At 34.1% G+C, this 143154-nt stretch overlaps 11 protein-coding genes, 1 non-coding gene and 1 pseudogene across 16 annotated transcripts; 6 read left to right on the forward strand and 7 right to left on the reverse strand.

The window, feature by feature from the left end:
- Positions 1–1909: 1909 nt before the first annotated feature.
- Positions 1910–3990, forward strand: LOC115954983 (dof zinc finger protein DOF2.5-like). Of its 2 annotated transcripts, none has more exons than XM_031072996.1 (2): positions 1910–2187; positions 2795–3990. In XM_031072996.1, exons 1-2 carry the CDS (start codon positions 2161–2163, stop codon positions 3599–3601), a joined length of 834 nt encoding a protein of 277 aa, XP_030928856.1. In that variant the 5' UTR covers positions 1910–2160; the 3' UTR covers positions 3602–3990. The 2 variants fall into 2 exon arrangements, with proteins under 2 accessions (XP_030928856.1, XP_030928857.1); XM_031072997.1 differs by lacking the exon at positions 1910–2187 and adding an exon at positions 2238–2490.
- Positions 3991–10240: 6250 nt separating this feature from the next.
- On the reverse strand, positions 10241–14957 carry LOC115957437 (ORM1-like protein 3). The gene is made up of 3 exons (XM_031075675.1): positions 14519–14957; positions 12765–12913; positions 10241–10638 (listed from the first exon to the last, which is right to left on the reverse strand). Exons 1-3 carry the CDS (start codon positions 14705–14707, stop codon positions 10500–10502), a joined length of 477 nt encoding a protein of 158 aa, XP_030931535.1. The 5' UTR covers positions 14708–14957; the 3' UTR covers positions 10241–10499.
- A 14386-nt stretch (positions 14958–29343) lies between these two features.
- Positions 29344–32110, forward strand: LOC115958609 (aluminum-activated malate transporter 10-like). The gene is made up of 6 exons (XM_031077036.1): positions 29344–29908; positions 30020–30160; positions 30301–30573; positions 30681–30799; positions 31311–31454; positions 31551–32110. The coding sequence occupies exons 1-6, from the start codon at positions 29566–29568 to the stop codon at positions 32034–32036; spliced, it is 1506 nt and encodes a 501-aa protein (XP_030932896.1). The 5' UTR covers positions 29344–29565; the 3' UTR covers positions 32037–32110.
- A 1623-nt stretch (positions 32111–33733) lies between these two features.
- Positions 33734–36052, reverse strand: LOC115956959 (annotated as a pseudogene).
- Positions 36053–54855: 18803 nt separating this feature from the next.
- Positions 54856–56925, forward strand: LOC115956960 (aluminum-activated malate transporter 10-like). Its single transcript, XM_031075219.1, has 6 exons — positions 54856–55198; positions 55324–55464; positions 55615–55887; positions 55995–56113; positions 56207–56350; positions 56440–56925. The coding sequence occupies exons 1-6, from the start codon at positions 54856–54858 to the stop codon at positions 56923–56925; spliced, it is 1506 nt and encodes a 501-aa protein (XP_030931079.1).
- Positions 56926–59907: 2982 nt separating this feature from the next.
- LOC115958205 lies at positions 59908–64035 on the reverse strand. The gene is made up of 2 exons (XM_031076603.1): positions 63704–64035; positions 59908–60850 (listed from the first exon to the last, which is right to left on the reverse strand). Exons 1-2 carry the CDS (start codon positions 63795–63797, stop codon positions 60156–60158), a joined length of 789 nt encoding a protein of 262 aa, XP_030932463.1. The 5' UTR covers positions 63798–64035; the 3' UTR covers positions 59908–60155.
- Positions 64036–65233: 1198 nt separating this feature from the next.
- On the reverse strand, positions 65234–71741 carry LOC115955796 (bifunctional fucokinase/fucose pyrophosphorylase). Its single transcript, XM_031074138.1, has 7 exons — positions 71191–71741; positions 70509–70794; positions 69742–70106; positions 68807–68933; positions 67676–68689; positions 66549–67282; positions 65234–65862 (listed from the first exon to the last, which is right to left on the reverse strand). Exons 1-7 carry the CDS (start codon positions 71548–71550, stop codon positions 65467–65469), a joined length of 3282 nt encoding a protein of 1093 aa, XP_030929998.1. The 5' UTR covers positions 71551–71741; the 3' UTR covers positions 65234–65466.
- Positions 71742–71903: 162 nt separating this feature from the next.
- TRNAV-AAC lies at positions 71904–71977 on the reverse strand. The gene has a single exon. It is a non-coding gene; the product is annotated as a tRNA-Val (tRNA).
- A 25597-nt stretch (positions 71978–97574) lies between these two features.
- On the forward strand, positions 97575–101797 carry LOC115956718 (probable serine/threonine-protein kinase WNK4). Of its 2 annotated transcripts, XM_031075020.1 has the most exons (8): positions 97575–98410; positions 99070–99107; positions 99255–99482; positions 99565–99785; positions 99880–100037; positions 100142–100544; positions 100694–101044; positions 101503–101589. In XM_031075020.1, exons 1-8 carry the CDS (start codon positions 98342–98344, stop codon positions 101511–101513), a joined length of 1479 nt encoding a protein of 492 aa, XP_030930880.1. In that variant the 5' UTR covers positions 97575–98341; the 3' UTR covers positions 101514–101589. The 2 variants fall into 2 exon arrangements, with proteins under 2 accessions (XP_030930880.1, XP_030930879.1); XM_031075019.1 differs by having other exon boundaries at positions 97577–98410; positions 100694–101797.
- A 1739-nt stretch (positions 101798–103536) lies between these two features.
- LOC115954617 (DNA-directed RNA polymerase III subunit RPC10-like) lies at positions 103537–107275 on the reverse strand. Of its 2 annotated transcripts, none has more exons than XM_031072527.1 (4): positions 106539–107275; positions 106081–106225; positions 105853–105943; positions 103537–103812 (listed from the first exon to the last, which is right to left on the reverse strand). In XM_031072527.1, exons 2-4 carry the CDS (start codon positions 106192–106194, stop codon positions 103682–103684), a joined length of 336 nt encoding a protein of 111 aa, XP_030928387.1. In that variant the 5' UTR covers positions 106195–106225; positions 106539–107275; the 3' UTR covers positions 103537–103681. The 2 variants fall into 2 exon arrangements, with proteins under 2 accessions (XP_030928387.1, XP_030928388.1); XM_031072528.1 differs by having other exon boundaries at positions 106081–106239.
- A 7019-nt stretch (positions 107276–114294) lies between these two features.
- LOC115958230 (protein yippee-like At4g27745) lies at positions 114295–116055 on the forward strand. Its single transcript, XM_031076627.1, has 3 exons — positions 114295–114370; positions 114892–115029; positions 115452–116055. Exons 2-3 carry the CDS (start codon positions 114937–114939, stop codon positions 115677–115679), a joined length of 321 nt encoding a protein of 106 aa, XP_030932487.1. The 5' UTR covers positions 114295–114370; positions 114892–114936; the 3' UTR covers positions 115680–116055.
- Positions 116056–124041: 7986 nt separating this feature from the next.
- LOC115957475 (calcium-binding protein KIC) lies at positions 124042–124894 on the forward strand. The gene has a single exon (XM_031075721.1). The coding sequence runs from the start codon at positions 124349–124351 to the stop codon at positions 124703–124705; it is 357 nt and encodes a 118-aa protein (XP_030931581.1). The 5' UTR covers positions 124042–124348; the 3' UTR covers positions 124706–124894.
- Positions 124895–133378: 8484 nt separating this feature from the next.
- LOC115957284 (serine/arginine-rich splicing factor RS31-like) lies at positions 133379–136909 on the reverse strand. Of its 2 annotated transcripts, none has more exons than XR_004084331.1 (6): positions 136361–136486; positions 134908–135390; positions 134666–134778; positions 134210–134439; positions 133821–134099; positions 133379–133665 (listed from the first exon to the last, which is right to left on the reverse strand). XR_004084331.1 is itself a non-coding variant. In XM_031075497.1 (6 exons), exons 2-6 carry the CDS (start codon positions 136464–136466, stop codon positions 133635–133637), a joined length of 759 nt encoding a protein of 252 aa, XP_030931357.1. In that variant the 5' UTR covers positions 136467–136515; positions 136739–136909; the 3' UTR covers positions 133379–133634. The 2 variants fall into 2 exon arrangements, 1 of the variants encoding a protein (XP_030931357.1); XM_031075497.1 differs by lacking the exon at positions 134908–135390 and adding an exon at positions 136739–136909 and having other exon boundaries at positions 136361–136515.
- Between the last annotated feature and the right edge of the window lie 6245 nt (positions 136910–143154).

The raw sequence follows: 143154 nt of genomic DNA on the forward strand, positions 1-143154 counted from the left end.
TGGTTGGGTATTAGAATTGATTGAGTATGATTGTATTTATTCTTAAATATGTGATAAGATGATGTGGCATGTTGAAATTGGTGGGGTAAAACATAAGTTTTACACCACGTCCTTATAAATTTAATCTCTAATATATATCTTTTTATTAGATGTGAATTTTGACAAATCCACCATTAAATTGCATTTTATTCTTATATCTTTCATACTTGTAAAATTTTCAAAAAATCAATAGCTGTGTTATGACTTAAATGTTTAAATTTCAAGTTTTATAGTTTAAAATTATGCATAAAAAAAGGTTAATGGATCGAATAGTAAATAATATCTGATTGACACAAAATTTGACATACATATTAAGGATATAAAAAACATACAATCTAACGGTTAGATTTTCAAAATATATAATAATGTTAATATATTTTAGTAGAAGTTGTAGTAAATAATTACAACTAAATTTCTAACTAAACTTTATTGTAATGTTCATTTCACAATAATTACTTTTATTATCAAACTAAAACACAAATTAAATTTAAGTATAAACACAATTCAAATCTCAAACCTTTTAGTCGGCCGAATTATAAAGATTCTAAAAAGATCATAATTAAGGAAGGCCATGAGAAATTGCTACTGAGATACTGAGTCCTTGGCTTATTCGAAAGAATTCAAACCCGTAGGTGTCACCATCATAAAAAGAAACACCCAGCAAGCACAAAGATTTCTCATCCATCCTACCGCGCATTATCTGGGCTCCACTTACACCCTCTTTTGTCTCTTCCTGTCGGCTCTCCACTTTCTTTTTCCTCTCCTTCCATCACCTTTCATTTTTTTTTCTTTCTTTCTTTTAAAATTTTGAACTTGAAGACAAGACAAGGTTCTCTTATTCTCTCTCTTTTCATTTTTTTTCTTTTTTCACTCTACCAACTTACAACTTTCACACTAAAGGAAATTAAAAAAAAAAAAAATTGTGCTTATTTATTTTCAAAAATGTGTTTCCAACAATTAAAAAGACAAAATTGTGTGGGATTTTATTAAAAATATGTGTTTGATAAACTAGCAAAACCTTTAGGATTAAGATATGCAAATGTTTTTAAGGAAAACTTCACCTTGAAGTTTTTAAAATTACAACAGTAAAGCAAAAGAGTTACCCAAAATAGACGGCATGAGATTATGTTTAAATTTTGTAAAAAAATTATGATTCTTACTTTCTAGCTACTACAAGTTGAGTTGATAGGTATGAGACTTAAAATCATCCTATTCCATACAATGGACAACTCATAAATCCCTGTATGATAGGAAAGAGCCTTTGGGACTAAAATATTTAAGTGTGTTCTTAAGATAACTTCATCATGAAGTTTTTCTAAAATCTTCATCCTAAAGCAAACAAGTAACCTCCAAAATAAATGGCATGAGATTGTGTTTAAAATTTTGTTAAAAAAATCATCCTATTCCATGATGGACTACTCATAAAATCCCTGTATGATTTGAGAGAGAATGGGACAAATGCAATTTCCGTAGGATTTCCAATAAACCCTAATTTAAGAGAGCTAAGAAGTAAGAAGTCACCGTTTAAAGAGAATATTTTTGATTACTTTGCAAGCAATCCTTTAGGAGGTTACTTTTTGAAAACATTGGGAAAGTTACTACTACAGGATCCTTTGACAAATTACATAGGGTATTAGGGTATTAGCCAATCAAATGTGATCTTTATGATAACCCAAACAAAACCCCACCCCTACTCGTGAATGATCCTTAGACAAACACCAAAAGTGACCAAGAGAAAATCAAGAATAAAGACAATCCTCATTATCAGGTCAAAAAAGAGAAATCGCCCACAGTACACACTCATTATTCCACCAACAAATATTAAACAAAAATAATAGTAAAGTTGAACAACTAAAAACAAAATCAGACAAAAATTCCCACATAGAATCACACCCACAACACAAATGTGTTGATATTTTATAGGTGTAGTCAAAACAAACACAACTTTCTTTTAGGTTTCATCATTCAAAAGTAAGCCACCACATAAAGCCAGCAAACAAACAATCTGAAACCTTCTTTCTTGCACTAAGATCAGCTGCAGAAGAAGGAGGTGAATCCTCTCTCTTTCTCTCTCTGTGAAGTCATCCCTTGCTTTTCTTTCCCTTTTCAACTTCCGAATTCATGGATGGTACTGCTCAATGGCCAAAGGTGGGTGGATTTGTTGTATTGCCTTTTACTTTTCCTATATAACAACGACTGTGAGCTATTTATTCAGGGTTAGGATTGTTTAATCAAGGCTAACATATATCATTTTCCAATTATTTCTGAAAAAATTTTATGGGGTTTATTTCAATGATCTTTTCTCTATCAGACGATGTTCAAAGTCACTGCAAGTCCCTTTTTTTCATAAGATTAACTTTTGATTCTGTTATTTAAACATGAAAGCACCACACTTTTTCTTTCTTCACTTTTTAGCTTATGTGATAACTGATAAAAGGGAACGGGAAAAAGGTATTATTTGTTATTATTATTGGTTCTTTAGGTTTTTTTGTTTCCTTTATGTTCTCTTTTAATATGATTTTCCAAGAGATAAGCGACTTTGTTTCGCTTGTCTACTTGTTATCACTCTTTATGTACTCAATTTGATCCTTTTGTTTTGTTATTGAAGTGCCGTCTAGCTGTTTAGATCTATAATAGACTTATAGATTTATTGTCTAATGACCCTTTTGATTTTTGTAAATGAAACACCTTAATTATTGGTATCCTACTGCTTTGTTTCTCTCTCAATATCTCTCTCTTTTAATGGGGGTCTCAGGGTCAAGGAGTAGGGCTAGTGAAGCCCTTAGAAGGAGTAGCTCCTAGCACAAGGCCTATGTTAGAGAGAAGAGCAAGGCCTCAAGAGCACTTGAATTGTCCAAGGTGTAACTCAACCAACACCAAGTTCTGTTACTACAACAACTACAGCCTCACTCAACCAAGATACTTCTGCAAGACTTGCAGAAGGTATTGGACTGAAGGTGGGTCTCTTAGAAACGTTCCTGTTGGAGGAGGTTCAAGAAAGAACAGGAAGTCTTCAGCAACAGCAACAGCAACACCATCAACTTCATCAAAGATTCCTGATCTTAATCCCCCAAACCTTTCACAATTTTCTTCTCAAAATCCAAAGGCCCATGAAGGCCAAGATCTTAATCTTGGTTTCCCAGCTTTCCAGAAGTATCATGATGTATCCCAATATGTTCAAGTGCCCAAAATTGAAAACAACAATAACAATCACCAAAACTCTGGCTCTGCTTCCTCTACTCATCTTTCAGCTTTGGAGCTACTAAGGACTGGAATTGCTTCCAGGGGTTTGAATACTTTTATCCCACCATCTATGCCTGATTCAAGTACACTTTACTCATCATCTGGATTCCCTTTCCATGAATTCAAACCAACCCATGGGTTTTCTATTGATGGGTTTGGAAGTAGGTATGGAGCTCAAGAGAATGGAGGGAAGCTTTTGTTTCCTTTTGAAGAACTGAAGCAGATTTCAAGCACAAACCAACAGGTTGAACAGAATAAGGGACAAGGGGGTCCAAGTGGATATTGGAGTGCAATGTTAAATGGAGGAGGACCTTGGTAAATAAAAAATAGCAATGGAAGCAACAAGCTTTTCTTTAGAGCTTCTCTTTCTTTATCGTTTTTACATGGTTGGTTACTCTTGTTTTATGGTCGATCCAAAACTAACATAGAATACATATTGTTCTTTTGCTTCATTTTAATTTCCTTTTGCTCTTTGAAGCTCATCTCGGGTGGGGTTCAAAAGGGGTAGAAGAAAAAGTGAATATAAGGCTTGGTTTTTCCTTCCTAGCAGGCAACGTGGCCTGTATTCATATATTCTTCTGTCAGAATTTGGGCATGTGTTGTATTTTTGCAGGGTTTGGTTCTAAGTACTTGGTCAGAATTTGTAACAAATATTTGCTCACTTTCCTAATTTAAGTAGAAGAAATGAGTGTCATAGTTCGAATTGAATGATATGCCCTCTTGCTCTTAAATTTCCATATCTCTCTCCCTTTTTGTGCACTTCTTGGAACAGTTAACAAGTAAGGTCTATATTAGATGTGCTATAGGCACTTTACAAATATATATAAGTGTTTGTAGAGTGTGGGGGCAAGAGTCAGGGTTTAAGTTTTCAGGAGAGAGTTTTATATACATATACACTTAGATTAGGTTAGAATAAAATTTTTATCTTGTATAAAAAAAAAAAAAAAAAACTAGAAATTGGGAAAATATTTTCTTACCTTTATTTACATCTACTATTTCCCGTTAATCATAATTAGTATAAATATATCCACATTTTTGCACATAAAAATGGAAGTAAAAATTAAGAGAATATAAGCAAATTTAGTGCAGAAAGAAGGCATGACCCGTAACTTTGACTCTTTGAGAACCTGAATGACAGTAGTAGACCCACTCTAGGAGAGATTTGATGCAAGTAGATAATTACACAGTAAGTAGTAGTTAAGAGTACCATCAAGAAACTACAAGAAGAAGATAAGCATATCGTGGTTTTTTTGTTTTAATCCATAAAAAAAAAATTAAAAAAAAAAACCCCACTTTACCTGCCCCAACCAAATGCTAACCTAAAAATTTTAATTTCATAAAAAAAAAAAAAGAAGTAACCTAATATTATTGACATCCACTGAATTTTAGAGGACCCCCAGGCCCTAGCTTACATCAACTCATTCCCATGAATGATGCCACCTGCTTTCGATAAAATAATACAAAAAGACTTGGACATGAAAAGCCCACCACGTTTTGGTCGTTTAGAGGGACCACCAAACATTCCCTTTGGGCAACCATTTTGAAATACTATTTCTCCACTAGGTCAATCCATTCCCATGTAGTCTTCCCATAAATAATATATTTATCTTTTTTCCTTTATCACTTTGTTTCAATTTTTTCTATGGAAATCCTCTCTTTTCGCTAACAATAATTTGGGACGGTGGATTTGATTCTATGTTCTCATTGTTAGGATAATCTACCAATATAATTGAGTTACAATGCCTCTCTTTTCAATTGATGGTGTGTTTGGATTTTTTTTTCTAATTAAAGAATTCATTTATTTGATAAAAGTTGACCCCAAAAAAATTGTACGTAGAAAAAGTATTTAAAGTTTTAAATAATTAAATTATATAATAAACAAATGGAAAAAAAAAATATCTAAGTTGTTAGGTGTAAGGATTAGGATTGAGCACTTCTGCTACTAGATGAGTGGACTCAAGCCCAACTAGCCCTATACAATAAATTTATAGAGAATAGGTTTAAGAACTAGGTTTTAGTGAGGATTACAACAACTAGACACGGTTATGAATAGATTGAATAACAAGGACATGGACTAAAGTATGAAATTCTGTCCTCGTGCATTTCGTCCGAGGAACTTAGTGTTCTTATTCTTTCTTCAGTGCTAGGTTCCAAAGGTTTCCAAGATCATGTAAATTGCTACCTTATTCTCCTTTTTTCTCCCCCCTTTTTCCTGGAGGATTTCTCACATTATATATCCCCTTTTAGTCGATCTTGGCTCTCCATTTGTTGGTCATGCAGGTCACTATTCGAGTGCTTGTCCCATCAGCCACCTTCCCAAACTTTCTATGAGGTGCAGCAACCAAGACCGCACTGTTCAGAGGTCATTTCCTCATTAATGTGGCCAAAACGTTAGTTGTGGGCATTTAATGCGGAGGTGACAGTTTCTCATTGAATTGCTCTTACACCATGCTCCTATGGATGTCTTATTGTACTTGTCCTTTTTCTTGGGGAGCTCTGGGAGGCTGCCTTTGACGGCGTGCCATTCTTCCCTTCTAGGATCTAGGATGGTCGAGAACCGGATCGTCCTCGGTAATGTTTCTAGGCTATTTGGGCTTTCTTCGTTCGTCCTCAGCCATTTCTTCCTCCTCGGTGTGGTCCTTGGGCTTAATATAAAGTAGGCCGGAGTTGTCAAATTCTTTGACCCCACATTAGGTTTCATAAATATATTGGTAAACCCTAATACTAAAATATGTTGGACTTAAGTTTGTATCAATAAATTGTTAAGAGTCTTAAGTTGTCAGGTTCATAAATGTGTTAAAGACGATAAAATCTTGATTTATTCAAATGTGACGATTTGATGATTGCTCATGTCTTTTACAAGATATAGATTTTTGGAGTGGCATTTATTTTATTGGAAAGTAGACATTTGGACCTTTAAAATAGATACAAAATTGACTTAAATTTATCTTGAAATTAGTAACCTATAATAATTTGAAGTTGGCATAATTTTTTTGACTATGAGAATTTTGGTTATGAGAAAAAGATATTGTTGGAGTAAAATCGCTGCTTTTTGCTATCATAATTATACTAGAAAAAGAGATTCTTGCTCAATTTTAACCCTACTTTATGCACTTACATAAACCACTTGTTGCATGACTTTAGAGATAAGAAAAACATTTATACTAGAGTTAAATAGATCTAACTTTGTTCCTTTCTTTCTTAGCCTAAATTGGGAAATCATCTTTATGCATTATTTTAAAAATAAGAACCATTGTTTTTTAGTCTTTGAAACCTTAAATTTTATGAAAAATAAACAAGAGGATGACATTGAACACGTCCTTCAAACTTGACATGAACAAGCTGCACAATCAAGTTAGATGTTTTTTTTTTTTTTTTTTTGGTGAACTTATTATGGGAAAAATGAAATTTATTAAAAAAGTAGATATCCTTAGTTATAGTGTACATAACTACTGTTACGAAATCTGTCATTTTAAATAGCAAATTGAAAGGTAACTTACCTCACCCCATCAAGAGGTCTCCGACAAGGGGAGCCCTATCTTAGTCTTTTTCTTTTATGTGTAGAAGGTTTGTCAACCTATATGAGGGAGGAAGGTAGAGAATAAGAAAAAATGTTACAAGTAGTAATAAGCAGAGACACCCTAAAAATCACTCTTTTTTGGGCAGATGATGATAGCATATTCTTTGGTCGCGCTAAATTGGAAGAATGTAAGAAGATCAAGAGATTTTGCACGTTAATGAAGAAGAATCTGGCCAAAAAATAAACAAAGAGAAAACCATGTGTTTTTTTGACAAGAATACAATGAGTGAACTAAAGGATCATGTGAAGGCCACTTTAAATGCTCAATTGACGACACAATAAATTAAATACTTAGGTCTCCTGCCATTGATTCTCATATAAAAAAATTAAAAATTAAAAAAACGAAGAGGTCGAATTCGGATGAAATTGTGTTTAGAGATTAACTCAATGATAAGCAAATCCTGGTGGGATAAAAAAAAATAAGGAAAGAAGTATGCATTGAATGAAGTGGGAAAGTCTATGTGAATCTAAGCTGTAAGCAGGAATGAGATTTAAAGATTTGAAGTCTGTATGTTGCAAAACAAGGGTGGAGCCTAATCAACAAGACTACAACAACCTACACACCCTCCTATTTCACATCTATATTCTATATATATCTAAAAGTTGAAACGTAGTGTTTAATGTTACTGCGCTCTTATTGAGCCACATCAACATCACATCATTAACCTATTTTCAATGTTTTCTCTCTCTCCTTTTTAATTATTTTTCTTATTATTAATTTGCCACTTTACAATTACACATTCTCTAACATTTACTTACTTTTACATTTTTATCTCCCCACTACTTTATACCTTAACCTTATAATTTCTCCATCCCTTCATCTTCCTTTTATTTTGACTCTTCTTCTCCTCATTTTTTTACTATAAAAATTTGTTATTTCTCTTATATTCAATCCATATTTTGCTCACGCAAAAAGGTGAATACTCTCTCTCTCTCTCTCTCTCTTTCTCTCTCTCTCTCTCTCTCTCTATATATATATATATATATTCTTTCTTTTGGTGGATGTTTGATTCTTTAGATTGATGAATTTTTATGTTTAACTCTACTTTAGGTTGATATAATTTGGTTATATTTTAATTTTTATCTTTTTAATTTTATTTTCTTTGTTTCTTACATGTTATCCTATGAAATTACAAAATGATTTAATGTTATTATATTACATAGCATAACTTGGATAACTTGGTGTTTACAACTATATATACATTTTCTTTTTAATATTCTTCTACTCATTTTCTTTTATATAATTTTGTTATTTGTCTCACATTCTCTTTCAAAAAAGGGTGATTTCTCTCTCTCTCTCTCTCTCTCTCTCTCTCTCTCTCTCTCTCTCTATTATTAATTCTTTCTTGCAACTCTATTTTAGATTGATGATTTTTTTTTTTAATTGGTGATGTGTTTTATGAGTTATTTAACACATATCCCTCTTATAGTTTTGGTTTGAGTTAATCTTTATATATTTTAGAAATGAGATGATTATGTATTTGAATGTCTCTATAAACTATTTGAGTAATATTAATTGTAAATTTGTGATGAGGTTTAATTATCATGATAATCTTCTTAAGAGAATGATAAATTCAAATAATTAATTTTGGAACTTAAAAATTTTAGTTGTAGAAAAAAAACTATAACAAACTCTACAAAAGTTTGAATAATATAGATCAAAGAATAGTATTTCTATATTTTATCTCAAAAGAAAAAATGGAATAATATCAATCAAATGCACCTGAGTTTTTTTTTTTTTTTAAAAAAACTCTAAATAATAGAATGATATATTTGTAGAGACAGAGAGATGAAAAATAATTTTAGAAATAATATCTCCAGTACGTTTTAGAGAATAAACCATACATTATACTACATTATAAAATAGTTGTATATTCTCACGCATCGCGTGGGTCTGTGACTAGTTTTAATTAAAAGCAAGATATTTTCGCAAGTGTTCCTTATGGATGCAAAACCGAAACATTCATGGTAAAAATGAAGCACCTTCACATTTCCATTGAAAGCACACAAGGGCTTTAGAGAGTTGAAAGCTCCAATAGAAAAGGATTGCACCGATTCTGGAAGGTGATGTGGAATTAATGCCAAATAAGATCAAGCTCTTTGCATGGTGAGTATGCAAAAGATATTTTACCTAAGAAAGAAAGCCTTGCTAGAAGAAAGATAATAGAAGAGTCGACAAGCGAAATATGCAAGATTGAGGCAAAAACAACCATTTACGCATTATATTTATAGGAATGCAGCAAAGTGAAGGACACTTTGGAAAACAGGATTGTGCTGAGTTCAGAACATAACCCCAACAACAGCCACGTACGCATTCTGTGATTGGCACGGGAAGTGTTGGAACACAGACCTATAACAACTATGGCTCGGACAGTGTCTTTCGCAAAGAACGTTGGTGTTCAATATGTGTAAATGGAGGGCGACTTGATATCAACTAAACCAGCATATATAGCCAGACATGTTCAAAATATGACATATAATTGAAGAGGCAAGAGGAGACATTAAAAGTTTTTCAAAAGAAAACAAATAGCTCATGTGTGGCGAAGTCTGGAAACAAAGCTGGACATAGGTTAGCTAGATTTGCTAAACACTAGTTTGTGTCCGGATGGAACAGGCCCCATGTTTCTTGGAGCAACAAATCAATGTTTGATGCTTCACAAATTGATCAATGAAATTACTATTTTTTTTCCCCATAAAAAAGAAAGGATGAAAGTTCTGAATGAGAACATTAAATCATTATCCTGTTCGGCACAATAATTGCAATTCCCACTACAAAAAAGAAGGAAAGAAAAGGCTAAATACAACCAGTTCATGATCAACTCCATATTAGCATCCCTTGGGACTCTGTTCAAGCTTTAGAGGCAGGTCTATGAACTCAGTATGGATTAAGTTTATTACATTATAGAGTATGTGAAATGGAAATGACACACAGTATGTCCAGATGAATTGTTGCTTTTAGGACTCCGGTGCTGGGGTACTTGATTCCTGATTTTATGATGGCTTTATCTAAATTCCTGATCTAGCTAAAGTTTTTTACAAAGTCTAAATGGAATTCCGTGAGAGATACTCTCACCGGAGTATTTTGGCATGCCTACATGGTACCTCTATAGTATATTCTTTCATTGCTTAGCTGATTAATTGGGTGTCAACTCAAGACATTTCCTTGGAGAGCCGTGGTGCAATTTAAAAAGGCCTTGTGTACCATGCACAGAGAATTGAAAAATGAAAGCATCAGTAATTTAAATGGTACACCAATTCAGACATAAAAAGGTACAACTTTAATGAGAAACACTTTGTTATCACAAACAAACTGTCAAATTTCTTACCATATATGCTAATCTAGTATAACTTTTCACTTTTTAAGTTTTAGAATGAATATAATTGCAATGTCAAAATATGTGATAAGCTGATAACAGCACCATGATAATCCAGATACATAAAATTTCTCTACTGTACAAAGAAAACTCCATACAAATATTTTTTCTTTCAATCACCCAGAAGCTTGAAAAACAGTTTGCACAAAACATTATATATATCTGAAAATCCTCACAGTTCTGATTACTATACAATGACTTTTTACCAGAACAAGCGAAGGATACGAGGCTCTTAAGCAACACCTTCCTGACGCATACCCTACTCACTTATCTGCATTGATTCCAAAGATCCGGACCTTGTGCATATTAGGGAACTTGGCAATAACCAGCACAATCGCCGCAAGAGTATTTAGGAAGAGCATAGGATGCTGGTAGTCAGTCGTGTGTGAGGCTATCAAGTACCTGTCTCAACACAGAAAAGAATATCAAAGTGAATCTAGTGCAGGTTTCAGTAACAAGATCCAAGTAATTAGCATGAGTATGTCCAAACCATGCATGTGTTTCAACTGTGTGGGCCTCCAAAACCAAAGACAAGTAAAAATTGCAGATTAAAGCACAATGCTAGATAAAAACATGCCACAAGGTATCTGTATCCTAGTTAAACAGCCTTTTTTTTTTATTGGTAATTATATGTGAGTCTTGAACTTACAAACTCACCCTCCATCTTGCCCTTACAAGGAGAGGAGGTGCCAATTGAGCTAGAACTCATTGGCATCTATAATTAAACAACCTTAAACAAAACACGGAGTCCTACTATCAGCAAGAACAATTTTTGGACTCCATGGCAATCTAAACTCCAACAAGCACATTTTGTTTTTCATTTTTTCTTGCCTTGATGCAAACTAGGAAAAATATTTCAGAACATTGGAAGTTATGTAAGGTTCCACTTATCTTAATGGACATTTCGTTTGTGAAACTGATGTCAGTGAGGTTTTCAATGAGCATCTTGCAACTTGTGTACTCCAGACTCTATTACAGGACACTATTGCATGACAAGATATGATTAAATGGGGCCAATGTTTCTATACATAGGCTACTTTAGTTATTGTTGAGTAAGTATTAATTGTTTTGGGTTAGAAAGTTTTTGATTCAGCTTTTAATCAAGTTTTACTAAAACATGAGCAGTTTGGCAATTTCCAGATTTTCAGGAATATGCTGTAGTGGGCTTGTAGGGAGCTGCCGTTGGTATTGGAAACTTGTTCATTCTCTGATGCATTGGGTTTTCACTCCACCCATGAGTCTTATTTTATGTTTTGAGTCATTTTTCTATTTGGTTTAGAAGATCTTAAATCTTAATTACTTTTTATTTATTATTAAAAGTACTAGTCTTTCTAGGAAAAGAATATTTAGGAGTCCAGTAGAAGTAGTATTGGCAATAGCGTATAAAAGAGGTTTTATGTATTCAATAAAAGATAGAAACAAAGAGACTGAATTCAGTAAAATTCCAGCAGGTTATTTTAAACTTTGAGGACATGGTTGCCTTCTCTTTCCTAGGTGTGATTGCCTATGGTTTCTCTTTTTTTGTTTCTTGTTCTATTAACTGTTTTGACACCAAACAACCTTCAATTCATTCAAGATCCAAATATATGTATATTTTTTTTATTATTATTACTTAACCCTACCTAAACCCTGAACATCAAACTCTATTCAAGAATTCTTCAAGATCTCATAAAAGATCGTAAAGAGTTTACATCAGAATTGGTATCAGAGCCCATTACGGCTTCTGTCCTGCATCAACAATAATAAATACTAGCATAAAAATGTTTTGGTGCTTAAGGCAATGGTAAACAGGCAAAAAGATAAAAATACTCAAACAAGAAGGTCATTGTACAATTAGATAAATATAGCTAAAACTCCTGAACTTTCGAGGAAATTATAAATTTTAATTTATAAATGATAAATTGTTCTTCTAATTATCTCTTCTGTGTAGTCTGTACAGAGTACAATGTAGACATGGGATTACTTAAGAATATTGAAGACAGATGGATGGTCAATAAAAAACCAGTGGTGTTAAAGAATCGATTCTATAAAGCATGCGCAGGACACAGAAATAATAATGAGTAGCTGGTCTAAGACATTTTTTATATTAGAAAGTTACACACATATTCTTCTTCTTCTTCTCAAAAAAAAAAGAGTTACACACATATTAGTATGTCTTGAACCCACAACCTCACCCTCCACATTGCTCTTACAAAGGGAGGAGGTGTCATGGACGTCACCCTCCACACACACGTGCGGAGAGAGAGAGAGAGAGAGAGAGAGAGAGAACTAAGACTTTCCTGATGAAGAACCAAATTTAACAGCAAACAAGCTGACGTCAACAGACTTGACAACAACAAGATCTTCATAAGATTATAAAATTAACACCTCAGCATGCACATATTACGTACCAATTTAAAAAATTAATAGTTCACAAGCAGGCTGATGCAAATTATATGACAAAAACACCCTCGAGAAAAGGTTGAGTGAAATATAAACTGAATTTACAAATTTGAACATATTGTGTAATACCATAGAAGTAAACTTACAGCACAACAGGAACAACAGTTAAGAACTTTCTGTTGCGTGTGAGCTGCTTTCCATTATCTATTTGCTCCCACCATGTCAGTGCGTTGTAGATCCCCTGATCGTCAGCAAACGGAGTTCCTTTTTTCCAGTGGAAAAAGTGATAAGTGACCTGGAGGGAACAGGAACATAATAAATTCATGCAATACAGGGAAGTGAAGCAACTTAACCTCACAGTGAAAGGCATAAACTCACAAAGCAGAAGAATAAACCAATAACTTAAGCCTTTCAAATGTTTACCTAAATAAAGGTTCTTAGGTTGGCCACTAGGCTTTGTCTCAAGTGAATTTAAATTAATAAAAATTCAATTCACATACCCATTAAAAATTGAACCCGTGACCTCACCCTCCACCATTTGAAGGGGCGATTGGGTAGAGCAAAAAGTGGTTCTTTTTGGGTTGGGGTGGGGACCGATCATCCTTACAACAAAAATGCCATTGAACCACTAAAGAAAAAAAAAATTAAGCCGGTATAAAACAACATATATAAGTAGCTACATTCTGCTATTGTATATCAAAATCCAGTCGTTCATTTCACCATATCCATCAGTCAAGCACTTATAAAAGAGAGAAACGTTTATTTTGATAGGTAAACGGCAGAAACATTTCAAAGACCTCAAAGTATACAGGTTTAACTTGGTCAAGTTATCAATATGTATTGGTCTATTCACACCTCTCCAGTTACCTCCCAAGGCATTGCAAAGAACAAAAAAAAAAAAATTCCTAATAAGAGGCCAACTAGGGAACAGGAAAGATGTTCGCTAAGACAAGGTATAAGATGCTTGGCTTATAGTGAAGAATAAATACAAGACTAGAGTTTTTTTTTTTTTTTTTGGATAAGTGGATACAAGACTAGAGAGGTGACCCCTTGTACACTCCCTGTGTACTAGGGTGTTCCTTTTTTGATATCAATAAACTTATTACTTATCCAAAAAAAAAAAAAGAATTTACCAAAGCTAAATCATGAAAACAAAAGTCTCTTATTTGACACTCCCCCCACATTTCCATAATTGCCTCTCTTTAATCGATACAAAATGCCTGTGAACTAAATTGGGCCAATTTAAATTTCCAGTCCAAAACATTGAACAATTTAGCATAAAAGAAAAAATAAACTCATATTGAGTCGAGTGACAACACCTTGCAAAAATTTAAACATTTAACTGAGTCTAATACAACTGCCTGACTCAGTTAGGGACATATTCACATTTCTCCAATAGCAAAATGAGTGACACATAAGATTAAGCAGTTTAATGCATACTATCCCCTCCAATTGACTTATAAAAAATCTCAGATAACTTGAAAAGACTACTCTCATTTTCTACCCATCCTTAAAATCCAAAATCCAACAAACACCCACTTCTCCACAGCCAATAATAAAGCAAATTCTACATTCAATTTCAAACAAGAAAAAATTTAAAACTTGGGTCTTCTCTCTTCAATCACAACATACAAATAACCAACCATCTTAAACCCTAAAACCCCTACTCAGCAATCAAGAAGATAACTAATGCAAAATCATCAAAATCACAAACAAACAAAATACATGCCCAAATAAAAACAATTCACAACATGGGTATTCTTTCTTTTACTCAAAAACCACCAAAACCACACAGCACAAACACGATCAGGAACTTTAACACCAAACCCACATGTAAAGTAATAATTTTTAATCAAAACCCAGAAACAGAAACAGAGAAAGAGAGAGTATATGAACGTACAGCGAAGTGGGCGAGATTAACAATGGTCCAGGCCATGCCAGGAGAGCAGCCAAAGATTGAAAGGACAAGGAGCCAAGCGAAGAAGAGGATAAGGATGTAAGTGGTCCAAACACCTGGGTATGTGAACCACTCTGTGTTCCTATTCAGATCCACCGGTGGCGCCGCCTTTACATATAGATTCGCCATCATCAACTCTTTCCTTTGACTCAGAATATTCAGACAAGTTTGGTTCTTTATGGTTCTGGGTTTGATGGGTTCCAATTCAAAACCTCGATAAATACACAGATAATAAAACCACAAGCAGCAAATAACAGTCTCTGTTTTCTCTCTCTCTCTCTCTCTCTCTCGCTCTAACTTTTCGTGGGGCTGATTGAAAATGAAAAATTGATCACACAGATGACCAAAAAATATCTAGAGGAGACGGCGTCGTATTGGGATGTTTGGAGTTATTTTATTTTTCCTCTTTTTATGTCGGCTAATAGCCTACTACTGGACAAATTAGATTTTTTTGGATTAAAAAAATTTAGTTTTTTTTTTTTTTTGGATTAATGAAATTAGTAGTTGTGCATATACTCTTCCCAATTGAGGAAAGGGAAAAACCGATCGTGAAATGTTTCAACTTGTGGATAATGTTGCGTATATTTGGTTGGATTTATATTCCACTTTTAGCCAAGGTCAAGGGAATCTTTTTATTGTATGGTACTAAGTTATAACGATTTGGTCATTATTAATCTATATCTATACTAGTGCTATTTAAGGGACTATTTTTGTTTGGGATGGACATTTAGCCGATCTAAAATACCTCGGCATCTAACGTGTAATAAGTAAAAAAAATTTAGAACAGAGCATTAAAAATGCGTCTCTTAACTCCCCTAAAAAATGTCCTATCAAACACTCTTTCATCAGTTTACAAATTAAAATCTAAATGTTTACTCTTCCACTAATTCACAATTTTAAATTTCTTGTTATCATCACGCAATGTTGTCCAATCTCTATCCTCATACACACAAGAAGCCAATCTTCCATTCTTCCTACGTTACTCAAAGCATTAATGTCATTATCTAATGAGATAATTAAAAATAAAAACACTCCTACCGATCAAAGGTCTATTTTTACGCTTTCTTTTGAAAATAAAACTGGAACGGTGGCTTTGTTTGGTTAATGGGCCATTGTCGGACTATCTCCAAGATTTGATTGCTTTTATTTTGTTATCCCATCTGATTTGCTATATTTGCTATTGTCAATTACAAGTGAAAACTTCACAAATTTCTCATTGTAGCTTTTGACAATATATATTTTAGATACAACCACATGATTGCTGTGAGATAATACTTTATATATATATTCTATGATAGTGTGCAAGTTATGATGTCTTGATTTGCAGACATAACAAGAATTCAAATAATTCTTTTTTGAGAATTTAGATTGTTAGTTTTAGTAAATTAAGATAAATGGAAAACTATAACACTAAACTAAAAAAAAAAACCTCATTTGATTGCTGTGAGATGATTCTCTAGATATTCTATGGTAGTGTGCAAGTTAATTATGATGTTGTGATTTGCATACGTAACAAGAATTTAAATAATTATTGATTAGCAAAAAAAAGAATTTAAATAATTATTATTTTTTGAAAATTTAGATAGTTAATTTTAGTAAGTTTATATGAATGGAAAATTATAATACTAAACCCCAAAAAAACAAAGCTCTTAAAATCAGGATTGCCCGAATTAGGCTAGTCTATATCTATACTACTATTTAAGGACTTCTCCTATTTAGACTCTTACTTTTTGATGCTCAAAATACAGTCAAATTTTCATGTTTAGAAAGTTTAAATAATAGGGTTACACATGAAAAGTTACTAATTTTGGATTTTTAAAATTTTAAATATATTTAAAAAACCAATTTACTAACAAACGGTTATTTCTTTTAAAAAAGTTATGTATAAGTTGATTTCTTTTTTTCATTGTTCTTTTAAACATTTCTACTCCCACGTTTTCACTAACTTTATACTCTTAATAACAAGCTGTTATTTCATTTTACATGTCTTTCCATCTTTATCATCTTTTCTCTTTCTTCTTTAAATTCTAAAAAACAAATCCAATCATGCACATCTATTCCTCGGTTCGCACTAATTTCAAAGGAAGGCAATCATTCAAAACTCAATTAAGAAGATATGAACATAATATTTTTTTTAATAAATTTCCTTATATTGTTTTCTCTTCTCTTTGTCTCTCCTTCTCTGATTGCTCCACCAAAAAAAAAGCCTCCTTTACCTTATGAGACCATGGAGAATGGTGTACTAATTTACCAATTATCTCCTGGTTTGATTAACACTTACGATGAGAAAAGGATACCTCGATTTTTTATATTTTTTTAAATTATCAAGTTTTTAAGTGATGCAGTTGGGGTGGTGGACTTTGGCTTTACAAGGGGAAAATATATATATGATAATATGACCATAATTTTTTAATATACAAACATGTGTTAATTTTTTTTTTAGAGTTTATCCTAAAGGTTGATCAATCAAGTGGAGTAATGGTTTGACCTTATCAAGATCAGGACAAATTGGGTTAATGTCATAAATTTCTTGGCTAAAACATATTGTTATTCCTATGATATGTATATCTTCTTCTTTTTCGGTTTTTTGTTCAATTTCGGAGGGGTTTCGGATCCAAGTTCAATTTTGGTCTTAGCACCAAGATCTATAGAGCTATAGAAGACTAGCAGAGTAACTTTTGGAAACGCCATTGGGAGTACAGAAGCTATTGAGGCAATAATTTATCTATTACTTTAGGTCGGTTTTCAAGTTTCAACAAATTTCTTTAAAAAATAAAAAAATAAAAATAGAGAAAAGAAGAAGAAGAAGAAGAATAAGAAAGAAAGAAAGAAGTTTCAACATATTTTAAAGGGTTACAAAAGTGGAATCAATCCTGTATCATTAAAGAATATGCAATAGAGGATGATATCATTGGAAACTGGAAAGCTAGAGGGATTTTACATCATGACCTAATTTTGCCATGAAAAGTTCTAAAAAAAATTAATTAGGGAAAAAAGGGTTATCAAAGCAGTGATTATAACATTGTGACTAGCAAAAGTTTTGTGCGTGATTTTGAAGCAGAAACAGAGAAAATCATTTAGAGCATCTCTAGTAGCTTATCTAAATTTTTGTATTATTTGGATAGTAAACAGTGATATTTAGTTTTTACTTACCTGCTTTTTTAAATACATTTTCCAACAGATTCTCTATCATTTTCTCCATGTCATTTAAATATTATTTCTTCATTTATTCTTTATACTTTTTTCAATTATAATTTATTCTTCCTATATTCATTCCCAACAACTATATTTTTCAATGAGAAGTGTTATATTTACAACATTTTTCGCAATACTTTCACAAGAATCACAACAAAATCTTATGTGGAAAGTTGTTACTAGTTTTACTTTGAACCCACTACTGAAATTATTTTTTTACTCACCAATATTAGCTAATAACAATCTGTTACTTAAAATTTATTGTGAAAATATTGTGATAGCATTTCTTAATTATCATTTCTTATTTTTTATATTATTTTTCCTTTCAATTTCATCCATACGTTTGTTTTTTTTTTTTTTTTCTCCACCACACATGTATACCCACGCTACCTCCCTTCTTTTTCTTTTTCTTTTTGTACTTGATTCCAGATTACTTTCTCCAGCTCTCTCTCTCTCTCTCTCTCTCTCTCTCTCTCTCTCTACTTTTTCTTTTTCTACTTGATTCTAGAACATTCTCTAGCTCTCTATGTGATAAGAAACAGAGAAAGAACAAGCGAGAGATATCTTGCTTGCTCCACCGTTGATCGAAAGACACAGGCAGGCGCAGAATCTTGCTTGCTCCACTGTTGCTAGCTCTCTTTCTTTTTTTTCTTTTTTTTTGTTATGATTTGATTGATTTTAAGATTTTTTTTTTTTGGAGTTTTTATTATGATTATGCTTGAGTTTAGAGATGTTTAAGAGAAATGATTGTTGTGTTTGTAGCCATTGTGAGAGGAGAGAGAAAGAATTGTTTTTTATTGAGTTGTATGATTTCTTTAAGTAGAAAAATTCATTTAGAGTTACTACAGTGTTTTCTATATCTAGAGAAGCACTGTAGCAACTTCAAAATTTTTTTGGAAAAGTTTTGCATTTGGAGAATTTGTTGGAGCTGACTTTTGGGGTTTGTTATCCAAAAAATAGATTTAGCTAATTTATTGGAAATGCTCTTATAGTTGGAAACGCTTGAGCATTTTCATAAGCAGTTTTAAGAAAAATGTTATTTTGATGTTAAAAAGTTCCTTTTATTTATGTCAATACACCACTTTACAATATATCCTACATCACACATTTTATTCTTTTACCATTTTATTTAAATATTTTTTTCTTTATTTTTTAATTATTTCTTTATTCTTTTAAAATATAGAAGAGAGTAGAGAGAGAAAGTTGAATTAAAAATACCCAAAAAACAAATACAACATCTACCGCACCATTCTATTGTTGGAACATCACTTTAGCAAAATATCAAATACACATTCTATGAAGGTGATTTTTTTGTGTTTGATGTACTAAATGCTAAAAATTTAGCATTTAATGTACCTAATGTGCTCTAAGTAAACTTGCGAACCAATATTTGAGATTTTAGGTCTCTTTTCAAGACATTTTAATGAGATAATCTAAGCATAAATCATCCTATTTATATTAAATCACTATCACATACCATATTAAATCAATTTAAGAACACAATAGGGGACAATATCATTTTGAAAGCTAGAAGAGTTTTAATTCGTGACCTAATTTTGCTATGAAAATTTAATAATTAACTTAAAGTATTAAAGAATGTGATCATGAGAATAGTGACATGACAATTAGTATATATGAAACTCTTTTCTAGATACTTGAACCTAGACTCTTGCTCATTCTCCTTCGTCCTACAAGAATTTAATTATACTTATTAAGTGACTATCATGTCAAGGGTGAGTGGTGGTGTAGCAAATATCTTTGAAGCAACATCATATATTTTTTATATAGCACTTGTTGCCTCAAGAACTTTTCCATTTTTATGCTAACACGTAGCATACATAGATTTACTAGAAATGTTTCTAAGAAATTGATTGCAATATAGTGGGCAATGATGCAAAAATTCAACAGTTGAGCTCCTCGTCGTAGCGGATGGACGAAGCTGTGATTGGGGTCATCTTTGTTGGAGGAAAACCTGCAAAACAAACTGGGTGGAAGAGTAACATGCCGGTGTGGCATTAGCCAAACCGCCTTCGATGCTTAAGTTAGTATGGGTGAAAGATTTTTGAGAGAATTGTTTAGAGAGTGATTTTTGTAGAGTATTTTGTGTGTACCTTTAACTTCTGTTGCCCTCTTTTTTATAGTTGTGTGCCTCATTAATGGGTAATGAATCGTTGTATTTATGCTCAACAGCTAGTGCATTACAAAATCTTTGTCTAAAGTTCACAACTTACTCTGTGACTGTTGCTTTGTCCGTTACGTTTTGTCATCAATGAGTGTAATAAATGCGTAACGTCCTCTCTTAGTTAATGACGATCTCTGCTTAATGACGATCGTAAATTTCTGACTCATCAGTGAGTTTTTTTTTTAACTTAATAGTTACAAGGGAGCAGAATTTGAATCTTGAGTGTTTCCACCGAAAAACAAGAATGTGCTAGTCTAGTTACAAGGATCTCAACTCTTTTATTTTACTACTTCAAATTTATAGTTATCTAACTTATGTATGAAATTAAGTACTTTTTGATAGGTAACTTGATGACATGGCACTATGGTAAAATAGTAAAGTATAATCTCAACCAGATCATGACATGGCGTCTTGGCCAAACAGTGATGTGGTACCTCAAAGACACTACAAAAAATTGGACCTATAGTGGTGTTTGTGAAACGCCACTATAGGTTCTAAAAATACACTATAGCAGTGTTTTCTATAGTGGTGGTTACAAATGTCACTATTGTATTGTGACTATAGACCTATAGTCGCATTTTACAAAAACGCCACTATAGGTCCATACCCTATAGTGGCGTTTTTAAAACACTGCTATAGACCCTTATATATATTTATTTATTTTTTTTATAAAAATTGGGTATAGTAGCGTTTCAAAATGCCACTATAGCCAAAAACCACTAACAAAAAAAAAAAATTTTGGTAATCAAAAGTTTTATTTTTTATTTTTTTAAAAGTTGAAAGTGTAAAGTTGAATTTATTCAACTATATGTTGGTTTTATTTCGTGCCAAATTTGCTTGTAATTCAGCATTTAGAAATCCTGTATTTAGGTGCGAATAATGTAAGGGTTGTGTGTGAGAGAGTGTGAAAAATTGATCAAGTGTGTGCATCAAAAAGCTTCTCGCGATTGACTCGTGAGTGGTGACTCGCCAAAATCCAACACACGTGTGAATCATGTAAGAAGTTGAAGGGTCAGGATAGCTGGATCCATGGTTTTAAAAACCGGTACGGTGAAAGAACTGGAAAAGGAGCTGATTATCGGTTTTATGGTCGAACCGGGGTCCGACCAATGGTCAAACCAGTGACGTCATAAATCATTTAATTATTATTTATTTAAGTTATATAAATAATTAATAATTTTTTAATTTACTAAAACCGACAAAACAATAGTAATAAATATGTCTCCTTTAAAAAAAATACAAGTATATAAGTATATAACATCTTTTTAAAGAATTTAACATAATAACATTACAAAACAATCATTCTTAACACAATAAACTTTCAACAAAACCTAATAAATAAGTTCATTAGTCATTACATTTACATCCAAATGGAAAATAACAAATAAGTTCATTACATCCAAATAGCAAATAAGTTTTAAAGTTTCAAACAATCAACTATTAAGTTTTAAGACCCAAGCCTCATTTGTTATGAAGAAAATTGAAATCAATATCATCATGTGAACCAAATGCTCCATCACTAGCATCATTATCATTATCATCATCCTCATTCTTATCTTCTTCATCTTCAACTTGAATAGGATGATTTTTATCTCCAAATCCAGGAGGAGCATCATCTTCATCACCAAATGATTCCAAATTGATGTCATCATCATCCTCAATCACTTCATTGTCCATATCTATACAAATTCCAAAACCAAAGAACAATAAATGAAATTTTTAAGCTGTTTTCGGTTTTTAGCCATAATCGGACTGGATTAAAGGTCGGTTCCCAGTTGAACCGATCGGACCGACATGTTCAGTTTTTAAAACCATGGCTGGATCACTACAGGACAAAAAATACAGTCTGACCATTCTGTTAACTGGCAACTGGAACTTGCGACTAGCTAGTGCACCCTATTTTGCAAAAAAATGACTTTTCACATTCCTTTTCATACCTACTATAAATACCCTTATACCCACAAAATGTACTTCTAGGAAGAATTTTGAGAGATAAACTCTAGAGAACAACAAGATTGATTCATCCACAATCTTATACATTTGATTCTCTAAATCCTTTACTCTCACTCTCTCCATTGTCATACCCTTGAGAGGATCTTAAGCTAAATCTTTACCTCACCACATTCAGAGTAATGAGAAGGTTATTGGTGTTTGGGAAGTAGTTTAAAAGAGAACCAATTCATTTTGGTTGATGTAATGGGCTAATTGTGGGATTCGATAAGCTAGAGAAGACAAGGTTAGGTGTAACCCTATTGGAGTAAGAAGCTTGGAGGGCTTAGGTGCATCGGGTAGATTAGGCTTGGAGGGTCTATTACTATTTATATATCCTAACTGATTTTCTAGTAGATCATTTTACCGCTTAGAGGGCGGTGGAAAGATTTTTTGCCGAGTTCTTCGGTTTCCTCTTCGATAACACGTGTCGGTGTTATCTTGCGTTTGCTTCTCTCTATCCCTTACTCTTTGCTTTTAATTACTGCTGTGTTATGATTAAATTATGGCTTAGAGTAGTTTGCATGTTTGGGCATAGCTTATATTTATCATTCCGCACATATATTGTTTGAGTATAAGCTTGTGTGGTTATTTTGTAATTGGGGGTCTGAACATTCACTAGTGTTTTACACACTTAGTGAGCTTTCAGAAAGCATTAATATTAATACTTTAATGCTTTCAAATTTTAAAAGTTAAAATTTCAATTTTTATTAAATTAAGAAATTCAAAATAGAATAAAAAAATTAAAAAAAAATAATAATAAAAAAGGACCTATAGCAATGTTTCATAAACGCTGCTAAGGCCCTTGTAAGACCAAGACCTATAGTGGTGTTCATGAAACGTTGCTAGAGGTCCTTTTAAAATCTTTTTTTTTAAAGGACCTATAGTGGTGTTTATGAATGCCACTATAGGCCCTTGTAAGATTAGGACATATAGTGGCATTTTTAAAACACTGTTATAGGCAATTGAAAACATTACTATAGGCCCAATGTTTTAAAACGCCACTATAAAGCCCTTAAACGCGACTATAGATATGCCTATAACAGTGTTTTTAGAAAACGCCACTATAGGGTACCTATAGTGGCATTTTTTTGTGAATGCCACTAAAAAAGATGCTGCTATAGGCAGCTTTTTTTGTAGAGACAAGTTAAGACTAAGTAAAGGATCTGATCAATGAACCTAGCCCGACCTCCTTGATATCAATTTACCTTAAAGACTTATCCCTCAAGCATATCGAATGTTACAAATCTTGGGATCTGATGTTGATCATGAAAATTATAAGGTCTGGTTTAAGAAGACACCCCATTTTGATTTTCAATATTTAGTAAAGCATAAGAAGAAAATCAGTCCCAAGACAACCATAAAATGGGGAACGTGGAAAAGATATAGAGATATGTTTAACTCATCAACAAAAAACCCTAACTTCTATTCATCACAAACAAGCCAAATTTTGACTAAGTTTTGAAGAATCCTCACTAACAATTTAAATGGCTCTTTTGCTGTCATTTTACTCCTTGCAAGTGTCTATGGATCAAGGTCAGCTTGTGCAATCGATTGTATCATCCGTTGGCGCTGTATAAGGAGAAAACTCTTTTTCTAGCCATGCCTCCTAGGGTTTCTCTCAATTGGTCTACTTCCTCACTTAGAGCATCCACAGCAGATGTTGTAAAAAAAATGCTATTTTGCCACACTAAAGACCTACTTTATTATTTTACCACATCAATTTACAACATTTCATGTATCAGATGTTTTATCATTCAATTCTATACATTAAAATAATATTTATTACACATTAAAATAATATATTATCCCATTCCATTATCATCAATGACACCGACAACCACCACCGGCCATCACCACTACCACTGTCACCGCCCATAGCCCACAGCCCACCACCACCATCAAATCAACCCAAATTGCAGCAAAAAAAAAAAAAAAAAAAAAAACACCGACAACCACCCCGACCATCACCCCACAATCCACCACCTGCCACTATCACTGCCCATAGCCACAGCCCACCACCACCATCAGATCAACCCAAATTGCAGTAAAAAAAAAAAAAAAAAAAAAAAAAACCCACAACTAGAGAGAGGCAGAGTGAAAGGCGGACAGAGAGGAGAGGGAAGAGGGTGAGATCAACGGCAGCCTCGGGGTAAGATCGGCGAGATCGAGCGTGGCTGGAGTGTGGGTGAGATCGAGTGTGGCTGATCGAGTGTGGCAGAGCGCGTGGTCGTCGTCGGAGCTACGCCGTCGTCACTGCTGGTGAACATCCAAGCGAGAGCTCGTTCCCAAACGGAGCGAGCTCAATTGAAGTCCTTTTGAGACTCCTCCCACTGCGCGTACTTGATCCAAACACTGCTATTCCATCGCACGCGGCGGATTAGGTCTTCGAACTCCTTCCACTTGTGAAGCCGATACTCGGAGAGTTCAGTCGCGTCGGTGATCTTCTGCTTCGGAGGCCGAATCTCAGCCTCTTGTCATTCCCGTGCTTCACGAAGGATATGCTCAGCGGTAATCTGAATCGGCACCGGAGTTTTGTTCTTGACATGTGTCGGTCTCGAAAGCTTCACTCCAAAGAGAGAGGGAACCGATACAGGGAGAAGAGAGAGGGAACCGGAGTGTGAGAGAGAAGAGAAAAGAAAAAATGAAGAAAGAGGAGAGAGAAAAGAGAATATAAAATAATAAATTTTTTACAACATTTGTCCGTACTGTAGCCATGTTGTATAATTTTTGAGATTTGGCACATCTCATAAAGCATCATTTTTGTGTTTGGTGTGGTAAATGTGCCAAATATTTGGCATTTGGCACATTTACCACGCTGTGGATGCTCTAAACATGTAACATAGAGTGAATTGGACTATATGCCCAGCCCACTATCGGCTTTCATATATGTGGCCTAAGGTGAGTTAAAGGAAAAAATTAAAAGCCTAGCTCCAATGAGCCTTAGGTTGTGGTTATCTCATAACTAGCCCAAATTACCATTGATGATATTTTACTCCACTATAAAACATAATTACACTCTAGGTTTTATTTAATTATACAAGACATCCCTTCACTAAATATTGCATTCAACCCTTCCATGAAATCATCTATAGTGAAATGGAAGTCATAGGAATAATAATAATAATAATAATTCATATGAATAATGCTATTTAATTAACACTATATCTTATGTCCTCGAGTCTCCAATTTAACCTCTTGATTATCCTTATATTTTTATGGAATTTTTTTTTTTTTAGAAACAAACTAACTACTAAACACACACACACACACACTTAATTACATTCACTCACCAAGTTCAAACACATTACTTAACCCAAAGTAACACTATAAAAGGGCCTTATAGAATCTAATTTCATTGAATATAAACTTTTAGTAACTCCTTACTAAAATAGTTAGGCCTAATTTTCTGAATAATCATTTTCCATTAAATCTATCTTAATGACATGTTTCATATCGCTTATTGAGATTATAGAATGATGACCCATAGAGATAGAGTTTAATGTAATACCAATACACCAACATATTAATAAGAAGTTTTCATTTCTATGATCAAAACAGATCATGATGATTGATATATTATAGTCTTATCAGATAAAATGACTAATTTCACTACCGACTAAAAACTAAAATTTTTTATTCCATAAAAAACTTGTGATTAGATCTTTTGTATGTGAATTTCAATATTCTTATACCTAAATCACATATAACGTGTCTCATGAACCACACATAATGTCCAATAGCCATAATATTCTCATTAAATAAAACACTTTTGTTAATTAAATAATGTCATGCAAATTGAATTTTAGGGCACAGATCCCAATAACATATTAACCAAATGATGATGTGGCATGTCAGTGGCTTGGTGACTTTGGACCCTCAAAGACAAGGTGAGACAAAGTAGAGGGGAGCCGACTAGCAAACCTAACTCTTCGACCGACATCGAGCTACCTAGAAGACTTATCAGTGAAATCCAAAACAGTCTCTCACTTTTTTTTTCTTCTTGAATTTTAATCTCCACCAGAGAACAAAGAGAAAATCACACCTACAAACATGACAATCATAAACAAGTCAATTTCTAACATAGAATCGTACGTGAATAGAAAATCTCCGTACGAATCTTTTAGTACACTTTTGTACTATTTATAGCCGACATTTTAAAACCCAGATCAAACTTGTGCAATCAATTCAATTGTATGGTCACTTTTAAATATTACACATTCCTAACTTAACTGTGAATCACCTCTCATATAAAACATGAGCCATGCACTAATTAATAGCACCATTTGCTACTTGGCATTCGACTAGTTCCACATTAATCCAAAATTGTGAGCCACGTTGCATTAAGTTCATACAAGGAGGATCTTCTCAAAAAATAAAAAATATCATACAAAATATATATTATTTGATAATCGATAGATATTCGTTACAAAGAGTGAAGCTCGAACCATATAAATGTTACGTGGATGCTCATGCATGGCTTTGTCGTGACTCGAGAAGAAGATTTTGAGTGAACACTACGCAGGGCAAAAGTAGGTAAACCAACTTTTGAGTTAGAGAGTGAATAAAAAATTTGGTCACTCTCACTCCTATTTAAAAAGAAAAAGAAAAAGGTCTCTTCTCCTGGTAACCAATCAAAGCAAACCAGAACATAAATTGGGTGTGCTTCACACCACATGGTGTAGGGAAGTTGCTAAAAGGAAATTGGAGTCGTCCATCCTTGCATAATATTTATTTACTTATTAAAAAATAATATTTGTGTCCAGCTAAACTTGTATACATTTCTCTCTAAGCACAAATAACAATAACGTTTGGAAGTTTCATACTCGAAGTCCTCTGCTTTCTTCAAACAGCTTGTCTTAACTACAGATGTCTCTCAATGACAGCATAATGGCAATTATATTTGCAAGGGAGTGTCTAGATAGCTACTGGAAGATAAATAGCAACCAGGGATTGAGAATGAAGCAGGAGGAGTAAGAGAATTTTCAAATTGTGTTAAGCGATGTTTGTGCTAATGCATTGAATTGGATATTTTTGAAAAGTTTTGAGAGTAATTGGCATTAACTCAAACCTCAGTTGTAGTTTTTGTATCTAACGATTTTATTTTAAAATATATTATTCTTCATATACATGATTGATGCGGAAAATTATATTTATAAATTTGATTCTAAGAGAATCATATCTTTGTTTGTGAATGTTGTGATTATTGAATGATTATATTCTTGAATGAAACTATAATACCTATTACGTTGTTTATACAGAATAAGTAAAATTGATAAATCAAATTGAAAACCAATAGAATTTGTCATATTATAAATTGAAAAAAATTTAAATACAAAATGTTTATTAGCAATCTTGCATCTAAAAATGCAAGAAGAATAGATTTTAACCAATAAGAAAAAATAAATTGATAACATGGAAACTTAAATGAATATTATTTAAATGATATATAAATGCACAAAAATATCTAACTTAAAGTTATTACCTTAGACCTTAAATTTTATTGGGCCGATCTTGAGTACATGCACACATTATAAATTTCAAGGAAAGTGATTTATATGGTTTGAAAATATATGAATTGAGTTAAGAATATTGTAGCTTAACTAGCACTTTATGGTACTTCCAACGGAGATATTTAGAGTTTAAATTTTCTTAATTAACCTCAACCATTAATGTATCAAAAAAAAAAAATTATGAATTGAATAATGTTATTCAGAAAAATTTAACTCATTTAAAAAATCCCACCAATTTTTGTGTCTTACATATCATGTTTTCTCTTGCTCTAATTTCCATTTTATAGAATCATTTCGAACTTCACTAGCTAGAGCAGACACTAGTACAACTTGTACAAGAATTGAATGAACACTTTTTTGCAAGAGCAAGATTTTTCATTGGCTACACTAGATTTATCTAAAATAAAAATTTAAAGATAAAGCATGTAGTAACTTTTAAGATCATATCATAAATGAAAGCACTATTATGTTTTGACTTTCTCAGGTATTTGATTGAGACTACTAAATAACTAGAGTTTTGCGCGTGCATGCATGATTTGAATGCATTGGTTACCCCCCCCCCCCCCCCCTCTCTCTCTCTCTCTCTCTCTCTCGGGAAATTATGGTGTACTCCTGTCCCAGAGTATTATAAATACATACTTTCTCATCTCACATGAATAGTAAGTTTCACTAATTAAATTCATGGTGAGACTCACTATTCATATGAGAGGAGGAAGTACGCATTTATGATACTTCGGGAATATCTAATAATTTTCGCTAGATTTAAGTTCTTTGATAACTAACCTTTTTTTTTTTAGAAGAAAAAAAAATCTCACATGAATAGTGAGTTCCACTAATTAAATTCATGATGAGACCCACCATTCATGTGAGAGGAGGGAGTACGCTTTTATGGTACTTCGGGAGTACCTAATAATTTTCGCTGGATTTAAGTTCTTTAATAACTAACTTTTTTTTTTTAGAAGAAAAAAATATAATGTTAGAAATATTATAAATTGAGAAATTTTAAAGAATGCCCTAAAAAAGACATTGTTTTAGAAACTATTTTTAGAAATATATTATAAAAAAAGATAAAGTAATTAATTTTGTTGAGTGCTTTTTATATTTTCCATAAAAATTATATCAATAATTTATTAATTATTGTCCTAAGGATATCCGCTAACATGACCCTTATAAATTTTAATACATAAATCTTTTAAAATGATGTGTACCAATTTCAAAAAATAATTTAAACACCCATTTAATATTTTGTTAAAATAGAACTAATCACATTCATTGCAATATTAGATTAATTATAAGTTTTTTATATTTAAATTTGTAGTAGCATTAGCATTAAAAAAAAAAAAATGCATGGAAATGCTGATTACTCAAAGCAAAACTAGTCAATCGCAGGCTAAGGTTACACTTCCATGGTGTCTGGTGGTGTAATGACTTAGCACTACTGATTTGAGCAGGCCTCAGCTGTCAAGGGAGAATTAATCCTAGCTAGTTTTCCCTTCAATTAGCAATATTAGTTTTATGATTTAGTAATCAGCAAACTTTACTTCCTATGCATCCTTTTATAATTTTGTTTTACTTTCAATGTAAGAAACATTGTATCTTTAAATATTGTATATTTTGTGTGTGTTTTTTTTTCCTCTAAATTAATAATAGGATATATCCGTGCAAATAAATAATCCACCTGTCTAAAAAGACAAAAGTACTAACACATTGTTGATTTGAATTCATAATTTAAAACCACAATGTCATGAGCCTTTGGCAAAAGTCTTACTAATTTTTTAGTTCATATTCTCTCTTCTGTTCTCCTATAAAAGGTAGTGAAGTAATCGCAGATCTAGCCACCAATGTATCAAACCCCTCTTCCAGTGTCTCTACAAAGACTACCTTATAAATATATATGCTTGACTTGTGAGTACGTAGACCACAACAGCCTAGCTAGCCAAGTAAGAAACACAGACCAAGAAAGCTTAGCTCTTCCATTGAAAGTCATTTAAGTCCCCCTAGAAGCAAGTCCTCTTACAATTCTACATTCTTGCAAAACCCATCTGGCTTAGAGAACCGTAATACTGTCCCAACCTCCTAGTTTCCATAATTTTTTCCAAGTATTGTCCAAAATGGCAAATGCAAAGCAAGTGTCAGGGAAACTGGAATGGCGGATCAATGTACCTGATGGGACATCGAACGTGATAGTCCCAGAATCTGATCAGCTAGTGAACAAGGCATGGTTGTGGTTAAAAGGTCTGCTTTGTGGACTAGTTTTGAAAATTTGGAGGTTCTTATACAAGGCTTGGAATTTAGGAGTTGCTGAACCTAAAAAGGTCATCCATGGTGTCAAAGTAGGATTGTCCCTTTTGCTTGTATCATTTTTTTACTATATGAGGCCTTTGTATGAAGGTGTTGGAGGGAATGCTATGTGGGCAGTTATGACTGTTGTCGTTGTTTTTGAATCGACAGTGGGTTAGTACTTGGCAGTTGGCACTTTTTTCTTCCTCTTTTTTGACAAATATGGTTTAGTTTATTATAATCACAACGTCTAATTCTATAAACATAAACAACATTATGGCGCAGGTGCTACACTCTGTAAATGCATTAATAGAGCAACAGGGACTTTTCTTGCTGGATCTCTTGCTTTAGGTGTTCAGTGGATTGCAAACAAGTCGGGGGAAACTTTTGAACCCATAATTATTGGAATTTCGGTTTTCCTTCTAGGTGTGTGTTTTCTTTGAAAATTTCTCTGCTTATTATATACTTCTTCCCAAAATACCAACACATCAGTTATCTTATTTGATAAGTTCTTTACTCGCTACTGCCCAAAATACTAACACATATATCACTTGTCTTATTTTCAGCTTCAGCAACAACTTTCTCTCGATTTATTCCATCTGTGAAAACCCGATTTGACTATGGTGCCATGATCTTCATCCTCACCTTCAGCTTAGTTACAGTTTCCGGCTACCGAGTGGACAGATTGTTTGAGCTGGCGTACCAAAGATTGTCGACAGTTGCCATTGGGACATCTTTATGCATTTTTATAACCATGGTCTTCTGTCCTATTTGGGCTGGCAGTGGGCTACACGATTTGATTGTTTGTAACCTGGAAAAACTTGCTGACTCCCTGGACGGTATGCATGAACAAAGATCATAGATTGAACACTCAATATATATGAATTCTCCTTATTCAAGCAAATCTAAATTATACATTTAAAAACTTTTTCAACTTGAAATTCAGGATGTGTAGGCGAATGCTTCAAAGATAATAAAACTAAGTTTGGAACTGAGGAAGGTCCTAGTAAGAGAATGCAAGGCTACAAATGTGTGCTTAATTCTAAGGCAACTGAAGAAGTCATGGTAGGCTGCTAACTATCCTAGTGGGTCAATTTGCTAGCGATAAGATAACTATTGAGTACTCAGGTTGATAAATTTTTTAATTCAATTGTACAGGCCAATTTTGCAAGATGGGAACCTGCACATGGCAGATTCAACTTCCGACATCCATGGAAACAATACCTCAAGATTGGCGCATCAATGCGTAACTGTGCTTATTGCATGAACAAAGATCATAGATTGAACACTCAATATATATGAATTCTCCTTATTCAAGCAAATCTAAATTATACATTTAAAAACTTTTTCAACTTGAAATTCAGGATGTGTAGGCGAATGCTTCAAAGATAATAAAACTAAGTTTGGAACTGAGGAAGGTCCTAGTAAGAGAATGCAAGGCTACAAATGTGTGCTTAATTCTAAGGCAACTGAAGAAGTCATGGTAGGCTGCTAACTATCCTAGTGGGTCAATTTGCTAGCGATAAGATAACTATTGAGTACTCAGGTTGATAAATTTTTTAATTCAATTGTACAGGCCAATTTTGCAAGATGGGAACCTGCACATGGCAGATTCAACTTCCGACATCCATGGAAACAATACCTCAAGATTGGCGCATCAATGCGTAACTGTGCTTATTGCATTGAGGCTCTCAACAGTTGCATAAACTCAGAAATTCAGGTAGAACACTTTGGTTTTATGTATCATACTTTGGCAACTTAATTTTCTTGTAATATTAATTCCATTTTTTTTTTTTTTTTTTTTTTTTGGCCACAGGCACCAGACTACCTAAAGAAACATCTCAGTGATGTATGCATGCTATTGAGCACCAATTCTTCAGAGGTCCTGAAAGAATTGGTCATTATAATGAAAACTCTCACCAAATCATCCAAGATAGAATTATTAATTGGAGAGATGAACTTTGCTGTACAAAAACTTCAGGACTCCTTGAACTCTGTTCCTAATTCTTTCATTGGACCCACAGTGTCAACACTACAAGCTCCCAATGAGGCCAACAGAGAAACTATCCCAAAAACTGCCATACCATCTCTCATGGATGTTTTCCCAATGGCCAGTTTAGTATATTTGCTGATTCAGATTGCTGCAAGAATTGAAGGAATTGCCGATGCAGTAGACCAGTTAGCAGGCCTGGCAGAATTCAAGCTTGCAAAGGATGAAAATTCCAAACAAAAGAAACCCACTAACAAGTCCACCTCAGATAAACAAGATCATGAAGCCATGAAGACCTCACCAAAGGTCTGAGTCATCAGGATTTACTGGAATACTAGAATAACTAAACTAAACATACAATTTATTAAGTATAATTTTTTTTGGGTTAGAAAGTAGTTGATTCAGTTTTTAATAAAGTTTTACTAAAACATGGGTAGTTTGGTAATTTCCAGATTTGCTGGAACATTCTGTAGTGGGCTTGTAGGGAGCTGCCGTAGGTATTGGAAACATGTTCATTCTCTAATGCATTGGTGTTTTTCCCTCCGCCCATGAATCTTATTTTTATGTTTTGAGTCATGTTCATTCCAGTAGAAGCAGTATTGGCAATAGCATATAAAAAAGCTTTTATTTTATGTATTCAACAAAAGATAGAAATAAAGAGACTGAATTCAATAAAATTCCAGCAACTTATTTTAAACTTTGAGGGCTCTTTCCTAGTGTGTGATTGCCTATGGTTTATCTTTTTTTTGTTTCTTGTCCTATTCACTTTTTTGACACCAAACAACCATCAATTCATTCAAGATCCAAATCTTTTCATTATTATTACTTAACCGGTTAACCCTACCTCAACCTGAAAATCAAACTCTATTCAAGAATTCTTCAAGATCTCATAAAAGATTGAAACGAGCTTACATCAGAATTGGTATTAGAGCCCATTAAGGCTTCCATCCTGCATCAACAATGATAAATACTTGCATAAAAATATTTTGGTGATTAGGGCAATGGTAAACAAGTAAAAAAATACTCAAAACAGGAAGGTCATTGTACAATAAAATATCAAAAACTCCCGACTAACTTTCCTTTGCAATGATTTTGCAACAAGAGGAAATTATAGTTTTAACTTATTAATGACAAATTTTTCTTCTAAATATCTGCTGTGTAGTCTGTACAGAGTACAATGTAGAAATGAAATTACTTAAGAATATTGAAGACAGATGGATGGTCAATAAAAAAACGATGGTGTTAAAGAATCAACTCTTTAAAGCATGCGCTGGACACAAATAAAAATGTGTAACCCGTCTAGGACATTTTTTTTTTTATTGGTGTTACACACATATTGGGGGGCCTTGAACCCTTTTTTTTATTATAGGTAATATGAGTAATATTATTGATAAAAGATAAAGAAAGAAAATACAAGGTGTACACAATGATGAACAAAGAAAAAACAACAAAAAAACAAAGAAACAGAGAAATCAAAAGACATTCTAAGAGAAAAGAGGAACTCTATGATAGAAGAATAATCCGAGGAACCCCAACAATGAGACCAATCAAAAAGAGTTTGTTGGCACAAATTTTTTAATTGAACCAACGATTTCTCAATATCCTCAAAGGAGCAATGATTCGATTCTGTTCCATCCAAATGATCCATGTCAAATAGCCTGGAACCAAATTCCAAAAATTCAAGCCAGTGTCTCCAACAAATAATAAACTCGCTACAGAGCCTAGCATGACTCATTGAATTCCAAAAAACTGAAGCATATGCACCCATGACCTCACCCTCCACATTGCTCTTACAAAGGGAGGAGGTGTCATGGACATCACCCTCCACACACACATGCAGATAGAGAGAGAGAACTAAGACTTTCCTGATGAAGCACCAAAATTAACAGCAAAAAACTGACGTCAACTTACTTGACAACAACAAGATCTTCATAAGCTTATAAAATTAACACCCTCCAGAAAATTGAATTTACAAATTTGAACGTATTGCGTAATTCATAGAAGTAAACTTACAGCACAACAGGAACAACGGTTAAGAACTTTCTGTTGCGTGTGAGCTGCTTTCCATTATCTATTTGTTCCACCATGTCAGCCCATTGTAGATCCCCTGATCTTCAGCAAATGGAATTCCTTTTTTCCAGTGGAAGAAGTGGTAAGTGACCTGGAGGGTACAAGAACATAATAAATTCATGCAATACAGGGAAGTGAAGCAACTTAACCTGGCAGTGAAAGGCATAAACTCACAATGCAGAAGAATAAACCAATAACTTAAGCCTTTCAGATATTTACCTAAATAAAGGCTCTTGGTTTGCCACTAGGCCTTGTCTCAAGTGAATTTAAAATAATAAAAATTCAATTCACATACCCTTTCAAAATTGAACCCGTGACCTCAACCTCCACCATTTGAAGGGGCGATTGGGGTAGAGCAAAAAACTGGTTCTTTTTTGGGTTGGGGTGGGGACCAATCATCCTTTTTTTTGGGGTTAAAAGGATAGATTCATAGAACTAACTAGCCAGCGTGGGCTGTGAGTTGGCTATAAGCCTTAAGGAATACATGCTAGCAATGTCTGCATCTAACAAAATACACAGTTCATTTGATAAGGGATTTTCAAGAACTACAAAATCATCATTCAAGCAACAGCCTTCCCTAGCAAGCACCAAAATCATCAACAGCTAATAATCCAAAAGGCTGATCTCATTTTCTACCCATCCATAAATCCGAAATCCAACAAACACCCACTTCTCCACAGCCAATAATCAAGCAAATTCTACATTCAATTTCAAACAAGAAAAAATTTACAAACTTGGCTCTCTCTTCAACCACAACATACAAATAACCAACCATCTTAAACCCTAAAACCCCTACTCAGCAATCAAGAAAATAACTAATGCAAAATCATCAAAATCACAAACAACCAAAATACATGCCCAAATAAAACAATTCACAACATTGGTATCCTTTCTTTTATTAAAATAAAAATAATTAAAAAAAAAAAACCAAAATCAAACAGCACAACACAATCATGAACTTCAACACCAAACCCACATGTAAAATGACCATGTACAACTAAATTTCTAGTTTAAAATAAATCAAACAAGTAAAATAGTTTCACAAATGTAAATTTGTATTGATGAATATGTGGTACAATTCTCTGTGATTACAAAAGAAAAATCATCTGATTCGATCTCCTTGTAAGACTTATTGATTGGAATTGTAGTAATGTGATTTTGATTCGAACACAAAATATCCTTCAATTTGGTTGAGGAATGGATCGAAGAACTTTGAAAAGAAATTACAATGAATCTCTAGTTATGAGCTTGTTAGAAATTCTTTATTCTTCACGTTCTTCATGTTCTTCATGTATTCTTTGTGCGTTCTTCTTTATTGAAAGTTTGTGGTTGAAGTTCCTCGGTGCTTTAGAGGCTTGAATCCGTAGAGCTTCATTGATTTATGGTTTGTTAAGGTTATTGGAGGCTTTTGAGCTTGATTCCAGCAAACTTTAGGATCTAGACAAATCGTTTGGATGATTTTGTTTCGAATGTTCTTCGATTTTGAGGTTAAAGTTCTTGAAGTTCTTGAGGCCTGTAGAACTTTTGTACTTCTGAGTGCTTCTAAATCTTCTTTGATGCTGCTTGTGCTCTAGATGTCTTGGTGTGTGTTGAAATGTCTTAGGAAGACTTCTATTTATAAGAGTTTGGGGGTGGGTGAGCGACACGAGGCAAAGTTTGATTGGTGACATGTGTCATAATCTGATTGGAGGAGCTTAAGACTTTTTTCCAAGACACGTGGCATCTTTTGATTGGCTGAAATGTTTTAATTTTCAAGGTGACACATGTCAGCACCTGATTGAACTGCCTATGTCATCGCTTACACGCGTAGAGCTGCTTATGTCATCGCTTACACATGCTGTTGCGTGATTGGTTTTTGCATGCATTTTATACCCCAATTCAATGACACTTGGCAAATTTCCGTTGGGTTTTGAGTAGTGATAGCAAAACCTAGTAGCAATACATGGCGCTTTGTTATTGGTTGTATTTTATAGACTTGGTAATATGATGTGTCAACTTGTGATAGATTGGGAATTTTCCCTCTCTACAGACCATTTTTAATGAAAACCCAAAAATAGAGAGAGAGAGTATATGAACGTACAACAAAGTGGGCGAGATTAACAATGGTCCAAGCCATGCCAGGAGGGCAGCCAAAGATTGAAAGGTAAAGGAGCCAAGAGAGGAGGAGGATAAGGATTGAAAGGACCTGAGAATGTGAACCACTCTGTGTTCCTATTCAGAACCGCTAGTGGCACTGCATTTACATATAGATTTGCCATCATCCACTCTTTTCTTTGATTCAGAATATTCAATTTATCTACCAAGATTGGATTTTTATGATTATGGGCTTGATGGGTTCCACTTCAAAACCTCAAATAATACACACAGACAGATAAACCAAAACAACTAAAACAATTAACTTCGTGGTGGTTGATCGAAAATGAAAAATTGAATACCCAGATGACAAAAAATCTAGAGGAGACGGCGTCGTCTTGGGATGTTTAGAAATATTAGGGTGTTTTTTTTTTTTTTTGGATAAAGGAAAGAACAAAGTTTAGCTACAAAATTTGTTATAGCCTAAGGTTACAATCTTACTCAATATTATTAACATTACTATATATTTTGAAAATCTAACCACTAGATTGCATGTTCTTTACGTTTTTAATACATATGTCAAATTTTGTGATAATCAAATATTATTTACTATATGATCTATAAGATTATATTTTATGCATAATTTTAAACTACAAAAACTTGTAATTTAAATAATTTATTGATAATATAGCTGTTGATTTTTAATTTTCTAGAAATTTTGCAAGCATGGAGGATATAAGAAGAAGATGTAATCCAATGGTGAATTTATCAAAATTTACCTCTAATAAAAGATATTGAGTAAGGTTGTAGTTTTAAGTTACAACCAATTTTGTAACTAAATTTTATCCGAAAGGAGTAGTTAACTAGTTGTGTATTAACTCTTCCCAAGTGAGGAGAGGGAAAAACCGATCAAGCAACTTGTGGATAATGCTAAGCATGTAACTATGTATGATATATATTGTTGGATTTATATTCCATTTTTAGCATGACATTTTTTCTTGTTGAGAGATTTGTATTTCACATGTTTTGCATCTTTCTATTATCTTGTCATTCGTAGCATCTTGTTTCATTACATTCATGCATTTATATTGATTTCTTGTGCCCCCTTGATCATCTTTATGTCTCTCAGGTGAAGCTTTCTAGTTTCTTGTACCCTTTGTCAATCATGACAAAAAGGGGGAGAAATTGTAGAGATTTTGTGGTTTCTTTTTTTAAGATTCTACATGTTAGGGGGAGAAATACATGCCTCTGTAAGGGGGAGATGTGTTTCATCTTATTAGGGGGAGTGCTTGTCTCTTTCTTCTTGTACACCGGTCTTGTGACCATGTTTACATACATTGTGCTTATCTTTGATATATATATATATATATATATGATTATGTATGTCTTCTTCACCTACCTCTACATGTGTTGTTTCTTCTCTATCTCTATACACATGTTTCTTATATATTGTATGCAATCTTATATTTCTATTTCATACTAAGATGCCTTGATGAGTTTTGTTTAAAGTATTTCAGAAATACAGGTTGTCAAAGTTTATTTTCCATAAACTCTCTTCTTGCAAAGTTTTTCAAGAGTTTGTGTTATAATAGATTTTATTGTATTCAATAGGGCTGTCCACGGGTCGGTCTGGGTCGGGTTTATGCCCAACCCGGAACCGACCCGCCGGAATCGGGTGAGAAAAAAATGCACCCGCCGCCGACCCGCTAGAGTAATTGGGTCGGACGGTTCAGACCATCAACAGGTGGCGGGCGGGTCGGTCGAAGTCATAAATCTGAGAAGACAACGAGAAAACAGTGAAAAAACACAGATCCAGCAAATAAACGCAGATTCCGGCGATAGTTTTCCAGATTCCAGTGAGATTTCCCTTAGATCCGGCAAAAATATCACCGAATTTGATGAGATTTCTCTAGATCCGGTCAAAATCTCACTAGATCTAAGGGAAATATCGCCGAAATCTGGGTTTCTTCGCGGGATTCTGGAAAATAATCGCCGGATTCTGGAAATTTTGGTCGGGATCTGGAAATTTTTGCCGGAATCTAGAAATCTTTTGGTTGGTTCGGGTTTTTCGGGTTTTAGAGGAGGAAAACCTAAACCGACCCGTCGGAATCGGTTTCTGGTGGTGAAGACTCGCCACCGATCCACCGGAGCAGTCGAGTCGGCCAAATTCGGGTCGGGTTCGGTCGGTTCTTCGGGTGGATTGGGTTACCGGATCAATCTGGACAGCCCTAGTATTCAACAAGTGAGTATAAGTTGAGTGATTTATGACTTCTCTCATATGTTCATTTGTTTGTTGTGGTTTTGTCACGAATTGCCAAATGGGGAGATTGTTAGGACATATGTGATTCAATGTTAGGAACATATATCACTATTTTATGTAATTGGTTAACCTTTGACAAAATGCACTTTACTTGTAATTGAGTAGATCTAGGATGTATTTAATACTTCAAGGAACAAGAGTTCAAGTCTAGTATTGAAGCCATGCAAATCTGTCCAAAAAACAAGTGAAGAAGTGCTGATTTTTTAAAGCTCGATAGCTGCTCGACATCTCTCGACAGCTAGGCTATCTATCGAGCTCTTCAGCTTCTTTTTATCGCAATCTCGATACTTCTCGATAGCTAGGTCGATCAATCGAGCAACTTTCTGTCCCCTTAATAGCTCTTGATTGCTCGCAATAGATAGGCTCAATAGCTTCTCGACACCTTTCGATAGCTCGTAATAGGTCTCGACAGATAGCTATCTATCGAGGTATCTATCGAGAATTACAAAATTCAAATTTTCAGATCTAATTTTTGGCCCATGCTTATGTATTTGTGTAGGGTTTCTTTTCTCAAAACCCTAAACATATATAAGAATTATTTTAGAGGCCGTCACGTAAGAGAATACAAGGAGAACACATCCAAAAGGTGACCGATGTCTTATTCTCTTTGCGCCTTAGGGTTTTGTAACCAAGTGTTTCTTGATCTTCATTGTTGATAAAGTGAAGAATTTTACAGCCAACATCTTCTTCAAGTTGGTGTGTTAGTCACGTATTGAGAGTCATGCATCATTGATTAGTCATGTACTGGGATTTGTGCAAAAAGGGTGACGTTCATATATTGAAGAGTTCAGAGGTTCTGAAGTGGTAGAAGGTTTCTGCTGTAAGTTCATCTACGGGGATTGTAGAGTCTAGGGATAAATGTTTTATACTAGATCTGAAACTTCTCTTTACTATAGTGAATTGTTTTTCGGGAGGGTTTCCACTTAGGTTTTTTTACTGTGAAACTAGTTTGTTTCATTAGTTTTCCTGGGTCATTATATCTTGTCTCATTTATTTTTTCGTTGGATGATTTTGACATGATATTAATGTTTGTTTGTTTTAACAAGTTTTATTCATAATAAATCTAATTAACAACTTGGGTTTAATACTTGTTAATTCTATCAATCGGGGTCTAAATTTCCTAACAATTATTTCTTTCAATACAAATAATGGAACATAAAAGTTAATAATACATAAATCCTTAAGTTATAATTTGATAACTAATTCTAATAGTCTATTGGCCTAATAATTAATCCAAAAAAAAATACACATACATATTATACATGAAATATGAAATACAATTAAAATCAACTATAAATTAAGTGTGATTTTGGATTACCTTTTTTGCTAAAAGCCTATTTATGTTTATTTGTTGAAAATTGGAAAATTGTATCGTGTATCGCATCGTATTGTATATCATAAAATACACAAACACCTACCAATATATATACACACACAAACTATAGATATACATATATAAAGGGTATATTCATTATAAATTCAAAACATATTCAACTAATGACTAATTTAATCATCACTTAATTATGTAATAATATTTAACAAGTTAACTAAATAAATCAAACTAACATTTGTTTATAACACATACATTCAAATTAATTAAACTCAAAAGTGATAATACATAACAAATTACCCAAAATAATAATTTTTTTCATCGTATTCATCATCTAAGTCAATGTTATTATCTCCTTTGTTATCTTGCAAATTTATATTTTTTCATTGAATATTTCTTCATCATCATCAACATTTACTATATCTTCTTATTCTTTTATTTTAATAATTTTTTTTTATAAATTTCTTCTTGGCTATCTAGCTTCTTAGACTTATAACAATAATGACAAAATAAATTATATTTTCATTTAATATCTTATTTATAGTGTGGAAAAGAAATTTACAAATATGAAAGTGAAGTGTCAAGTGTGTACTCCAAATTTTGTGAAAAAAAAAAAAAAACCTATAAACCTTGTGGACATGTTATTTTATTGGACTCAATTAAGTAAAATAACAATTGAGTGCTACCGATACGTTCTTACGATACAAATTTTTTTGAACATGATAATATGTGTATTGTACGATAAATATCACATATTGTATGATACAAACAATTATATATGGTTGTACTTATAAAAAAAAATGAGAGGCTTTTAAAAGTTGCACATAAGCAAATAAGTAAAAAAGTTAAAAGAAAAATACTAATCCAAACTCTTGCAATATACTAGTCTCATCACACATGCTCCACACGTGTGATGAGGTTTCTTTTTTTTTAGTTTAATGTAATTTTCAATTTGAATTTATCTATTATTACTTATTAGTAAGGTTACACAGAAATGAATTTTTAAGATAGTGTGTGCTAGTTTTTAAGGAAAAAATGTATCAAGTGTGCATGAGATGTATTCAAATAGAGAATGAGCTAATTTTTAGGAAAAATGTTTCTAGTAGTTTTTTTTTTTTTTTTGAATTACAATTTTAACCTCAATTTTTATTTTTTAAAAATAAAGATTATCTAATTAGATTGTGAATATTTTTGACATTTTTTAGAGCCATAACTAACTTTTTGAATCCTCTTAATATATAGAAATAAAACCTTAAGAATAAAATATAACATGTTAGGTAAAGAAAATAGTAATAATTAGAAAGAAAATTTATAATGGACTCACAAAAAACTACTTAATATTAGTAGTAGATTTGACACTAAAAGCATTTATATTTGAGAATTATTTGTCAAATTGAAAAAAATTCCCTTAGTATTTTTATCTACAATATATAAAAAATTAATATACAATGTTGAAAATAAATTTTAAAAAAAGTTTATACTAAAGGCTTGATGAGCCAGTCGGGTGCAGCAATGGTTTGTCCTGATCAAGATCAGGTTAGATTGGGTTCATGTCAGAAACACATAATGGACTAAAACAAATTGCTATTACTACGATCTATATCTTTTTTTTTCCTTTTTTGTTTAGGCTCGGATGGGTTTTCCGATGCAAGTCCAATTCTGGTCTTCACCAAGATCTATTTTCCAGAAACGTCCCTCCAAAGTCCAAAGAGCTATAGCGGAGTAGTTTTCGGAAACACCCTTGGGAGTATACGAGCTATTGAGACATTTATCTGATACTTTAGGTCGCTTTTCATGTTTTAACAAGAAGAAGTTTCAACACATTTTATTATTTTAAAGGGTTACAAAAGTGGAATCAATCCTATCATCAGGTAAGAATATGCAATAGAGGATGATATCATTGGAAAGCTAGGGGGTTTTACATCATGACCTAATTTTGCCATTTAAAACTAAAAAATTAATTAGGAAAAAAAAGGCTTATCGGAATAGTGATTATAACATTGTGACTAGCAAAAGTTGTCCGTGATTTTCAAGCATAACAGAGAAAATCACTTATGGGTGGAAATACTTGTAAGTAAGCCACAGACTATATCTGATATTTCAGGTCTCCTTTCAAAACATTTTATTTTAATGGGATGACCTAAGCGCAATCCATCTTATATTCATATTAAGTCATTATCACATACCAAATTAAATCTGCTAAGAACGCAATAGAAGAGGCTATCGTTCGAAATACCTAATTTTGCCATGAGAATTTTAATAACTAAAATAATAGAAAATGTTATCACAACAGTGTGATTTTGAAAAACCAGAACAGAAAACCCATAGTGGATATCTTTGAAGCAGCATTATATATATATTATTATTATTGTTATAGCAGTTGCCGAGTCATCAGGAACTTCTTCCCATTTTTATGCTAATGCCAAGGTCAAAAATTTTATGCTAATGCACTACATTCTTTTAGCAGAACTTTCAAAGAAAGTGATTGCTAGTTAGTGGGTTTAATAATGTCTCAATTAATAGGATCATGATAATAGTTTTATAATAATTAATGAAATATGCAAATGAAATAAAATATTATAATATGAGGATTGAAAAGACCTACTTGCTTGAAGAGACCAACTTGCAACTGCTCATATATGGGGATAAAACTAAAGATTTGAGTTAATATATAATCAAAGGTCGTTTGTTTGAATAATCATAATTATTCTTTTCATAAGTCATAACTATGGAGGTAGTTTTCTTTTTTCCAATCATATAATCCACACAAGACTAGTAATTTTTGTAGTTTCTTTATAAATTTTCTTTTTTATCTTAATATTTCACATTCACATTGATAGGCCAAGAATGTATTGACCCCTTATGATAAATTAATCAATTAATTAGCTAAGTTAATTAATTAATCCAATTAACATGCAATATGCGTGGTAGCACAAACAAATCACCAACTAAATTAATATACAACAGAAAATAAAGTTGACACGGTGATTTGTTTAAAATGGGGAAAACCTCCAAGACAAAAACCCCACCGGGTGATTTTAAGGTTACCGCTCCCGAGAATCCACTATTATCACAATAAGCGGTTATAAGTAAATGAATCTCAATACCTTATACTAACCTACAGTTGAACCCTTACCCCAATACCCAATTGGACTTATTCTATGGTGACAATCTCTCCTTTCAATACACGGCTCCCAATACGTGACTAACCAATCGATGCATGAATCCAAGTACGTGACTAACCACCAACTTGAGAAGGATATTGGCTGCAAAGTTCATCAATTCATCAACACAACGAAGATCATGAAATTCTTTGGTTACAAAATACTACGGCGTACAAACGCAACGGCTTCTTGAAGAGAAAGATGAATTAGGGAAAATTGTCTCCGGTCATAATATGCTTGTGAAAAACTTTTGTATCAAGTTGCATTCACTTGCATTAGCTGTGATGGCCCTTAAAATAATCATTATATATGTTTAGGGTTGTGAGAAAAGAAAACTCAAACATGTATACACGGATTGGATGCAAATTAGAATTGAAAATCTGATTTTCATAAATCTCGATAGATAGGGTATTTATCGAGCAACTGTCGAGTATCGGGCAAAAGCTGCCTTTAAACCTCGATAGATGCTATCTGTCGAGCTAGCTGTCAAACTTTAAAATCTAGCACTTTTTTACTTGATTCTTGGATAGATTTGCATGGTTTTAACACTTGGACTTGAAACCTTATTCCTTGAAGTATTAAAAACATCCTAGATTTACCCAATTACAAGAAAAGTGTGTTTTGTCAAAGGATTAGTCAATTCTATATTGAAATATGTTCCTAACATGATTCATATATGTCTTAACACACATTTATGGTTATTAGACTTACGAATGAAATATATTACTTTTTGAGACTAAGAAGAAGGGCTGATTTGAGAACCCAGCCCGACCTCCTCAATATCAAGCTACCTCAAAGACTTACCCTCGACTAGATCTTGCTAATCTTGAGGTCTAATCACAAAAATATGGTTCTTGTTTAAGAAGAAAATTTTTCTAGCTCATTTTGTATTTAAATCTTCAACAAAGAATAAAAAGAAAATCATGGAGGCATAGACAAATCACCAAATAAACTAAGTACAAGGGAAAATAAATAAATACGGTGATTTGTTGATGAATGGGGAAAACCTCTCGCAAAACAAAAACCCCCCATCAAGTGATTTTTAGGTCACAACTCCCAAGAATCCACTAATCAAGAATCAAGCGGTTACAAGTATAAGAAATCTTACCACTAGCCTGGACTATCCCAAAATAACTACCTACAATTGAAAACTTACTCCAATCCCCAATTAGACTTAATCTTATAGAGACTTCTTCCTTTGCACGAATCCTAGTACGTGACTAGCTCCAGCAACTGATTGACTTTTGTTGGTTGCAAAATTCTTTACTCCAAGGCACGTTAAAGATCTAGAAGCATTTAGTTACAAAACCCTAAGGCCCATAAAACACAGTAGCTTCTCACAGAGTGTATAAGTTCTCTAATTGAGTCTCTGTATCTTTGATGACTTTAAAATAAAGCTTTTATATCGTCTAGAGGTTTAGTGAACAAAACCCTAGCAATCCAAGTCATCATGGGCCAAAATTTAGATCTGAGAATTTTGAAATCGTAGATCTCGATAGATCGAACTTGTGTCGAGAATTTTTTATGAAGTCTCGATAGATGCTAGTGTCAAGACTACTGTCAAGGTTCACTGTTTCAGCTTTTCTTCACTTGTTTTTTAGTTCAATCTTCATGCCTTTAATGATACCATTTGTTATGTTTGTGTAACATACTTCTTGATACATTAAACTCATCTTAGATCTACCCAATTACAAGTAAAATGCATTTTGTCAAATGATATGCTAATACATAGAAAATATGACTCTAACATATTGTTTAACCAAGGACTAATCATAATAGATCTAATTAACAACTTGGCTTTAAAAATAGTTAATTCTATCAATCAATTAGTATTAAAAAGAGTTGCTAAGAGGCTACATGGAACCATTCAATAGGGATGCACTCCATGTAAAAAAACTAGTTGAGAAGGTCATCTTGGAAGCTTTCATGTTGGGATTGCTCCCCACTATTTTATTATTCTCGCTATTAAAGGTGCTTGTTCGATCTATTGAAGCTTAGCACTGTTCAACTTGTGCATGTCAAGCGCTGCAAAGGGAATACCAAGAGTCAATAAAAAGTGACACCCAAGTAAAGAACATTGAAGTATCCTGTGATATCTAATTAGCCTTGGAGGGAGTTCCCCCACAATCTATGAAAATGAATGAACTTGATCCTGTCCCAATCAAGGGACTCCCACCCATAATTGCACAAAAAGAAATACCTTTTTTTTGGTGTAGAAACTAGGGGTGGCAATTCCTGTTCGTGGGTCAGGTTCATGTCATGTCGAGTCACGAGTATTCGGCTATATGAGTTAACCCGAACCCGACTTGTTTACTAAACGTGTTAGGAATTCTCAACCCGAACACGACCTGTTTATTAAACAGATCAACCCGACCTGACATGTTTAATTAATAAGTTATGTAAAAGTCAATACAAATGACGCATTTTATAATCTATTTAATTAATAGGTCATACTTAATCAATATAATCTTTATCAATTCCCATGTATATAAAATTAAAATACAATTACAACTATAAATATAGTAGTAAACATGTAAAAACAACCATAAATTAAGTAATAATATCAAAATAACTAATAACTTTGTAAGCTAAATGAGTCAGACGGGTTCGCATGCTGAACACGAACCCGACCTGTTTATTAAACGGGTTAACCATGTCAACTTGAATATGACTCGAACCTGTTTAATCTCAACCCGTGACCAATTTATAAATGGGTTAGTTGGGTCGGATTCACAGGTCATGTCAGACTTTGCCACCCTTAGCATAAACTAAGGGTGTCATTTGAATCAAGTAGACCCAATGCCATTGAGTGGACCTAACACCACCCTAAAAGACTCAAAATTAGAATACAAAAAAAAATTTAAAAAAATTTAAAAAAAAAAGAATCAATGATTAAGGGTGATGTGTGCATTATGAACTCTAACTCTATGAAAGGACGGTAACAATTTCACCCAAGGAAGCCAAAGAACCCTAAATATGGGCAAAGAGAACCCACAAATGACGTTAATTTTGAAAAATAACCCAAATGACCACAAACATAGTAGAACCTCAAATGAAAAAATTCCAACCGAATGTCCTCGAGTGAAACAATTGAAGAAAATGACAAAGAGAAGAAAGAAAGAATAAAAATTAATCGGTAATGGAGGACAAAACAAGGAAAAGGCACTTTGTGAAACGACAACATGAATGCAGAAGGGTGAAGATGCACACGTGTCATGAGAAGTTAAGAAGGCAGTCCATTTCAAATCACATCAAACTAGTGTCATAAAAGCATTTAATGCTACATTTGAGTTTCTCAGGAAAAATAACCGGAGATTCTAGCCTTTTGCCCTTAATTTTTAAAAAAATTAGCAATATGCCCCTATTTCGAAACTATATAGGGATATGCCCCTGTTTCAATACTCGATTACCATAAAATCGAGTTTCAATGAAATACTTGATTCGTAGAAAATCGAGTTATGCCTAATAAAACTAAAAAAAAAAAAAATGTATGGAACTCGATTTTAGGGAAGTCGAGTTCCAAAACGCCGCTATAGGGCTTTAAAACGTCACTTTAGGGCTTTAAAACGTCACTTTAGGGCTTTAAAACGTCAATTTAGGGCTTAAAAACGCCATTATAGGGTTCCTTGAACCTGGTATGGGGACTTATAAAAAAAAATTTGCAGAAAAATGCCGCTATAGGGCTTTAAAACATCACTATAGGTCTTAAAAATGCCACTATAGGGATCCCTGAACAAGGTGATGACACTTATAATAAAATTTTGCAAGAAAACGCCATTATAGGGCTTTTAAACTTCACTATAGGGCTTAAAAACGCCACTATAGAGCTCCCTGAATATGGGGCAATCATACTTATTAAATTTTTTTGCATGGAACTCGATTTCCTGAAACTCGAGTTCCATGCAAATTTTTTTTTTTTTAAGTTTGATCGGGCATAACTTGATTTTAGGGTAATCGAGTATCGAAACAGGGACACGCCCCTATATAGTTTGCAAACAGGGGCATATTGACAATTTTTTTAAAAATTAAGGTAAAATGCCAAAATCTCCAAAAATAACCACCTAAACATAAAACGATAATATTCCCAAGACCAAGCCTAGCAATCGAGCTTTGCTTAGGAATGGGAGGCAGCTAATAGATTACATAATGACATGGCACCATGACAAGGTGGTGATGTAGCATCACGACCAAATGATAATGTGGCATCTCAACCACATGGTGATGAGGAACCTTGGGGACAAGCCAAGACCGAATAACGTAGCTGACTAGCAAACCTAGCTTGATATTCTTGAAATCAAGCTACGTCAAAGACTTATCCCTTAGTGTGTTCCTACAATTCTTGGGATTTGACCGTGAAAATCATGGGGTCTTGTGTAAGAAGATGGGTTTGGCTTGTGTCCAGTGGAAGTTTCCACTGGACATGTTGGATGATGGATTCGTGTCCACCATCCAATGTGTCCAGTGGAAATTTCCACTGGACACAAGCCGTGTCCTAAGAAGATATCCCCATGTTTGGATACTTTTTTTTGTCACTCAATTTTTATCACTTATCACTCATCATTCATCACTCTAAAATACCATGTTTGTTTGGCACTATCACTCACTTTCTATTACTCAATATTTTTCACACTATTTATGGGCCTCATACCTGTCACTCGATGCAACTTTTTTTTTCTTCAGTACCCAAACTCACCAAACCTAGTAAAAAAAAAAAAAAAAAAACCTAGAACATGAAGACCGAACTAGTGAAAGAATAAGGAGAAAAAAAAAAAAAAAAAAGAAGAAGAAGAAACCTAGAACAGACCGAACCAGTGGAAAAAAAAAAAAAAACCAACCCAAGAGAAGAAAGGAAAAAAAGAAGAAGTCAAAAGGTGCGGCTGAGTACTGTTTGTGGGTCCCCTATGTGTGTTTAATTACAATATTGCCATTGAGTTATGAGTTATGGAAACTAAAAATAGCCAAAATGTGTTTTCAGTTTCCATAACTCATAACTCAAAAATCAAATAATTGAGTGATAGAAACAAAGTTATGGACTTCCCAAACAACCTTTTTGCTATAGGTCCCATCATTTTTGAGTTATGAGTTATGAAAATTAAGAATTGAGTTACGAAAACAGGCCATATATTTTCTACCGCATTATGAATTTTAATTTCCAACAAATTAAGAATAAGGCGAAATTCACACCTACAACAAGATTTTTTTTTCCCCCCAAAATAATCAAATCTCTCGAATTATTTTATTAGTTAGCCAAAGTTTTGAAACTATTTTGGTATCTAACAAATCGAGTGCAGATAACTCGATTTTGCTCTGTGAAATTGCACTTGGAAATTGAGTGTCTCACACTCGAGTTCCAAGTGCAATTTCACATAGCAAAATCGAGTTCTCTGCACTCGATTTATTAGATACCAAAATAATTTCAAAACCTTGGCTAACTAATAAAATAGTTTGGCTTTTATACTTATTTTCAAAAAAAAAAAAAAAAAAAAAAAAAAAAAAAAAAACCCTACAACAACCATAAAAGGGGAACCAGTAAAAGGTAAGGGTACAATTGACTCATTCAGAAAAAGAAAAAAGAAACTCTAACTTCCTTTATCATGAAACAATTTCTAACATAGACATTAGAGAGTCTCATGTTGTTGCCTATCACCGCTACTTGATAACTATTTTGATGCCCTTATTTTATTCTTTTATTCTTTGTTATAGGTGCCCATGGATCCAATCACCTTCACGTAATCATGGGAATGAGTAATTATTCACTACTCCATAAGTACAATAACGTTGTACTTCTCTCTCTCATATAATAATGATTCATATTAATTCAATTCATATTGGAATTCACTATTTATATGAGAAGAGAGCGTACTACATCATTATACTTTGAAATACCTAATAACTTTCCCTAGAAAGATATTTACTTTTCATATAAAACATAAGCCATGCGCTATTTGATAGTGGGCATTCGACTAGGTCCACGACTCAAAATTGTGAACCATGTTGCATTAGTTCATACAAGGAGTTCCACATCAGTTATGTCAACATATTGTTAAAAATTTTATAGTTCAATTAACACTTTTTAGAGTTTCTAATAAAGTCATTTAAGGTTCAAATCTTTCAATCTCAAATATATACATATATACACTGTATATTGTTTGATAGATTGATGCCACGTTAGTAATTAATTTTCAAAGCATGAGCCATGTTACATGGCCAATAGTCATGCATTGCTTTGCTAAGTGCTCCACTGAAACCCCTTACTTCGACAATGTTCTTGATGCACAATTACTCAATTACACATTAATTGTCGTGACTCAAGAAAATATTTTGTGTGAACACTATTGGGTAAAATTAGGTCATCTCTCTCTCTCTCTACGTCAGGCACACTCGCAAACAAAGTACGCACGGCACAACTTACTTTAAAGGGAGGAATAAAAAATTAGGTCACTCCCCCTCCTAATCAATAAAAGCTAGCCACAACATAATTCTGGTTTCTGGTGTGATCGCACATGATATGGGAACTTTTTCAATATATGGTCTGAATTTATATGAATAGAATAATGTTATTCATTAACAAAATCAACTCATTTAACCGACCAATATTAGTGTCTGCCTATCATGTTTTCTCTGACCCTTATTATCTTATAATTTCAACTTAACTAGAACAAACATTTGTACTACAATTGAATGAATGATGTTTTGTACGAGCAAGATTTTTCATTTCCTAAACTACATCTATTCTAAACAAGAATTTAAAGGTAAATGTGCATAGACTTTTAAGATTATATCATAACTGAAAGCACTATGTTTGAAAAAATAGGCCTGTTTGGTAAGAGAGTTTGAGTAATGTTATTTGGTTGTTTTTGATATACGTATAGGTGAAAAAGTGTGTGAAAAAGTGTGTAATGTGATTTAAAATGTGAAAATGTGTGTTAGAGTTGAGCTAACAAATAGGTCGAATTCTCGAGTACTTGATTGAGACAGTGTCACATAGATGACTAGAGGTTTGCGTGTGCATGCATAATTTTAGTTTATTGGTCACCTTCTCTCAAGCCAACACTACACATCTAGATTTTTCTTTTTCTTTTTTTGAGTTAAAAGATAAGAAATTTGAGTGCTTGGGTAAAAGTTTTGTTTTTGTTTTTGTTTTTTCTTTTTCTTTTTCTTTTAAGGGAGAAAAAAAAGCATTAATTGTCCCACATTTAACACTATCCATAAGCTTTCACATTATGTTCACATTCTTTTATATCATGTGTAAAATGTGAATATGATGTGAAAGAGAATGAACACTTTCATAAATAAATTAATTAAAAGAAAGAGTACACTATTGGATTTGAGGCAATCAATACTTCTTCTCTTAAGGAAATAGTTATCCAAGAACTCAAATTTATATGTGGAGAGAGAGAGAGAGAGAGAGCAATGAACTCAAATGATACATGCACGCATAAACTTCTAGCTATCTATATGACTGTCTCACTTTCTTTCATATCATGTATAAAATGTGGATATCTGATATAAAAGTCTGGATATTGTATAAAACACTTCACATCAAAGAGTGTAAAACAATATTTTCCCAAAAAAAAAGAAAAGTGGGAAGACGAATCGGAATGCTGATTATGCAAAGCAAAACTAGCCAATTGTAGGCGAAGTTCTATGGTGTTGGCGTGATGAATTAGCACTGATTTTGGAGGCCTCAAAATATGATTTCCTACATGAGGAGACTTAATGTGGTTCATATAGAGTTTATTCGAATCATTTAATTATTTTATATTCATATTTATTTGATAACAAGAGTAATAGATAAAGACCCTATAAGGAGTCTTTTTGTGAACGTACACTTTGTTTGGTAAAAAAGAAGTCTTTTGGTGAATAGACGTACTCCTTGATGGAAGTAATATAAATATATAACCAACGTTCAATTGAGTGGTCCCTAGTCTAGCTTTAAAAAAAAGCCAGTGTTCACTATCAAAGGGTTTCTAAAGAGAAGGTCATTGAGTAAGAGAATTCCTTCATAATTCTTCATTTTTAATAAGTTTTTATGTGTAATTTTTCATTTTATAGTAAGTTTTCTCTGCATATTACTTGAACAAAAATGACATAAGGTACGTTGAATTCTTCCGTTATTTTAGATTTCTCACACTCTACTCTCTAGGGAGAATCCTAGCTACCTTTCCCTATTATTAGCAATTTTAGTAATGAGCAAATGGTATCTATAACTGTACCAAGTTTATGCTTTTTTAGCCCAAAAAAAATGGTTATGCTTTTTTGCCCCCTCTATTCTACAATTTACTCCAACCCATGGGCACTGCAAGCGACATTAAATAAGTGGGTACCTGAGCAAAACAAATGATCCACTTCTCTAAAAGGACAAAAACACACCGACATACAGTTGATTTTTGAGTTCATTATCTGAAAACACAATAGGACCCTGGGGAATATCATCTAATTTTTTTAGTTCATGTTTTTGTCGGAAAAATTGGTTTTGCATCTCATACAAAATACACAATGGAAGCAACAAACATAGATCTACTTCATTCATGAGAGATAACATGTAATCTTGAATTCTAGAACAAAGAATAGAAAGTGTACCTTGATACAGTGAAATTCAAAACGAAGACTTGAGAATACCTCTAATCAACATCCAAATTCCACATGGTGTCCAAGATGAGTGGTCTCTCAATCAGTCTTTTATGTACATTGATTCTCAAAAAAAGTTTTTCTTCTTCTCATTGTAGAGAAAAACTGTTTTATTTTCTCTTCATCATATGTACATTACTAACTACCTTGATAATTACTTTATTTAATAACTCTTATTAAATAAAAACTGATTATCTAATTGGATTAGCCTTTTGGGCCTACCCAATTGGACTTTAGTTCGTGGATTGAGATGGGACCAAAAGGAACAAATAAAACTCTAATTCCAATGGGCCTTGAGCTTATCTGTCAACTCTTAATAAGTTCAAAGTTACCATTAATTATATTTAATATCACTATATAAATATAATTGTACTCTAGACCTTATTAATAAATTATATCTCAAGACTCTAATGATATCATTTGACCCCTCTATGAAATATCTATAGTAAAAAAAGTCATAATGAACTGTCACTTTGTAAACAACTATTTTATCCTTATGTACCAATTTAATCTTTTAGTTATTTATATTTATTGAAATCCGATTTCAATAAATATAAACTTTAGTAACTACTTACTAAAGTGGGCACTCTGAATAATCAGTTCCCATTAAACTTATCTCAAGGGGATATTTCATGTCTCTATAAAAGAGATTATAGATTTCATATTGAGAATATATGTTTCCTCAACACTAAGTGTGGTTACCCAACATACTGAAGTTTTGACCGTGAATATTAGATCTCACTCCTAATATATCAAAGTAACCTGCATTTCATGATCGGGTTCACTATCCTCTCAGGATTGAGAGTCTATGAAATTAGAAGTCGTGAGATTAATTATTCAGATAATAGTTGTTGATTGAATAATTAATCTCACAGCGGTCCAGTTCAATATGTCTTAACACTTAAAACACATCAACTAAAAGTCTCCACTTCCATGATCAAGACAAACCATCTTAGTTAATGTGTTATAGTCTTCGCAGATGAAATGCCTATTTTCATCACCGACTACGAACTACATTTTGAGTTTACAAGGAAATTGTGATTATATCTTATGTGACTAAATCACATACAATGCATCTCAAGGACCATTAATTCATCTATAAATAGTCTCATATAATTAAACAATTTAATTATTTATGATATGACAATAAATTAGATTTTAGGGTATAAACCCCAATAGTTCTCTCTTCTATTCTCCTCTAGAGCCATTGGTGCTACAGTAATATAGCAGATTATACAGTCACTAATGTATCAAACCCCCTTGCCAACTCAAAAACAATTTATAAGTTTCTCTATCGTTTGGATATTGTATGAAACATTTCACATCAAACGTCAAAGAGTGTAAAACAATACTTTTCCAAAAAAGAAAAAGAAAAATGCATGGGAATATGCTGATTACACAAAGCAAAACAAGCCAATCACATGCTAAGAATCTATGGTGTTGGCACTGATTTTGGACAGGCTCCAATATATTTTCTCCATTAGGAGAGTTAATGCAGCTTACATAGAGTTTATCCAAATCATTTAATTGTTATAAATGTGGACTTATTTTATTTATTTGATAATAAGAGTGATAGATAAAAACTCGTCCTATTAGGAGTCTTTTTGTGAACAAAAATTTTGTTTGGTAAAACTAAAGATGTCTTTTGGTGAACAAACGTACTCCTTGATGAAAGTAGAATAAATAAAGAATTAACATTAAATTGAAGTGGTCCCTAGTCCAGAAAAAAATAAATAAATAAATAAAATAGTGTTCTCGGCGATAGACTAGAGGTATTCCTTCTTAATTCCTCATTTGTAATAACTTCTTCTCTATAATTTTTCATTTTTTAGTAAGTTTTCTCAACAAATCACTTGAACAAAAATGGCATGAGTTATGTTAATTTCTTCCGCTGTTTTATATTTCTCACACTCAACTCTCGCAAGAGAATACTAGCTAGCTTTCCTTATAATTAGCAATCTTAGAGCATTTGCAGCAGTGTAGCTATAATGCTATAATGCAAAAATTTAGCTCCACAAATACAAAAACCTTGCTGCAGCAGTGGAGCTAAATCTAAAAATTTAGCTCCATTGCTACAGTGCACTATTCATAACGTCTAAAAGAAAAAATATTATTTTATTAAATTTCTCTCTCCTCTTCTATTAAAAAAATATTTTTTCCTTTTTCTTTTTCTTTCTCTCTCTCCGGCTTCTCTTCTTTCTTCCTCTTTCTTCCTCTTCCAGTCCTCCATTTTAATCAGACCGGCCTCTCTACTTAGTCCGTTTCTCCAAAGCCCAGCGCGACCGAAGCCCAGCGCAGCGCCAACCACTCCTCACTGCCCAGCCCAGCGCCGACCGAAGTCTAGCCCGGCACCGACCACTCTTTGCGTTCTCCACCTCAAAGGCCGAACCTCCGAACTCCACCCTCTCTCTGCTATCTCATGCCCAGCACCGATGTGGGTTTGTGTTTGTGTTTTCCGATCTGTTGTGGGCAAGTGGGCTTGTATTTATGTTTGTGGCAGTGGGCTTGTGCTCGTTGTGGGTTTTTTTTTTTTTTTTTTTTTTGCTGTGGACTGCCAGTAGTGGTGGTGGTGGTGGTGGTGTTGGTGGTGGTTGTGCCTGTGGTTGATGGTAGAGGTGGTTGAGGTTGGTGATGTAATATTTTTCTGGTAGTGGAATATATTATTTTATTGTAGTGGTTATAATATTTTATTGTGATATTTATATTATTTTATTATGTTGAAAGTTAAAATAGATCTACTGCAGCATGTGTGTAGGTAAAATAGATAAAATAATTTTTGGTGGAGCTAAATTGCTAAAAATTTCACTGCTGTGAATGCTCTTAGTAATGAGCAAATTAACTTTACACACACATATATAATGCAAGTATTGCGGTATCTATAACTGTACCAAGTTTATGCTTTTTTAGCCACACACACAAAAAAGGTTATGCCTTTTTTCCCCTCTCTATTCTACAATTTGCTCCAACCCATGGACACTGCAATAGACATTAAATAAGAGGGTATCTGTGCAAAACAAAAGATCCACTTGTCTGAAAGGACAAAAACACACCAACATAAGGTTGATTTTTGAATTCATTATCAAAAACCACAATAGGACATGGGGAAAATCATCTAATTTTTTTTAGTATGTGTTCTATCTTCTATATATTCTCCTCTAAAGCCATTGGTGCTGCAGTAATAGCAGATCAGATTATACAGTCACTAATGTATTAAACCCCCTTGCCAACTCAAAACATTTTATAAGTTACTCTACATTTGTACGAGGAATATAAATATATAGGGACATTTATTTTAAACAATTTACCTAATCACAGACTACGGTATATATATATATGCTTGACTGGTGAGTACGTAGACCACAACAGCCTAGCTAGCCAAAAAAAAAAAAAAACACACACACAGGCCAAGAAAGCTTAGCTCTTCCATTGAATGACATTGAAGTCCCCCTAGTACTCTAGCGGAACATCACAGGGTTTAGAACCATAAATTTTTTTCCCAACCTCCTAGTTTCCATCATTCTCTTTTTCCAAGTCTTGTCCAAAATGGCAAATGCAAAGCAAGTGTCAGGGAAACTGGAATGGAGGATCAATGTACCTGATGGGACATCGAACGTGTTAGTCCCAGAATCTGATCAGCTAGTGAACAAAGTATGGTTGTGGTTAAAAGGTCTGCTTTGTGGACCAATTTTGATAATTTGGAGGTTCTTATACAAGGCTTGGAATTTAGGAGTTGCTGAACCTAAAAAGGCCATCCATGGTGTCAAAGTAGGGTTGTCCCTTTTGATTGTATCATTTTTTTACTATATGAGGCCTTTGTATGATGGTGTTGGAGGGAATGCTATGTGGGCAGTTATGACTGTTGTCGTTGTTTTTGAATCGACAGTAGGTTAGTATTTTTTTTATATATAAATATGGTTTAGTAATCAAGTACTTTCAATGTCTATGATTTTCTTAGTTGTCTTCTATAATCGCAAAGTCTAAGCCTTCTACATAAACAACATTATGGCACAGGTGCTACACTCAGTAAATGCTTTAATAGAACAATAGGGACTTTTCTTGCTGGATCTCTTGCTTTAGGAGTTCAGTGGATTGCAGACAAGTCAGGAGAAACTTTTCAGCCCATAATTATTGGAATTTCAGTTTTCCTTCTAGGTGCGTGTTTTCTTTGAAAATTTCTCTACTTATTAGTTATCATATACGACTTCCCAAATTACTAACATATCACTACTTGTCTTATTTGATTAGTTCTTTACTCGCTACTGACCAAAATACTAACACATATATCACTTGTCTTATTTTCAGCTTCAGCAGCAACTTTCTCTCGATTTATTCCATCTGTGAAAACTCGATTCGACTATGGTGCCATGATCTTCATCCTCACCTTCAGCTTAGTTACAGTTTCCGGCTACCGAGTGGACAGATTGTTTGAGATGGCATACCAAAGATTGTCAACAATTGCCATTGGGACCTCTTTATGCATTTTTATAACCATGGTCTTCTGTCCCATTTGGGCTGGCAGTGGGCTTCACGATTTGATTGTTCGTAACCTGGAAAAACTTGCTGACTCCCTGGACGGTATGCATGAACAAAGATCATTGATTGAAAACTCAATATGTAATTAATTATCCTTATTCAAGCATAACCAAATTATACATAAAACACTCTGTCAACTTGAAATTCAGGATGTGTCGGTGAATACTTCAAAGATGATAAAACTAAGCTTGACAATGAGGAAGATCCTAGTAAGAGAATGCAAGGCTACAAATGTGTGCTTAATTCTAAGGCAACTGAAGAAGTCATGGTAGGCTGCTAACTATCCTAGTGGGTCAATTTGCTAGCAATAAGATAACTATTGAGTACTCAGTTTGATAAATTTTCTAATTCAATTGTACAGGCCAATCTTGCAAGATGGGAACCTGCACATGGCAGATTCAACTTTCGACATCCATGGAAACAATACCTCAAGATTGGCACATCAATGCGTGAGTGTGCTTATTGCATTGAGGCTCTCAACAGTTGCATAAACTCAGAAATTCAGGTAAAACACTTTACTTTGGTTTTATGTACCATACTTTGTTTACTTAAATTTCTTGTAATATTAATTCCAATATTTTTGCTTGGCCACAGGCACCAGACTATCTAAAGAAACATCTCAGTAATGTATGCATGCTATTGAGCACCAATTCTTCAGAGGTCCTGAAAGAATTGGTCATTACAATGAAAACTCTCACCAAATCATCCAAGATAGATTTATTAATTGGAGAGATGAACTTAGCTGTACAAAAAGTTCAAGATTCCTTGAACTCTCTTCCCAATTCTTTCATTGGACCCACAGTGTCAACACTACAAGCTCCCAATGATGCCAACAAAGAAACTATAACTAAAACTGCCATACCATCTCTCATGGAGGTTTTTCCACTGGCCAGTTTAGTATATTTGCTGATTGAGATTGCTGCAAGAGCTGAAGGAATTGCCGATGCAGTCGACCAGTTAGCAGGCCTGGCAGAATTCGAGCTTGCAATGGATGAAAATTCCAAACAAAAGAAACTCACTAGCAATTGCACCTCAGATATCCAAGATCATGAAACCATGAAGACCCTACCAAAGGTCTGAGTCACCAGGTTTTACCGGAATACTAAATATAACTAAGCATATAATTTTTTTTTTTTTCCCTGTTAAAGAGTCCCGTAATTCATTAGTATTACCCGTTAAATCTTCCTCTCTTTTTTTTAATCGCAAAGGAAAAGGATATCTTTGTTTTTCCCCCACTTATTGTAAGAAAAAGAAAAGATATCTTTGTTTTTTTTGGGTAAAAGCCAGACAATCTGACTCTGCAGTGTAAAGTAAGATTGTATACGTTGGCCTTGGAACATCACTAGAGGCTAGAACTTTATTTATACAGAACTCTACACCTTTATCATTCTATCATGCATAAAGTTTGAAAATAGACATACTACTCAAGTAGTGGGCTGCTTTTTTATGGAGCTTTAATGTCCATTGCTTGCTTTTGGTGATTGCACTACACTGGGTAGTGCACCAAGTTCGTTCATTTTTATGCTGGGAACCAACTCAGTCGTTTATGCGTTCCACATCATGCAACTTTTTCTGTTGTGTAAGGTACAGTAATCACCACAAATTTCCCATTTCCCTAAATAGATTAATATTACAAATCCCTGCCACTTTTTGTAGTTGGTGCAGTACATGTTGCACAAGTACATTGGCAGGTGAACCTAGATTTTCAGTACGGATTGTCAACAACAAAGTCAAAGAAGTCTACAAGCGCAGATAAGATTGCAAGCGCATGGGAATTTTTTTGACTGATTCGGTTATGTACACCTGCCGACAGTTGATATTGGATATTGGACTGCCGTGTAAGTTGTATCGATGATCTTTCGCAAGTTGAATCATTCTACTAGATTAATGGACCAGTTTTTTCAAAATCAACGTAAGAATTAAGACCAGCTTTGCTAATGTTGGGTTATACCAGTAGTGGTGTTTGGTTTCAGCATCACTCAATATTACTTAATGCCCATAACTTAAATCTCATTACTCAAACTCAATTCTCATAACTCATATTTCATATATCGATCTCTACTTTTTCATGCACCCTAGAAAGTCTTTGTTTGTTTTTATATCTTAGATGCATATCTCATGTCTTAAACTCAAATATGGTGGCTGGTGAGACCCACTTAAAGAAGAGAAGCTGCCTGAGGAGAAAAAAAAAAAATAAATAAAAATAAAGAGTTAGCTCCCAATGGTCACACACTAGTTTGATTTGTCAATACACTAAAGCGGGCCTCACAATGACTGAGTTGTCTATAGTAGTGTCATTGAAACACTTAACTCAAAATTTGGAAGCATCCAAATTTTGTTTTCAATTTCCGTAATTCAACTCAAAATTTTGAGTTTTGAGTTATGGAAACTCAACTCAAAAATATATCCAAACAACTTGGTTTTTGGTGGAGTATTTTTTGAGTTTTGGGTGATTAAAACTGAGTCATATAACACTTTATGATCTTCTAAGTATTTGATGTGATTGAAAATTTGAAAAATGTAGTAATTTCAAATTATAATAAGTGTAAATTATTAATCTTTACTAAAAAAAGAGCATAGAGTGGAAAGAAAAAAAAATATCAAATTTCACATCTTCATCTACTTTTTTTAATATTTTTTAATCAAAATTATCAAACGCATAAAATAAAGATAAAGAAAAGATAAAAACCAACACATATGCCCTCACGTTTACAAACACAAGTGGAAAGGAGCAGATTTTGTAGTGTATCAGCAAATGCCACCAACAAATACCAAAACCATGTTGCTTTGAACTGGAAAAGAAATTTAAAAAAGAAAAAACGAATTCAGCAAATGCCACCAACAAATACTAAAACCATTTTGCTTTGAACTGAGAAAAAAAAAAAAAAAAAAACGATTTCAGCAAGTGCCACCAAGGCATGCACCAACGACCCAAAATTCAGCGAGCCGTACCAAAAGTAGTATTTTAATTTATCTTTGATATACTTCCGTATTTTTTCTGTCTTCATGCTCAATTTAAATTGCATATATCATGAGGCATGTAATGGATTTCTGATAAGATTACCTTTGAAGATCTTTTGTAAAAGGTTAAAGGTGTATCTCCCTAGGAAGATGAAAAGCAATGGATTAAAGAAGTAACAAATTTAGAATAATAATCATCTGGATTGCATGAGTAAAGTGATTAATGATTATCACCGGCTAGATTATATTTCCGCCTGCATCATGACACCCAATGCAAGCTCGACGAAACAAAGACGCTACTGTTTGTACATCTATGGTTTGTCCAAATGAAACTCCACCAAATAGGAAACTAAGAAAAACCAGGGAAAATGTGGACACAAAACTATATAAACCAATCTGACAAATATGAAATTTTTCTGAAAACGGCAAGAAATAAAAAATAGGAAAGAAACGTAAAGAAAAACAAAGAAAGTAAGGATAAAAGATAAGAGATTGTAAACTGTTGAGAAAGTGGGTTTAGTAGGAGGTTTTAAGTTGAGGTTTTATTTTACGAATTTATCCTACTAATTAAAAAGTTGTAAGTGATTAGGTTAGGAATATTTTGAGATAACCAAGACTTAGAGTTCATGATTTAGACGGCTTGGATCCGAGTCCTAACTTAGTGTGCGTTTGGTTCCACTTTAAGGAGCCAAAACGCGCTTTTTGAAACTAGAATTTTAAAATAAGTTTTGGTAACATAATGAAAAAGTGTTTTGGAAGAAAGTGACATTTTAAAATACAAAGGACTTGTACGATTACATGTGAACAATCAACCCCAACTTTAAAGTCCACGATTTACAATTTTATAGCCCCTTAAATAATAGTATAGATAACATAGTTGAGCTCAAATTCATAAATAAGGTGTCGATGGTTCCGGAGTAAGTATTTTCTATAGGAAAACATTTTACCTCCGTTTGCCCCTCAATACTTTTTAACAGAAAGGAACTATGATTATGATATTGGACACCTTCCATGCTTGGAAATCAAGAAGTAGTTCCTTTATGCAATTTTGCCCATGACAGATATTACATGTGCAAAATTAAAATTAAAAGAGTTCGTAACTACCTATAGAAGCCCACCCATCGCCAATACTTTTATTTAATCCGCAATGAGAGTATAGTTCTTATATCATTCCATTTCCATGCACAGCACAAGACCAAACAGCATTCAATAACTAACAAATTTAGAGGGAAAGGGGGTGAACAGAGGTGGGCTAACATTCAATACCCACATCAGAAGTTCACTTATGAATGTCAACAAATGCTTATCAACACTAACTATATATAATTTATAATTCAGCTTCACACACATCACATGGCAATCAGTTGCTTAGAAGCCTCGTTGTCGGCTACTTCCTTGTCAGGTCCTGGCCAACCTAGGTTCACAGCCAAGTCCTCCACCGCCACCTTGATCACGTCAGTTCGAACGCCCATATCAGTTGCATACCTGCTCATACAGTACATCCCAGCTGTTACTGTAGCCACACCAACAGGATTTGGCATCAGCAAATTCAGAGGAGAAGAAAGAATAGCGGCTAATGGGGCACCAATGACAGATGAAGCTTGACCACTTCCTCCAACCCCCTGTTTGTCTGCTATCAGAAGACCAGTTTTGCAATACAATGTAAAGTCCTCACAGTTGTTTTGAAACACGTCATAATTTCCAAATCCATTTTGAAGAAGATACATTGCTCGGTGGATAACTACTTCTGGTGGGTCAGATGTTGCTGTGGTGCACGTGCCACCCCGCACTCTAGAAAGGAAAACTGATGGGGTAACCCCATATTCGAAACAGTACAGAGATCCTTTTCCAAGGAAACAATCCAGGCAAGAGAGAACTACACCACTATTGGGTTGCGTGAATCCACAGTCAGGAAAGGTAGAACAGGATGATGGGAGACTGAATCTTGAATCATATAAGTCAGAATTAGAAGATGTCCCAGTGCCTGAATTCAGATTTCTCTCGGGTCTAAAGTGGACCACCTTGCTTCCCCCAACAAAGATACCTGCATGGCATGAAGTTGATACAGCACATGATCAGGCTTGATCTACCACAAAAGGAGTGAAGTGAAAATCCATTGACATTCTTGTCAGCTGTTTGTAAGCTTCTTGAGGTACAATTGTATTCATTAAAGAATAAAACATGACCACTTTAAAGAATTGCTGTTACTATGTTGTCATGCAATAATGAGACATGAAGGAGGAGCACAGAAAATATGTGGTTAGGTTTGATGCTATATTAGGGGAAATATACATTGAGACTAACATAAAGAAAATTTGAAGGATGATATATATCAAACACAATTTACGCTTGTAAATCTACTAGAATGCTGTAGACAGGTAACCAAGATATTAAAGCCTTTAGCCATGCAAAGCTGATCAATATTTCAACCAACATATAGCCCAATGGTTCAACTCTAAATGCATACCATTGGGTCCAGTACAAGCACAAATAATGAAGCACGAACCATAAAGGGGTGGCTTGTCTGATCTGAACTAGCATTTCACTATTAATTATGTGGAGGTAATCTAAACTAGCAATACACTATGCATTATGCATTATGAGGCAAACAGAATTAAAAGATTCAAGTAGAAGGCATCAATAGTTGGTAAAAGAATCCAAGAGTTAATGAAGATAAAGATAAAGATGATTTATGATTACCTCAACGTCCAGATAAACCACCCTATTAACTTCTTTAAGTTCTATAAACCAAGCATTCTAAAAGGGATATGATATGACATGGTTTCTTTCACAGAAATATCTTACATCATTCTGACATATCTCTGCACAATTTTTGTAAATGAATGGCATGTAGCAGAAATCACCTTCATGTGTTCAGATTAAATTCTCTGATATCTACTTTACCAGGAAAGCCCACTCTTTTGATCCAAATGCATACAAATTTCATCAGGATCAAGTTGTTAATTTTATAGACAAAAACTAAAGGAGAGGGAAACATAACAACCCTATGACTACATTTTTGGGACAGAATGTCCAAGTTAGACTGTTGTTTTCAGCTCCTTAGCATTTTGAGAAAACATGCCAAGAGCTTTGTAACTTAGTGGCATTATGAGCTAACCTTTATGAGGACAACTCAAGTTCAAATGCCCCCTTACCCATTGTTGTAAACTTGTAATTATCGAATTATCAACAAAAAATAATAATAATAAAATCAAAGAAATGAACAAAAATAAAATTAGAACTCAACTTTTTATGAAGTTATTTTGACAAAGACATGATGTCAGGAAATGGGATACTTCAAACTCCATGTGTGGCTATGAAATTATATAACAGTTAAGTTTCAAAATAACATTTGAATGGTTGGTAGAGATTTCTGTTAAGGTCCACTGGCCCATCATTTTACAAATTTTCCTAATCTTGCCTTTCCAACATGACAAATTTCCTTAGACGTGTTCATAAGTCTCACAGCCCTTGACATCTAGAAATTCTGTTTCCTTAGACGTGTTCATTAAGTCTCAGCATTTTTTACAAGAAAACTTCATAAAGAATGCCTTGACCAACAACCCACTGGAGGGGAGAGAAGAGGCATATCAATATTTCTCATTAGCAATCCACTGTACATATGATGCGCTGTTACTTAGAGAGCACAAACAGAACTCTAACATAAATGGAATCCACAAATATAAACAGTAAGGCATGCTTTTGCATTGTAAAACACCCTTATTAAACCTATCCACTCTAGCGATTGCTCTCCAATGCACTCTATCCCTTTGAAACCACTACAAGCCTCCATCTGAATATCTTCATGGTAGATGTAAGCTACTGTTGTTGGACCTGCAAATCTAAATCCCCTGCATGACCAACCTCTTGTTTTGATAGAAGTAGAACTTACAGTAGTGCTATCTTGGTAATATATCTTGCATAAATTCAGATTAGATAACTAGAAATCTGAACACAGTGGATAATCTAATCTTATTAAACTCCTTTTTTAAACACCCCCCCCCCCCCCAAAAAAAAAAAAAAGAAAAAAGATCTTTAGCTGAAATAAGCACATTAGCCGTATGAGGCTAAGTTGATTACAGAGTTGTTTCCTCAAGTCCCAAAAAATTTCTATATAATTTTAATATTAATTTCTTTACTTTTCCTACATTCTCACAAAGGAGAATTACCAATACATAGAAGAGAAAGTACCTATGAATTAACCTGGTACTCCTACACAGAATATGGCATGACACGTCAATGCAAATGTCAATTGAAGAATTCCACCCTACGATATAATGTTGCAGCATCAAAAGAATCTGAAAAATTGTTATGCTAAACGAACTATTGGCCTTCCTTGAAAAGTCAATAGAAGCAATAATCAAGCAGTCCAGAAAAGCAAAAGCATATACTTGCAAGCAAAGTAAATACACATCCACATCCAAAATCGAAAAAACACACAAAAACTATGGTCAAAGTTTTGGAAATCATGATAATCGGCAGAAATACATTAACACACAGAGTATCACCAAATTTGATGGGACCCATCAAACATTTCGGTGAAAGATAATCCTGAACAAAACTGAACAAACAATTACTACTATTTAAAAAAAAAATTGAAAATAAAGAACGTTTTTTGACAGTCAAAACAAGCAAAAGGCAATTAAAAAAACAAAACAAAATTGCACGATGAACCCACATTTCACAATTGTGGGAGGAAAAATAAAAAAGAAAGAAAACCCAGAAAGTAAAATTAAGAGAAACAAAACAGTGAGAACCCAAAAAGAAATTTAAACAGAAAAAATAAATAAACAAACCCAGAATGTAGAATTAGAAAAGGAACCCACATCTCAAAATTTAGCAAGCATTTTGGCAATTTACATTAGTACTTAAAAAAGAGAGATAGAGAGAAAGAGACCATGGTGTGAGTAGGTGAAGACAGCTCTGTAGGTGTAGATGTGGTCTCCAGGCTTGATCTCACTCCTCTCCACTCTGTTGCTAAGCAGACCCATCTCTCTATCTCACTCTCTCTGCCTCTGCTATGCTCTGCTCTCCTCCCTAATCTATCTCTAAACACTATAAATGATACTAATAAATCCACCGTATACCTTGAACACATACATTTGCTAAAATAAATGGCACAGCAAATGTACTAAGAATTAAATAATAATTGTATGGGGGTGCGGCAAGAAATGATTGGGTGACCAAAGAATCAGCTCAACAACTTTTACCAATGCTATACATATACATATGTAACATTTCGTCATATAATATTTAGTATCGGTACCTTTTTTTTTTTTTTTTTTCTTTTTTTTTTTTTTTTTTTTTTTTTTTTTTTGTGTTTTTGGAGTTTTTAACGACGGTTCTGCGTGGTTTCTTTCTTTCTTTACCGTTTCCTCTCCTATTGACTTTTGGAGTTGGGTCATTCAAACTTTTGCATTTACAGTACTATTTAAGGTCTTTAATCCTACACGGCAAGCGACGCCGTTTCAAGGGGGAAATGGATTTTATGCGCCTCGGATTCTTTGCTAAGTTTCCAAGTTATACCGTACCTTATCTCAAGCTTCTTTTTTTCATTTTTGCCTTTTGGGTTCCTTTAATCAATTTTATGAGATTCCATGCAACAGTAAGTAATGAATACAGTCCATCAAAAAAAAGTAAGTGATGAACACTGTGGGCCACTATATAAACATGTCTCAATAGAACCTGTTGTTGGCTTGGACCTTGGAGTCTTGGACCCCATTGGCATTGAGTGGGAGACTATAATCAATAATCATTTAAATGTTTGCCTTTAAGATAATATAAAATCAACCACTATTAACATTAATTTCTCTTACCGTCATGGTGCAATTTTTACCACCACACACCTTTAGCGAATTGGTCATTTTAGTAGTACAAAATTCTTATGAAATGGAAGTAACGGTTAAAGTTCAAGCCTCCAAAAAAGAGCTTCACACAAAATTCTTGTTACAGTGCAATCTTATTATTACTTTATTGTTAAAAAAGTGGCATGAGATAATAATGATTAGTTATCTAGCCTACCCATGAACCTAACATGAATTTATGTTTTGAACTTCAAGGTCAATGATTTGTTTCGGTTTTTCCTTTTAAGTTTGAACCCATCATTAAAATAAATAATAAATAAAAAAAGAAAGAACTCAATTTTTTGTAGACTTAAGGATCAAGGACCAGCTTTATATATTGATGGTTCAAGTTTGTCAAACACTTATTTGATATGAGGAAATTGAAGTCACCATCTTAATTTCACCAAAGCCTTATGACCCCAAAAATAAGAGTGATCCCTCAATTCCGACTTTTGTACATCATCAGACTACTTGTATTGGCCTTTTAACTCACAACTTTAATGTCTGCACCTTGAATTAAAAGCCAAGATCCATATGGGTATATAAGAAGAAGGATTCTAAGAAGAAGTTTGACCAAAATAACATTGAGACAATTAACTATACTGCTGTAATTTATTGATAAGTGGTAATGGTACATTGGTACTTCATTTTGTAATATATTTCTGGTCTTTCATCTTACAGAATTTACATAATGACACCTCATCAATTTGAACAAGAATCTTAATCTCCAGTAAAGAATAAATAATCATCATATCTTTAAAAAAAAAATCATGATAATAAAATTATAAGCTACCTTTTAATAACCTCTTCACAATTACTATTCCAAAAAGACGTTCCAATCGTAGATTTTCACATCGAAACTTGAATCCGCTTCTAATGATTGCCTCAATTCCTTGGCACAGTCAGCATCCTTGGCAAGTAACAATCCAAAACCCCCGCCACCAGCACCCACAAGCTTGTAGCCACTGCAGTAAGGGTCGGCAAATGAAAAGAGCCTGTCAACAAACTCATTGCTGCAGAAAGGGTCAAGTTCCTGATGCAACCTCCAAGCCTCCAACATTATTTCCCCTAACTCATCAATGTCACAGTTCATTAAAGCTTCCCTCCCAATCTTTGCCAATTCAGCAAGACGCTTGATGCTAGATATAAGAAGGTTATCCCGTTGAAGATATCTAGTTACCACTTTTAGCAGAACTTGGTTTGCAAGTCGAACCTGCACAGCGTTTGCAGTATATAATCCAGTTATTAAAAATCTTAATATGGACCCAATACAAAGAAGGATTTTTCTTTGTAGAGAGCTGCAATCTAAGAGTCAGGCTTTTGTTCCTAATTTTTAATTACCAATTCAGCAGTAAAATATTAGAAAATAACAAAGTGGATGATATTTATATTAAAAAAACATAATATAAATAAAAAGAAGATGAGGAAATACATCTATTAATTTCCCACACAAGCCTCTGGAGAAAGATAAATCACAGTTACGATTCATTCTTCAAGGGAAGGGTGAGATATTAATGCAATCAGAAATGCAATAAGCAATAAGCTTCAATGCGGCTCATTTAGGCTCTAATCATGCATATCAACTTAAGAAACACCTATCACAATCCTGGTTGCACTTGTTAGCCTGATGACCATTCGAGGACCTATCCAATATCTAACAGAAATGTGAAAAAAGGGAGGACAAGAGTGCTAAGCTCAGCTGGTGGATTCATGACTCAAAATGTTGGATGTCAACAATTTTTAATCAAATGCGTGAAGAAAGCCAACCTTGATACACAGTACTTAACCACTTAACCAGCAAAAAAAAAAGCACAGCAACAGTTCAAATATACAGTTATAACAAAATATACTTGAAAGGCATATTCTATAGGAATGAGATCTGAGTGGATAGACACGTACTTGACCAGTAAATACGACAAGCAAGCGTTGCTGCAACTCTAGAATCAATTGAGGAGAAGCAAGGAGGGGGATGACTTGAAGTCGCAATGGAATTCCAGGAAAACTTGCAGTATATTTTATTCCAGGATACAGACCTCCAATTTGATCCTGCCAGCCACCTCCTGATCCCATTAACTGCTCTAACACTAAAACAAGTTTGGCAACATTTTCATTACTTTCATCTCCATTAGTTATCTGGAGAAGCCCTTTCACAACAGCAGCAGCCAAGATGCTAGAAGTCCCCAAGCCACTACCACGAGGGACATTGGCCCATGTCCTGATATGCAAACCCATGGACACAAGAATGTTATCATGAATTATGCCAGTCACAAGCAATGCAGATTTGACAAGCCGAAATGGATCATTGCTGTCAAATGGACTTGCAATAGAGGTAAGATCTTCAACATGTAGCTGGTTTCCAGCATCATCGTTAATCAATACTCCAGCTGTTTCTTTCGTCTGTATGATGGTGCCAATGGGAAGAGAACCTTCCAGACTTATTGCCATATTCAGAACACAACCAGCACGCTCTAAGCTCCATGGAGGAGTATCACTCCAACCCCCCACAAAATCTACACGAACAGGTAATTCGACCTTGACCGTTCTAGGGTGGAAAAATTGACCTGTGCAGTTATCAAACTTGTTTTTCTGAAATGCTGGGGTGGACGCATTGGTAGGGGACTCCAAGAGATATTCTACAGATCACAGAACAAAAGGTGTGTAAATCACTAGCCCTTATAAAAGTCAAAGAGAAAACATTAGAGCTTGAACAGAATAGTAAAATTATAAATTACCATGTATATTGATAGATCCGAAACAATTAATTAGAAATGAAAGACAATAGAAGTAAAGACAAGTTTCTTCAGAACTTTCAAGTTATAATTTAGGAATGTATTAATGTCGCTCACTTTTTGTATTAGTCTTTCTTTCCCAATAATTGAATTTGATACAATTTTTGACATTATTCAAAACATGAATATTAAAAGCTACTTTTTTTTTATTTTTTTGATAAGTAAGAATGATATATATATATATATATATACACGAAAGGCTACTCTATGCAGCTGCAGCCATTCAAAAAAAGCTACCTTTAAAGCCATATCTTATAGCTGAAGCCGTTTCATCAGCAACTGCAGCCCAGACTTTGTGCTCCAACTCACTTGCTGTTGCTTCATCACTGCATGCTCGAAGCAGATCAACTTGCACCTGGTATGCCCGACTCCTCGGAAGAATCTTAGAATTCTGCTCCTGAAGTTTGGGGCACAGATCCAGGAAGTCCTTACATATTTCAACACCTGAAACTTCCATTTGAAGAATTTCTTCACACAATTGAGAGAGATTGCGTCCAAGCATGCCATAATGAATGCACGCTTTAGCAATTCCAGCTGCAAGATCTGCTTGATGGTTACTAGAGCCTATACACATTCTTGTGAAATCGATTGATCTATGCAATTCCTCCAAACTGAAACGGCTTGCACTTTTCCACAAGGGAAGCAAGTAGTTGGTTTTCTGGTCACTCAAGCCCATCAACCATGTTGCCATAGTAAGCATCTCAAAGTAAGGAAGAACGGGGAATATTTTTGCATTCCATAAGCATCTGTCCTGAAAAACTGTTGAGCTCCACAGATCAGATTCCTGAATGCCTAGATCAAGCAAAACCTTTGTCCAGGGCGTTCCACAAAAAGTCCCATTTCTAGAAAGTGAATTTTTTGGGTTATCATGGAGGCCACAATACACAATAACTCTGTCAGTGCATCCTACTAGAGGAACCTCCCAAAGACAATGGCGATCAGGAAGCATGAACCTAAATGAATCTTCTACTAAACCACCTTTGTCTCCTAGAACATTGATACCAACAACTATAGATTGGGAACCAATTTGTATTCCATTAGAAATGGATGAATCATATATAAGAGAATCTTCACCAACTGACACCCCAGGTGCAATTTTGCTTGACAGAACAACAGCAGATGCTGCAATGTCGGATACAGTTGTTGCTGGGATGGAACACAAGTGTCTTCGGCCAACAAGTCCTGAACCAACCCCACTTAAGTGATCCAAAACTTCACTTGAAGTTCCAAAATGTAGGAACGACAAATCATCTGTGGTGAAAAAATATTCGAAGGACAAAAACAATATAGCAATCGTATCAACATTAAATAGTAACAATAGCGAAAACAATAATAAGATTCAAATACTTGCAGCAATGTTTAACATACAAGAACAGTAGCTGAACATCTTCTGTTTTCCCAATCTGCTGACCAGTTCTTCGCCCAAGGGGCGCTTTTGCAACCACTCATGTTTTGCAGGTACCCAAGCTGCTACCAGATCTTCATATAAACTCATCTGTAGAAAATACAAGGAATTTCTATTAGAGTAAAATACATCAATGCTGAGCTAAATTAGAAGCATATTCAACACGTATCCATTACAGACACAAGTAAAGGATAATACGATTCTCAAAAAAAAAAAAAAAAAAAAAAAGTAAAGGATAATACAAGAGGAAGTTAGAAGTTACTCCTACAAGCTGAAAACATGATTGAATCATGTGGTTTGAGAGGTAACAAGAGTAAGAAAATAGAATACAGTTTTTATAAAAATATAATTAAGAATAAGGAAATGATGACAATTAAAGGCCAAGAGATGACTAAAAAATAAGATGTATATAATGCTAGAATGATTATCCAAAGCAAGGGAGATCGAAGAGGACCTTGCCTATAAAATGAAAACAAATTGGTTTATTATTATGAAAAATTATAAACCAATATACTTATCAATAATAATAAACCATTTTCTTCGTTCCAGTGAAACTGGACAAATTGTGTTTAATAGTCAGTAATACAAGAATGAATCAAGGTATCTGGTTTACTTTCTATTCATAAATTTTTACTCGTCATTACTAGATTCCATACCAGACTGGGCACACCTCCTGCAAGCACTCAAAAATTATTTTACACAAAGATATATCACAAACAAATTTAAATCAAGAGTTCCTTTTTTCTATTCTATTAAAGAAAAGAAGATACACATAGTGAAAGTTTTCTTTTTCTTTTTCCTGGTAAAACTATAAAAATAAAAAATAAAAAATTATGATTAAAACTGTAAAACTATTAAAAATTATAAATCATTTTTATGACTGAATATCAGTGCTTGCCTCTTTTCTGCTCTTCAGAAGCTCCAAAATCATTGGTTGGCAGGAACATGAAAGCTTAACCAGCTCCACCCAGGCTTGACCTCTAACTGCTATAATTCCTGTGTCAAGTAGTGTTCTGCCATCATCTAGAATAGCCTTATTCTCAACAAGCTCATCTACACTGGGTTTCTGTAAAAGATTATCAACTAGACTGACTGAAAAATTCTTAGTTGTAATCCCGCTTTGAGATGCCACAATAACACCATGGTTAGAAGCAATATCTAGTGTGATCGGAACAGTGATGATGCAGGATGCGTCCTCTGGAAGTACCATGGTGGAGGCATCGAAACAAGGAAGAACATCTCCGGTCATAATAAATAGACCACCTGCAAAGGTGAAAATTTTCCCATTGGTCAACACCCACGATACAGCAAGTGATGATATTTGTGACAGCAAAAAACACTCTGAGCATGTACACAATGTTCTTTTTCGATAAGTAACAAGTGTTCAATCAATTAGGCAAAGATAAAGATACTGTAAATAATAATCGACAGTATAAGTTCATCAATAATATGAGAGTGGTTCGCAGTACTATTCACGTCAAGATACATATATCAATTGTATTGACAATATACATACAAATACACAGAATACATTGTTAAGATTTTTACGCATAGAAGACCCAACATTTTTTTTTTAAGGAAAAGGAGAGCCAACTTTAAGTAATAGATTTTGTGGTCACGAGGTAGCGAAATTTTCACTCAAATGTAAAAGACAGGACAAACAACCTTCATTTTTAAATGCTTGTCTTGCACAAGAAGCAATGGCAAGAATATGGTCAAAGAGCAGTGGAACTGGCCCATCAGGGTCATCTGCTGCCAAATATGGAAGTGGCAGGAAAACTTTTCCCATAGGATTTGCCCAAGGGACTCTTTTAGAATCACCTCCAGCATGAAGCAATAGTATATGCTTTTTGGCCATGAAGCTAACCATTGGCGTGAGAGGGACATCGTTGTTGGAATTCTGATGTTGCATTGAATATCCAGAGCTGTTATTATTTTCTGTGGTTGCCACCTGTAGACATAAGCATCTTATCAAAGCCAGTAAGTGAAATGATTTACCAAATGACAACAGAGATACATAACCAAAAGAAACTTTTGAACTCTTTTTAAGTAACGCGGCAGCATGATCAACAACAATAACAACCAAGCCTTAGTCCCAAGATTTTGGAATTAGGCTATGGATTCTCAACAGATTAATTCCCAAGACAAAGTGAATTGCAAAACATAATCCTGTCATCATGGAGAATGGATAATTTAAGCGGTAGCCATACTAACACAATTGGGTTCCTTGTAATTGATTATATAAACCTGATAGACGCCTAATGCGGTAACTAAAATTTTGCCAATCATGAAAATGAAATGGATCTCAAAAGTAAGTAATGACACAACAAAAAGTGTAGAGACGGACCTCGTCGTTGTAATGGGCAGCGAGGGCGTGAATGGCGTTGAGAGTGGCGGCGCCGGAGCCGATCCGGTGGGCATCGGGGTCAGGGACGGAGAGGGTGAGAGTGGAAGGGGAGATACGGCCCATGCGCTTGGCGCGGTTGAGCTGCCAGTCGTAGAGCCGGGCTTGCTCGGGGCTAGCGGCGGTGAGCACGATGGCGTCCCAGGTGGGAACCCGACTGGGGTGTCTCACAGAAAGCCGGAGATGGTACCATGATTTCTTCAGTAACTCACCTAGCTCGTCCCTCTCTTTCTGTTTGCTCCTCCTCCTCCTCCTCCTAATCCTCATTTTTATTCCATTTTCTCCATTGCAGTCTGCTTCCATTTTTGCAAATCTGATTTGCTGTGAATTGTTGCGCGCACCAATGAGTAGCAGTGAGAGAACTGAAAGTCAAGCAAAAGAAGAGAGCAAGCAATGAGTGACGAGTGATGAGGAGTGAGAAAAGTGGAGAAATGATAGTATTTGATTTTAGTTTTACGGACAATCTCCAAAAGGCTCAACAAAAGAAGACAAAGACAGTATAAAACCATCCAAAATGACAACAAAACGAACCTTACTTGGGTAATAACAAATTCCTCCCTCCCACCTCGTATACGACACGTTTTCCTTCTTTACAGATTAGTCCACTTCGCAACAAAAAAAAAAAAACCATTTTAAATATAATTATTAATAATTCATGGCGTCGCCCGGGTTCGAACCGGAGACCTTCAGTGTGTTAGACTGACGTGATAACCAACTACACCACGACACCGTTGTGTGTGTTACTTCAGTTTTAATATTTTATCTGAAGACTTTTTTTTTTCTCCTGTGATTAAATTTTGACTGGCCTCAAAGGACTGATATCGGGTTGGGTCGGGTCTGTTTTACTGCCACCCGCAACCCGACCCAATAACAATCGGATTTATTAGGGAGAAACTTGACCCAACCCGAAAAGTACGGGTCTCGGGTCGGGTGGTCGAGTATTGGGTCGCGAGTCCGTCTTTCTTTCTTTCTTTCTTTCTTCTTTTTTTTTTTTTTTTTTTTTTTCAAATTTTTTGAAGGTGAAACTGTGAAAGGCCTAAAGAAACATTGAAATAGCCACCACTTTAATGAGCTATTAATGGGGAAAAAATTACTAACCCTATTACTCAAATTTGCCATTTAAAAGTTGTCATGGTTATATTTTTATTTTTAAACTTCCCTGTTTGAAGGATCTCCACTTTTTATGATAATAAATGTTAATTCCTTTTTCTTTATCAAGTTAATGCATGTTTGTGTTTTAAAATGAGTGTGAGTTATAGAGGTTTAAAGCATGTGTTGTGTATCCAGGAGTTAGGCCCTTTTGGATATACACTACTATTAGTTTCTTTAAAATCTTCTTCCTTTTCCTCTTGTGTGTGTGTGTGTGTTAAAATATTTAGTATTCTCAAAAGAAAAAATAGTGGGTTAATCCCACATTGGAAAATGAGTATGAGTTATAGAGGTTTAAAGTTTGTGTTGTGTATTCAAGAGTTAAGCCCTTTTGGATATACACCACTATTAATTTCTTTAAAACCTTCTCCCCTCTCCCCTTGTGTGTGTGTGTGTTAAAATACTTAGTATTCTCCACCAAAAAAAAAAGTTTAGGCAATATTTTATTGAAATTATTTTACTAATTTAGTGATCTACATTAATGTGAAAAATTAAATTCAATAATTTATTTATTGTCATATAGGCTTAATGGTCGTGATTTCTTGATTAGGCAGCAAGCTTTTACAATTTTTTTCCTTGTGTACATCTTGACCCACTCCTCATTGAATGAGAAATAAAATTTACCATTTTTGTTTACATCAGCAATAGGCTTAGTTTGGAAATATACTTTCCAATAAGAAACAAAATCCTTGATATAATTAGGACCTAAATAAAATCTTTTTTAAACAAAAAAAATTGACTTTCACTATGGAAAATATTATTGTTAGAGTTATTCCTTTTTTGTAAATTCCAATTATTGTATTATCATTTTAACCTTCATTTGGATGGAAAGTATTGTCATTAGAAAATTATGATATCAAAAAAAAAAAAAAAAGCACAAATTCACAGGTGAAAGAGGGAGCAGATGAGATCCTCCCCAAACTCCAACCCTCTCACAAACACACACAAAGATCCACAGTTGTGAAGCACTTCTATATAGAAAAGTGAAGTTATATGCACTTTTCCTCTTATAAGCTTAGTCAAATTCAATTTATTCTTAACCATAGTTTCGCTTGTCTGATACATTAGTTGTTGTTGTTGTTGTGTTTTTTTTTTTTTTTTAAAGATCAGTTGGGTTGAGTTGGACCCGAAACCAACCCGAACCCAAGGCAGACCCAAATATTGGACTCGAGCCCGACCCAAGCATCCATTCAACCCGTCCAAGACCCTTCGGGCTGAGTCGGGTCAGTCAGGTTGGTCGGGTCTATGCTTAGCCCTACCTTATCACACTCACTTCGCGTGCGATGATACTTTTTTATATTTTTTATAGTGTCATAATTTTTCATTCATTCCAATTTGAGGTTTACATGTTTTCTTATTATATTACGTATTTAGAACTATTTATACAACCAGGAATGTCATAAGACTAACTTCAAAAAATGAACAAATATTACATGTTTATTTTGAAGCAAAAAAAAAAAACCTGTGTTTTTATTTTATATATATAATTTTTTATTTTGAGAATCTAATTTATAAATGGATAAAGCAATTTGAAAATTAAGAGGAGAGTGGCATATTTTTTAGGCAATTTTTTAGTAGGAGTTAGAGTTGTATTTTTACCGAATTGTCCTTTAGTTTTGTCTCTACTTAAACATAAGGGTGTAGAGGCATTTTTGAACCAAATATATGAGGACTCCAAACATGAGAAATTCCTTAAATAGTAATATAGATGATACATAATAATCATTCATGTTATTTTTTTATCTCCTTATTTAAACTATTAATATATATATATATATAATTTTATATGGTAATAACTTGTTTGGATGAACTTATTCTCCAACTTATTAGATTTATGTACAATTTTGTTTTTAAAGCATTTACATAGAAATTATTTTTGCAATAAAATAAGTAAATGAAAATAAGTTCAACCAAACACACATTTATCGTGATGAAAATGCTAACCTTCCTTTGTTTGATAAGGTCATTAAGAAGAATGTTCCGAAATACAAAACCATATGGTGTATATGTAGGATTATATCTCCTTAAAGAGAATTTTATGTGGCCTACATTTGAGTGAAGAAGAAACTCATGTCTTAAGTTTTTTATTTCATGTCTTAAGTTTCCTGTTTGTGAAAGTTACATGTTAGGTGTAACATCCTTTAGTAACTCTCAATTGGTATAACCTCTTTGGTTAATAAAACAACATGAAATTAAAATTTTTATGCTCCTTGATGGAAGGAGAGTTATGAAAATTTTCATCTAAAAGGGTCCCTAGTCTAGCCTATATATATAGCCCGTGTTTCCATCAAAAGGATATGTGTGAGGTATAGGCCATAGACTAGAGGACCCTTTTAGGTACACTATCATCATATAGTGATTCTTCTTTTCTCCAATCATTTAAACAACTATGGCTAGAGTTATGTTTATTTTATTCCACAACTATAAATTTATCTTACATTTTGTATCAGAGCCTCCTTCATGCTATGTTGTTTAGTAATTTTTCATACATAGGTTTTTTCTATGATTTGGCTAAATTTCTAATGCATATATGGATTTAAGGATATAAAGTATTTGCATTGCATATTCTTTTGTACTTGGACCTTTCAGCTAAATTAACTAATCCATCAAAATCTGTCCTTTTAGCTAATGTCAGCAAACCCAGTTTTAAGAGGCATGGAATAATGTTAAGTTTTATGCCATGTATCTCATATATGGGTTATAGCATATAGTGTTGAAGCTTACCGTTGAAATAGTTTGGGCTGGATGGCTTTAATATGGGATAGTTTTTGGATATAGGCGACTATCTATGGAAAATTATTCCTTTTGCATTTGGCATTGGCCGAATGTTTCTATGGATATCATGTTTGGTTTTTCAAATTTAAGCTTCGCATGAAAGTGGACATCTTTCATGATAAATTTGCATATAGATTATTATGTTTTTTTGATAGAAATAAAACATTTGTTTGGGCTAGCAGAACTTATATTGTGACTTACATATAGTGTGCAATGATTTTATAAAGTTTGTGACTATATATGAAAATTTGATCATTACATAGTTAAAATTTATGATATTTTTTAGTGTATTTACAGTTTCTTACACTTATCTTGTCTTTAAATATCATTTTATAGATGAACCACCCATCCCCACGAAATCAAGTGCACCAAATGATAAACTTAACTATAAACGGTGGGAGTGATCTAATCACTTAAGTTTAATGTTCATAAAATCCCATCTATATAAAAACATTAGAAGTTCTATCCCTGAATGTAATAAGGTTAAGGATTTTATGAAAGCCATTGAAGAATAGTTCATAAGATCTGATAAGGCTTTGGCAAGCATCTAGATGAAAAGGTTTTCAAGTAAAACTTTTGACTATTCTAAGAATGTGCGTGAGCACATTATGGAAATGAGGGACATGGTTGCTCAACTTAAGTCCCTAGAAGTTGAGATTTTTGAGTCATTCCTAGTCCATTTCATATTGAATTCTCCCCCGTCTGTGTTCAAGAGGAAGAGAGATTAAAACATGAGAAGGTTGAAATTGGCTACTCATGTTAAGAGAAATGCTAGGAAGAGCAAGAATGCCTTGCAAGTGAAGAAAAAACACATAAAGCATAATGACTATAAAAAATAGAAAAATAAAAAAAACCAAGTGTTTTTTTCTGCAAGAAAGAAGGGCATATGAAGAAAGACTACCTAAAATACAAGAAATGACTCGAAAAGAAAGGTAATCTCATATCTTTAGTGTGTCATGAATCATTTTTTGTTAAAACTCCAAATGATACATGGTGGATTGACTCTGGTTCCACAATTCACATTATCAATTGTATACAGGGTTTTCTAAATCTAAGGAAGCCGGAAGGAAATGAACAATGCATCTATTCAGGAAATTAGATGTGTTCAAAAGTTAAAGGAGTTGGGACTTTTAGTCTAATTTTAAAAACTCACTACTAAACACGCGGGTTATAGCTGCGTTTGCAAAAAAACGCGGCTATAGCCGCATTTTAAGTAAACGCGGCTTAAAGTATTCAACAATAGCCGCATGTTTAAAACACGGCTATAGAATACGTCTATAGTCGCGTTTTTAGGTGTTTATAGCCGCATTTTTTGGTTACAACCTATTGCCGCATTTTAAACACGTGGCTATAGGATAGGGGTGTGCAAAACTTCACCGAAGCCAACCCAACCGACCGGCGCCAACGACATTGTCTCGACTGTAGCGCCGACCGAATGAGCTGAGGCCGGCATTCGGACTTCGCCCTCCGTTCTGATGCCGATGCGGTGAAATCATCGGATTGAGTAATCCGAAACCAAGACTATGCCAAACCAAACCAATACAAGATCTGTAGTTTTGTTTTTTTTTTGTTTTTTATTTTATTTTTTTATGAAGCTGATAAAACGACATCGTATGTACTATATATGGGTGTTATAATAAAAGCAAAACGATGCGTTTTATGCTAGGTTTTCAGATTCTCAGAGTATATAAGTTCATATTTGTCTCAGAGTATCTTTTAACTCTCTCTCTCGCTCTCAGTCTTGAGTCTCGCCTGACACAGAACAACGGTAAGCTTCTTCAAGTTTTTAGTTTTGTTTGTCTTCCTGTTTTACTGTTCCAACTCCAAGTAGCTGCTTACAGTTACATATATAAATATAATATTATATTAAGGTTGGATGCTTACAAAGTTACATATATAATATTAAGTATTAACTAGTAACTATTAAGGTTGGTTGTAGCCTGTTTGTAGCTGCTTACGTATATAATATTATATATAGACGGATGCTTACATATATAATAATATAATATTAACTATTAAGGTTGGCTCATTTGGCTGTTTGTATTGTAGCTGCTTACATATATAATAACAATATTATATATACATGGAATACACGGATGCTTACATATATAATATTAAGGTTGGCTGTTTGATTAAGGTTGTGATTTACTGATTTTTATATAAGACTTTAATAGTGGACTGTAAACTGCTGGAAATACTATTATATTATATAGTCTAATAAGTATCCTGTTAGCCCCCCCAAAAAATAATATAATATAAAATAACCATGTCATTAGTATTAGTTGTTACTTTAGTAAGTTTATAGTAACTGTTAGTCTACTAAGTACTAACCTTTTTTTTTCTTCTTCAGCATTTTAATTTTTGAGGGAGATAGAGATTGAGAGAGTTCACGCTTTCAATCATTCACGGAGAGGTAATCTCTAATCACTCACTATATTCAGCATTTTGATTTTAAATTTTTAGTACTTAGTAACAACTGCTTTAAGTTTATATTATATATGATTATATATTTATATTGGGAACAATATAATAAATCCCTTGTTAATATTAGTGACATGAATTGTTGAATAATGACTAATGACTGTTAATTTGTTAGTTTGTTATTATTGTAACTAAACTGATTAATTATATTTTGAAATTGTTGTGAAACTTTGTTTTTTTGTTGGTTGGAGATTTTTTTATTAGATGGATGTCGATGCTCCACCTGGATTTGGTGCACCTGGGGACCCTAACCCACCTCCTCCTAGTCCTGGTAGTGCTAAACCCTAACCCACCTGAACCTGCAGCACCAATTGGACTTGGTGCATCACTTCCCCCACTATCACCTAAACAAGGTGGTAAGGACCCGTCTATAGTATGGCAGCACTTCATTAAGTTGGTTTTGATCCCAATAATCCTAGGTCTCAATGCAAGTATTGTAAAAATCAATATAAATGTCATGGTAAGAAAAATGGTACTTCAGGCATGTTACAACACATGAAAGTGTATAAGAAGTGGCCTTTTCCTCGTAATGATAAGCAAAAAACTTTGTCTTTTCAAGCTAAGAGAGAAGGGGAAAGTGGTTCAAATGTGTTAGTGGTTGCAAATTATAGTGAAGAAAGGATAAGGTTGGCATTGGCAAGGATGAATGTCATTGATGAATTGCCTTTTAAATTTGTGGAGCATCAAGGCTTTCAAGAATTTATGAAAATAGTTGAGCCTAGGTTTCCTATTCCTCATCGCATTACCATTGCAAGGGCTTGTATGAAGATTTATTCTAGTGAGGTGGATGTTTTGAGAAGGGCTTTTTTAGGGCAACGGGTTTGTGTGACAATGGATACTTGGACACCCATACAAAACTTGAACTACATGGTAGTCACCGCACACTTCATTGATGGGGATTGGACTTACCAAAAGAAAATCTTGAACTTTTTCCCTATAACTAATCACAAAGGGGACACCATAGGTAGAGCGGTTGAGTCATGTTTGTTGAAGTGGGGTATAGACCGGTTGTTTACAATTATGGCGGACAATGCTAGTTCTAATGAAGTGGCAATTGATTATGTGAAGAAGAAAATAAAAGAAAGGGATAGTAGTATATTGGGTGGTGAGTTCATGCATATGCGTTGTTGTGCGCATATCTTGAATTTGATAGTGCAAAGTGGGTTGAAGTCCATTCATGAATCAAGCCAAAGTTCGAAATGCAGTGCGATATGTGAGAGCCTCTCCCGCAAGGTTTGAGAAGTTTCAAGAATGTGTAAAAAATGAAAAAATCAAAGCCAAATGTTTGTTGTCCCTTGATGTGCCAACAAGGTGGAATTCCACTTATCTCATGTTATATTGTGCTTTGAAATTTGTGAGAGCATTTGATTGGTTGGAAGAGGAGGATGAGCATTATAAATGATAGTTTTTAGACCCCTTAAACAATTGATTAAACCTAGGTAATTAGCTAAGTTGTTACTTAATCCAATTAAATATGTCTAGGTTATCACAATATAAAAGATCAAATCATGGAAAGCAACGGAAAATAAATAACACAAGATATGATCACCCAGGAAACCAAACCGGTAAAAACCTGGGGAGGATTTGACCTAACTATCCTCAAGGTAAACTTGAATCCACTATCTTGAAAGAATCGAAATTCATACAAAAAGACTTATAAGCCCCCACGCTCGACTTCTTATTGCTACCAACCAGTAGAACTTACTGACACAACCACGTGCAAGCTCCGAATCCACGAACTCCTTCTTTCTTGGATTCACCACCAGCTACAAACACACCCGCTTGTGTTTTCTTTAAACTTCAATGACAACAACTAAATTGATCATCAAGGCGTAGATAAATCTTTTCCTTGAAAACCCTAAGTTTGTGTAAAAGAAAGCTCCTCTAAATCTCACAAGAGATTTACACAAACCGCAAATATGAGCAACACTAAAACGTGGCTAGAGTTTGCCTTTTATACTTAGGACAAATAAGAAACCCTAAAAACGTTTTAAAACACTTAGGGCTGAGTTTGACAAATTTGCAGAAAAACATTCTGCCCGAGCTTCGATTGATCGAGCCTGTCTTTTGATCGATCGAGCCAGGCCAAAAGGCACAATCATTTCCTGCTTTAACTCGATTCCAACTTTACATAGACGCACAACTTTGAGCTAGACTTAAACACTTCTAAACACATTGTTTTGATCATGGTTTACCAACAATACAAATTAGAGTTCTAAATACATAAAATCTTAAACTTTAGAACCTAACAAAGTCCCCCTTTGGCAATCCGTGACAAAACACAACTAGAAGCTCAAAGTTTACAAAATAAAAAGCCCTTTACAAAATAATGCCCATAAAACAAATTCAATCCTAATTACTATCCATCAGTTACAAGTGTAGACAGCAGCTCAATTGAATCAACCTGTATATTTCCTAAAACACTAAACAAAATGCATAACCGCATGTGTGGAAACAATACAAGTAAACAAAATAACTTCTTGATTTCAAACAACACACAAATAAAGACATATATCAATGAATAACTCATAAATATAAACCAATAAGTAGTTTGAAACAAGAAACATATTGTAACGACCCAAGGAAAAGCGCTAGCCACATCTACGCTATACCTCAAAAGGACTAGTCACAATTGAGGCTCCTTACAGTTATTAATAAAGCCCAGTTAAACTCAATAAATATCCGATGTGGGACTCATCACTAAACAAAATGCATAACCGCATGTGTGGAAACAATACAAGTAAACAAAATAACTTCTTGATTTCAAACAACACACAAATAAAGACATATATCAATGAATAACTCATAAATATAAACCAATAAGTAGTTTGAAACAAGAAACATATTGTAACGACCCAAGGAAAAGCGCTAGCCACATCTGCGCTATACCTCAAAAGGACTAGGCACAATTGAGGCTCCTTACAGTTATTAATAAAGCCTAGTTCAACCCAGTAAATACCCGATGTGGGACTTATCACACACCCACACACATCACACAATCAATCAAATTGGGGTATCACAATCTCCCCCACTTAAATCCCTAACGTCCTCGTTAGGGTCCACTTTGTGGGGTAGTGTCTCTGAGCCCACACGGGATTACCGGGCCGGCTTTGACACCATATGTAACGATCCAAGGAAAAGCGTTAACCACATCTGCGCTATACCTCAAAATGACTAGTCACAATTGAGGCTCCTTGCAGTTATTAATAAAGCTCAGTTCAACCTAGTAAATACCCGATGTGGGACTCATCACACACCCACACACATCACACAATCAATCAAATTGGGGTATCATACATATAAAGTACCAACAAAACAAAAAACACCCCCTAACAAGAATATCCTATCAAAAACAAGATAAGAGCTAAAAATGTTAAGTACAAAGTGAAGCACCTAGATACAATCTAAACTCTACAAGCTCCAACCAAAAACAAATAAACTCCCCTTGAAAACAAAAACTCTACAAAGTACTCCCCCTTTTTATGACGGAATGTCAAAGGGCAAACAAGATATCCATCATCAAAAGGGAGGTGGTCTAAACTGTGCCAACTCCGCACGCAAGGCATGGATCTCATTGAGCACGTCCACCAAAATCTGTCCTTGAACCGCCTGAACGGTCAAGACATGATTCAACGTGCGACGAATGTCTGAATCATCCGAAGCAGTAGGTGGAGAAACATCAGCATCAGCAGCAGCACCTGATGTCTCAGCAGCAGTTGTACCTGTAGAAGAGGGAAGAGGGGGAACACCACCAAATGACGCACCTCTAGGACGAGAATGAGCAACTCTCAACTGAGCAACCCTCTGACGAAGAAAGGTGGCACCTATGGGAGCAATCACATGAACAGGCTCACCAGACGGAAAACCATCTAGACCTAAGAAGAGCAAAATCCTATGAATGAAAATAGGATGAATCAGGGCATGCCCTACGGCAGAACTCCTATGAACCTCATTCAAAGAACGAAGGAACAAGTGAGGAAAACTGATAGACGCTCTAGAAACAAAGGCATACAAAAACATACATCGCTCTAAAGGGATGGTGTGGAAGTGAGAGATAGGCCACAAGGAATGACACGCTATCCTAAAGAAAAGATAGGCCGTCTTGGTAAGTTCAGCGGACGTGATCCGAGGATCAGAACCCCCCTGGATAGATGACCCAGTGATGTAAGACATGACAACATCTAATGAGGATGACTTATCATAGAGATAGTCAGCATCCCGAACAACCGGCACCCCAAGAGCCTCAGCCACTACCTGAGGGGTAATGGTGAACTCTACACCTTGTATCCAACTCCTAACACAGGTGTTGGAATCATAGATGTGGCAAGAGAGGTTCGAGAAGAACTCTCTAATCAGGGCGGTCAGTGGTGGAGGATCTATCTCTAAGAGAGGTAACCAACCTCTAGACTCAAAATTGGCCCTAATGGCCGGATCAAGCTCATCTAAGACCACAACTCGCTCAACCCAAATCTTACGCTTACGGTTCAAAGTCTCATAAGCCTCACGACACTTCTCATTCCTAAACTCCTCAACCCTAGAGGGAGACACAGAGGAAGTGGAAGGGGTCCTATTGGCTCTAGTTTTCCTAGGCATGGTGCTAAGATAAAGACCAACACACAGAGAGAAAAAAAACAAAACTAAGGGCAGACTGCAAGTTAGCACAAAAACAGAATATAGAATAAAAATCTATATGATGCATGAACAAGTTAAATGACATGATGCATGTTCTAATGCAATGAATTAAGTCCAAAAGGTTCAAATTTACAAAATTGGCTTTGAACAATTAAGGTTTTAACACAAAAACCCCAAAATTTGGAAAACCACTTGATCAATTTGAAAAATATTGACGAATTGATCATTACACATGATAGAATAACAAAAATAATGACCAAATACATCAATTTGATAAGCCAATTTCATCAATTTAACCCAATTAGACAAAATCCCAAATTCGAATCAAATTCAAAACCCTAGAATTTCCAATTTTTCAAAAATCACAAAATTGATCAAATTAAACTGTAAGGAACATCATTATAGCATCATAGAACAAAAACTCATTGATCAATTTCACCAAAATAGGTTTGAATCATCAAAAACCCCAATATTTTGAAAGTGCCGAAAATATCCATTATAATGCATGAAAAATGCATGAAATCAGGAAACAAAATGGAAAAGGAATGGCAAAAAGGACTTACCGGCCTTCAAGGACAAAAACCTTGCAAAAATCTTGAAGGAAAACGACAAAAAATTTGATGGTGGAGCCTAGAGCCAACGCGGAGAGAGAGAAAAGTTGAAAACTATTTGAAAAAGTCCAATCTGTCTTTTTAAAAAACCTGATTTACCAGTTTCGATCGATCGAAAATCAGCCTCGATCGATCGAATCAGACAGAGACTCTCTCTCTTAAATTTAAAAATTTTCGATCGATCGAAAAACAAAATGGATCGATCGAAATAGGCAGAGGCTCACCATATTTTTGAGAAAAAAAAAAAAAAAACACAATTTTTGAAAAACAATTTGATTTAACTCAAAGTATTGAAATTTAAGAATAAAAATGCATGAGTATGGGATGATATGATTTTCAAAACAAGAATTTTAAGCCCAAAGTCCCAAAAACAAAATTTCTTGCATTCTCCACAAATTTTCAAGCAACAAATTAATTTTGCACAAAATTCAAAGTATTTGCAAAACTTGGTTGGTCAGACCATAAACACACACAATAACATGTACAAAGTTTAGGAAAGAGTAACTCGTGTAGTGTGTGCAACTAGCAAAAACTTGAGATACATGTGAGGTGATATGTGAATAGCAATCAATCACAAAGTCTACAAAATTCATCACAAAGAATTTAAAAGAGATTATCACCTAAAGAGTTACATCATATAACTCCCACATCTCCTAAATCATAAGCTTGCAATCATGTAAGTTTCTTGTATTTATGTCTCATAATATACATACCAATTTTAAGTTATGTGAGTTTGGCATCAAGCCTAATAGTACACACCAATTTTGATTTTAAGAATTAAGCAATTTAACCCGAGGCTTCACCTTATGTTCTTTTTGTACATGTGCTACACTTTTTCGAGCCAAAATCTTATGATATGCACTAAGGTGTTCATGATTGGCTAGTGAACAGTGGTGAGATGGTTATTTATGCCTTTTTCTAAAATTTCAAGTCAAACATTTAAAAACATGTGACTTCAAGATTAAGACATAGTAATAAAAAACCATAAACATCTTTCCCACACAACATGCACTACAAAGTTTCAACTAGTAAAGTGCAATAAATAAACTCATCAAAACTAAACAAGGTACAAAAGACATGCTATGTGAAAATAAATTGACCAACCTTGTTCTCAAAAACCAAGAAGAATAATGTAAAACAAAATGTGCTTCCTTTTTCTTCTTTTATTTTTTTATTTTTTATTTTATTAAAAATAAAAAACACCTAGAATGAAATGCATGAATGTTATGCTATGCAAATCCTAGAAACAAAAAAAAAAAAAAAAAAAAAAAAAAAAAAAAAACCAAAGAACAATGGTCACAAAGGGTAGAGCAATGAAGCATAAGGACCATGTCAGAAAGACTCAGTTAGGTCGAGTCTTTTGCATCCAAAACCTTTTAGATGCACCACGAGCATTGGAGTTCTTATTCATATGAGAATGATTACCAACTCTAGGATTGGAATAAAGGTTTAAAGTCTTTACCAAATCACCAATAAGTACCATAGGATCAAGTGCTTGAGGCACAAGTACTTTTGGTTTGTTTGCTCTCTTAGCAGCTTGCAGCTTGTAGCAGTTTGGACGGATGTATCCAAACTTTCCACAAAAGTGACAAACTCATGTAGGCTTATCATGTGTTTTGTCCTTAGATAGGGTAGGCTTCTTAGACTTAGATTCTTTCAAATCAACCCTAATCTTCCTAGATGATGAACCTTCTAAGGGTTTAACAACCTCACTCACAGGGGGTTTGACAGTTTCACTCACTATTTCACTCACTGAAGGTTCAGAAAAAGAAGATGAAGGAACAAACTTTGTGGAATGGGGAGCGGACACATAGATGCTATCAATATAACCTAATCCAGTTTTGTCAGAAGAAGACTTTTGAACACTCAGCATTTGATCAAGTTTAGAACTAGCAGATCTAGCAACAGATAAATCAAGTTCCAAAGATTTAACTTTATCAAGTAAAAGCATATTTTCAGTTTTCACATTATTCAAAAGATCATTAGTATCAAACAATTTAACAAGCAAATTTTTCTTTTCAAGCTCAAGAGATTCAATTTTCTTCAGGCTAAGTTCAACATTCATAGCATCCTTTGCAGCAACTTTGCAAAGTTTATTATAGACCTCTTGAAGATCTGCATCTTCAGAGAGTTCCCCATCAAAAGAGTTTTCTTCAACAGATATGCTCTCATCAACTATAGCAGTAGCGGTGAAAGTAATGAAGTTTCCATCCTCATCACAATCAGACTCATTATCAAAAACTTCACCATCACTAAGGTTTACAGCCATAGCCTTACCCTTAGACTTCAAATAGGTTGGACATTCAGATTTCATGTGTCCATACCCTTGACATCCAAAACACTGAGAGCCCAAGGAATTATTGGAAGATTGACCTACTCTTTCTCTAGGTTTATCATTGTTGTTAACTTTAGTGGGATCATACTTCCTAAAATTTCTAGGTTCAGCAGTGTTTGTGCCTCTTGCCTTTCTATTGCTATTCCTGAGAAAGTTTCTAAAGTTCTTGACAAGATAGGCAATCTCTGTAGAAGAGAGCTCATCATCAAATCCACCACCTTCAACATCATCAACTGACTTAAGAGTCATTGATTTGGATTTGGTAGTTTTGGGTAGATTCAACTCATAAGATTGAAGAGATCTTACAAGTTCATTAACAGGGATGGAGTCCACATCCTTACTTTTAGTAATGACAGTCACCTTGGGTCTAAAGTCTTCAGTCAAAGATCTAAGAATCTTCCTAACAATTTTAGGTTGATCATAGATTTCACCCAAGTTAAAAGCAGAATTAACAATATCATTCAATTTAGCATAGAATTCATCAAAAGATTCATCATCAGACATTCTAATACTTTCAAATTTAGAAGTCAATTGCTGCAATTTATTTATTTTGACAGCCTTTGTGCCTTCATGCACAGTCTGGAGGATATTCCAAGCAGTATGAGTCATCTCAACATTAGAGATTCTCTTAAATTCCTTCATAGAAACAGCGTTAAAAATCGCATTCATAGCTTTGCTATTAAACGAAGCTGCTTCTTTTTGAGAAGTTTCCCACTCACTAACAGGAGTAGTGGGCTTCTCCCATCCGTATTCAACGGAGTTCCACACCCTCTCATCAATGGATTTCAGGAATGCTTTCATCCTTTCTTTCCAGTAAGCATAATTATTCCCATCAAAGTGAGGAGGAATAACTAGAGAGTGCCCGTATTCCATGACAACAGGGATCAAGGATCAGCTCAGTGATCAAAGGATCAACAACAAAAGAGTTACAAGCTCTGATACCACTTGATAGTTTTTAGACCCCTTAAACAATTGATTAAACCTAGGTAATTAGCCAAGTTGTTACTTAATCCAATTAAACAAGTCTAGGTTATCACAATATAAAAGATCAAATCATGCAAATCAGCGGAAAATAAATAACACAAGATATGATCACCTAAGAAACCAAACCGGTAAAAACCTAGGGAGGATTTGACCTAGCTATCCTCAAGGTAAACTTGAATCCACTATCTTGAAAGAATCGAAGTTCATACAAAAAGACTTACAAGCCCCTACGCTCAACTTCTTATTGCTACCAACCAGTAGAACTTACTGACACGACCACGTGCAAGCTCCGAATCCACAGATTCCTTCTTTCTTGGATTCACCACCAGTTACAAGCACACCCGCTTGTGTTTTCTTTAAGTTTCAATGGCAGCAACTGAATTGATCATCAAGGCGTAGATAAATATTCTCCTTGAAAACCCTAAATTTGTGTAAAGAAAAGCTCATCTAGATCTCACAAGAGATTTACATAAACCGCAAATATGAGCAACACTAAAACATAGCTAGGGTTTGCCTTTTATACTTAGGACAAATAAGAAACCCTAAAAATGTTTTAAAACACTTAGGACTGAGTTGGACAAATCTGCAGAAAAACATTCTGCCCGAGTTTCGATTGATCGAGCCTGTCTTTCGATCGATCGAGTCAGGCCGAAAGGCACAATCCTTTCCTGCTTTAACTCGATTCCAACTTTACATAGACGCACAACTTTGAGCTAGACTTAAACACTTCTAAACACATTGTTTTGATCATGGTTTGCCAATAATACAAATTAGAGTTCTAAATACATAAAATCCTAAACTTTAGAACCTAACAATAAACTTTATTTTTGTGAAGCAGATGGGAATGGGAAAAAGCCCATTGGTCCTCCTAACTATCTTGATTGGGAAAATGTCAAGACCTTTATGAAATTTCTTGGCATATTTTATGAAGCGACACTTAGATTTTCTAGGTCCTTGTTTGTCACTTCTAATACATACTTCCATGAGTTAATTAGCATTGAAGATCAATTGCAACAATTGTGTGGTGTTGATGGGATCCACTTTTGAAGAGTATGGCGGTAGAGGTGAAAAAAAAATGATAAGTATTGGGAAAGTATAGATAATATCAATTTGATACTTTTAGTTGCTGTTGTTCAAACTCAAGGTATAGATTGAAGTATGTAAAATTTTGGTTTAGGGAATGGTATGGAAAGGACAAGGGGGATGCGATGAGTTCTAAGGTTCGGGATGCATTGAAAAGGTTGTATGTGGAGAGAGTTGGTCAAAATGGAGCTTTGAGTTTTAGTGGTAGTGGTGCTTCATTGTCTAGGGACTCCAGACCAAGTGTTGGTAATGCTTCATTGTCTGATCGCATTAAAAGTTATAATAATAGGTTTAAGCAACACTTGGCGGACAAGAACAGTGTGGAAAACAAATCTGAGTTGGATAGGTATTTGTTGGAATCATCTGAGGACCCTGATGTAGAAGATTTTGACATCTTGATGTGGTGGAAAATAAATTCTTCTAGATATCGAGTTCTTTCCCAAATTGCCCGTGATGTGTTGGCTATTCTTGTCTCTACAGTTGCATCCGAGTCTGCTTTTAGTACGGGGGGGGCGTGTTCTGGATTCGTTCTGTAGTTCATTGAAGCCCTTATTTGTATCCAAAATTGTTTGAAGGATGCAAAGAGAAAAAGACCACTAAAACTTCAGGTGTGCATGGATAATGTGGAGGATATGGATGGTTTTGAGATTGACACTAGTAAAAATATATATATGTTCATTTTGTTTGTTGTATAGATCAATTGTTTATTTATTTGCTCAATGCTTACGAGTCATTTTATTTTGAATGGGATTGTAAAAATTGCATTAGTTTGTCCAATGCCTATGAAGGAGGATCCAAGCACCGTACTCTTTGCTTGGAGTTAATTAGTAGTTAGTATTATGTAAATATACTTGCTATTATCATTCGTTTGTGTTAATTATAAATATTTTATTGTTTATAAATGTTTTATTTTTATTAACACGTGTTTATTTAGTTTTGTTTAGTATTTTGTAGGAGTTCTAGAATGATGCATAGTGCAGACTTACTAGATAAAGGACTTATAAGAATTAGCATTCTTTTGCCTATATGCTAATTATATTTGTACATGTTATTGGTAGTGGACTTTTCACTAATGGTAGTTATTTAGGTATACATTGGTGTGATTATCATTGGGGATACAAGCAACTAGCATTCTTTTGCCTAAATGCTAATTTAATTTATATATCTTTCTTTTGGCATTTGTGGACAGTGACAAATGGTTCTGTAATACGTTATTAAGTGGATATATTAACGCTTATTGTTATTGACACTGACACACACAGTGACACTAATGATATTATTATATGCTACATCATAGTATTTTGGGAGTTGAACTCTTATTGAAGCAATTTCAAAATATTTTTATATGGTGAATGAAATGAAAAAATTTGGATAGTTTGGATCATTACTATTTGGGTGAACAGATATTTTTATGTGAACAGATTTTTTTTTTATGTTGAACAGTTTTTTTTATGTGAACAAATTTGTTGAACAGTTTTTTTTTTTTTTTTTTTTTTTTTTTTTTTTTATGTTGAACAGATTTTTTGCACAGATGGCTTGCTAAATAAAAAAACTTTATGTATTTACTTGAAATCTTGAACAGGTTGATATATTGATATTGGCTTGAAAGCCCAATTTTTTTTATTATTAAAAAAAATAGTTTTTTTTTTTTTTCATATTTTAAACCGACCAAACTAACCGCAAAAAACTGCACCGTTATAAGTCGGAAAACCGATCTTAGGCGGTGTGCATTGGTTCCAATTATAAAAAAACCGATCTCTATCGATTCGGTAATAAATTTGGAAAAAAACCACCCCTATCGAACCGCACCCACCCCTACGTATAGGACCAACCAAGTCCTTTTTTTTTTTTTTTTTTTTTTAATCTACCCTATGGCCGCATTTGACAAATGCAGCTTTAGATTACCTCTAGCCATGTTTTGTAAACGCGGCTATAAATTGTCTATAGCCGCGTTTAAGAAACACGACTTTAGTTTTCCTATAGCCGTGTTTTAAACACATAACTTCAGTTTTTCCTATACCGTGGCTTTAGGTTTGGTATAAATATTACCACAAAAAATCTTATCAGACCTTTTGTTCACCAAACACGTCACTCTAGCTCCCATCTCTCACTCTCACTCTCCGATCTCAATCTCTCTTAGTCACCACCATCACCATCGAAACTACAAGGCCATCGATTTGTCGACCGATCCAAATCAGCCATCACGGGTTGCAACACGAACTACAAGGCCGAAATACACGATACGAGAGGCTTGGGAGTTCAAGTACTCGTCACCACCATCACCATCGAAAGCTAACGAGTTTGATTTCATGGGTTTTTTGCACCACAACACAAACGCACAAACTTCTCGTGATAAACGTTTCTCTCTCTCTCTCTCTCTCACCAACACCATATCTCTACATTTCTCCACGTCTCTCTCTGTAAATCTCTTTTATTTTTTGTTCTTATCGATGTTTAATTTTTATTTATTTATTTTAATTATTCTTTTTTTTTTCATGAATACTTCATGAATGGCCAATGCATGAAGGAGGATTCAACCTCCTTCATGTATTAGATTTAATAATGTTTTCTACGTACCTTCATTTTCCAGAAACTTAATTTCCATTTCTAAATTTGTTGTTGTTGGTTATGGATATTTATTTGAAAACTCAATTTTAATTATTTTTAAAAATAAAGTTCACGTTGGTGGTTGAACCTTAGAGCAACCGCATCAGTCCGTTTAAAATTTTCTATCTATTTTAACATAGAAACCCATTTTTTCTATTTTACACAGACACTTTACAAAAACACATACATCAGTTTATCTATTATACACAATTTTTTATTTAAATAGTATTTTCCTCACTTTTTTTATTATTTCCCACCTACCCCCACCTAACACTTATTTCTTTTTTCTCTAAATACACTCCCTTCTTCTTCTTCTTGTCCTTATCTCTATCTCCGCCTCTCTTTCTTTTCCTTCTTTTTTTTTTTTTTTTTTTTTTTTTTTTTTTTTCTTTTTCTTTCCTTTTCTTCTTTTACAATTTGAGTTTTATACTTTTATTATAGATGATGATTTTGGGTTGGGTTTGATTAAGGGCAGTGATTTTGGGTGGAGAAAATGGTTACTTTTGGTGGATCTACAATTTCTGCTTCTCTTTAGCTTCTTCTTTTTCTTCTTCTTCTTCTTCTTCTTCTTGGCATTGAAGAGTGGGTGAGAGAGAGTCTGACAAGGCAAGAGAGAGGAGAGAGAAAAATTATAAATAATAGATAGAAGAGTTACAGTAACCGTGCATATATGCACGGTTACTATAGCAATTGTGCATAAATGCACAATTTTACACCCACTGATGTGGGTGTTTTTTTGCTAAAAATGTGTAAAATGAGCAACTTTTTCTATTTTGCAAGACTTCACACATACTGATGCTAATGCTCTTAATTGATAATTTATTTAAAATTGATATTGATCCTAGTTTTGAATGCAATTATTTAAATATGCATGTTAATGTTGGTATAAAGTGGAGCTTGATTAATGAGAAATCCTCTATGCTATGGCATAAGAGATTGAGACATATCTTCATAGAAAGAATTAAAAGATTGGTGAAAGATAGAGTTCTAAAAACTCTTGATTTTACTAATTTTGGTACTTGTGTGGACTGCATTAAGAGTAAGTAAACCAATAAGGCCACTAAGGGTGCCAAGAGGAGCTCTAAAATTCTTGAAATTATACACACTGATATATGCGGACCATTTGCTACTCCTTGCTTAAATGGTCAGAGATATTTTATCTCATTCATTGATGACCATACAAGATATATGTCTCTCTATCTTCTATATGATAAGGTTGAGGCACTAGATGCTTTCAAAACCTATAAGGCAGAAGTAGAGAAACAAAGAAAAAAGAAAAAGAAAATAATTAAATTAGATAGAGGTGGAGAGAATTATGGTAGGTACATAGAAAAGGGACAAATGCTAAGTCCATTCGCTAAGTTCCTTCAGAAAGAGGGCATCATTGCTCAATATACAATGCCAGGTACACCATAACAAAATGGTGTTTCTAAAAGGAGGAATCGTACACTTATGGATATGGTAAGGAGTATGATCAGTAACTCTGATCTTCCTTTATCCTTATGGAGTGAAGCCTTAAAAACCGCTGTGTATATCTTAAATAGGGTTCCATCTGCAGTTGTTTCTAGAACACCTTTTGAATTATGGCATGGATGGAAACCTAGTTTAAATCATTTGCACATATGGGGTTGTTCTATTGAAGTAAGGATTTATAATCCACATATAAAGAGACTAGAGCCAAGGATAGCTAGCAGATATTTTATGGCTATGTAGTAAATTCTAAATTGTTTAGGTTTTATTGTCCTTCTCACACTCCAAGAATAGTAGAGGTTAGAAATGCTAAATTTCTTGAGGACTTTGAGTTTAGTGGGAATGCTTTTCCTAGAAGGATAGAGTTTGAGAAAGCACAAGATTCTATTGAACTACCCTCAATGATATCCTTGAGGAGCAACCAACCCATCAAGAACAAGCTCATATTAAACCAACTGCTAAAATTTTTGAAAATACAAGAAAAGCAGAAGGTGTAAGAAGATCCTCAAGAATGAGGAAACCAGAATTTTCTAATGATTATATTGTATATCTCCAAGAGTCTGATTTTGACATCGGGCCTAAAGATGATCCAACTTCGTTTTCTCAAGTCATGAGCGATGGTTATTCCATATTTTGGTATGATGCCATGAAGGAAGAGATGAAGTCTATTGCTAAAAATAAATTTTGGGATCTCGTTGAGTTGACAAAAGAATCAGTAGCTATTGGCTACAAATGGGTTTATAAAACCAAAAGGAAATGCTTCTGGTAACATTGAATGAAATAAAGCTAGACTTGTAATTAAGGGTTCACTCAAAAAGAAGGCATTGATTACCATGAAACATTCTCTCCAGTTTCTAAGAAGGATTCGTTTAGAATAATCATGACCTTAGTAACTCATTTTGATTTAGAGTTACATCAAATGGATGTGAAAACAACATTCTTGAATGGGGATCTAGAGGAGGCGGTATAAATGGTCAAATCTCAAGGATTTTATGATGATAAAGATAGTCATTTGGTTTGCAAGTTGAAGAAATTTCTATATGGGCTAAAGTAGGCCTCGCGACAATGGTATATAAAGTTTCACAATGTTATCGCTTCATATGGATTTGTTGCAAGTAGTGATTTAGGCTTGCTAGTGATTTAGGCTTGCTACACGAGACAAAACAATTTATCTCCAACTTTGAGATGAAGGATTTAGGTGAAGTCTCATATGTCATTGGCATTGAGATTCATAAAGACAAATCACAAAGAGTCTCAAAAGGCCAACATTGAAAAAGTATTGAAGAGATTCAAAATGAAAGATTGTACACCAACAATAGCACCCATTTTGAAAGGAGACACATTTAGTAAGAATCAATGTCCTCAAAATGATTTTAGGGCAAGAAAGAATGAAGAACATATTGTATGCATCTACAGTAAGTAGCCTTATGTATGCACAGGTCTGCACAAGGCTTGATATTGGGTTTATAGTAAGGTTATTAGGTCGATATCAAAGTAACATTGGTTTGGAGCATTGGAAAGTTGCGAAAAATGTTATGAGGTACTTGCAAGGTATCAAGGATTACAAGTTGACTTACAGACATATTGATCAATTGAAGGTGATTGGTTATTCAGATTTGATTTTGTTGGGTTTGTAGACACAAGAAAGTCTACTTCAAGCTATATTTTCCTTCTTTCTAGAGGAGCTATATCTTGGAGAAGTACTAAGCAAACACTTGTTGCTTCGTCTACCATGGAGGCACAATTTGTTGCATGCTATGAAGCTACAACACAGGCGTTATGGTTAAGAAATTTTATCATAGGTCTCATGATTATTGATTCTATATCGAGACATCTAAAGATTTTATGTGACAATTCAGCTGCAATTTTCTTCTCTAAGAATAACAGAAGTGGAAGCCGAAATAAGCATAACAAAATAAAGTACCTCAAGGTTAGAGAGAATGTTAAGAAACAAAAGTTGTCCATCGAGCATATTAGCTAGTACTAAGCTAATGATTGCTGATCCTATGACTAAATGTTTATTGACCAAACCATATAAAGACCACGTGGAACATATGGGACTTAATAGCTTATTTGTTGTTTAATTTCTCTTTAGTTGTTTTGTATTTGGGACACATTTGATTGTTCTTAGAGAATAAAAGACTATATATTTTGTGCACATAAAGTGTGTGTGTGTGTATATATAAAGTTTATTTAATCCATGGGGATAAATAAAGGACAATATATCCGTGGGGATGTTCAAAGGAGGACCCGAATGGCTAATAGGCAGTCCATTCATAAAGAAATAATGACCCATCAAGTACTCATGTAAAGATTACATTACATTGTAATATATGGAAGGAAATACTCATTATAATTGAGGGCATTACCGCCATGATTTATGTACTGGATTCTTTATTTGAGTGGGAGCTTTTCACAACTAGTGACATGGATAATATCATGGCTATAGCATAGTGATAATCACTTATGGGGTTATTTAAATTTCATGTGAGCCAAGTGGGAGAATGTAGGATTATATCTCCTTAAAGAGAATTTTATGTGGCCCACATTTGAGTGAAGATGAAACTCATGTCTTAAGTTTTCTATTTGTAAAAGTTACATGTTAGATGTAACATCCTTTAGTAACTCTCAATTGGTATAACCTTTTTGGTTAATGAAACACCATGAAATTAAAATTTTTAAACTCCTTGATGGAAGGAGAGTTATGAAAATCTTCATCTAAAAGGGTCCCTAGTTTAGCCTATATACATAGCCTGTGTTTCCATCAAAAGAATATGTGTAAGGTAAATGCCATAAACTAGAAGACCCTTTTATATACACTATCATTATATAGTGATTCTTCTTTTCTCCAAACACTTAAACAACTATGGTTGGAGTTATGTTTATTTTGTTCCACAACTATAAATTTATCTTACAATATAATAAAAGTAAAGCAATGCAATGCAAAGCAAAGCAAGAGAGATATGATAGCTAATACATATGGAGGCATAATAGTAAAGAAGAATGTGTGTGCATAGTAGAGCGAGGAAATGTAGTTGAGTTGGTACAAGCATAGTTTGCATAATATTTTTGGTTTAGTCTGTATTGTGCATGACAACACAAGCACAACCACTGTTGGCTCTTACTTTAAGTGAGTTAAGTGACCACCTAAGACCCCCAAATTTTATCCAATTAGGTTAGTTCTTTGATTATATATAATAAAAAAAATGTTAATTTTGTAAAATGACTAAATTAAGCCCCAAATTATAGCCAAAAAATAAGGAGAACAAAGATCTAAGAGGAAAAAAAAGGGGAAATGAGACCAATATATAGCCAAAAAATAAGGAAAACAAACTTCTAAGAGCAAAAAGGGAAATGAGACCAAAATATGGCCAAAAAAATAAGGAAAACAAACTTCTAGGAGAAAAAAATAAGAGAAAGAGGGGGGGGGGGGGGGGGTAGTAGGAATGTTGGTTTTTTTTTTTTTTTGCCCCTCCCAACTTCGAGGCCGTTTAAATGGAAATCAAATGGTTGAGGTGCCAAATTCTTATTGGACCCTTTGCACCACATTTAGCCATGGTTTAAGGAAAAGGTGGGGTATTGTCTTACATATGGTGATCCCAATGGATATTGGTGGTAATGGCAAATGAGTTGAGTTTATTTATGGAGAAAGAAAGATTTTGAATAATAGGATGACACTTGGTTCTTGTAGCACTCAAAGATTTTGAATAATAGGATGACACTTGGTTCTTGTAGCACTCACCTCATGCATTTTAATGGTGTTATGCTTGGGTGCGACTTCATGCATTTTGAGGTCTAAGACGAAAATTTAAAAAAATAATAATAATTAATTCCAACAATATTAGTAAAAAAAGGGGGTTGAGTTTTTTTTTTTTTTTTTTTTTGGGATTTTATGTTTTGTTAACTTTGTTTTGTTTTGTTGAGAGAGAGGGAGAGAGATTTTAGCTTCTAGGTCACAAAAAATTTATCTATTCTATTTTTTTATTTTTCAGTATAATTCATTGGCCTCCTTTCACCATTTTTTTTTTCTCTAAGACATTTTTTTCCCTTATTTTTTGGCTATATTTTTTGCTCCTCGTCCCCTTTTTATTCTCTTTGAAGTTTGTTTTTCATATTTTTTTGCTATAGTTTGGTCTCATTTCCCCTTTTTTCCCTCTTAGATGTTTGTTCTCCTTATTTTTCGGCTATAATTTGGGGCTTAATTTATTCATTTTACAAAATTAACATTTTTTTTTGGAATCAAAGAACTAACCTAATTGGATAAAATTTGGAAGTCTTAGGTGGTTGCTTAACTTGCTTAATGCAAGAGCCAAACTAGTTATGCTTGTGTTGCCATGCACAACACAGACTAAACCACTATATGCAAGCCTCTACACTACACCATAGCCTACCATACCACTCCTCTCTACATTCCCTCCACAAATTTGGTGCAAGTTTGGCTATAATGGAAAATGAAGCAACTTAGTTAGTTTGGCCTTTTCTTAAAATTTGGTTGACCTAACCGTAGATAGTTCATGTCTTTAAAGGAAACGGGGCCCCAAAACTTGCTAAATATGATCTTGACTGACCTAGTTTCACGGTGTACTTATTTCCTCTAATATTTTTCTAATCTTGAGTAACTAAACAAAGCAACAAACCCTTTAGATATCGTTAAATTTGCTTGATCATGAAAGTAGGATTTTGCAACTTTTTGTGCATGATAGATGAAGTTTAGTTTGACGGGCTTGCTACGTTTAGGTTGTAGAAGATGAGCCTCTTAACACTGACCCATTATATTTGGAAAAAGTGCCATCAATCATTTTTATTTATTATTATTTTTAAATAAATATCTAAATTTTCATGTTCAGAACATAATAAGTTTAACTTTTTAAAACTTCTCTTTCACAATTATTCCTTCCTGTTATTTATTATCTCGATTATAGATGACAAAATATCTTTGCTCTGCTCCATCCCACTTGGGTTTTTTTTCCCCAACTAAAAAGGGGACGAAACATAGATTGATTTTGCTTGCCCTACCTTTTTTTTGAGAAATTTTTTATTTTTTTATTTTTACATATCTAACTTACAATTTATTTTTTACACGTATCTATATCTATACTATTATTTAAGGGGTTTTTCCTGTTTAGATTCCTCATTTTTTTAGTTCAAAAATACCCTTAGACCCCTATGTTTAAGTAGAGATAAAAATACAGGACAATATGGTAAAAATGCAACTCTAACTCCCACCAAAACGTTGCCTAAAAAATAGGACCACTTTTCTGTTAATTTTCAAATTACTTTATTTACTTATAAATTATATTTTCAAAATAAAAATTATATATATATAATTAAAAAAAAAAAACAGTTTTTTTTTTTCTACAAAATAAGACCACTAAAAAAAAAGCCTTATCGCATGCGCTTTGCACATGTGGTGAAGCTAGTTTTATCCTAAGCATTTCCTCTCAGCACTCCTATCATTGCCTTTATCTTATATCTCTCATCATTTTATCAATAACAACGCCATCAAATTAAGAATGACAAAATGTTTTTCTCCCAAAAAAAAGAAAAAAAGAAAGAATGACAAAATGTCTTCACCCCGTGCCCTACTCCATGCCAGTTTCCCTTTCTATGGGTTGCCATGAACATGATAGTATGTTGACTTGCACATGAGCATGGACCCACTTGTATATTGGTAGTTTGTTTTAGCTTCTCATTTTAGGAAAATAAAAAAGGCCAGTCATTTATCACTATATTGTTAGTTTCTTATAACTTCATATTTTATGAAAATAAAAAAAAGGCAAGTCATTTGTTGGTAAGAGAGTATAGAAACACAATTTTTGTGCTAGTTTTCTTACAACTCTAATATGGTAAATTATGAGTGGTAGAGAAAAATGATAAGTCCATATAAAAATGATTATCTATCACTTACAATCAACCACTTAACAAGTTGTACCAAATTATATTATAAGAACGGTTTATCATTTAGGTGTAAGTTTATAAAAACAAAACCAAAAACAAAACATTGCCCAGAGAGAGAGAGACTTACGGACTTGGATTGAGTAAATCTAGAGTCTAGATTGTGCCAACTTATTTAAAAACTTATAACTGTAGTCTGATTTACCTATAATTAAATTTTAAACGAGTTGGCACGATTTAGATCATAGATTTACTCAACTTTCAATCTTAGCTCTTAAATGGAGTGGACACTGAGATGGAGAGATCCAACAGTAACAGCCTTTGTTCTCAAACCTCGGCAGCAGCAGCAACAAAACAACAACAACGGCATGTAAAGTAGGGAGAAGCTGTCGTTTAGGGAGCTTACATATGAAACTCTGAAGCTATCGCTTAAGAACCATCCAAGTGTATGTTGTTCCTACAAACATATATTCCGCTACTCCCGCTACTTCTATATCTCATTTCCTCTCATTCCCAACAAACCCTCTCTCTCTCTCTTGTCTCTGTACTACCAACCCATTTTGTTTCTCACTTCTGTTTTTGCCCCCACCATTTTTTTTTTTCAAGTCCAATTGCACCCTCTCCCTCCTTTTTTTTTCTTTTTTTTTGGGTCATGGTTTTTTAGCTTTTGGTGATATTAAAAAAAAAAAAAAAATGGTAAATGAGAAGTGGGTGTTATTGGGATTGGTTAGAGTTAAAGAATGAGTAAAAAGGGTGGCATGGAAGTTGGGGTTATGAATTCAGCTTTTGTTTCAGCGAGTTCATTGCCTCAGTCCATTGTCGTCGAATGCCGATTCCGCTCGCAATCGGCATTCGATTCCTTCTGCATTGCCTCTGAGGCCTTCTTTGAGCACCTTTTTTCTCTTTTGCGCCGGTTGCTTTGATTGCTACTTTTTTTTTTTTTTTTATTAAAAGAAAATAAAGCGAAATCGACCCAAAAAAATGATAAAAAGATTGAATTTTGTTAAACCCCTTTTGTTCTAGTAGATGTTTGGTTCTTGGCAGGAATATATTCCACTTTTCTGGATTGGTAATGTCTTGGACAATGGTCGAGCTCGATCCTGAATACACAGAGAAAGATCCAACCGGTCGATATGTTCGGGTATAGCTAACCTTATTCCTGTGAATTAGAATTATTCTAGACATATTATGATCACGTAGTTGAGAATTTTGTATGATGGGTCATTTTTTTGAAGTAGCATTGCATAAAATGGCAGTTTTTGTTGTTAAATTTCTATATAGGTGAGGACCTTGTGTTTTAAAGTATTGGGTTTTGATAGTCATGTTATTGTTTATCAGAAATTAGATTTATGTGTCAAGTGCTTGGCTTTTTCCTTTTGTGACACTGTGACCTTGTAAATTTTGATGTTTGGCGGATAATTTGAGCTAATGACCCAAGGCCATGATACCAGTAACTTTACATAATGCATTGTATTCAATGACTGAAAATTGGGTTTTGAGGGGCATGTTATTCTTTGTTATGAATTATGTGTTTGATGATTTTCAAGTTTTTACTTTATGCATGATGTTGTAATTGAGTTTTGATTTCTTATTTTGATGTAACCATCAACAGATTGAGCTAATGGCTCAAGCCTATAGTTAGGAAGCTATTGTTGTTTATTTCCTTGAAGCTCTTGTTGTCATCATTGCCATTTTGAGGACAAAAAGAGATCTTTGGATTTAGATTGGCCATTTTATTCTTTGTTGGAGATGAGGTCAAATGTTTTTCTCTTATTCATGAACACTTCTCTTTTGTAACAGTACAATGAAATCTTGGGCAAGGGTGCTTTCAAGACTGTGTATGATTCCAAAACCACTCTTTATCTTTCTTTATTATTTTATTTTCTTTTGATCTATTTTCTAAGGAGTTATTAGCTTTTAAGGGATAAACTTTTTATTAACTTGGAGAATGGTTGTACTTGGGGATTCCTGATTTCTTTTTGCAGTTTTAAGGCGTTTGATGAAGTTGATGGAATAGAAGTTGCTTGGAACCAAGTTAGGATAGATGATGTCTTGCAGTCACCAGAAGATTTAGAGAAATTGTATTCGGAAGTTCATCTGCTGAAATCGTTGAAACATGATAACATCGTCAAGTTCTGTAATTCCTGGGTGGATGATAAGAAGAAAACTGTCAACATGATAACCGAGCTCTTCACATCTGGGAATCTGAGGCAGTATGTTCTCTTTGTTTGTTTCCTGTCCTGTCTTTAAATTGATTGACAGTATTATGTGTGATTGATACCTTTTGGTGCTCAGATATCGGAAGAAGCATAAAAATGTTGATATGAAGGCAATAAAGAATTGGGCAAGGCAGATTCTCCGAGGTTTAGTCTATCTTCACAGTCACAATCCACCTATAATTCACAGGGACATAAAATGTGACAATATTTTTGTGAATGGAAATCATGGAGAGGTTAAGATTGGAGACCTTGGATTGGCAATTGTTATGCAGCAGCCTACTGCTCGAAGTGTGATTGGTAAGAGATTTTTTCCCCATGATGCTCTCCCCTCTACTAGACAGACTTTATGAAAAGTTGTGAAATCTTCCCTCTTTTTTTAACATTACATTAGGGACTCCTGAATTTATGGCTCCTGAGCTTTATGAAGAGGAATACAATGAACTTGTTGACATATATTCTTTTGGGATGTGCATGTTGGAGATGGTTACTTTTGATTACCCATACAGTGAATGCAAAAATCCTGCTCAAATCTATAAGAAGGTTACTTCTGTAAGTTAAGCCACTATCAGTCTATCACCATATTCTCTATTGGATGTTTCAGTGTAAAACTTTATGTAAACAACTAATTTATATTCTGATGCATTCTTTCTTAGGGCATTAAACCTGCTTCACTTAGTAAGGTGAGTGATTACCAAATTAAGGAGTTCATTGAGAAGTGTCTGGTTCCTGCATCAGAGAGATCATCTGCAAAGGAGCTCCTCCAAGACCAATTCCTTCAAGTTGAGAATTCAAAGGAGCCAATACGTGATCCCTTACAGTTACCTGACCCAAGTCCCAGAGCAAATGGTTTGCTTAAGTCTAGCCCTCTTTCCATGGACATAGATACTGACTATAAGCAGCAATCTTTAAGTGCATGTACAGAAAGCATCAATGGGAGTAATCACTGTCCAATTTTGGAATTTCAGAGGACGAATATGAACAATGAATTTAGATTAAAAGGGAAGAAAAATGATGATAACTCAGTATCATTAACCTTGCGAATTGCTGACTTTTACGGTAAGTTGAGCGTATGGTTCCTTTTTTTTTTTGGGGGGCGGGGGGGGGGGGGGGGTGGGGTGTTGTTAGAAGTGAACATAGACTTCGATTATTGATAAATATTACTGTTTTGTAGCGTAACATCGTGGATTTAATTTTATTACCTGCAGGCCGAGTGAGGAATATACACTTTCTCTTTTACCTTGATACTGATACTGCACTTTCGGTGGCCAGCGAGATGGTTGAACAACTGGATTTAGCAGATCATGATGTAGAATTCATAGCAGAGTTGATTGATTACTTGATAATGAAACTTCTACCTGGATGGAAGCCCTCGTCTGATTACTCCTCAAGTGGAGTAGTGACTCCCTCTGATGTTTCCCCAGTCTTTGGAGAAGAAAAAACAGTAATGGCAAGTCCATGGGATTCAATGCTAATTCCATCTGGGTTGGAGGTTGTGCAAGATGTTTTCTCTAGTTTAAATACAAGCCCTCAAGAAGGTGGTGTACAGGCTGAAGAAGGTAGTGTATGCAATAACCCTGACAATTCTGTTTGCCATGGTGAATGTAATTCTTCTCCAAATTTAGCAAATTTTGAAAATCAACATTCACAAGCATCAATTGCTTCAGAGATACTGGTAGAAGATGCTTCTACCAAAACTGATAAAGCAGCTGAATTTGTTGATTGCAACATTAAAGGAAGCTGCAAAGGCTTAAGTGGGTCTTTCCCTGAACTAGAGCTTGGGGATGCATGTTATGATGTCTTCAGATTGCAACAAATTGATAGCAACGATTCAGAAGACATCATGAATGAATTCGCAAAGAACTCAGAACTGTCAATGCCAGTTCAAAGTGGAGTATCAAATGTTATGAGCTTAACAAGCAGCTGTTCATCTTTGTCCTTAGCAGACAAAGATATTGATATCGCGCTTAAGTTGGAACTTGAAGCAATTGACTCACAGTATCAGCATTGGTTTCAGGAACTTTCTAGGATGAGGGAGGAAACATTGGAGGCTACCAAAAGGCGATGGATAGCAAAGAAGAAGCTGGCTGGCCAATGATTAGGCATGTTGCTGAACCTTTTTTTTTTTTTTATCCTTTCTTCATTACTCTTGTTCAAGTTGTTTCATTATTGTCCATAAGGTCCTTTGAAGTATCTATTTGAGGGTTGTGATTATGTAATCCGAAACTAGTATCGGATGCGACTATTTTTTTGTGGAAGTCGTAATCCTTTCTTTGGATTTAATTTTTGTGATTTGGGGGTCAAGTTCCTTATAACTTTGTTCAATGTATAAAGTATATATTCTTGAATGTTCTGAATTTTTTTTTTTTTTAATTACTTTATCCTTGGTCATGAGTATTGCACAATTCATGCTCATTGCTAATTGGTTATAGGATCTCTCCATAATTTTTAGTGTACCACTTGGAAGATTGACAAGCTCCTAAAATCCAAGGTCAGGATCTTAGGCAGCAGTTTTTTTACGGGCAAAACAAAATTCTACAGGGGCCACAACAATCGGCATACTGAAGCTCAAGCTGGTTTAACTTCTTCCTAATTCATTTATATGTTTAATTTAAATATTACAATTCTTTTTGTCTGAAAAGCTGTATCTAAAACAAAGTAGTAGAGTTTTAAAAAGTTGTAGATTGTAATTTAAACTAACGTGACGAAATTGATCTTTTAGAGTTGGGGTTGAGGGAATTTTATCATGAAGTCCCTAAAATTCAATCCATCTATTTTGAATCTAGTAGATTGGATTTGACTACCTCGTCAATAATTTAAATAAGAGAAATGTTATGTTCATAATATTTTCACAACACTTTTACAATAAATTTTTATAATAAATTTTAAGTGATAGGTTATTATTGATTGTTATTAATAAACAAAAAAATAATTTCAGTAGTAAGTTGTTATCGATTGTTATTAATGTACAAAAAAATAATTTCAGTGGTAGGTTAAAATTAAAACTAACAACTTACTACTTATAATTTGTTATGAAAATATTGTGGATGTAGTATTTCTTTTTAAATAAATACCTATATGGATCGAGAATAGTAGGCTAGCCCTCGAATTGTGTTGGGCCTCGTGTTCATTAGGACCACTTCGGCCCAATTTAGGCCCATATAGCCTAGCAATTGGGAGTTAGCTGAGCATATAGGGAAGTATCCGAGATAACCAAAAACAATAGATAATACCTTGGGGGAATCTGCTCATCGGGCAATAAAACCCAATGTCAGGCACAAGTTACGAGAGAATCATTTCAACAGTAGGAGGTGAGTCCCCTTTAATAGGTGTGATTCAATATGGAGAGACCCACTGACATGCCGAATATTCTTCCATCATGACTACCCCACTTAAAAAAGAGTATAAATAAAAGGGGAGGGTTAAGAAGAGGGGATTGGAACAAAATTTGGGAGAGAGATACAAGAGAAGTGAGAAAAACACATTGTAGGGAGAAGGAAGTCCTGTTTGGATTTCAGAGAGGGTGCTTGGCTGCTCAGTAGCCTTCACGGCCAAGCTAAAATTAAGGTAGTTTAGCGCTAAGGAAAAACCATAACACCATCGGTGATACTACCAATCACTTCTTTGGACCTCCCATTGTCGGATGCACTAAATCCAGAGTACAAGTAAATTAGGGGTCTAGGCCCAATAACCCAAGGTTATTGGGAACAGACCACCACAATACCAAAATGATGCAAGTCAATGTTTAAAGGGAAGTTTTGTTTTCACAACATTTTTACAACAAATCATAAATAATAAGTTATTATTAGTTCTAATTTGAACTCACCACCGAAATTACTTTTTTTGCCCATTAGTAACAGTCAATAACAACCTGTCACTTAGGATTTGTTGTGAAAATATTGTGGACATAACATTTCTCATTTCTCATATTTAAATGTAATGACATGAAAAAATTGGATCCACTCGTTTCAAAATGAATGTATTCATAGGATTGTAGAAACTCCATAATGGAGTCATCTTAAGAACTGTGAATTAGGGTGATAGCAGAAGAAAATCAAAAAATAATTTAGTAATAATAAAAATTTGCCATAACCCATAGTCAATCAATTCAGACCAAGTCAGATTTGTGTGAAACTTTATTGCTAAATAGAAGTGTTGGTATATAATTGTAAGATGTCTCTATTAAGATATCTTGATTAGTCCTCTCGCCAAGTACTTCTACAAGTCTCATTCATGCACGTATAGAATATTGTTGCCGGCTCATCAGCTGATCTAGTCTGAAATTGTACGTACGCAGCCCTTCCATGACCACATTTTGGGCATGTTGCTGTCATAATAGAAAGGAGCAGGTAAGAAAGAAAAAAAAAAAAAACAAGAAGCCGCAATTGCCATCTCTTGAAAATATTGTATATTTAACAGATAATCTTGCAAGAATGCAGCATCGACAAGAACAACTGTAACACAATTGTAGCTTAAAGATAGCGATTCATGCTTGAAACTCCAAGCTTTGAGCACTAAATATTCAGATATTGGTTATGTAGTTGAACACTAATGATTCAATTGTATTCCATCTAGTTGAGAGATAAATTACATACAAAGTCAACAAAGACCAATAACTCAGATGTCTCAAATAATCCAAGATCACTAATTCCCCATACCCATGAGAGGGCTTAGCTTAATCATCTAAAAATTAACTAAACCTAAGACTACTACTCAACAAAACCTTTGGCCCATCTTCACCTGGTATGGTTACCAATGTTCAGTTGTTCACCACCTTTTAACTCTATCAGTGTTCTAAAGCTATATATCCAACTTATAACTTAGTCAAGATTTCAAAATCAACTAATAGATTATCAAATGAATTGAAACCTCAGGCAGCTGGCAAGTGACCCATAACAATCCCATAAAAACATAACATTAGCATAGAAGTGTTCAGGCATCATCAAGGTATCTAAAAACTGAAAAAGAAACTGTATTCATATTGGTCTATCATATGCGATTCTACAAGCAGACAAGGTGATCATTGGTCTGTTCTATACAACCAAATGTCTTCCCAAGTATATCCAACAGAACAATGTGGTCTAGTTAACTCAGCATCCAAGGTCTCAATAACACCCCCACCACCAATGTTCTGAAAAAATGGGGATTTAGAACAAATAGAAAGGGAGGATAATCAACAGAAACTCAACTTTACTCAACTCAACCATGCCATAATCCCAATTATAATGGGGTTGGCAACTGACTACAGATTCTCCTCAATTAATAGGAATTGACCACATGTATTCTTCACCACCAATCTATCCTACTGAAATTCATACTCTTTGTTGTCTCCCTGCCTAACATACCCCTTTTCACTACTTCTACCCTATACTATTTTAGGCCTCCTTCAACCTCTTTCCACTCCATCCACTTATTAAAGTAATCTTTCTCACTCAGTACATAAATAGGTCTTTGTTGCACTTTACCAATCCATCATAAGGGAGAAACAAAGTGAAAAATAAGAAGCATTACCATGAAGTTTAACCCTTCACACCTATAATTATATGCAACAATTCAGTAAACTACAACTCATAAAAATCAAGCATCATTTCCATATAAACCATCTGAGAGATTGATGAACTACAGCTCACACATAGAAGTAAATTTAACTATTTAGCGTATAACACCCAGGATATACAAGCAATGGTTCAGTACTTTACAACTGATATAGATTGAGCATCATTTCCATAAAAACCAGCTGAGAGATTGATGAACTTCAACCCACACATTGAATAACCATTTTCAACAGCAGCAGCAGCAAGAAATATAAGCGGATAGGTGCACAATATATATAATTCTAGTAGCAAGCAAAACCAGCTGATAAACTAAAATGCGTACCCTTGCAAGATCATTAGAGTTTAATTATATAAACTTGGCATTACACTACATTATAAAAAATAACTCTATTTTTTTCCCTTTGGAGTTAGGTAAATGCTTGAGCAGATAAGATAAGATACAAAATTACATCAATTTACAGGGTATTGTTTCCAGGCATGACACGGCAGCACTAAAGAACTAGCCATTATGCATACACTGAATAATCTTTGAGCTAAAATACTATTTTTAACAAATTATTATATCGATAGAATTACTTGTTACTCCGTTTACAGACCTTTACTCTTCCCCTGACATCCCATTATATTTCCACTAGAATGGAATATTACTTTACTTACAGCTCAATGAAACAAACCCGCTGACCTTTTTTTATCACTATTCTTCTAGAATTGAGTTCATACACTGATTAATAGTTCCTTACTTAAAACTAAAAAAGAGTGAAAGAAAAAGAAAAATGAATCCACCAAGCACAAAAGTTGAACAAGAGACGCACCATCAGTTTGAGAGGCATTCTTCATGTCATCGTCAGTGATGACAGGTTCTAAATCCTTCTTATCCAAATGCATCTTTTTCTTTATCTTAACCTGCATTTATGAAATCACACACACACATGCACACAAGTAATAAAGAGAAGAGATATTAACATAACTTCACAAAAGTACAACCAGAGATATTCATAAATTAATCAGTTTAACTACAATAAGATCAATGAACTACATACCTTGTTCTCTATGTAGCATACATAGGGACATGTCGGGCAGAAGAATCTGGAAGGGCGCCCCATATGGGGCAACTCATATTGCAGCATAGTCCCACAAGTAGGACAAAACTCCATTAGCTATCAGCTTCTAACACAAACCCTCTCTCTGCAATTTGCTTTCTGTAACATGTTAATAGATTTCGCGCAATACATAACATTACTAACAAATCAAGAAAATATATTTTAAGAATAACCCATTATAAATTTGACATTCAAAAACATTAAAAATGAAGCCCAGACAGAGTTCTACAAGATTCTAACTTCTATGACATTAGAGAAGCAAAATCAACAAAATTGCAATGACAAAACAATAAAGCGAAGAATCATTTTTGAAAGCACTGGCAGCAAGCAGCCCTTTATCAGAGAGATGGAGAAGGATCGAGTTATGGTGAATAAAGCGGAGCTTCAGAGAGACAAACCTTGCACACAGCCACAGGCGGTGGTTTTTGAGGGAAGGAAGGAGGCAGGTATTTTGGGAGCGTAAATAAACAAGCAAAGGCAAAGGCAGGTCATGTGGGAATGGGCCAACCTTTGAAAGCCCACTCTCCTGTCGTGGACAATAATAATAATAAGACTCATTTCGGCCCATGTGTGTCACTGTTCCAACTCTCACCAAACTAGCCTATCCTTAACCCAGGTCGTACGAGCCCCATTGTTTGTGATTTCGAGTTGGAAAGAAGGTGGTGGTGCCCAAGGAGATCGAGCGACAGGCGACAGGCAATAGGAATTTTAAAGGACTCTGTTTTAAATGAGCTAAATGTTGGAGATGATTCGGGGTCTTCCTTGATGCTTATAGATGGAGAATCTGAGTGGGATAGGGTGGTTGTGGAGGATGTGGATTCTGAGGAGGGATCTGACGAACGTGATGGGAATTGGATGGTGGAATTTGCTCGAATAGATTCAGATTGTTCACAACTTTTGAATGTGACTCCTTCGGCTATATCGAATTCTATTGGGATCCATGTTGATGAGAATCTTTCTGGTTTGTTGGAAGATGATCAGTCTGGAAATCAGGCTTGTTTGTCACCTTGGTTTCAGAGCAAATACCAGGAATTTGGCTCTTTTTTAGGGACATCGATTAAAGGACTGGAGGAACTCGCTTCTAATTTTCTCTTGGCTGTTGAGGAAAAAAGTAGACAAAGAACAACGAAGGGAGTTTGGTGGCTCTATCAATTATGAATAAGATATTAATTTCTAAAATTAATATATTTTTAAATAAATAAACTTTTTATGTCCACGTAATAATTATGAAAATAAAAAATTATAAAAAAATAATATTTCTTTTCAAATTAAAAAAAATATATATTTTTTAAGAAATATAATTAAATAAATAAGATATTTTTTAAAATATATCTTAAGTTTTTTATTAAAATTCTTTCATTTTATTGTCTTTAAGGTTCTAATATTGTGTTGTCACTAAGCAGATGAATAGTAATATACATATACTAGCCTCTAAGCACGCGCAGATAAATAGTAATATATATATACTAGCCTTTAAGCACGCGCTCACACGCGTGCTCAGAGGCTCTTCTATTTTTTGGATAAAAATTAATAATTTGCATTTATTAATAATTTTCATTTTTTGGGTAAAGAAACAAATATATCGTGATGAAGTAAAAAAAAAAATGAATATATGGGGTGAGTTTTGTAGATTGGAGAAATTTTAAAACTAATAAAAGAGTAATCATATTTTGTGGGGAGTTAGTGAGTAGAAGTAGGAATTTAAATCAACGTAAAAGTAGGAGTTTTTAGAAGTAGGAAGGCATTTCAACGTAAAAGTAGAAATTTATTATTTTTGTCAATTTACTATTTTAATCCCATTTTTAAGTTTTAGGTAAGGATATTTTTGTCATTAAAAAAGCAATAACTAACTTTGTTTTTCCAATTTACTATTTTAACTCCATTTTTAAGTTGTTGGTTAATTAATTTAAGGGTATTTTTGACAGGAAAAAAAGTAATAACTAACTTTCTGAATCCTCTTAATATATACAGATATATATATATATATATATATATTATTATAACATCTTGTGTTCCTTATAATACCTATTCCTATTTCTATGTAATTATCATTATAGTCTACCAAACGTGTCCATAATTTAATGACAGTGTATTAAAGTGGAGTATTTTCCCCCCCTTTTTTGAGAAGATAATCAAGTAAGAGTATTCACATAGGTATATGTAAAAATTGTCGTCTATTTTAGAATAAAAGTCTTTTTTTTAGCTAGCCATTTTTCAAAACATCCACGTATGATTATCTATTCGATACTCTATTTCATTAAAAAAAAAATTTTAATTATTTCGATTTCTTCATATACAATAATCATCATTCACTCTCTTTCCTCACTACCGAGAAACACAAATAAATAATAAGCAATTGTTTTGCATAAACTATAGTAACTTGTATATTTGCATAAGCACTATAGCAAAATCCCATTTTGCAAAACCAATTTATAATTTGATGTGGGTAATTTTTTAGCTTTATGCTATTTTAGATGAGTTAGGGTGTGTTTGGATATTGCTTATTTTGCTAAAAACTGAAAACACTATAGCAAAATAATTTTTAAATGTGTGAATAGTACTGTGAGACCTAGTTTTAAAGTTTTTTTTTTTTTAATAAAGTACTTGTGGATTCTGTGAACAGTGCACGGGACCCACTGGAAAAGAAAAAAATGCCCCTCTTCCTACACGGGACTCACAGTGCATGTTCTTAAAAAAAAAAAAAGAGCCAAAACGCAGACACTAGCCTTAATCAGCTATATCCAAACAGGTACTTAGTGCGAATGCTCAAATTAGGGACACATAGGGCTATAAAAGAGTCAAGTTTTGTCAAGTAGTGCATGTTCAAGTTTGGCTCATTAGGAAAAATCAGAAGCTCAAGCTTGGCTCGAGCTCGTGATAAACCTAAAAATAATGTTTGAGCTTGAGTTCGTGAAAAAACCAAAAACCTTGAGCTTGGCTTGGCTTCGTTTGGTTTGATTAATTAGTCAAGCGAAGCTCAAGCTTAAGTTCATACTCAAGCTCAGGTCAATCTTTTGAATTTGGAATCTAAGAAAATTACATTATCAAATACTTAAATCTCTAAAATTAAGAAAGAAACCAAAAAAAAAAAAAAAATAGTATACTTATTTTATCATGCATCTAGTCCTACTTATGATTAGCCATCATTCAAATTAAAAATTCATATAATTAAATTCATCCATTCATCCTTCTTTGTCTACAAATTTAGCAATTGTTCAAAATACAATTTTTACATTTACGTTAGATAGTGAAGAACTAGAAAAATACTTGTTTGTAACTATTATGAATAGGAAAATGCTAACATGTTCCATAACTTTACATTAGATGGTCGATGGAGAAGGATCATATGTGATCCACTTAATTTATTTATTTATTTTTAAATGTAACTAAAGTCTAAAGTGGTTCTTGTTCAATTTAGAGGAAATAAAAAAAATTAAGGAAATGGGTAGTGGTCCCATGTTGGCCATGTTATTATTAAGATATGTGTAATGAATAAATTTAACTAACACATATAAACTTATAAATGTGTCTATACTTAAATTGTTTTATATCAAGACTTATAGCTCACGAGCTTGTTCGTGAAAGAATTTTTTTGCTTGGGCTCGGCTTGTTTATTAAATAAGTCTGAAACTAAGGCTAAAACTTAGTTTATTTATAAATAAACAAACATGAACGAACTTTTTATCAAGTCGAGCTCGAGTTGTTCATGATCGGTTTGGTTCATTTATAGCCCTAAGGACACACCCATATATATACCCAAATCTCAAATATACTTGAGTGTTACCTTGTAATTAGTGCACTTTTTTCTAGCAAGTTAAGTATATGTGGTGGTCCTATGTGTAAGTGCTTAAATCCAATTACAAGTTGACACCCAAACAATGTCTAACTCTTATGTGTGAAAAATATGATGTGTCACATCATTATTGGAGAGTATAAAAGACCCAATTTATACAAAATCCCGATCGTATATTCTCACTATGACACATTATGTACAATGAAGATGAAATGTTGGACAATGACATACATATATGGGAGTATTGAGATTTATGTTCGCCTTGGATTTGAAGAGCAATGCTACAGGCAAAAAAAATTCACTACATTTTCACTATAGTTTTTTTTTCTTTTTTTCTTTTTTCTTTTGAGGAAACACTATAGTTGAGTTAGTATACTTTTATTGATTTTCATCTGAGTCCACTTCTTCTAATATCACTTTTTTACCTACTATTAACAATCTACCACAATAACAATTGTGGTTTTTTTTGGGGTCAAATTTTGTGTCTATAGACTTTCTCAAATTCAAATTAATTTGACACATAACCTAAATGCCCAGATGAATTCGTGTTGACCCGGATAATGTTGTAGCTAAGGTTTATGGGTTTTGTCTAAAACCCTAATTGGAACTCATTTGTTCTTAATTTCACTAATCAATCACTAAAACTATGAGTCTTAAACCATCCAATACTCTAATTTCAAAGCTTCCAACTATAAGGATCTTTTCAGTTGTGCCCCTGTAATTTTCAAATGATTTTTTTTTTTTTTTTTGGTTTAAATACAAGGAAATACACGTTTAGTATTTAGAGCATTCTCATCCACTACTCTCAAAATAGTGTTTTTAGCTTTAACATTATTAAGATTTTTGCATTTTGCTACAAGAATTTATATTGCAGTAACATCTAATCATCTATATCTTAAACAATATTATTATCTTCTACCCCCAATTATTTTACTCTTACAAAAAAAGAGTAGAGTACTAGCCTCTGAGCACATGTTCACATGCGTGCTCAGAGGCTCTTCTATTTTTTTGAAAAAAGTTTTAATAATTTACATCTATTATAATTTTGGATTACTACATTTTCCAATCACAAAAAAACTTAGGGGTGTGATGAAAAATTATTTCAGCTGCAAACTCATAATACTTATCACAGCCCTAGATTTTTTTGTGATTGGAAAATGTAGTAATTCCAAATTATAATGGATACAAATTACTAACTTTCCAAAAAAAAAAAAAAAACAAAAAAAAAGAGCCTCAAAGAGGCCAGTGTTTATTTTATTGAGTATAGTTGTAACCTTAGGTTACAACCAATTTTATACTTAAGCTTTGTGCTTTTTTTAATAGCAATTCAAACAAAAACTCTCACTAACGTATTTTCAAAAAATTTCCCTTTTTTATTTTAATATAGGAATTCAAACACAAACAAAACTTGAGAATAATTCAGTAAAAATACATCTTTAACTCCCACATAAAACTAAACTACTCTTTTTTTCATCAAATCCTAAATTTTAACCTTTTTTTTTTATCTCTCCCTTTATTTTTAAAAAATTTCTGTTTAAAAAAAAAAAATTAATTGTTGTTTGTTTAAAATTTCAATTCTCACATTTTTTTTGTTAAAAATTTGTGGGTGCTCAAGGATCGAGGATGAAGTTGAGGAGTTGCAGCATTGGTGTGGGAATGCCACGGGCCACAGGTCCGAGGAAGAAAGCCGCCCGAGGAAAGGAAGAAATGAGTTAAGGTACTCTATAGTATTCTAAGTGGGGAGCTGGAATTTGAAGAGAGAGAAAGTCAGTGGACATTAGGGAAGCTTTTGGTCTAGTGTAGTCTGTTGCATCCGCATTAAATGGTAGGCAACAACTTTATCAATCGCATTGATGAGGAAGTGACCTGAATAGTGTAAATCACAGCTAAGCAGATTCCTTCCACCATCTTTTTCAGATGTTAAAAGCGACAAGTGTCATGAAAGTAGGAAGGTTAAGTGAGAATGGATGGTTGAGATATGATAGAGGTAGAAGTATATAAGGAAAAGAAGGAGCATTGAGAAAGGGATCGAGACACAGGTACCAAAAAGACATAAGCACAAAAGGGAAGAAGAAGAAGAAGAATAAGAGAGAAAAAGGAGAGTGAACAGTGTAACTTGTACAAATTTAGCCTCCTCGGGCGAGCTTGTGGAGGGATATATACCCCTTTATTTTATAAGATTAACCTTTTCTTCTCTATCTTGATCCTCAGGCAGAGTCCCCTCTTGTTGTTCGCTTCCCTCTCTTACAAATTCTATTAATTTGGGCCAAGGTTTAATTGTGCAAATCACTGTTCTAAGTGGGCTTGGGCCGCAAGATTTTTTGGTCCTTACATTTTTTTTTTTTTTTAAATCTCTTCTTCCCTATTTGAAAAGTATATTTTCTATTTGAATTTGGTTACTTCTTGGTCCTTCCTTTCTTTTCTTTTTTTATTTTTTAACTCAAATACTCTTTTTTTTTTTTTTAATCTTTTTTTTTGGGGAAGTACTTTTTTTTTTTTGAACCATTTAGGGAAGTATGTCGGGTTACTTTAAAGAAAAGAAAGAAAGAAAATGTCAAAAAAGAAAAAAATTTCTCCTTTCAAAATCACGATTTTTTTAAATCTCAAACAAAAATAATTGAATTTAAACAAAGTGATAAACATCAATTTGTTATTGATAAACTTCTCAAATTCAAATCCTTTAAAAAGCATTTGTGTTTGAGTGAAAAGTTTGAGAATATCCACACACAAAAGGAAAAGATAAGCAAAAAAAAAAAAATCTGATACACGTAGATAAGTATATTTTCTATTTGAATTCGGTTACTTCTTAGTCCTTCCTTTCTTTTCTTTTCTTTTCTTTTTTTTTTTTAAACTCAAATACTCTTAATTGTTTGGTTACTCTTTTTTTTATAATTTTTTTTTTGGGAAGTATGTTGGGTTACTTTAAAGAAAAGAAAGAAAAAAAATTCTCCTCTCAAAATCACAATTTTTTTTTAAAATCTCAAACAAAAATAATTGATTTTTTTTTCAAGCAAACAAAAATAATTGAATTTAAAACAAAGTGATAAACATCAATTCGTTGTTGATAAACTTCTCAGATTCAAATCTTTAAAAAGAGTTTGTATTTGAGTGAAAAGTTTGAAAATATCCACACACAAAAGGAAAAGGAAAGCAAAAAACAAAACTGATACATGTAGATGCAAATGACAGAGGTATACAACAAACACTCAAATAGAGTTTTATGCCAAAGTGAATCCTTTTGGGCTTTATTATACGTATAGACAACTTCAAAAAAAAAGAGTTTGTGTGAGTTAAAACTTAAAACTGAAAAGTTTGAAAACATCCACACACACAAAAAAAAAAAAATGGAAAAGATAAGGAAAAAAGAAAAGAAAAAGAAAAATAGATACACGTCGGTGCAAAGGAACAAAAAAGAAGAAGGAAAATATAAGGAAAAAAAAAAAGATATTGAGGCATGTGATATTGAAGTCAATTACATGCAATAAGCACTAGTCAAATACCATTGAATTCCTAGAAAAAACTCATTCACCCACATGTAAGTACACCTCAAATTCTAAATCATTGGTAGCCATGGAAGGTAAGAACTCAAACAATAGTCAAAGATGAAGAAAAGAAAATAAAAGAAAATAAAGAACAACTTGCAATTTAGATTAGAGAAGCAGAAGATAGAACTTGAAAAGCCATTTGAATTGTGTAAATTATGCTGAATTGTTTAGAACCCAAATCTGGAAATAGAAGAAGAAGAAAGAAGTGGACGTACCGTTGAGACTGAATTTGTGTAATTTGAAGAAGAATGAGAGTAGATGTTATTGGGTTGTAAACTAGCAAAGCGTACATGGATTTGTGGGTTATTAAAGTAAAAAAGTTTTATTTTACATATTTATCCTTATTAGTTGAAAACTTGTAAGTGAATGATATAGAGGTATTTTAGAACTATGAAAATTAGGAATCCAAAGAGGAGAAACCCATTAAATAGTAGCATAGATAAGATGTAAATAAAATAGTTTTTTTTTTTTTTTTGATAGATAAGATGTAAATAAAGTAGTTTTTTGATTATGCAAAATGCTTTTTTTTTTTTAATGCATTTTCGAATGTGAATAGAGTTTAGAGCATGATGATTTTAGTCCCCCTTTTTTTGTGCAAAGGATTTACGTAAAGTAATTGTTTTTAATCATTTAGATGATCTGATAAAACAAAAAAAAAAAAACTAATAGTCACTAGTTTATAGGAACAAAAAATGGTAATTTTAAATTTGTTAGGTACGTTAGGTACTAAAAGATATCACTTTAAATTTGTTAGGATATTTAGAAACTAAAAACGATAGCTTTATTGCTTAAAAAAAAAAAAAAAAAAACCGATAGCTTTATTATAAACTGTATCTTCATTGTGGGCACTTCTCTCTCTCTCTCTCTGCCTCTGGTTGTTGTTTTCTGATGGGTAGGTGCTAAACTAGTCCTTCCTTACTACTCCCTAATTAAGCAACAAGGATCAACTTGATTTAATTAAATGTTTACTTCTGACTTAAAAATAAATAAATAAATGAAGACGGCAATTATGTATTTACTTCTTAAAGTATTATATTATTAAGTGATTTTTTATTTGTTATGTTACTACTTTTTGGGGTTATATTGAGCGTGGATCATTGTGATTTTAATGCTAATAGGACTCATTACTCATATTCTAAACCTGTCTTTATCAACCCCATTTGTTTATTCAATGTTCTGTATCTTGTTTAGAATCTTCACTCAATCACCTATCCTGGGTTTATCCTTTTCATTAAACTATATCTCAATCATTGAAGCCACAATGTTTTTATTTGAACTAATCTTTTCAAATCCAAAACCTGGCTTATAGAGACGATTGGGCAAGTAATTTGTTTTCAGTCTTTTGAAAGGAGATGTTTGGCTTGGTTAACATTTTGCTAATTACTTCCCATTTGTCCTGATTTTTTTTTTAAGTTTTTGTGGGGGCAGTACATTGATTGGTATTGAGAAAATTCAACAATGGAGGAATTGGGTGGGCCAAGGTTGTACGGCTGCTTTAGGTGCCGGAACCATGTGTCCCGACATGATGATATCGTTTCTAAAGATTTTCAGGTGAACTCACTCCTGATCATCATCTCCAAGTTTTGACACTGCAACTTTTTAATATCTGTGCTTAAATCAATAAATATTTGTATGATTAGTTTAGCATATGAGTCTTTGAGATTCAAACTTCAATGGTTGTTTTGTGGTAGCCATAGGTACAAATTCAAAATTTTTCTTTGTTTATACAAAGCCATATTTATATGTAACTCAGTTTGTGTCAAGTTGAAGTGAAACTTGAATGTTAGTTGGATAAAGGTTAATATGGTTTATACTAATTTTCATGTGTTTCGGTGTTTGTTTTCTACACTGCATACATGGTCCTGTGAATTCTTAAAACCACTTTTGGTGTTCCTAAATGAAACATGCTGCTCAATGTTTCTTCAAGATTTAATTTTTCTCAACATTTGTGTACAAAATTTTATTTTTTCTAGTCGGGCAACAACAGAGCCTTTCTGTTCTCCCATGCGATGAACATTGTGGAAGGGCCTAAAGAGGATCGGAACCTTATTACAGGTCTTCACACGGTTGCTGATGTATTTTGCTCGGACTGCGGGGAATTGTTGGGTTGGAAATATGAACGAGCTTATGAGGAATCCCAAAAGTACAAAGAAGGGAAAATCATACTTGAAAAGTTTAAGATCATCAAGGATAATTGGTAGCACACAGAAATGGCTGTGAATTCCTCTATTTCTTGTTGACACAAGTTACTTCATGCTTCATTATGTTCATCTAGTGCAAAGAATTGAATGTCATTGATTATTAAAAGAATGAAAAAGTCATTGTTCTTGTATATAGATAGAACTTGTGCAAAAGTGTCTTGCATTACACGTTATGGTATTATTTATGCATAAATTGAAAAGATTGTCCACTATTTAGGAATGAAAAGTTGGAAACTTCTGTAGTGATCATTCTTCTTCATTTGTATAGAATTTGTGTCAGCAATCGATAGAAGGTGAATTTTCTACCTAACAAGGGACCAAATGTCTTGTATATTTAATAGGCAATTTCTTTGTAGCTTCATGTTTTCTGTCTGAGTCACCGCCCTTGAAATTGATCTATTGTTACTTTGTTTCTATTAGCTAGGGAATATGACCCTGCTAAAAACATTTATAATCAGGTTTCCAATCACCTCAAAAGTCATGTTGGTCTCTTATTGTTTGCATCATAGGGAAAAGCACCAATCAGCTAAGCCGAACTATTGCAAACTACAAAAACACAAAAGTAGAGCATCTATAATTTCTTTTCACCTTTCCTTGCAAAGTGCAAACAAGTAAAGGGAGGCATATGGAAGGGCTTGATTTTTTGTTGTGATAATTGTACTCTTGTGGTATCTTAAATAAACTTTATTTGTCTCTACTAAACTTCAAGTTACCTAAATAAAATTATGTTTGAAAATTTTGAGTCTTTAAATTTTAGATTGAAGAATTTCCAAGAAATGACAGACAATATTATACTTGCGTACAAGATATAAACAATTTTAATTATGGGCTAGTTTATCTATTTTGGTTGTAATTCTCTCAAAAGACAATAATGGTGAGTTTTGACGTTTCACATATCAAAGATGAGACTTTACAAATTTTCAATTCGATCTCATCCCATATGATGATCAAGGTGTGGAAATTGTAGGTATTGAGAACGCTATGGAAGGTACAACCCAAGTTTTAATGTTACATAATGCAACAAACAATATTTTTCAGAACATATTTCATAAGTTATTATTGGCTTATTGTTTCTTCTCTGCACTCACCTATTGTCTACCATTTACAGCTAAACATCTCAGTAGTTGTGAAAAAAAATTGTCGCTTTAAACAATTGTTTAATAGTTGAGTTTTATCAAGTCACACTAAGAAAATCATGATGTTCTAGGGACTCGGACGGCATGATCCTTGCATAATAGTAATAGTGGAAAAAGTAATGCTCAGTCTAACAACTCTTAGAAGTAATCAATGGGCTAATCGTATAGCATATTGCCTCCTTGGGGAGGTTGATATCTAGGTTTCAATCTTTGTCTTACCATACTAAAAAACCTTTACTTTTTTTTAAAAAGATTTATTATTACTTATACAATTGTAGTGTTTTTCCTTTATCTTTTATAATGAGTACTTATCCCCTTTGTTAGTATTTTCTGTCATATTAATAGAAAATTCAAAAAAAAAAAAAAAAATTGGCAAAAAGCATTTGGACCCATACATTAATATCTTGATGTCCTCTAATATGAAAAATACATTATGTGCACAACTGTCAACGACCTTTCCGGTGTTTATCAAGGGAGACATCCCAAAGTTAATTAATCCCCCATAAGTCATGGCCCTCCTAATCCTAATAATTTTTAAAGATTTTGCGACCAAAAAAAAAAAAATGATTCCCCCAAAAAAAAAAACTAATTTTTTAAGAAAAATTAAATAAAAAAAATTTTAAAAAATTATAATATACCATAAAAAAATAATAAGATTATAAAATTTATAAGTAAATTATACAAATTTTATAAAAGTTTCGCTTAAATTCATTATTTTGTGAATATATGCATGAAAATTCTTTAATGATTTGAATACAAGTAGGTTTAAGGCATATAGCTGATTCTCAAAAAAAAAAAAGATTTAAGGCATATAGCTAAAGAAATTTCATTGTCAAGTCTATAATAAAATGCCTATTTAATATGAGTAATAAAATAATAACAAGTTTTGTCACGCGAGTTCCAACTATGCATTTTTTTTTCCTATGTGCTGATATGCTTAGTTTTCATAATTTTCTTGAATAAAATTGTTTTCTTCAATTTAATGTTACGTACTTTGTATTTTTAGTTTAGGTCTCTCACACGAAATATGAAAATATTTGCTCACAATTTCAAGTAAAACATCAAATCCATACATAACAAAGTACAAACATGTTTGCATTTATGTGATTTGAATTTTATGTACAATTTAATTTTGGTCCGAGAGATCTCTTTTGCAGGAGATTCTGGCATTTTACCCTTAATTTTAAAAAAAAAAAAAATTGGCAATATGCCCCTGTTTACAAACTATATAGGAGCGTGCCCCTGTTTCGATACTCGATTATCCTAAAATTGAGTTCAATTAAATACTCAATTTGTAGAAAATTGAGTTATGTCCGATCAAACTTAAAAAAATATTTAAAAAAAAAATTTCCATGGAACTCAAGTTTCAGGAAATCGAGTTCCATGCAAAAAAAAATTTTGTAAGTGTAATTGCCCCATATTCAGGGAGCCCTATAGTGGCGTTTATAAGCCCTATAGTGATGTTTTAAAGCCTTATAGCGGCGTTTTCCTGCAAAAATTTTTTATAAGTGTAATCGCCCTGATCTGGGTGCCTATAGTGGCATTTTTTAGGCCCTATAGTGACGTTTTAGACCCTATAGCGGCGTTTTCCTGCAAAAAAATTTTATAAGTCCCCATACCAGGCTCAATGGGCTCTATAGTGGTGTTTTTAGGCCCTATAGTGACGTTTTAAAGCACTATAGCGGCGTTTTTGAACTCGACTGCCCTAAAATCGAGTTCCTTGCTTCTTCTTCTTTTTTTTTTTTTCTTTTTTTTTAGTTTTATTCAGCAGAACTCGATTTTCTACGAATCGAGTATTTCATTGAAACTCGATTTTAAGGTAATCGAGTATCGAAACAGGGGCATATATCCCTATATAGTTTCGAAATAGGGGCATATTGCTAAATTTTTTAAAAATTAAGGGCAAAAGGCTAGAATCTCCCTCTTTTGCCCCCTTAAAATGATTTCTGCTGACTTCGACTCTGATAATGAGGTTCCTAGCGAAAGGAGGAAATATATATATATATAACTTGATCACATATACAATATGAAGGGTCATCATTGTGCATGTGATGTGTTTGTTATTAGAGGGTATTTAAGTCATTAACATGTAGATCCAAATTCCAAACACGTTTAAAAAAAAAATAATTGTTTTTGTTAATTTAACGTAAAATACAAACAAAAGAGAGAAAATGCGAAGAGATAAGAAGGGCCATTGCTACGTTTTAAACTAAAGGGGTCAATGGACTAATGGATATTCTAACTGTCCTGTACTTAAAGAGGAAAACTCAATTTGCCCTAAAAAATCTTAGAAAAATAGGCACAAATTCCTACAAAAATTTTTGTATTTGTTTGATTATATAATAGTTCAAGGATTTGTATTTTCCTCCCCTTTATGTGACTGTATCATTTTGATAAAATCTCTTCTTTTTTTTTAAAGTTAAACTTACCAAAAGATAATGTTCTGTTAAAATTCTACAAGAAGTCCCTCATTTAACTATATATTTTAAGGAGAAAGTTTGGTTACAACTCTCACTAAAAAATATTAACATAACTATATATTTTAAAATTTTAACTATTAAATTGCATATTCTTTATGTTCTTAACATGCATGTTAAATTTTATGCTAATCAGATGTTATTTACCATTTAATCCATAAAATTATTTTTCATACATAATTTTAGAATACAAAAACTTGAAATGTAAACATTTGATTGATAACATTATTAATTTTTTATTCTTTGGAAATTTTGTAAGTATGAAGGATATAAGAAGAAAATGTAATATAATGATGAATTTGACAAATTCAAATTCAATAAAAAGATATTGAGTGGAGCTGTAGACTTGTAGCCAAATATATAGTCCATATTTTTATTGATTTGTGTAGAATATTTCTAGTTAATGTTCTCGGGGTTATATTCTAAAAGCAAAAGTAAAAGAATTCAATGAAAGATGCATTATTTTTAAAATAAATAAATAAACCTCTATAGAATTTCAATAATGGGTTTTTTAGGGAAGGTTTATTTTTGGGTATAGTTATTCTAAAGACACAATTTATGTCACAATTTGTTGAATTGGTTGACTGTGAGTGAAGGTCTTGGTGGATAATTATTTTTATATGAATCCACAATTTTTCTCTATCAATTACAATCAATTATTTTAGCAAATTATGCCAAAACTTGTAACAAAAATTGTGCCCAAAAACTTTCTATTTAGAGTACGTTTTCTGGTAAAGGTCTAATTTATCAGTATAATGGGGGGAGTAAGTTTTCTGGTAAAGGTCTAGTTTATCAGTATAATGAAGAAATGTGGACAGTCTACGATAAAGCAAATAAATTTTCCATTAAGCAAAATAAATAAATAAATAAAAAGAAAATAAATTTGCCTCCTCAATGTGCATGTACGGGTGTTCACTCTTTGTTTTGGTGACTTTCTTGGAAGGTCCCTCCTTAATTTTTAGTACATTTTAATATTTTACTTTAGTCAAAGCTTCTAGATTTTTTTTTTTTTTTTCCCAATAATTGGGTAATGGATCAATTCATGGGTGATATCTTGCGTAGATTTATTATTATTGTTGATTTGATTAATCTTTTATACCGTTATCTATGCCAGCTTTTATAGTATGTAGTAAGGTGATTACTGATTAGTGATGAGCATTTTCTTTGATGAATATTGTACAATTGCTTTATATGTGAAACCATGTCTACATTCACGATTTCCTCAAAAAAAAAAAAAAAAAAAAAAAAAATCTCTACCTTCGGGAAGACAATTAATTGTAGATAAAAAATTTCGAGTAAAATAATTGATAACAACCATCACCAAAGATGTGATATAACCAAGCATTCTTTACCTTTTAATTTGATTTTTTTTTTTTTTTTTGGGTCTAGAAGATATGCCTTATGTTTGATTAATATTTTCCTCCATGGTTTTTGGTTTATTAGGGGGCATGGCTCAGCCTTTTTGTTGTTCTCCAATGCAATGAACTATGTTTTGGGGCCTAAAAGTACCTATCACTTGTTTTATCATCTCCAATTGAATTTAATTAGTTAATTTGTATGGAATTGGAAAACCCTAATATAGCATAGTAAATCAAATCTTTTTTTTTTTTATACAAGATAAAAATTCTACTATAGCTTAATTTAAGTGTATATGTATGTGAAACTCCCTCATAGAGACTTGAATCTCGGCTCTTACCCCCTACACCGCACAAGCACTTATATTTATGGAGTAACCATCACACGTAGGGTGTGTAGTGGTTTAGTAAATCAAATCTTAAAAAACCTTCTTTTGTGATATTTATTTAATTTACCCATAGACAAGTTACAAGTTATAATCTTTAATTAGAGAATTTAATGTCATTAGTAAGCACTTAATTTAATGGGAAATAGCCACAATTCTCCAATTTGTATGTGTATAATAGCCAAAGTCTAATTATTTTAAAAATCATTCAAAAATAACAATCTAATTGAATTGAGGGTTTAAATCACCAATTAGGACTCTCAATTACAAGTTTGAAGGATCAATTAGAATAATTGATAACCCTAATATTTCTCTCAAAAAAAAAAGAAAAAAAGATAACCCCAATATAAAAAATCCCTCAAATTGAGCTTAAAACCTAACCTTAGCTTTGAAATCTCTCAAATTCCCACCAAAGCATTAAAAATAGGTAAAATTGACATCAAATATTGAAAGAATAAGTTGGAGTACATACTCGGGAGGGTTCAATTGAGTCAATGAGAAAAGACATGGATCACAACCATCAAACACCCGAACATTTCTTGCAAGATTTGGCTAGAATTCAACAGTGACTAATTATCCCAAAGTTGGATAGAGAGACCTTTCAATAGGGGAAGTTGAATAACCCCTTGGTTGCCTTAAATGAATCATTTAAGCTTGAAGCAGGATCTTTGGAGTCATGGGAGGTCTAGGTGCTTTTGAATTCTAATATTTGGGTTTATATAGGTTTAGGTAGTTTAAGTTTAATGGAATAAGATTTTTTCCCCTTTTTCCCTATTTTAATTTTTTAGTGGTACAATAAATATATATATAAAGTACTAATGCAAAGTAAAATGATTTGTACCATTTATCTATCATATGAGTCACCCGTACAACCTCATTATTGAACAAGAAAAGATCATCTCCCAATTAAATCCTTGTGTTCCTTCCAAATTTAGTTAGATATGAGATACGTGATATTTAGGGTCCGTTTGGATACAGCTGAAAATTAAAAATTAAAATTGAAAACTGAAAAACATTATAACAAAATAATTTTTAAATGTGTGAATAGTACCGTGGAACCCATTTTTAATGAAAAAGTTACTGAAAAGTGATGTTTGTGGGTCCCGTGAACAGTGTACGGATACACTATTCACGGGAGAAAAGTCAAAAGTTCCGGCTTTGAAAAAAAAAAAGTCACAAAAACGCAAATGTGCATCTAGGAAGTGCAAAACGCGCTTCCCAAACGCACTCTTATTTGATTTTGTGTTAAGTGGTGCTACCTACATGGCTTGGGTTCCTGTTAATTTGGTCTACCTCTCTTGTTGATTACAAACATCTAGATCAATATAGAAAGAGGCAAATTGAGGTTGGCCATGTTGTTAAGGAAGCTAATCAATGTGTCGGTCATTTGGCTTCAAACAGTACTGTGGACGGTGGAGCTCCACGTTAAAGTATGTTTATCAATGGAACAAAATTTAGCTATAAAATCAGTTGTAGCTTAAGACTACAATCTTACTCAATAAAATAAATATTACTACATATTTTGAAAATCTAATCGATGAATTGCATGTTCTTTATGCTTTTAATACATATGTCAAATTTTGTATCAAACAGATGTTATTTAATATATGATCTATAAGCTTATATTATATGCATAATTTTAAACTTAAAAGTGCTATGCTTAATAAATGAATAAAACTTTCGTTTGACTAAGGCGTAGGGAGAAAGCTAGGAATAAACACATCCAATTACGTTGATTCCTATACAACAAGCAAATGCTCTTTTTTTTCTTTTCTTTTCTTTTTTTGATAGGAACAAGCGAACGCTCTTGATGTGCAATCTAATACTCTTTCAAAGTATTTATTAATCGAAAAAGATTTCTCTAAAAATTAGTTTAAACACCTTTCAAAAAATATATATATATAGTTTAAATAGAAACCTTCAAACTTCTCAAATATCTTTTTATTTGATGTAAATTTTGAAAATCTAATTGTTAAATTACATGTTCTTATTATATCTTTCATGATTACAAATTTTAAAAATGTCAAAAAGTAATAACTATGTCATCAAAAACATGTTTAAATTTCATATTCTTAGATAAAAAATTTGCATAAAAAATATGTTTATTGATCGAATAGTAAATAACATTCGATATAAACGAAATTTGACGTGTTAAAAACAAAAATAACATGCAATCCAACGATTATATTTTCAAAATTTACATTAATAAAAAGATAAAGAAGAGTTTGAAGAATTTCTCTTTAAAAAGAAACGTATATAGGCAGAGCAAAAACCCATGGAGATAAAATTAATGACATGAAAAAGAAGGAAAAGAAATTGAGAGAAAGGAGCTCCATGTGAGAAGGAAACTACCTATGGTCCCATACGTCAACCACAGACCAAAAAATCCAGTCTCTCATTTTCTTTTCTTTTCTTTTTTTTTTTAAAGGATAAAACCCAATCTTATTATTAGGTTAGGGTCTATTTGGATATCGCTTATTGTTGAAAACATTGTAACAAAATAATTTTTAAATTATAAATAGTGCCCATGGGACCCAATTTTAAAGTTACTAACACGTTTTTTTTGTACAAATTGGTTTGTGAACAATGCACAGGACTAAGAAAAAAATGCAAACGCAAATAATTTTGCTATGCAAGGGCACACTTCATTTGATTAAAAAAAACAAAAAACACACACATATGATATACTCAAAAAAAAAAAAAAAGACGGCACATTTTATGGACTCAAAACAAAAAGAAAGAATCCAAATAATATGAAATTGATAGAGAAAATGTATGAAAGAGAAAAGGAAGCTTCATGGAAGCCAAACACCGGACAAATTAAGCTATTCCTTTCTATCAAAAGATTACGTCTGCCCACGATATTATTTTCTGTGCTCCTACCAATTGCACCTTCCTAGAAACCGTTATATTTCAATTATAAAATTAATTCCAAACTATTTATTAAAAAAAATAAAATCAATAACAATACTTATCAACTAGTGAAAATTGAGAGAATCTACACCATACACTTTTTCTGATTAAAATAATGAACTGATCATAACGGTCATGGCTTGAGTTCCACACCTTTCTTGTGTGAACTTGCTAGCATAACTTTATAGGTAGATCCTCCACATGAAGTGCGAAACCACCACAAAAATAGTTTCATGAAAACTCTTTCTCTATATGCTTGCTTATTTATTGGGGTCTAAAATATTCCCTACCTACTGTTATATAAGAGCCAATTGTGCCACTATATTTTTGCGTGTACCATTAAAAACTACTAGCCCAATAGCTAGGAACTAGGAAGCTTCTTCCATTCACCCCAAAAACACAATGGAAAACAACATGAAAAGTGAATTTGAGGACTTGTTGCCAGTGATGGCTGACAAGCTTGATGTTGAGGCCTTTGTGGGTGAGTTATGTAAGGGGTTCAAGCTTTTGGCAGACCCAGAAAGGGGTTTGATAACATCCGAGAGTCTAAGGAAGAACTCAGCTCTCCTTGGCATGGAAGGGATGAGCAAAGAGGATGCAGAGGCAATGGTTAGAGAAGGTGATCTTGATGGTGATGGCGTGCTTAATGAGAATGAGTTTTGTATCCTGATGGTGAGGCTGAGCCCTGAGATGATGGAAGACGCTGAGGCATGGCTTGAGAAGGCGCTTGACCCAGAGCTAAAGAAGTCTTCAGCTTGATCATCATGTTATTACTTTTCTTTTTTTTTCTTTTTTTTTGTAGCAGTCAAATTTATATAGACTGTTCCATCTATTTTCTGTAATTTGGCTGAGGGAGACAATTATTTAAATTATGATGTTCAAATTGTTTAGATTGATGCGGGCTATAGTTTTTTTCATCAATAGGAGATGGAATATGGATGGGAGTTACCAATGGGAGCTTTAGCCTTTAGCTACATCTGCCTTTTCTGGTATGTATTGTCTTATTACTCTAGGATCAATATGGACCTAAAGATCCCCCAAACTCCTTGATGAACTTTCATTAATTGGTCAAAGACTAGATGGAAACTGCACCATTGATATATTGGTTGGATCAATGGTATATTCTCTTATTACTCTTTGATCAATATGGACCTAAAGATCCAACAAACCCCTTCATGACCTTACATTAATTGGCCAAGAGTCAAGACTAGATGGTAACTGCATCATTGATTTCTAGTTCGATCAATGTTGAATAAACCATGATAAACAAACACTAAGCTAATCTCATAAAAAAATTACTTTAATAATTTAACCATTATTCTTGACTATTGGAATTGTGAAACTAGATGCTATACGTACTAAGGATCTGTTTGGATACTGCTTATTTTACTAAAAACTGAAAACACTGTAGCAAATAATCTTAAACATTAGCTGATTCTTTGGGCTAAAACTACTGTAACTTCAGCTAAAAGTACTGTAGCATTTTTGTTTTTTTTTTTTGTTTTTTTATTTTTTTTTATTTCACTCCTTTCCTAGTAGCCACATAAAAATTTGAACATAAAAAAAAAATAAAAAATAAAAACTTTATCTTTTTTGGCATTGAGAAGTGAAATGTCATCTAGATCTTGGAGGCCCAGTGTGAAGGAGTTCACAGCACTAATTGAAAGAAGAGATGGGGAGCATGGTCTCTCGACCTAAACCATTCTCTCTCTCTCTCTCTCTCTCTCTCTCTCTCTCTTTGATATGCACGAGGTGGAGCTTCCTCTCTCTTTCTCCCATGGAGTTTGGTCTTATAAAGATCTAATGTTTTAGTTTCTTGATTTGGGAACTCGGCGGTGCGTTTGATGGGTTTGATATGGGAACTCGGTGGTGCTGGGTGAGGACGAGATTGGTGATGGGTTTGATTTGCGTTTGATGGGTAGATCTGTGGTTTTGATTTGGTTTTGGTTTCATATGGATGGGTTTGATTTGGTTTTGGTTTCATATGAGTTTGATGGGTTGATCAGTTTTGATTTTTTTTCATATGGGTTTGATCAATTTAATCTCAGATTGGTGGCTTCTGTCTTGGTTTTGGTTTCATTGTTTTGATCTTCTGTTTTGATGGGTTTGCTGGGTTTCAAAAACATGAATAGTCATGTTCTGGAAGAACATGAAGAACACGAAGAACAAGTTCTTCCAAAAAAAATAATGAAAAGAAAAGGATTAGTACGCACATGCCCAGTTTTATTGAAACGATGCGTTCAGCCAAATTTTTTTGCATTTGTTCTGAAGTAGTGGGCGTCTATCTTGGAGAGCACTGTAACCATGGGTCCCTTAGTTTAAAACGCCAAATGCAGACGTGGGGCAGATAAATGCAATCCAAAAGCTCACTAAGGCCATGTTTGATTTACTTTTTTTCATCACTCAATTTCCGTCACTCATCACTCATTACTCATCACTCATCACTCAAAATACCCTACCCATTTGGCACCATCACTCACTTGTCATCACTCAATATTTTTCACACTATTTATGGGTCCTATACCTGTCACACGATGCAGTTTTTTTTTTTTTCATTCATTATCACCAAACCCAATGAAAAAAAAAAAACATACTGAACCAAAAAAAAAAAAAAAAAAAAAAAAAAAAAAAGGAACCGAACAGCCAACCCAGAAGAAGAAAGGAAAAAAAAAAAGTCAAAATTGGTCAAAAGGTGCAGTTGGTACTATTTGTGGGTCTCCAATGTGTGTTTAATTATAATATTGTCATTGAGTTATGAGTTATAGAAACTAAAAACAGCCAAAATGTGTTTTCAGTTTTTATAACTCATAACTCAAAAATCAGAAAATTGAGTGATGGAAACAGAGTTATAGACTTCCTAAACAACTTTTTTGCTATGGGTCCCACCATTTTTGAGTTATGAGTTATGAGTTATGGAAACAGAGATATGAGTTATGAAAATTGACAAACCAAACACCCCCTAAGCAACCAAGATAACTTTGCCATCATCCATGTAATGTTTTATAGTTGCACATATTCCAATGACAAAGAGAGGGACTGGCTTTTTAAATTTCTCCCCCTTTCTTTTTTGAGTAAAACGACATAAATTTATCCCTCTTACTACTAATAAAATTATAAAATATATGTTAATTTACTTAAAGGCCCCTTAGCATTTTAAGAAAAATTATACTATTACTTTAGCATATCATTTGGTCATATTTAAATTCTCGTGTCCCTTCTCAAAAAAAAAAAAAAAAAATCTCGTGTCACAAGTAAATCACTCAAATTTGGTATATAAACATTATATGTCTCTCCCTTGTAAAATCCTCTTTTTACTAAAAGTAAAAGTTTCCATTATTTAATAACACTAATTATAATAAAAGTAATTTAAAAGTGGATCATACGTTACAAATTTTCAAGTTTTGGGATATAAGTAAATTATGAGGAAACCATCGCCCATTTATGCATATTTCAAGAGAAAAAGTATTCGTGATTCAAAGTTATTTTCCAATCATCTATCCTAAATAATGAAACTTTAGATTTTGATTCTCTTGAAAAGGCCAAAGATTTAAATAGATATTATCTCCTTATATTGAGATGATATAATTTCAACCATTAAAATTATCAATACAAAACTTTACAATATGATGAAATATGAGTTTTTAAACGATTTTTTAATTGTACATAATTTTTTTTTTAAAAAAGTTAAGAAATTTAGTATATAATCAATTATAAATAATTTTAGTATTATAGAAGGATGTAAAACTCAAGTTTGTTGAATTTAATTTAATTTATGAAAGAAATTTTTTGTTATGAATAATTAAAAAATTAATTTGATATTACACTATATTTGAAACAATAATACATGTTCAATCATGCTAGAAAACGTGCTAGCCATGGCACTTTGAGGAAATCTGCTAACTTCACCATTCACCAACAGTTAACTTCGTCATGATGAAAGAATTGTCATTTTAGTGAAAAAGAACTTCCATCATTCTTTTCTTTTGTAGTTTTGTTCCTTTTTTATACACCCTTCCGTGAATAAGCAAAAACAGTGTTCGGTTAACGGGTGTTGTAGGGACACGATTTTTAACGACCCAAGGAAGACATTGGGCTCGTATGTAAAGGGCCCGAACAATATGATTTGTAGAGAGTGGAGTAAAAAGGCTGGCCATTGGTCGTTGGGCAATGGTTTAGTCAGGATATACATGGAAGCCCATACGAAGGTGGATTTGGCCTGTATAACTGAGCCTTGCACGGTTGTGGTTTGAGAGGTCTGACTCCTCGGAATTAATCCGAGGAGCATTGTCTTCTCACCATTCTTCCTCCTTTTTCTTCTCCTTTGTTCCGGGGCCTCCCCCACCTTTCTTTTTTGCTCCCTTTTCCCTTTTATACTAGTATTCAATTCCCCTTCTTCATTTACGTGTCAGTTTCTCCTTGTCTGGGGCAATTACTCGTCCTATCAATCCTCACGTCAGAGTGGTTGGGAAAAGCTGGATAGCATGGTATGGGGTATGGGCTTGTCAGGTGCTGGGCTCCACGTTATGGTGTTGGCAGCTTTCTCGCTTGTATTGCTCTTGTACCGAGTTTGTCCTTTCCTTCAGGCGTTTTGTGAGGCGTTGAGCGTGAGGTTGTCCTCGGCTACATTCTTGGGCCATTAAGGGGTTCTCATCATACCTCCTCGGCAGTAAGGCTCCTCGGCAGTAAGGCTCCTCGGCTTGGGCTTTGGGCTCTTAATGTGAAATGGGCCGGGATTCCAAATTTCAGGCCCCACAATAGCCCCTCAAAATCCTGCTTCCCGACTTTTTAGTTGGGGAGGAGGGTTTTGGCGATGCTGAGCCCACCTCGTGACTTGCTCAAGTTCCGTACTTTACTGCTGCTTGTGTTCTTCCATTTGCATAGGAGATGTGCCGAATTAAGAGGCATTACTTTATTCTTCATCCGCGCTGTGTCCTTTGTCATTTCAGTATTCGAGGCGCGCCTTCACGAGGACCTTTAAATCTTGCAGTGGCGGATGGTGTTGGAAATTGTGCCAGGGCTGCCTTGTCCGCAGCATTTCTTGGGAATCTGCTCAAATTAAATGACACCACCTTACCCTTTATATAAGCAGGATAGGTGGTTGTTCTCCTGGCATATAAACCCTTCTGCTCTCTTCAAAATTATAACCTTTTATCCATAACCAGTTCCCATATCCGGTGCCACTTTCCCGTAGTACAGTATGTTTGAAGCTGGGGTGGAGATGGAGGAACTTCACCCACCACAAAGGCATCGGACCCTTCCAAGACTTAAGGTGGTGTGGTCTGGGCAGGGGAGGCATAGATTTAAGGTATCCTCCCACTTGGGTATGGTGGGAACGGTACCCCCACCTCTTTCAGTCAAAATCCGAAGCAGGCTCTGGTCATACCAAAATTTTGGTATGTCAGAAGAAAGGTTTTCCGCCATCAGCGCCGTCTGCCTTGTTGCAGGCAAATTTTTGTGGAGGCTCCTCAACTTCCGGTTCCCTGCACCCTTTCTTCAACGGTGCGGGCCTCAAGTTGGGTTCCCTGCACCTTTTCTTCAGCTGCGCTAGCCCGAAGCCGGGCTCTCTGCACCTTTTCTTCAACGGTGCAGGCCCCACGTTGGGTTCTTTGGCTACCTGAGTTAAAGGCATGTAAAAGTATTGAGGAATGGCTTCCTTAGACGAAATTTTGAAGCGGCAGCGCGGCTCTTCTCTGCACCTCTTCTTCGGCTTTTCCTTCATTCCTTTGTATCTTTACTTTTCGCTTGTGTAGTTAGTTTCAATATGAGCTTATTTAAGCTCCTTCATTGTACACTGTACTGTTCTTTTGTCTTAATAATAAATGAATTTGCTTAATCTCAAATACTTTTCTTTTCTGCAACAACTACTTTGTGCATGAATATTAAATATACACTTTCCTTTAATGATATTTAGAGCAGGAAAAAACCTTAAAACAAATTTCTACTAGTTTGAACTTACTGACATTATCAAGTATAACAATGGTAATTTTCAATAAATTAAACTCTTGGAACTAACCGAGATAACGGCCGAGCGCTATGCGATGCATGCAAGACAAATGCCCGAGAACGATAAACTCTAAATAATTCATCCGAGAGGGTAGCCGAGCAGTGAGGGACTTCGATTGTGTTTTTGGTAACATATTGCTCCATATTGCATCAATCCCTTTGGTACTGAGGATCCGAGAGTAGGCTGGGGAATCCATGCAGTTTAGGGATTAACCAACTGTTAATGGGGAGTTCTCCTCGAATAAATTCTAAGGTCCATGTAACGTAGTTTTTGTACTTGGTTTCCCCATAGGCTTGAGTCCGAGGACCATGCAAGGCCTTGGTTCTGTCCAAAACTTGTAATTTTTCTTTCGAGTACTTGGTTTCCCCATAGGCTTGAGTCCAAGGACCATGCAAGGCCTTGGTTCTGTCCAAAACTTGTAATTTTTCTTTCGAGTACTTGGTTTCCCCATAAGCTTGAGTCCGAGGACCATGCAAGGCCTTGGTTCTGTCCAAAACTTGTAATTTTTCTTTCGAGTACTTGGTTTCCCCATAGACTTGAGTCCGAGGACCATGCAAGGCCTTGGTTCTGTCCAAAACTTGTAATTTTTCTTTCGAGTACTTGGTTTCCCCATAGGCTTGAGTCCGAGGACCATGCAAAGCCTTGGTTCTGTCCAAAACATGTAATTTTTCTTTTGAGTACTTGGTTTCCCCATAGGCTTGAGTCCGAGGACCATGCAAGGCCTTAGTTCTGTCCAAAACTTGTAAGTTTTAGTAGTTTTTCCTCCGTATTTATTTATTTTTCGAAGGTTAGCCCCTAGACCCGGGCGGGGAGAGTTAGCTTGAGGCCGGAAGCCTCTAGGGCTGCCCGTGCCAGTGGCACTGCAAGGCGTAGCCCCTAGCTGAAGTTTATGTCGAAGCAACAACTGCATGTCGTTGGAGATGGAGGAAGCTTCGCGAACTTCTGCCTGATAGAGGCTTGACTCCACCGCCATCTGTGCCAACACGCAAGCCTTCCCACAGACAGCGCCAATTGTAGGGACACGATTTTTAACGGCCCAAGGAAGACATTGGGCTCGTATGTAAAGGGCTCGAACAATATGATTTATAGAGAGTGGGGTAGAAAGGCTGGCCATTGGTCGTTGGGCAATGGTTTAGTCAGGATTTACATGGAAGCCCATACGAAGGTGGATTTGGCATGTATAACTGAGCCTTGCACGGTTGTGGTTTGAGAGGTCTGACTCCTCGGAATTAATCCGAGGAGCATTGTCTTCTCACCATTCTTCCTCCTTTTTCTCCTCCTTTGTTCCGGGGCCTCCCCCACCTTTCTTTTTTGCTCTCTTTTCCCTTTTATACTAGTATTCAATTCCCCTTCTTCATCTACGTGTCAGTTTCTCCTTGTCTGGGGCAATTACTCGTCCTATCAATCCTCACGTCAGAGTGGTTGGGAAAAGCTGGATAGCATGGTATGGGGTATGGGCTTGTCAGGTGCTGGGCTCCACGTTATGGTGTTGGCAGCTTTCTCGCTTGTATTGCTCTTGTACCGAGTTTGTCCTTTCCTTCAGGCGTTTTGTGAGGCGTTGAGCATGAGGTTGTCCTCGGCTACATTCTTAGGCCATTAAGAGGTTCTCATCATACCTCCTCGGCAGTAAGGCTCCTCGGCTTAGGCTTTGGGCCCTTAATGTGAAATGGGCCGGGATTCCAAATTTCAGGCCCCACAGGTGTCTTTAAGACATTTGTTAATAAATTATTGGGTAAAATGTAAAATTGACCCTCTAAATTTTTTCAGATTTCATTTCAGTCCTCTAATTTTGTTTTTGTTCATTTCAGTCCTCTAATTTTCAAGTTTATTCAATTAAGGTTTTTTCATTAACTTTTATTATATGTTGTGGTTAATTTTTCAATTTTATAAAATTATCTTCGAATTTTTTAAATTAAAAGATTCAATTAATGATTAAAAAATATTTTCTAGATTTTTTTTTTCAAAATTTTTTTACTAAAGTTAACGGAAATGCCTTAATTGAATAAATCTGAAACTTAGAAGACTGAAATGAACGAAAGTAAAGTTAGAAGACTGAAATGAAATCTGAATAAAGTTAAAGGGTCAGTTTTGCATTTTAGCCGAAATTATTTTAAGACATTGTTAACTTGTCCCAAAGTAAAAATAAAAAATAATGTTAAAGATTATGGGGCGTATTGCTTTGTATGCTCAGATCTGTTTTAAAATTCTTCTTTTGAGTGTTTTGGCCCAACAAGAATAGCCATTACACTAACAAGGTAACTACAAAAAATGCTCTGTACCATGGGCTAAAATCGAATATTCTTAGCATAACAAGGAAAAGGAAAACACCCGCTGGAATTATTCATATTTATTCACATTGTACGTGATGGAAGTGCTGCCCTACAGCTACAAGCAACGAAGTTTACCTAGATCACATATATATGAGAAGCACACTTGTGAACATAAAATATTTTCTTTGGAGGCAACTTCATTCTAGGACCGAAATTAAATGATATGAAACTTAAATCACAAGTATATAATATACGTGTTTACTGGGCGAAAGGTAGAAAGGAAGTGACCGAGTTAGGATTTGATTTCAGAGTTGGCGAAATTTATAACTAATATACATATATGTCCTTACAAGAACACGGGACATACGTAGATACACACATATTTAGATGGAAAACGAGGCCAAACAAATACAAAATCCCAAATCGTTCTTCGCAAAGACAATGCCATGTGAAATTCAAAGGGGAATGTGTAGTAATAGTAGTAGTTTGGAGGGCACAAAAGGCATCTTTCAATCACCTATCCTGGGCTCGATAAGAGTTCTTATAAACGGACATTAAATGCTTGAAAGCCCATGAAACCCTCGTTTATTGATGATTCAATCACATTTAATTCACTCCCATTTATATCAATGGATCATATCGAACCAAATTAATGAACGTGGCCGCAGTGCTAAGTACAAAAAGCAACCAGAGCCTCCACTAATCCCACCACCCAAAACATAAAATACGATGAAAACCAGAAATTCAAGCAAGCTTGATCCTTTCTTGAGGATTAATTTTACAAAACTATCATGCTGTTAAAAAATTTAGGAAGAACTAGTTGAGGGCCACCGGTATAAACTCACTCTCCTCAACCTAACACCCAAAACTTTTCAGATAATTTAACTCGTGCTACATAAGGTTGTATTTTAGAGCTTGATAAATCCAAAATGTATGTCCACCTCCACGTCCACATTGATGACAATAATGATTCAGATTTTCTTAACACATGAAAAGTGTATGGTCGGGAGAATGGGGGGGGTGGGGGGAATGAGGTGGGTTGGGCTATTATATCAGGAGTCAAAATCGGATGCCCATCTCAAAACTCGCACAGATTGCAGGGGTCTCAACAACCCAATTCTAAACCTAAGCTGTTGTCATCGCCAATGAACGGTACTGTTGAAACGTAAATGCAAATCACGTTTAGACATAACATCAGGTCTTGAAACAAAAAAGTTTTGACAAATATAGTCAATCCTAAAAAGTAATATCCAATAACTTTTCCATGATTACTAATTCAAGGGGAAAAAAAAACTTCTCCATGATCACTGCTAACCCTAATATCCAATGTGCATACAAAAGAAAATACCTAAAACTAGTAGTAACATCTCCAAGCTACATATTCACCCCTTCCCCAGAACCAGGAGTTTCTCTTTCAAGTTCTTGACCTTCTAACAGGTGATCGGCTGCAAGTCGAGATTCAAGGAGAAAATTAAAATAATAATAATAATAATAAAAGGAAAACATAATACAAGCATGTAAGCTCCAAACACAAGTTTTAATAATGCAAAATTTCACAAAAAGTATGACCAACATGAGGAGACATTGAAAGTATGAATACCTTCGGTATCGGCCAAATTCAGGACTCCTGTTCCTACCATAATCAGGACCCCTGTGCCTGTCATATGTTGGCCCATTGTACCTATCATAAACAGGGCTGCCAGGACGACCATAGTCAGGACTTGGCCGCCTGCGATACACTGGACTTGGTGACCTTCGGTAAGGACTAACCCCACGCCCACCATAACCTCCTCTTTTAGGGCTATTGTAACTCCCGTCACCCCTATCATCATCATCCCTCAAAGCATACTCAACCGAAACCACTCTGTCTAATAGCTTTCTGCAAAATGACAGCACTTATTTAAGTTCATTAGGTCACATTTACAAAGAGAAAGACCGTAATCATGGGAAGGTTAGCCAAGTAATGCAATGGAAACCCCCTTTACCGACCTCATGTGAGTAGCCTCAAGGGCTCTGGTAGCATCCTCCTGAGTTTCAAACTGGACAAATGCAAAGTTACGTCGAATTCGGACATGAAGAATCCTTCCATATTGTTCAAAGTGTCTTTCTATATCGCGAACAGTTGTGCGTATTGGATCAAAGTTAATTACAAACAAGGTTTTAGTAGGCCTCTGGTTTGCCCCTGACCTAGATCCATCACGAGGCCGACCTCGTTCACCCTGAAAAAATTAACTCATCATGATCAGGAAGAAAGGATACTGATTCTCAAAAAAATAAAATAAAATAATGGAAGGATGTAGTTTCTTCTTTCTTTTCTTTTTTTGGAAAAAGCGGATATTGATTCCTTTTTAAAAGGGTTAAAACAGGAATGCTGGCAACTTTAAGAGCATGATGATATATAAGTGAGCAAAAAAGGGGTACTTTATGTGTAGAAAAATATTGTACCCTTGCCCACTCCACTGACAGCCTACGCCTGTCATAACCAAACGGCCTATTATCAACGGCACGAATAGCTTCTTCAGCATCACGCTCATCCACAAAATAAACGAAAGCAAAGCCTGCAATAAGAAAACAAAAGAAAAATCAACAATAGAACTTAAGGACAGCAATGACAAATCATCCACTCAGCTCATAGCACATTAGTTTCAGGTTTTCTTTATCCCTGGCAAAAACAAAAAATACAACACCTGCATATAAGTGAGGGGCTGATGAACATAAGGCCGTAGAGGTGTTGCATGATGAACTAATGATTGTTGCATGTAAAAAGTTCTAATCCAAAATTTCAGGTCTGAGATGTCTCTGCGCATGCTTCACCATTCAGAAAGCACGAATTCAGTAATGGAAGGCATAGCATGACAGAATTCATTCATCCCACTACATTCAGTTGTTGGCATGGCATGCAGATATCATTGATCCCCTATGATCATTGTTGGTAGGCAAGGCATAATAAATTGACTGATTCCACTATGTAAATTCTTGTGAAATGGCATGCGATGAAGTGGGTGAGTCATGAGTGAAGGATTGATCGGAGTGTAGAAAGTGCAGGATGATGCTATCAGTGGGGTGGAAGGAGATCAGGCAAGCAAGTTGGTTTCCTTTCCAAAATAAGTATTTTGCACAGATGGCGAGCCCAGATAGAAGCTCAGCTCATTTTCCATTAGCAGATGTTCCTGCGTCAAAAGAAACACTTAAATATGGAGGTTTTCTCCAAAGAAATTGCAAATTTGTGATCCCCATTCATTTCCATCAGGAAACAGGCATTGGATATGTACACTACACAAGTGGCCATACATCCATATCCAATGAATTGATGTTTGTACAAAAATTTTGTTAATAAAAGACCGCCGTGATGGATATCCTTGAGCCAGGTAATCAAGGGAGCAGCCACAGCCTAAAAAAATCACCTAGAGGCTACAAAAAAATCCACACAACCCATACCACTCCGCTTTAAAACAGAACATTCAGATAATTCAGGACAGAAACAGGAAGAAGGAACCAGGTAGAGAGTGCCCGAATATAAAAGGTGAAAAAAAAAGAGAGAGAGAGAAAGCGGGTTCCGAAGTTTTGACTTGATTACAAAAGAAAGCACCAAAATTAATTATAATGGTAATAGCCAATGAGCTGTAGCTGAATTCACACTTCCTCCCCTCATAAGTTCTAGATATAGGGTGATTCCATGGGTTCAAAACCGATTGGGTGTGTGTATAACTTACCAATTAGTAAAATTACTTAAAATGGTAATAGTAATAGATGTAGGGACTTCATTGGAGATAACTTCCACAATATTAAAAAATTAAAAAAAAAACCACGCCGATATGAAAGATAACCTCAATCTCACACACTTCAACATGTGGATAACCTCCACAAACGCATGCCACAACGTAGAAGCAAGTCTGTTAATGACTCCTACTACGCCACATTACATAAAAGAACAATAAGAAATTAACACAACATGCACTATTTATCTGTACAATTCGATAGCTACAACAATGGGCAATCAGCAAAACATTCTAATAAAATAGCTACTACTTCGACATGGGTAGCAAAGATATATGATATATATATATAGCTGCAATTATTAAAAACCACAAGTACCAAACAGTTATGACAAGTTCAACATCAATATCAAAGTTCGCTAACCAGATTTCATGTCGACGCGCTCAATCTTCCCGTACTTTCCGAACAAGCGTTCCAGTTCAGATTGGCGAGTATCGTACTCAAAGTTTCCCACGAAAATCGGCCTCATCGTCGCAACTATCCAAAAAAAAAAAAAACCCTAATCCTTTGTTTGTTTCCTGAGAAAACACAAAAAAACAAACAAGAAACTGGCTTATTCGGTAAGTCAAGCAAAAACCATTTAATTAATTGAAACAAAATCGAACGGCAAGTACAAAAGGAATCTTGTCTTTTTTCCGAGAAACCAAACACAGAAAAAGAAAGTAAATAAAAACAAATACAGTGATTTGAAAAAGCGATAAAGATTAACAAATTGTTAAGAGAGAGACTAGATGAAAGTACCTTAAGCTTAAAGCCACCGAATCCGATTCGTCTCAGAGCGAGAGCAAAAAGCAAACCCTAAGAAAGAGAAAAGTGACTGCGTTTCGTAGAGAGTGGTACGGTGCGTTTGTTTATATATAAAGCCCAAAATTTATACAGAAGTTATTCGCGGCCGTCCGATTTTGAGATTTTGTTCAGCGAATCGGATGGTGGGTTCATTGTGAAGTAGTCAGTGATTGACTTAGAGTCTTCCACTAATTGTATTCAACTTTTAAATTGCAAATTATACCCTAAAGTTTGGGAATATTTGAATTTTACTGCTGAAATTTTAGAATTTTGATTTTCTCCTCTGAAGTTTGGGGTAATTGAATTTTAAACTCTAACATTTTAAAATTTAGATTTTACCCCTTAAATTTTAAGAATGTTTGGACTTTACTCTTAAAAGTTTGAGGATTTAAAATCCTCCCAAATTTTAGCTAGTAAAATTTAAATTTTAAAATACCAGGGTGTAAAATTCAAAAACCTTAAACTTCTAAGATAAATTTTAAATTTTGAAATTTTATAGTGTTAAATTTAAGCTCTCCCAAATTTAAGAGTGTAACAATTTACCTAAACTTTTATAATAAAGAGTGGCCTGGAATTAAATTCATGCCCAAAACCGAAAGGCCCAAGCTGAACTCTTTCCTATTTGTGATCTGGGCTTAAATCTAGCGAGGGCCCCCATTTTATTTTTTGTGGAAGGTTCTACCTTTTAGTAAAGCTGAGTTGCTGAACCTTTTTAAAGAGTTGAAGAAATCGTACTTTTTTATTTGTTCTCATTTGAAGCATCATAATTTAGTTGATGGACAATACTTTAGGTGTTGTGCTCTAAGTTCTTCTTTTCAAATTCAGTCATGTGGTTATTTAATTAAAAAATACACTTTTAACCTATAAGAAAAAATTCACATGGTAGAATTTTAAGAATGAAACCTAAAGAATAGAACTTAAGTATTGTACCTAAGTCTTACTCATAATTGATAATAACTTATTAGCTTTCATTGATATGATAGCTAAGAAAGATTTTTTTGAACTCTTTATTAGGGAGAAAATGAATCCAAGTTTGCTGGATGGGTGAAAAAGTGTCTTGGGTTAAAGCAATTGCCCAACCAATCACAAAAACAAAAACAAGGTAAAAGCCATAGATTTAGATATAGATTTATATAGTGATAGTCTGTATGCTTGGTTGGTAAGACATCATTGTTTCTTCCTATTGCATTTAAATGTGTGTTGGAATAATGATCTGACAGTTAACCGTGCATGCAGATGCAGTGTATTTCTGTCCAAAAAAATTTTGGGCCAAAGCCGAAGTCATTATTCTAAAAAGAATAAAATACTATCTAGTCATGCCAAAAAGAAGGGAAAGGGTTAATAGTTGTCCAAAAACCCCTGTAAATTGACACTTCCTAATTTTAAACATAACATGGAATTATAAAACAATAAAAGTCACAAATAACATTGAATCAAAAAAGTTCATAGTAAGTTTCTTAACTCCCCCCAAAAGTTACCAGAGGGAGGCTTCCTAGAATCCAACTCAGTTTCTCAAGCCAAGAAGCCCATCAGAAGTAGTCAAGGGGGCATATCTCAAAGGAGGAGCATCCATCCACTAAAGTTGGAGTACGAATGTAGCAACTCTTTTCTAGAGTCACTTGTATGAAACCGGCTTGAGTACTGTGCACGAGAGTATTGGACCTATTGAGACGTTGACATATGTCAGATATTTGCCACGTGTCAACATCCCAACAGGTCCAATCCTTACCCCACCCTTATAAGGATAAGCTTTATGATTGTTAGAATTTTGGACTTGACTCAATTGAGGCTCTCCTCAAATCCGTACACATTGACATGATATGGGCATGACAAAGTTTGAATAATAGTCTCAAATAATTGATCACATCATCCTTATGTTCTTAAGTGGTTGGTTGCTTGTAAGACTTTTTAATTTGCAGTTTTGCACTATTTCTTAGATTAATTTAATTTAATCCATACATATATATTTAATTTAACCCTATAAAATGGTATTAGAGATTTAGAATTCCCTCTATCCAAGCATTAACTTCTATAGAAAGACCCTTATAGTTCTCACTTTTTACCTTTAATAGTTTCTAAATTATATTTTTATCACCTTTATTTATTTGTAAATAACTTGTTTTTATATTTCCCTAATATATTTTAAATAAAATATGAATATTTATGTTTGTAGGGATTAAGGGCCTAGAAATAGATATTGGGTCATGGGCCGAGTCCAAGAACATTAAATCATCTGAGGGCAGATGGATACTAATGGAAGTATACAAGCTAGTAGTCTGAGGAAGAAGTTTGGTCATGAGGGATTGGGAATATAGTCTGAGGAGAAACACCTCCTCGGCTAAATAGAGTAGAGGTCAAGGATCCGACCTTTCATCAAGAACAAGGCACCAAACGGTCATACTGGTAAGGATAAGCATCAAATTGGGATAAGATAAAGGAAAGGTGATAAATATCTAAGAAGAAAGCTGCTACCACCATATTGAATGCTCTATAGCTAACTCTCTGGCAATGTGGAGGTAATAGTAATACTTGAACAGCAACATTCAAAAACTTCAGGAATGTGCTAATGAGACAAGTATCAAAGCCAGCAACCTAATCTACTTGTGGAGGGCTGAGATGGAATGAAGAAGGGGGATATAAAGAAGAAAAATCTCATTACAAGAGGTGGGAGAGAGAATCAGTAGAAAAATCACTGTACACTCAAGAACTGTAATTGTGTATAAGCCCAAGAGAAATATATAAGAACTACCTACCTCGGACTTCGCTGAGGAGGATTTTTCTTGCACAAAACCGTTTATTCATACTATTAAGCATCATTTAACCTACTGTGATTGTTGTCCAACTCATTGGAGTTCAGTTTCTAGCCCACTCTCTACAAATTTATTGTTTTGGGCTCTTTGAGCCTTAGTCCTTTTCGTTGTTGGGCTTTGCATCCAAATTTTCCCCTTACAATGTTCTTTTCAAACTATTTTTTTTTTTTTTTTTAATGTATTCCATTAAAATGAGTTTAGTTTATAATTTTTTTTTTTTTTAATATCATATGAAGCATTTGCCAATCATGTATAGCGTATTGATTATCTCACACTCACTAATGTACCATCTCTATACATATTATCAGACTCATGTGTTAAATATGAACATTCTTTAAAAATGTGGGCATCGAGTGTGAAAATATGAACATTATGTTTATGGAATGTACATTAGCAAATGCGCAACAAAATTTTCCCTTATATTATTACATTCATAAGTTGTGCTTTTTTATGCGCTTTTTTTTTTTTTTTGCTTAATGACACCAAGTGCTTAAATTTTAAACTCATGTGTCATATATAATGGGATGGATCAATTTATAAGTAGGCTAATTTTATCACTTTATTTTTAATATTAAGTTAATATTTATTTTATTTTATTTTGAAAGAAGTAGCGATGAATTCATTTTGGAAAGAAACAATCCTACGAGCCGATATTACAATATGGATAAAGTTTCTATACAAACTGGCTTGGAGGAAGTTCCTCCAAACAACTAGGTGGCAATCTTAAACAATGACAGGTACCCTGGTCATGTGCACCAATTTTAGAAAAGTAACGTTACTAAACTTCTCTCTCAGTTAGTTGTGTCTCTCACCTAAATCACTCTTTCTCTTTCTTTCTCTCCTTCGTTCCAAGTCCAAATTAAAACTAACAACATTAAATGGCAGAAATCACTAGTACTGGCACCAGCCAACCTTCTTCTTTTCTTTTTTTTAAAAGATCAGAAAGTTTATCAATGGAGAAACAAAGATTACAATGATCTTGCACAACAGTTGGCACTTGATAATAACTCACCACTAGGTTCACGTCCCAAACCCAATCTAGATCTTAGTGAAAGACCCTAAACATACCCACATCAAAGAGATTATGAAATATAAGACAAGCGAATTAACCCCAGCCTATTTTTCACAACAAGGATTCTTTTGATAATCAACAAATTTTATTAACAAGGGAACAGAAACTACAAACTAGACAAATTCTGTTGTTGTGAACAACAAAATCATTGTCGATGTTGTTCACAACAAGGATTCTAGGTAATTTCTCATTAATAATAATAATAATAATAATTTTTTTTTTTTTTTTTTTGGTTTTAGGCTAAAATTTGAGAGTAATGGAGGTTCTTTTTGGTTTGGATTCAGTAGGGATTAGGCGAACTAGTAGAGAGAGCATGTGGTTAGGAATCGAGGAGGAGCAGGGAGAGAGAGAGAGATAGAGAGAGAGAGAGAGAGGAAAAAAGGGGTTTGAAGTCTGATTTCAATCTAGAACGAAGGAGAGAGAAAGTGTTTTAGGTGAGAGAAACATCTAAGAGAGAAGTCAGTAACTTTACTTAACAGCGTTACTTTTCAACTTTAAGCTAAAATTGGTCATCTGCAATGCACATGACCAGGACACTTGTCATTGTTTAAGATTGCCACCTAGATGTTTGGAGGAGCTTTCTCCAAACCAATTTGTATAGAAACTTTATCCTTACAATATTTATTTTGGCTCTTTCATCCATATTTACATCACATCTACACGGATAAGATTTGTTTTTTCTATTTTTATAACACATATGGTATTTAAAAATTAAATAAATGTCAATTGTCATGCGTTGACTAAAAATAGGAGGGAATTGAATGATTAAATGGAGAAGATTTTTTCCCCACCTACTAAAGTCACATGTTTGACGTGCATGCCTGAAACTATTGATGGCTCTTTTTTTTTTTTTTGAAAGGAATTATTGATGGCTCTTCCATCCATAGTATTTGTCATGTCAATATATAGCTCTCGTTGTAAGTTCTTTTAAAAATAATAATTAAAATAAATTGCAAAAATACAAATTACATTGTTTTCAAGTTTGGTCAATTTTTATTTTTGCTAATTAATTCCATTAAATTCACATCAGTTACCATCATTAATCCTTTCATCTCTAACTACTATATATTTATATTAACTGATGGTGTATTATAAAATAGATCAACTCCAAGCTCGTCCATGAGGGTCGTCCAGGGCAAGAATAGAAAATTGGACTGTATAGAACGCTCGTCCGTGACAAGGTCGTCCATCCAAAAGATACTTGGACGACCTCCATACATTCCGAGCGTGTTTCTCTATACATGTTTTAGACGACCTCCACATTCCTATTTCGGAGCACAAGTAAAAATCGAGGTTTATTGCTACAAACCGCTTCCAATGACGGTTATGGAAAATAAGACCAAACAATATAACTTCCATGGCAGTTACGGAAGTTAACTCCAAACCTTACGACCTCCTCAATGATAGGGGAAGTTATCAGACAAGTAACCGCTTCAAGTAAGCACTCATCTACGCCAAAATAAAGTAAGTTTTTCGAACATTTTCAAAGAGATTGGAATTCCAGAATTGGAGAGAAATACTGACTTTACCATCGGAGGGTTCTTGGCCAGTCCTCCCCGGTCACCTTTGATTGTGTGTTCATCCTTTCAGGTTTCCCAAGTGATTCTCTTACCATTGAAGCCCGAAGCATTCAGTCTACTGATTTTATTTTGTATCATCAGTTGGTGCTGTCTGTGGGGAAAGATTTTGCTTTTGCAATTGATCTTTCTTCAACAAAAAGATTGCATGGTTCGGACAAGATCAAGGGCCACCAGCCCAAGCCATCAAGAAAGTAGGGATGCCTCTAGTAATCCCCACCATGGTTGCCAGTCAGCGCCTGTCATGCAACTGCCATCCTTTCAACACATATAGTCCATGGCGGCCGCCATGGCATAGTTAACTCATCAAAACCAAGAGTTGACCAGGGAGATTGGCTTAAGAAGACAACATCGTGAAAGATATGCAGAGGGGCAAGCCCAAAGTCAAGAAGATAGAGGAGGAAACGCTGAGCCCAAGAGCCAATCAAAGGGCACCATTTCGCGAAGGGTGCCACATTTGGAGAAGGAGATGGATTAGATGAGAAAGGTCATGGACGAGATGAGGGAGAACATGAGAAGGGCGAATCTCATAGAGGATTTAGTCCATCGAACAAACTCTCCTTTCACGGCTTCCATCAATGGTCACCCCTTACCCCCGAAGTTCAAGATGCCTTCCTTGGATTCGTATGATGAAACGTGTGACCTTTTCGATCATATTGCTACTTTCAAGACTACAATGCACCTTCAAGGGGTTCCAGACGAGATTATGTGTAGAGCCTTCCCTACCACCCTCAAAGGACCGGCACAAATGTGGTTCAGCAAGATACCTCTAAACACTATGAGTTCTTTCGAAGAGTTTAGTAAGTTGTTTGTCAATAATTTCATCAGAGGATAAAGGCACAAACGTTCCTCGTCCAGCCTGCTAACCATTGAACAAAGAGAGAATGAAAGCTTACAGTCCTTCATTACTCG

Source organism: Quercus lobata, chromosome 8 (assembly GCF_001633185.2).
Source record: "Quercus lobata isolate SW786 chromosome 8, ValleyOak3.0 Primary Assembly, whole genome shotgun sequence".
Lineage (NCBI taxonomy): Eukaryota > Viridiplantae > Streptophyta > Magnoliopsida > Fagales > Fagaceae > Quercus > Quercus lobata.

Coding starts and splice junctions, on each gene's coding strand:
- LOC115957437 (XM_031075675.1), bottom strand. CDS start 14,707: ATGATGGCGAATCTATATGTAAAGGCGGCGCCACCGGTGGATCTGAAT. Junction 12,914..14,518: donor TTAATCTCGCCCACTTCGCT/GTACGTTCATAT, acceptor TGTTCCCTCCAG/GTCACTTATCACTTTTTCCA. Junction 10,639..12,764: donor ACTGTTGTTCCTGTTGTGCT/GTAAGTTTACTT, acceptor GTGTTGAGACAG/GTACTTGATAGCCTCACACA.
- LOC115955796 (XM_031074138.1), bottom strand. CDS start 71,550: ATGGAAGCAGACTGCAATGGAGAAAATGGAATAAAAATGAGGATTAGG. Junction 68,934..69,741: donor TTCTGAAGAGCAGAAAAGAG/GCAAGCACTGAT, acceptor TATTTTCTACAG/ATGAGTTTATATGAAGATCT. Junction 68,690..68,806: donor GATGTTCAGCTACTGTTCTT/GTATGTTAAACA, acceptor TTTTCACCACAG/ATGATTTGTCGTTCCTACAT.
- LOC115958230 (XM_031076627.1), top strand. CDS start 114,937: ATGGAGGAATTGGGTGGGCCAAGGTTGTACGGCTGCTTTAGGTGCCGG. Junction 115,030..115,451: donor TCGTTTCTAAAGATTTTCAG/GTGAACTCACTC, acceptor TATTTTTTCTAG/TCGGGCAACAACAGAGCCTT.
- LOC115958205 (XM_031076603.1), bottom strand. CDS start 63,797: ATGGGTCTGCTTAGCAACAGAGTGGAGAGGAGTGAGATCAAGCCTGGA. Junction 60,851..63,703: donor CTTCACCTACTCACACCATG/GTCTCTTTCTCT, acceptor CATGCCATGCAG/GTATCTTTGTTGGGGGAAGC.
- LOC115958609 (XM_031077036.1), top strand. CDS start 29,566: ATGGCAAATGCAAAGCAAGTGTCAGGGAAACTGGAATGGCGGATCAAT. Junction 30,161..30,300: donor AATTTCGGTTTTCCTTCTAG/GTGTGTGTTTTC, acceptor TCTTATTTTCAG/CTTCAGCAACAACTTTCTCT. Junction 30,800..31,310: donor AGGCAACTGAAGAAGTCATG/GTAGGCTGCTAA, acceptor TCAATTGTACAG/GCCAATTTTGCAAGATGGGA.
- LOC115956960 (XM_031075219.1), top strand. CDS start 54,856: ATGGCAAATGCAAAGCAAGTGTCAGGGAAACTGGAATGGAGGATCAAT. Junction 55,199..55,323: donor TGTTTTTGAATCGACAGTAG/GTTAGTATTTTT, acceptor ATTATGGCACAG/GTGCTACACTCAGTAAATGC. Junction 55,465..55,614: donor AATTTCAGTTTTCCTTCTAG/GTGCGTGTTTTC, acceptor TCTTATTTTCAG/CTTCAGCAGCAACTTTCTCT.
- LOC115957284 (XM_031075497.1), bottom strand. CDS start 136,466: ATGAGGCCGATTTTCGTGGGAAACTTTGAGTACGATACTCGCCAATCT. Junction 134,779..136,360: donor GCGCGTCGACATGAAATCTG/GTTAGCGAACTT, acceptor TTCTTATTGCAG/GCTTTGCTTTCGTTTATTTT. Junction 134,100..134,209: donor CTTGAGGCTACTCACATGAG/GTCGGTAAAGGG, acceptor GTCATTTTGCAG/AAAGCTATTAGACAGAGTGG.
- LOC115954983 (XM_031072996.1), top strand. CDS start 2,161: ATGGATGGTACTGCTCAATGGCCAAAG. Junction 2,188..2,794: donor GTACTGCTCAATGGCCAAAG/GTGGGTGGATTT, acceptor TGGGGGTCTCAG/GGTCAAGGAGTAGGGCTAGT.
- LOC115956718 (XM_031075019.1), top strand. CDS start 98,342: ATGTCTTGGACAATGGTCGAGCTCGATCCTGAATACACAGAGAAAGAT. Junction 99,108..99,254: donor AAGGGTGCTTTCAAGACTGT/GTATGATTCCAA, acceptor TTCTTTTTGCAG/TTTTAAGGCGTTTGATGAAG. Junction 99,483..99,564: donor ACATCTGGGAATCTGAGGCA/GTATGTTCTCTT, acceptor TTTGGTGCTCAG/ATATCGGAAGAAGCATAAAA.
- LOC115957475 (XM_031075721.1), top strand. CDS start 124,349: ATGGAAAACAACATGAAAAGTGAATTTGAGGACTTGTTGCCAGTGATG.
- LOC115954617 (XM_031072527.1), bottom strand. CDS start 106,194: ATGGAGTTTTGTCCTACTTGTGGGACTATGCTGCAATATGAGTTGCCC. Junction 105,944..106,080: donor TATGCTACATAGAGAACAAG/GTATGTAGTTCA, acceptor TCATAAATGCAG/GTTAAGATAAAGAAAAAGAT. Junction 103,813..105,852: donor GAATGCCTCTCAAACTGATG/GTGCGTCTCTTG, acceptor CTATTATGACAG/CAACATGCCCAAAATGTGGT.